We start from the raw sequence: 144,179 nt of genomic DNA, 5'->3' as shown, positions 1-144,179 counted from the left end.
CATAAATATTCTGAAAAAGAACCGCCACTTTTTTAGGCACCTTCTTTTTAGTTATTTTAAATGTTAGCAGTTGGATTAAACTGACCAAATAAAAACAGACATACTGCATCAAATACACTGCAGTCGCTGTACAACAAGACAGTGGAAAAGGACACCAGAGTGAAGTGACACGTGGATGCAGATGGTTAGCTAGAAGCTAGCTAAGGAGCTCACACCCATATGTTTGGAATTTGCGTCAAGCGAAATGAAATATCACTACATGTTATGAACCTTTGGGGTTTTGATAATAGTTGGAAACATGTATGTTAGAAGTAATGCCCTGAAAAAATGGAGACTTCCTCTATTTTTCTGCTGTATATGTTTCTAGTCCCAGTTCAAGGAGACAATAATGAAGATAGTATACACCATCAAGATTCTTGGAGTATTTAAAGATGAGGTGATTAAAGAGATATCAATTATTTACATTTAATAGGTGTGCAAATTAGAAAGCATGCTACCGAGTTTTTTTTTCTAAAAGCCTGGCTTTTCCAACCATAGCAGACATAGAATATGTATCTACTGTATGAAATGTTTTAGAGCTTTTAGCTCTTTCTCACACTTGGCCCTCTCATGCCGGTGTATTCAAAATGTAACAAAAGTGAAGAGCAATTCATCACATCATTGTTAGAAGGGCTGCTGTTTAGAAAATACAGCCTCATGTTCAGAAATCTAAGCCTTCTGAGTAGCTATTGAAAATATTTCCAACACATTACTTGATTTTTTTTTTAAATAAGCTTTTTTTTTCTCAAGATGTCTTGGGTCATTTACTTACTTTTACAATTTTTTATTCAAAACATTCAGCCTTATTGACTTGCTTTGTTTTATTGGATTATATTATTGATCTATCAAATGAGGAACACTAGATTCTCTATCTCTGAAGTCTTTATACTTTTCTTTGAGAGTCTATTTCTCCACTTTTAAATTACCATCCAAAAGAAGTCATTTCATAATCCTTATGAATAGACAAACCATTTTTATTGTATGGTGGCTGAACTGGTTTGTAATTTGGGAGCTCTATCAGAGCCCTGGTGGCGCAGTGATTAAGAGCTCAGCTGCTGACCAAATAAGGTTGGCAGTTCAAATCCATCAGCTGCTCTTTGGAAACCCTATGGGGCATTTCTACTTTGTCCTATCTGGTCCCTGAGTCAGAATCGACCTGCAGGCAACCGGTTTTGGATATAATTTTAAAAGCATCACTGTAAGGGGAACAAGACTTAAAACAAAACAAAACAAAAAAACTCATTCTTTCTGTCTTAAGCATGTAATGTTGATATGCTGCTATTTTCTGAAATTCCTTCATCAGTATTTCTCAGGCCTGGAAGTTGCATCTATTAACATATGTTATGTTGCATTGTGACCCTTATTTCTACTTTCTCTCTTTATGAAGAGAAAAAAAATGCCACATGAAAGAAAAAACTAATTCAGAAGTGGAACCAGTGGTGGAAAAGTAAACTAAACGTCAGATATGTGCTTGCGGTTCTCGGCCAAGTTATCAAAATTTAACCCGAAGCACATTGGACGACATCACTCATGATAGAAACCTCCTTCCTCTCACACGCCTGTCTTGTAAACTCCCTGAGAAATCACATCTGTTTTCCACCGATAGCTTTTAACACACTTCCCTTTCATGTCTTCTAACAGGAAGTGGAAATTGAGCGAAATTTGTGTTCACCAACATTTAAGAGTCACCCTGGGAATCAGTCCAACGATATTGTGAAAGATTCAGACAAGAAAGGCAAGGAAATATCTCTTGACAAGATGTCATCTGAAAGTGGTCACAGTCATATCTTTGAAGGTTAGCATAACATTTTGCTGTGATTTCTTGGGATCATTCTTTGTACAACATGAATGGTTAATAAACAAAATGATGGTTTTGTTTAAAATTATTAGGAAACATTGACAGCATACAACTCAGGAAACATAATTCAGAAAAAACAGAAGTATATGAAATGCTTCTATATCTATGACTTTAAAAACTAAAAAAAAAAAAAAAAAATTAATTGATTATAAGCCAGTTCAACCAAGCATTTTCATCATGGGCCTTTTGAAACTATATATTTGACAATCATCTGACTTTTATGAAAAAAGAAAGGAAAAGATATTTGTCTCTCTTTCTCTCTGGGTAGTAAAAGGATGAAATATATGAGTCTGTCAGTGGCAAAAAAAAAAAAAAAAAATTTAGTGCCTTCAGCATCTTTCAGACAATTAAACTAAATGTGCTTAATGAATTTGGAATAAAATGTGACATAACAGTGTCATATTTTGGGGGGAACCTCATAAATTCAATTAATGTTTTACAAATGTCATTAAAAAGTTAATAGCTCGTATATTAGAAATTTCACCATTAATGTAATTTTCAACAATGACAGAAATGCAAAATATAAATGATGTATTGAAAAATGCAGATATCAATCATTTATCATTTCTGATTAGGCACAATTTGGATTTTTCCATTTTATTCAAGTAGTGCATGTTATAATATGTATGATGTTTCCTAAAAATCATAATTGCTACAATTTTTAGGATGTCATTATGAATATATATACTTAACTGTCAAGTGGCAGTCAATATTAACAATCTGGTATAATCTAAGAAGCATGACGGTTCCCAATTGGGGAAAGCAGATGTTACTCTTCTTTAAAACTTTGGTACTCAAAGTCTGAATAATTGGATCAAAGCATCAAAACCACCGGGAAGCTTGTCGGAAATGCAGAATCTGGCCCTTTTATTGAAATCAGAATCTGCATTTTAACAAGATCTGCAGATAATGACTACGCACATTAAAGTTTCAGAAACAATACTCTGAAACGGTAAAGACTGGACCTCAGCATAAAGACTGGACCTCAGCATAATTTCTGTATAGTTTAGTCTGTTCTGATTATTTCATTTGGGATATTGGAGTAGGAGTTGGGTGTGAGAAGAGTAAAGGGGAGTTTGCTAAGGAAAGACTGGGCATGAGTTTCTAAATACATGTAAATTGTTTTTCATTTTCAATTCATTTTAGTTTGCCCCATTGATATACTAATATGATTAGCATAGGTCTTGAAGAATTTACTTCACATATCTCTGGCCTGTGATTAAAATTCATGTGCACTTGGCTGATGGCAAAAGAACTAGACTAGCCCAAAACCCATTGCCGACTAATAGAGACCAAAAAAGAGACGCTTTAGAGAATCCATTATGTGATGCTAGACTGTGGAAATCTTAGCATAGGGAGGCAAAAATGAGGTCAGTAAATTAATAGGAGTTATAGATCATTACATCTCCTCATCCTGTGTTTTCATACAATAGCTTCAAAAACCTCTTTATTTTACCAGCTTAGAAAAGATATTATGGAGAGTAATCATTATTTAGCATCAACATATGCTAATTTAAAAGTGACCTCAGATTTAAATTTCAAGGTAACTTGAAAATGTTTAACGCTAAACTTAAAAGCATAGGGTAGCAAAAATTACACTAAGGTTGAGCATAGAGACATTTTATTTTATTTTTTGTATAGCAAAAGAACACTAAATCCACCATTAAAATAAACTTCTTTCATTATAGAATTCTTTTAATTCTTCCCATGGCGCTCAAAATTTCTACTTGTAGTAAAACAGTTATAAGTCATCCTTAACTGACAGGCTATACACACACACACACACACACACGATAACATAAACCCCAAACCATAACATACATACATATATTCCACCCAGCTAAAGAAGAATGTCCTGATATTGCTGTCCTGCTGCAAAGATACAGAATTTATTTTAAGAAGATAAACAGGTGTGTCTGAATAAAGTGTGATAACTGAAAGATGTCAGTTTATTTGAATATCTGAGTGACTGCAATGACCTCATATACTACTTAAGCATCTTAAATAGCCACAAGTGATTCATACTTGAAGGCAGTAATTATTTATAGCTTTAAACTAAACAGATGACTTAAAAAAAAATTTTTTTAAAGAAAGAAAAGGAAACTCATAATAGAGCATTAAAATGTAGCTACATTATGTCCTGCATAATGTTAACCAGTGGAAACTGATGAATCCAGTCCAAGGCTCAGGGCCTACCCTGCCATTGGATTAGGTTTTTTTTTTTTTTCCTATCCTCAAGCACTGGTCCCGTGCAGTACAGAAAGACTCTCTGATTCCACCAGCCTTCCTTTCTATACCTGATTATCTATTGCCAGGCTGTGTTAAATTGTTCTTACCACCCTTAATTTTGTTTGTTCTACTTTCTCACCTACATATTGGTGTCAAATAAAGCACCTTGCATTCACATGCCTGTTGATGTAATCCATTCACTTTTTCATTGGAATGTAGTAGTTAGTTGTTCCAGTCATTCTAAGAAGACTTTGCTCACTTGAACTTAAATGTTGTCAAAGAACAAAAATCATACTCAGGAATAGAAAATAAATGTGTTTTATTGAGGAACACAGCAACTGAAATCTGAGAGCATGAAGCAAAAATGCTAAATGCTTTGAAGTACAGGAGTTGAGGGAAACCATTTATACATGAAAATTTAAGGAAATGGTAACCCCATGTCATATAACAGTTAATCTACAGACGTGCAGGAGCCAGTCTGTGAAGGTATGGTGTGAAAATGGTCCTGCCTATCATTTGCAGAACAAGGGCAGTTTGCACAAAAACATTCTTTCTAAGAACAGTCACAGTTTTGTCCCCTTTCTCTCTCACTCCCTCATAGGCAGAGCAGATTAATCCATTACTGGGAGCTCAGACTGAATGCTTCTCATTTTAGGATCTGCTAACATAGCCTCCTTTTTGATCAAGACTCCACCAGGGAGCACTGATCACATCACTCACAATAACAGTTACCTCTCTTCTGCAAGGACTTTTACCTGCTCTTCCTCAAGGGATTTTGCCCTATGGGGATTATCATCTTCATCTTGCCAAGGTAAAAATTCTCATCTACAGGGTGAGTTGACTTGTCAGGGTTGCCATAGCAAATAATGCCACATTTGAGGAATAGTTTCAGGCTGAATCCAAATGATAAGCATTAATATGCAGCATCCCAGAGAGATACAAGGAAAGAGGCAAAAGATTGAATGTTGCTGAGCGTAAGTTTCTTCAAAATACATGATTCTTTGCTTAATTAGAGGAGTTCTATCCTGATTACAAACATTAAAGAAGCATTTCATAAAGCATTTGACTAGTCCTATAATAACTAATATAATAATCAAAAGAATTATTCCAGTTTGAAATATTGAACATAACCAAGAACCAATATTATTGGGCAACCAGCTAAAAATGTTGAAAAAGAGAGAATCAGGCATAGGCGGTGTTGAATGCAACCGAGTAGCCTTTTGGTGGATCTTCTTAATATCTTAATCTGTTTCTCCTGAGGTATTTACCCAGGCACAGAAAACGGTATTAGCACTGGCACAAACTTCACCATGTTGAGCTAAAATGAAGTTAAAAGCTGTTCTATTATCTAATATAACTCTAGTGAAGGAGCTCAAAGATTTTTATTGTGTTGTCATTTCATCTGAGTATTATCAACAATTTGAGCCATAGTGGCAGACAAATTGCAAGTGGACTTTTCAAGCTGAAGGACACCATACCAGGGTAGAAAGGCTCATAGAAATGTCCATCATAATCCGGGTTTTTCAGCTAGAGAATTTTTGTGTTTCATTCAGTCCACTCATTTCAAAAGGTCTGGATCTCTTTCATAGTGAGCAAGAATTTTCAAATCATCAGCCCAGTATTTACTGTCATCATAGGACTGGACTTCTAGAGGAATCCCCAGAAAGCCTAACGTACATTGGCCTGCCATGTTCCAGCAATTCAAACAAGATAGTGTCCAAGCATGAGATTGGTTAACTGGGTATAGTTCTTTCACTGTGGAGCAATTTGATCTCCCATATAAAAATACATACCTATAAGAAGCATGAATCATTTTCCTTTTGGTGTAATTGCGGGCAATAGAATGGATTGACTAACTCGTTCAAGCCAAGTTTCTGTTAAAGAATTATTACAGATTGATAATCATCCCATCTTAGTGGGTTCCAGAGCTTAGTGCAAGGGGGAGGGACAATAATTTGCTCAAATCTGTTTTAGTTAAGCAGTTTCATATCTTTCGTGACAAAGGTAGTAAGATCATAAGGCTCCCAGGCCTTCTAAACTGGACTCAGGGATTATTCAAGATATTGTTCATAAACAAAATGTTTCTTTGTATGGAGCAATTCTGTATAGCCCTATCATCAATCTGGATTAAATTAAAACAGGGTACTTGAGGTTGGGCTAACAACCCAGGAGGATGCTATAGTCTAACACATATGACTAGTTTAAAAATGATGTTAAAAATAATGGCAGTAGGGGGTACAAAACTATAATTCAGTATAGGAGAAGCCAGTGGATCCAAATTTTCATGCAGTTTGTGTGGAAAAATGACAGATCCAGCATTCAGTCAAACTGCCAATACTAGCTACTGATTGGGCTAATCTAACAAGGCATTTTCTCTCCAAGTGTTAGAAAAATTTATCAAAGATAGAAAAATAAAAGCTAAACAAATCTTCATGATTAATAAAGCCACCAAGAAACAATATCACAAGTATATAATAAAACTAAAAGCATAAGAATAGCTATAATTAATAAAGTCCACAAATTTCAGCAACTTGCAGAGTCTTGTTCTGTGATCTTGGAATTAGCTGCCTGCCTCACATGGATGTCATCTGCTTCTAGCCACTGGATCACTTAAATGTGACTTTTAAGTCCCCAGAGGGCTGACTAGCCCAGAAAGCTACTTTAGCTCACTTAAACTGGTAGAGATAGATCCAGGGCTTGACTCCTTTTAACTTAGGAGCGTATGCATTAGTAATGAGGACTAAACATGACCCCTTCCTATGGTGCTCTAAGGAGTCTTTTAGTTGATGTCTCTTCCAATACACATAATTTCCTGGAGCCATGTTAGACAGATTTTGGGATTCTGGTTTCTGATTGTCAAAAGTTTCTTTAAGCTGTGAAAAATAATCCTTCTGGTACTGAATTAAATATTGACAATACTGTAATAAGCCTAGTTCAACTATATTGGAGTCGGTATAAGCAACATAAGGGAGGGCCATGGACCTTCCAATAACTGTTTTACAGAGGGTAAGTTTATGAGATCTAAATGGCTTGAACCTCAGGTTCAAAAGAACTAAGGGAAGAACTTTAGTTCAAGACAAATTTAAGACATTACAAAGTTTTGCCAGTTGGGTTTTTATGATTCCATTTGTTCTTTCCACCAGTCCAGAAGATTGAGGGTGATAGGATAACGTAATCTTTGATAAATGGGGAAATTTTGGCATAGTTCTTGGATAATCTGGCTAGAAAAATGAGTTCCCTGGTCACTGCAAAAAGGTCTTGGTCCTCCCCAGGTGGGAATAATGTTTCTGAGGATTTCTTTTTTGCTACAAAGGAGGCAGTAGCATGACAGCAGGGGAAAGCTTTGACACAATGTGAGAAACTACAAATCATTACTAGTACATATTTATAACCCTTTCAAGGTGGGACTTGAATAAAATCTAGCTACCACTCAAATGTGGACCCAGAGGGTAAAGGGTATTGTCTTGGTGGGAGCTTGTGGTGTATTCTGAGATTACAGAGAGAACAAACAGGATAATGGGTGGCAACATGTTCGGCAGCCTCAAAAAATTTTCCCCACCAATATATTTTTAGTACCTCAATCATTTTATCTCATCCTATATGGGAGCCTTGAATGTAAGGTCCATAACATGGGAACATGTAAACAGTCAGTAAAACAGTTTTCTTACTAGGCCCCATCCATAATTTAGAGGCAGGATCCTAATAACAGCCTGCATTTTTCCATATCTCAATTTCATCTGTTTAGGCCAGCTGTTGATGTTTCAATAGTTTTTCTAAGGTGAGGCTATGAAGATTGGAGTTATCAATAGGTAAATCTGGAGAATCCTTTACTTTGTTTATCATAAGTGCAGAAATAGCCTGGGAGGCAGCCTGTTTGGCTACAGCATCAGGATTATTCCCACTAATCTCCTCAGTCTGGGATATACTTTTTGACTGCTATACTTGTGTTTTTATTATAGCTATTTCAGAGAGGAGCAATAAAGCATCCAAGAGGTCTGCTACTAAAGCTCCATTTTGTATAGCACTTCCAGAAATGGTTAAGGGCTCTCTCTGTTTCCATAATATACCAAAATCATGAATAACTCCAAAACAATACTGAGAATCCATAAAATAAAATAAAAATTAATACAAAAAATATTCACGGGCTTTACAGAAACAATCCTACAGGCTCTAGTGAGAGCAATTAGTTCAGTTTTTTGGGCTGAAGTGGCTTCAGGGAAAGCCTGACTTTTAAGAAGTTGTAACAGCATGCACAGCTTGATAGCAAGGGCTAGCAGGATCAAGTTTCAGATAGGAACCATCAACAAACAAAACTAAATCAGGGTTAGTCAAAGGGGTCTCCTTTAAGTCTTTTCAGGAAGCCAGAAGTTGTTCAGTCAAATCTAAAAATTATGGTCAGGATAACTGCTTTCACCTGCTATGGGAAGAAGAATGGCTGGATTTAAACAAGCCACAGAATGCAGACTGTTGTTGGATGCAACCAGGAAGAGAGCATTATAGGAAATGAGCCTGCTGGCAAAACATGTTGGGTCAAAGCAGAATTAAGTAAAGCAGCCACAGCATGGGTTACATCAACATCTAAAAAGTTTCCTAATACTACATCTGCAGTGGCCTCCACTAATTTGGCAGTAGCTGCCACAGCACTAAGGCAGGGAGGATATCCTCTGGCTATAGAGTCGAGTTTCAGACTGTAATAACCCACAGATCACTGCTGTCCCCCTAGTTTTGTGTGAGGACACCCAGAACATTTCCAGATACCTCATACACAAATAAAGAAAAATCTAGGTTGTAATTAGGAAAGCCCAAAGCTGATTTATTCATCAAAGCCTCCTTCAATTTAACTGTGGCTTCTTGATCTTCTGGTACAAGCTGGAATGAATCTGGCTCAGAAAGTTCTAAATGTTCACATAAGGGTTGAGACAATAAAGAAAAACTAGGAGTCCAGGCTCAACAATAACTGCAGAATCCCAGAAAGCCTTGCAGTTTTTTCTTGATTCCAAGTATAGAGAAAATAAAAAAAAGCTTGTTTTTGTTTAGAATCAATAAAAATGCCTTCTGCAGAAATTAGGTGGCACAAATATTTAACAGAAAGTTGAGGTAGCTGTAATTTTCGTTTAGAAACCTTATGTCCTCTGGCAGCCAGATGTTTTAACAGAACTATATTATTTTTAAGGCAGGCTTGCTGGGGGGTTGAGCAGAATGATAAATCATCACAGTATTGAAGCCAAGTAGACTTATTTGCAAATTGTAAAGGCTACAAGTAAGCATGAAAAATTTGAGGAAAATAGGTAGGAGATTCAGTAAAATCTCAGGGCATTACAGTACAAATAAATTGCTGATTTTCCCAAGTAAAGGCAAACAAATATTGGCTTTCAGAGTGCATGGGAATACTAAAAAATGCACCACAAAGATCTACAACCATAAAATAAGTTGCATCTGAAGGGACATTGGAAAGTCATAAAAGAGGAATAAGAACTTTTTGAAACCTAGGTTTCACAAAGCAGTTGATGGCACATAAATATTGAACAAATATCCAACCCCTATTTTTTGTTTTTTGTTTGTTTCTTTCTTTACTGGAAGAACAGGAGTATCACAAGGGCTGGTACAAGGAAAAATTAGCCTTTTAGAAGGAAATCTTGAAAGATAGGAGCAAGTCCTTTTGCCTCTTATTTAAGCAGATGCTGGAGTATTTTTGGCAGAGGTTGAATTTTGATTGGTTCACCTGACAAAACTTGGCCAACTTCTGTAGATGTAGTGGTCCACAATGTTTCAGGAATTAGGAAGAAAATATCAGAAGGGAGAGGGTTAGGTTGAGTAGAATTTTGAAGGAGCATAACAAGTGCTTGCATGCAACAAATGGCCTCTTCCTTCTGAATATAATCCAATTCTAAACCTGCATCTGCTGATTTTGGAATATCAGGCAGGTTCAATAATATTTCCCCTTTCTCATTACATTGTAAATGACAATTCTATTTAGACAAAATATTTCTTCTTAGTAGATTAACAAGGATATCAGGGCTGAGCAAAAAAGGGATATAAATCTTCAATAGGGCCAATAGATATTGGGATGGATTGAGAGGGAATTAATGTTTCTTTTTGTTAGAAATCTCCACTGCTTTCAAAGTTTTTGTACTCTGGGCAAGGGGCTTTTGTAAGCAAGCGGGGTTGATGGCAGACAGGGTTGTTCTGGTATCAGTTAGGAATTTACAAGGTTCTCCACTGATGTACATAGTAATTTCTCCCCATGAATGGAGTGCTACCATAGGAAAAAACCCTAAATTATCCCCAGTGCCCCTTCATCCTAAATCAGGAGGTGGAAATATGTCTTGTGGGAGAGGCTTTCATTTATTTTTCAGTTTGTAACATTCTTTCTTCCAATGGCCAGGTTTTTACAATAGTGACAAATAACAGCCTTGGTGCCCCAGGAAGGTCGGAAGTTTTTCTTTTGACTGGGAGAATGCAATTTTTCCACCTGGAGGGCCATTAGTTTATTTGCTTTAGAGGTCTTCCCAGCCTCAAGAGTCTGGGAAAGCTTATAAGCCAAATTAGTTAGTTGAACAACAGGAACTATTTCCCAGTCTAATTTGTGTCTTTTTGCCAAGGCTGAAATTTCAGGCTCAAGACCAGATATGAAAACAGAGTATTCACAGAAATCCCAGAAAGTTCAGAAAACCTTTGGAACAGCCAGGTCTATACTTGTATACACTTTCATCTTTATTTTGTTTGCTGGAGTGAATTTTTGTCCAGTAAATTAATGGAGGGAAAGGCTCTTGGAAGGGCTGATAGCAGTTTTTTGCCCATCGTTAGGAAGTCTTCCATTAATTCAGTGGCTGTTTTTCCCATGTCTAAAATAAATTTTCATTGGGATTTTTCCATTCAGCTTCTTCTAACCACGATTTAAATTTCTCAGCAAATTTATAAAGGTCTTGGAGCAACTTGGAGAAGTCCCTATCTATGTTGCAGTCGAGGGGACAAAGGCAATGTGAGAAAATTCCTTGGCATCTGAAAGGGATATTTTAAAAGGCATTTTAGGCAAAGGTTTCTTGACAGGGATTTTTGGAAAGAAAAGTAGTTCAGGAGAACAGGAAGGCAGAGAAGGATACAAAGAAGTAGGAGCCAGCACTAGAGCAGAAGGAGCAGAGGCTGAGTTTTGGCATTGCAGATCCTTATTTTGTTTAGCCAGTTTAGAAACTGTGTCTTGCAGAGAAGCAATTTTGCTATCCTGGTGTCTTTTTGAGACCTCTAAATACCAATTATAATAAGCATCCCACTGTGATGGCTTAATACAGGAGCCTCAGTTTTCCAATTTACTGAGTAGAAAAACCAAATTAGAGAGATCAGAAGTGGCTACTGATTTTCCAAATTATTTTTGGTGAGATAACACCAGCCAGACAGAAAAGATCACGTTAAGGGGCCAAAATGTTGGTGTACTGAGCAGGAGTTCCCAAAGGTGGCTCCAAAGTTGTGCCCTTCGAAGTGGCATTTCCCTTGTGCCCAGTAGATAGTGAAACAAACTTGCAAGTACAAAGAAACAAATCCTAGGAATAAAGAAAATAAGTTCAACAAAAAAACTTCAACACAAAAAAGGAGAGCTCAGTTTGAGAGCTTATTTACCTTAGGCAGTGTCATGGATTGAATTGTCAACTTGGTTAGGCCATGATTCCCAGTATTGTGTCCTACATTTTGTGATTTTCCTACGTGTTATGAATCATAATCTCTGGCTGTGGTTAAAGAGGATTAGGGTGAAAGGTAACACCCTTGCTCAGGTCACATCCCTGGTCCAATGTAAAGGGAGCTTCCCTGGGGTGTGGCCTATACCACCTTTTATCTTACAAGAGATAAAAAGAAAGGGAAGCAAGCAAAGAGTTGGGGTCTCATATCACCAAGAAAGCAGTGCCAGGAGCAGAGTGCATCCTTTGTATCCGGAGTTTTTGCGTGGAGAAGCTCTTAAAGGGGAAGATTGATGACAAGGACTGTCTTAGTCATCTAGTACTGCTATAACAGAAATACCACAAGTAGATGGCTTTAACAAAGAGAAATTTATTCTCTCACAGTCTAATAGGTTACAAATCCAAATTCAGGGTGTTGGCTCCAGGGAAAGGTTTTCTTTCTCAGTGGGCTCTGGAGGAAGGCTCCCCCTGGTTGAGGAGCTTCTCAGGCACAAGGACTCTGTGTCCAAAGGACGCTCTCTGCTCCTGGTGCTGCTTTCTTGGTGGTATGAGGTCCCTCTGTCTCTCTGCCTGCTTCTATCTTTTATACCTCAAGAGATTGTCTCAAGACACAATCCAGTCTTATAAGTTGAGTTCACCTCACTAACACAACTACTTCCCATCCTTCCTCATTAACATCATACAGGCAGTATTTACAACATATAGGGAAATCACACAATACGAGGAATCATGACCCAGACCAAGTGATACATACATTTTTGGGGGGCATAATTCAGTTCATGACAAAGACCTTCCTCCAGAGCCAACAGAGACAGCTTTCACCTGGAGCTAACACCCTGAATTTGGACTTTTAGCTTACTACACAATGAGGAAATAAATTTATCTTCATTAAAGCCATCCACTTGTGGTATTTCTGTTATAACAGCATCAGATGACAAAGACAGAATTTGGTACTAGCAATGGGGTGCTGCTTTAACAGATGCCTAAAATGTGGAAGCAGTTTTGAAACTGTGAATGGATGGAAGACTCAGAAGGAGGTGAGGAGAACTGTTAACACTGGAGAAGCCACAGATGGTGAGAAACAGCAGAAGATGACCAGCAGCAGGAGCAGCGAACTGGTGGCAGCAGAACCAGGAGGCCAGTGCCAGACATTGCTGGAGCTGATCCATGGAGTGAGAGAACTGAGTGCCTGTGCGCAAGGGGCTTCCTGGTGGAGTGGGGTGCCTCCAGGCACTTACCAGTGAAGCTACTAGGCTTTGGAACACTTGACCCAGCAGGGCAGATGCAAGTGTGAGGCCTGAGGGCTGAGAGGCCAAGGAACACAGGAAGCTGAGCTGCCTCAGTCTCAAAAGGTTTGGCCAGGACCTCTGGGGTTTCAAAGTCTGGATCCATGGCCTTTGGTGTTTCTAAGGGTGGAGTCACCACTCAGATGAAGTAGGAGAATGGAGTGCATAAAACCAAGGGAGCAGAGTTGCCATCCCAGTGGGCCTGGGAGGCAGGGCTGAAGCCCAGGGCCGAAGCACAGGGCTGAGGGGCCTCCACTCAGAATCCAGGGAATGTGGTCAATATCTAGAGTCTGGAGGGCAAGACTATTGTGTAAATGGCCTCAGAGAAGAGAGAATTATTTTCAAAGCTTTGGGGGCTAATATAATATGTTCTGCTGACTTGCTTGGTGCCTGTTATGCCTACTTTCCCTACAATTTCTTCTGTTTGTAATGGAAATGTCTAGCTTGTGCCTGTTCTGCCATTGTACTTTGGAAGCAGATAACTTGCAGTCTAGATTTCACAGATGAAGAGGAATTTTTGAATTTTGGACTTGGAGTTGATTTAATACTTTTGCTATAATATGATGGGATGAATATGTTTTACCTGTGGCAAGGACATGAATTTTGTGGCGCCAAAGGGTGTAATGTCATGAATTAAATTGTGTCCCTGAAAAATATGTGTCAACTTGGTTAGGCCAATTCCCAGTATTGTGTGGTTGTTCTCCATTTTGTGATTTTCTTGTGTGTTATAAATCATAATCTCTGCCTGTGATTAAAGAGGATCAGGGTGGGATGTTACACCGTCGCTCAGGTCACATCTCTGATCCAATGTAAAGGGAGTTTCCCTGGGATGTGGCCTGTGTCACCTTTTATCTTACAAGAGATAAAACGAAAATGAAGCAAGCAGGGCATGGGAGACCTCAAACCGTCAAGAAAGCAGTTCCAGGATGAGAGTGGATCCCTTGGACCTGGGGTTCCTGCATGGAGAAGCCTCTAGGCCACGGGAAGATTGATGACAAGGACCTTTCTCCAGAGCTACACAAAGAGAAAGACTTCCCCTAGAGCTGATACCCTGAATTGGAATTTCTAGCCTACTAAACTGTGGGAAAATAAATTTCTGTTTGTTAAAGCCATCCGTTTGTGATATTTCTGTTATAGCAGCACTAGATAACTAAGACAGGCAGCCCCCAAGACCTGTGTGGTATTAGAAAGCACAAACCACTCTGCTGTTACTGAAGCCCAGTCCTTGATGCCTTGGGAACTGCAAAAGAGAATGCACCTTCAAAATTCCACTATTCTGCTGACAGGGGGCCAAGATGGCGGACTAGGTGGACGCTACCGCAGATCCCTCTTGCAACAAAGACTCGGAAAAACAAGGGAATCGATCACATACATAACAATCTACGAACTCTGAACAACAAGCACAGACTTAGAGACGGAAAACGAACAAATACGGGCAGGCAGCTACTGTTTTCAGAACCAGGAGCCAGCGCACCAGGCAGGTGACCTTCGGAGCCCGATCTGGTGCAGAGCCCGGGGGGGCAGACGGCACAGAAAGGGGGCCCACACCTTCCCCCCCGAACCCATCCCGGGAGGAAGTCTAGCAGGTTGGCACGGGCGGTGTAGAGGCGCAGCCGGAGGGAGAAGCACCCGGGAGGCAGTGACTGATCTGGGAGGGGGGAGAACAGCGTCCCAGCTGGGGTGCCGTCCCGCTGGGAGTTAGGCGAGAAGCCGACAGGGCGCGAGTGGGGGGGGGAGGTCAACTATATTTCCCTAAAGTGACCCCAGAGCGGGACCCACACTTTCGTGCGGGAGGACGCACACCCAGTCCGCGCGTGTGGCGCGGCACACCAGAGGGAGAAATCCCCGGAAGTGTCTGATCTCAAAGCAGGGAAAGCAGCATCCCAGATGGGGAGCCATTCTGCTGGGATCTGGACGCGCGCGCGCGGGCGGGGCGTGAGTGCGGGGTCCATTTTTATTACCCTGAATTGACCCAGGGGGCAGGCCCACCTGGTCGTGCGAGTGACGCCCTCCCAGTTTGCGCGAGAGGTGTGGCACACCGGAAGGAGAAGTCCCCGGGAAGAAGTGATTGGTCCTGAAGCGGGGAAAGTAGCGTCCCAGACGGGGTGCCGTCCTGCTGGGACTTGGGTGCGCACACGAGCGGGGTGTGAGTGCAGGGTCCATTTTTATTACCCTGAATTGACCCAGGGGGCAGGCCCACCTGGCCGTGCAGGTGACGCCAACCCAGTTCGCGTGAGAGGTGTGGCGCACCAGAAGGAGAAGTCCCCGGGAGGAAGTGACTGGTTCTGGAACGGGGAAAGCAGCGTCTCAACCCGGAAGTCATCCCGCTGGGATTTAGGTGCGCGCACGGGCTGGGCGTGACCGCGGTACCCAATTATAATCGCCTGAATAGACCCTGGGGGTGGGCCCACCCGTTCGTGCGGGAAACGCCCACCCAGTGCCCACGAGCGGTGCCACGCACCGGAGGAAGTCCCCAGGAGGAAGTGACTGGTTTCCGAGCAAGGAAAGCAGTGTCCTAGCCAGGGACCCATCCAGCCTGGATTTTGGCAAACGGGGGCGGAGCGTGAACGTGGTGTTCAGCTCTATATTCTGTGGTGCTACACTCCTAGCTCTCAGATCCCTCCCCCACCCTCCCCAGGCGACCCCGTTAACATCCGAATACCCGGAGCCAGAGGGAGAATTCAGATAGGGATCTGACTGCATTTTTTTTTAGCCGACTACTTGGAAAATCTAGTTTCCCAGTGATGGCTCGGAGACAGCAGTCCATATCAAACCACATAAAGAAACAGACCATGACAGCTTCTCCAACCCCCCAAACAAAAGAATCAAAATCTTTCCCAAATGAAGATACAATCCTGGAATTATCAGATACAGAATATAAAAAACTAATTTACAGAATGCTTAAAGATATCACAAATGAAATTAGGATAAATGCAGAAAAAGCCAAGGAACACACTGATAAAACTGTTGAAGAACTCAAAAAGATTATTCAAGAACATAGTGGAAAAATTAACAAGTTGCAAGAATCCATAGAGAGCATGTAGAAATCCAAAAGATTAACAATAAAATTACAGAATTTGACAATGCAATAGAAAGTCAGAGGAGCAGACTTGAGCAATTAGAATGTAGACTGGGACTTCTGGAGGACCAGGGAAACAACATCAACATAGCTGAAAAAAAATCAGATAAAAGAATTAAAAAAAATGAAGAAACCCTAAGAATCATGTGGGACTCTATCAAGAAGGATAACTTGCGAGTGATTGGAGTCCCAGAACAGGGAGGGAGGACAGAAAACACAGAGAAAATAGTTGAAGAATTCCTGACACAAAACTTCCCTGACATCATGAAAGACGAAAGGATATCTATCCAAGATGCTCATCGAACCCCATTTAAGATTGATCCAAAAAGAAAAACACCAAGACATATTATCATCAAACTCGCCAAAACCAAAGACAAACAGAAAATTTTAAAAGCAGCCAGGGAGAAAAGAAAGGTTTCCTTCAAGGGAGAATCAATAAGAATAAGTTCAGACTACTCAGCAGAAACCACCCAGGCAAGAAGGGAATGGGAAGACATATACAGAGCACTGAACGAGAAAAACTGCCAACCAAGGATCATATATCCAGCAAAACTCTCTCTGAAATAAGAAGGAGAAATTAAGATATTTACAGATAAACACAAGTTTAGAGAATTTGCAAAAACTAAACCAAGACTGCAAGAAATGCTAAAGGAGATTGTTTGGCCGGATGACCAATAATATCAGGTACCAGCACAATACAAGGTCACAAAACAGAACGTCCTGATATCAACGCAACTCAAACAGGAAAAGCACAAAAACAAACAAATTAAGACTAATTCTAAAAAATAAATAAATAAACAAAATAATACACACAACAGGAAATCATGGAAATCAATAGATAAACGATCAAAATAATCAAAAAGAGGGACTAAATATAGGAGGCATTGAACTGCGAGATGGAGAGTGATACAAGGCGAAATAGAAGGATACAAGTTAGGTTTTTACTTAGAAAAATAGGGGTAAATAAAAAGGTAACCACAAAAAGGAATATCAATCCCATAACTCAAGAAAAAAGCCAAGAAAAACTTAACGACTCAATAAACACAAAGTTAAACATTATGAAAATGAGGATCTCACAAGCTACTAAGAAAAACGTCTCAGCACAAAAAAGCATGTGGAAAAATGAAATGGCCAACAACACACATGAAAAGGCATCAAAATGACAGCACTAAAAACTTACTTATCTATAATTACGCTGAATGTAAATGGACTAAATGCACCAATAAAGAGACAGAGAGTCAGGGACTGGATAAAAAAACAGGATCCATCTATATGCTGCCTACAAGAGACACACCTTAGACTTAGAGACACAAACAAACTAAAACTCAAAGGATGGAAAAAAACATATCAAGCAAACAATAAGCAAAAAAGAAGAGGAGTAGCAATATTAATTTCTGACAAAATAGACTTTAGACTTAAATCCGCCACAAAGGATAAAGAAGGACACTATGTATGATAAAAGGGACAATTGATCAGGAAGACATAACCATATTAAATATTTACACACCTAATGACAGGGCTGCAAGATACATAAATCAAATTTTAACAGAATTGAAAAGTGAGATAGACACCTCCACATATATAGTAGGAGACTTCAACACACCACTTTCGGAGAAGGACAGGACATCCAGTAAGAAGCTCAATAGAGACATGGAAGACCTACTTACAACAATCAACCAACTTGACCTCATTGACTTATACAGAACTCTCCACCCAACTGCTGCAAAGTATACTTTTTTTTCTAGCGCACATGGAACATTCTCTAGAATAGACCACAGATTAGGTCATAAAACAAATCTTTCCAGAATCCAAAACATCGAAATATTACAAAGCATCTTCTCAGACCACAAGGCAATGAAGCTAGAAATCAATAACAGAAAAACTAGGGAAAAGAAATCAAATACTTGGAAAATGAACAATACCCTCCTGAAAAAAGACTGGGTTATAGAAGACATCAAGGAGGGAATAAGGAAATTCTTAGAAAGCAACGAGAATGAAAATACTTCCTATCAAAACCTCTGGGACACAGCAAAAGCAGTGCTCAGAGGCCAATTTATATCGATAAATGCACACATACAAAAAGAAGAAAGAGCCAAAATCAGAGAACTGTCCCTACAACTTGAACAAATAGAAAGTGAGCAACAAAAGAACCCATGAGGCACCCGAAGAAAACAAATAATAAAAATTAGAGCTGAACTTAATGAATTAGAGAACAGAAAAACAATCGAAAGAATTAACAAAGCCAAAAGCTGGTTCTTTGAAAAAATTAACAAAATTGATAAACCATTGGCTAGACTGACCAAAGAAAAACAGGAAAGGAAACAAATAACCCGAATAAGAAACGAGAAGGACCACATCACAACAGAACCAAATGAAATCAAAAGAATCATATCAGATTACTACATAAAATTGTACTCTAACAAATTTGAAAACCTAGAAGAAATGGATAAATTCTTGAAACAATACTACTTACCTAAACTAACACATTCAGAAGTAGAACAACTAAATAGACCCATAACAAAAAAAGAGATTGAAACGGTAATCAAAAAACTCCCAACAAAAAAAGTCCTGGCCCAGATGGCTTCACTGCAGAGTTCTACCAAACCTTCAGAGAAGACTTAACACCATTACTATTGAAGGTATTTCAAAGTATAGAAAAAGACGGAATACTACCCAACTCGTTCTATGAAGCTACCATCTCCCTGATACCAAAACCAGGTAAAGACATTACAAAAAAAGAAAATTTTAGACCTATATCCCTCATGAACATAGATGCAAAAATCCTCAACAAAATTGTAGCCAATAGAATCCAACAACATATCAAAAAAATAATTCACCCTGATCAAGTGGGATTTATACCAGGTATGCAAGGCTGGTTTAATATCAGAAAAACCATTAATGTAATCCATCACATAAATAAAACAAAAGATAAAAACCACATGATCTTATCAATAGATGCAGAAAAGACATTTGACAAAGTTCAACACCCATTTATGATAAAAACTCTAACCAAAATAGGAATTGAAGGAAAATTCCTCAACATAATAAAGGGCATCTATGCAAAGCCAACGGCCAATATCACTCTAAATGGAGAGAACCTGAAAGCATTTCCCTTGAGAACGGGAACCAGACAAGGATGCCCTTTATCACCGCTCTTATTCAACATCGTACTTGAAGTCCTAGCCAGGGCAATTAGGCTAGACAAAGAAATAATGGGTATCCAGATTGGTAAGGAGGAAGTAAAGCTATCACTATTTGCAGATGACATGATCGTATACATGGAAAACCCTAAGAAATCTTCCAGAAAACTACTGAAACTAATAGAAGAGTTTGGAAGAGTCTCAGGATATAAAATAAACATACAAAAATCACTTGGATTCCTCTACATCAACAAAAAGAACACCGAAGAGGAAATCACCAAATCAATACCATTCACAGTAGCCCCCAAGAAGATAAAATACTTAGGAATAAATCTTACCAAGGATGTAAAAGACCTATACAAAGAAAACTATAAAACTCTGCTACAAGAAATTCAAAAGGACACACTTAAGTGGAAAAACATACCCTGCTCATGGATAGGAAGACTTAACATAGTAAAAATGTCTGTTCTACCAAAAGCCATTTATACATATAACGCACTTCCAATCCAAATACCAATGTCATACTTTAAGGGAATAGAGAAACAAATCACTAATTTCATATGGAAAGGAAAGAACCCCCGGATAAGCAAAACATTACTGAAAAAGAAGAAGAAAGTGGGAGGCCTCACTCTACCTGATTTCAGAACCTATTATATAGCTACAGCAGTCAAAGCAGCCTGGTACTGGTACAAAAACAGGCACATAGACCAATGGAACAGAATTGAGAATCCAGATATAAATCCATCCATGTATGAGCAGCTGATATTTGACAAAGGACCAGTGTCAGTCAATTGGGGAAATAATAGTCTTTTTAACAAATGGTGCTGGCATAACTGGATATCCATTTGCAAAAGAATGAAACAGGACCCATACCTCACACCATGCACAAAAACTAACTCCAAGTGGATCAAAGACCTAAACGTAAAGACTAAAACGAAAAAAATCATGGAAGAAAAAATAGGATCTACCCTAGGAGCCCTAATACAGGGCATAAACAGAATACAAAACATTACCAAAAATGATGAAGAGAAACCAGATAACTGGGAGCTCCTAAAAATCAAACACCTATGCTCATCTAAAGACTTCACCAAAAGAGTAAAAAGACCACCTACAGACTCGGAAAGAATATTCAGCTATGACATCTCAGACCAGCGCCTGATCTCTAAAATCTACATGACTCTGTCAAAATTCAACCACAAAAAGACAAACAACCCAATCAAGAAGTGGGCAAAGGGTATGAACACACATTTCACTAAGGAAGATATTCAGGCAGCCAACAGATACATGAGAAAATGCTCTCGATCATTAGCCATTAGAGAAATGCAAATTAAAACTACGATGAGATTCCATCTGACACCAACTAGACTGGCATTAATTCGAAAAACACAAAATAATAAATGTTGGAGAGGCTGCGGAGAGATTGGAACTCTCATACACTGCTGGTGGGATTGTAAAATGGTACAACCACTTTGGAAATCCATCTGGTGTTATCTTAAACAGTCAGAAATAGAACTACCATACAACCCAGAAATCCCACTCCTTGGAATATACCCTAAAGATACAAGAGCCTTCACACAAACAGATAAATGCACACCCATGTTTATTGCAGCTCTGTTTACAATAGCAAAAAGCTGGAAGCAACCAAGATGTCCATCAACGGACGAATGGGTAAATAAATTGTGGTATATTCACAGAATGGAATACTACGCATCGATAAAGAACAGTGACGAATCTCTGAAACATTTCATAACATGGAGGAATCTGGAAGGCATTATGCTGAGCGAAATGAGTCAGTTGCAAAAGGACAAATATTGTATAAGACCACTATTATAAGATCTTGAGAAATAGAAAAAACGGAGAAGAACACATACTTATGTGGTTACAAAGAGGGAAGGGAGGAAGGGAGGGAGAGGGCTTTTTATTGATCAATCTGTAGATGGGAACTGCTTTGGGTGAAGGGAAAGACGACACTCAAAACAAGGAAGGTCAGCCTAATTGGACTGGATTAAAAGTAAAGAGGTTTCCGAGATAAAATGAAAGCTTCAAAGGTCAGAGGAGCAGGGGCTGGGGTCTGGGGAACTTGGTTTGAGGGGACTTCTAAGTCAATGGGCAAAACAATTCTATTATGAAAACACTCTGCATCCCACTTTGAATTGTGGCGCCTGGGGTCCTAAATGCCAACAAGCGGCCATCTAAAATACATTAATTGGTCTCAACCCACCGGGAGCAAAGGCAAAGGAAGAACACCAAGGTCACACGACAACTAAGAACCCAAGAGACAGAAAGGGCCACATGAACCAGAGACCTACATTATCCTGAGACCGTAAGAACTAGTTGGTGCCCGGCCACAATCGATGTCTGCCCTGTCAGGGAACACAACAGACAACTCCTGAGGGAGCAGGAGACCAATGAGATACAGACCCCAAATTCTCATTAAAAGACCACACCTAATGGTATGATTGCGACTAGAGGAATCCCAGAGACAATGCTCCCCAGAACTTCTGATGGCACAGGACAGGAACCATCCCCGAAGACAAATCATCAGGCATGAAAAGGACTGGTCAGTGGGGGGGAGAGAGATACTGATGAAGAGTGAGCTAATTAAATCAGGTGGACACGGGAGAGTGTGTTGGCAACTCTTGACTGGAGGGGGGATGGGAAGATAGAGAGAGAGGGAAGATGGTAAAATTGGCACGAAACGAGAGACTGTAAGGGCTGACTCAATAGGGGGAGAGCAAGTGGGAGAAGGGAGTAAGATGTATGTAAACCTACATGTGACAGACCGATTGGAATGGTAAATGTTCACTTGAAGCTTAATAAAAATTAAAAAAAAAAAAATTCCACTATTCTGACACCAGAAATGTCAAAGAAAAAAATTCTTTCTCAGTTAGGGAAAGAAAAGAAATGAGTTTTATTGAGGAATAGAGCAACTGCAATCAGGGAGCATGAAGAAAAATTGCTAAATGCTTCAAAGTACAAGAGTTGAGGAAAACTATTTATACATGAAAATTTAAGGAAACAGTAACCATAAGTCACATTACAGTTAATCTACAGATATTCTATAGTCTGCCCAAGTATTTTGTGGAAATTGTTCTACCTATCTTCCAAGGATAAGGGCAGCTTGCATGAAAACATTTTCTGAGAACAATCACAATTTTGCCCCTCTCCCCTCACCCTCTCGTAAACAGAGCAGATTAACCCATTACTGCAAGCTCAGCCTAACCACCTCTCATTTGAGGGGTCTGCTAACAAAGTCAAACGTGAGAAATCCATAATTTGACAAATTTGGTAATGCAATAGGTACAACAGAAAAAAGTCAGGGTAATAATATAAAAATCTGACTTTTTGGAATTTGCTTTAGATAAAACAAATACAGTGGATTCAATAGTGGGAGTTTCAGGTACTGATGTGTGATCTATGTATATGTGAAATAAAAGATCTACTTTTTCTGCTGAAAACCTCTGGATTAAGGGATGCTTCAAATAGCATAGGTGATTGGGTGCTGTTCAGCAAGTTTATATTGCTTGGGAATGACAATTACCTTGTTTTTCACTTTAATTCTCTAAAACAGAATTTTAATCTTCAAGTCATTATCATGTAAAATGCTAACAGATAAAATATACATTCAAAGTCACTCTTTCAAAGCTTTTGTAATAAACCTTGGAAATTACTTGCCGTATTTCTCTTTTTATTCTGCTCATTAAAGTTAAATTAATTCTTTGTTTTTATAGTGGCCTTTCTTCTCCTTTGATGGATTTTACAAAACAAGCTGAAGATTCTGTTCTTCAAATATTTTGTTCCTCTTTAAGTGGTGGGATCCTTCTAGTTATTCAGGTTTCTAAAACATTAACATATGTGCAGTATATGTACACCTACTCCTCGCTTATCAACATGGTTAGATTCCAAAGACCAGGTCATTACGTGAAAATTGGCATTATATGAAAACGGAGGATGAGCACATCAGATCACAACATGGAGGATGACTATATTATTATATAACTACCAAATTACATCATTACATAACTGCCAAACCACTGAGAATCATGGCCCAGAAAAGTTGACAGATAACCTAAACCACCATAGCCAGTGTTACTCTTGCTGGGCACTGTGTCATTTGTTACTGCCAGATTATGTTGTTAATGTGCAAAATTGTTGGATAGTAGATTTTTTACTATTGTCATAAATATGAAATGTTGGATAATGAGACAGACAATAAGTGAAGAGTAGGTGTATTTGTGTGTACATAAGTGACTATTATTTACACATCTTATTTTTCATTTAAAATCAGACTTTTTTAGAGTAACACTGCCCAATAGAACTTTCTGCAGTAATGGGGGCATTCTACATCTGTGCTGTCCTAAATTGTAGCTATTTGCCACATGTTACTATGAAGCACTTGAGAAGTGGCTAGTGTGACTGAGGAACTTTTTATTTTAATTAATTTAAATTTAAAGTTACTGTATTGGACAGCACAGCACTTCCCATAGGAAATGATCTATATGTTTCAGTTATTAATTTTAAGTTATCCTTTACCTGCAAATTCACCTTTATTACAATACGTGTGGATAAGTGGGGAGCAAATTCATGTTAGCAAAATAAATAAATGTCAATAATCCAATACTAAAAAGATTGCCTTCAAGAGCTAGCAAAACTATCTCTTCTCTATAGTATCTCCTCTATATTATCTTCTAGTGATAAAAAAAAAATTAATTTTCACCTACATTCACTTTCTGACATGCTAAAAAACAATGGTTTTATTAAAGAAAAAGAAATATCTACTGTGAGGCTATGTATTTTTTCTGTAACACCTTTTCCGCAGCTTAATTGTCTTAGGACTTTGAATCCTCTCAGGTCAGGAAGCAAAACATTCTCTAAATACCTAAGGTCAACAAAGTTAAATGAAATGGACTAACAGGATATTTTAAAATTAAAAGCACTATTCTTTTAATAAGAGCTTCATTTAAAAACTTATAAATAAATCAGACATTTAGTCCCAGAGCAGCACCAACAGACCATCAGCGCCATTTGTTCTGCTCCAACTGATTTGTTCTCTGTAATGAGAGAACAGGCATCTAGATCTGGCGTCTGGATACACAATTGTGGACCCAAGAGTCCAGGTATACTTCCTTACTTATTCATCCCTTATTCATGCCCCCAGACAATCTCTTTCTATAAAACAACAACGTTATTTTAACGTTTTATGGTAGGTGTATGTTTCAATATGATCTGGGAATTAAAAGAGAAGAAAACCGCCTCCTTGGGTAAGATTAAAACTCAGAGTCACTTTTAGGAACTGTGTTTATCAGGAGGATGGAGACTTTATCAGCACTCCAAGATGGATTAAAACTAAAGATCAGCTCACTCACACAGGACATATTTTGTTAGGAAAAATATTGTCTGTAAATCACCGTTTAAAACAATCCTAACAGTGAGGCCTTTTGTAAAGTGGAAAACTCTTTTGTTATATAGAAATCATCTCTGATTTATCTATTTACCCAGTTTAGACCTTTTTGGTGTTTTTTTTTGTTTCTTTTATTTTATTTTGTTTTGCTCTTTCTCAAACTGGGTTTCATCTGGAGTTTCTCAATGACTCCTGGATGTTCCTTCTAGTCGCTATTATAGTCAGTGAGTCAAAACAAATTCCGGAGTTAAATCATAAGCCCAGTGCGGGGTGGGGGGTTGGGGGCAGCTGGGAGTTGGCTATTCTGAGGAATATGTAATGAAAGGTCTATTCACGAGGTCGTTCACAGAGTAACTATGAATCAGCACCTTGGAATGCTGGAAAATTGCCATAGATTAATAATCAAGATCCCAGGAACTCATTTTCAGTTGTGCATGGTAATATTTAATTTTAAAACATGATGTCATCAAAGAAAGAGAATAAATACCCCCCTTTAAAATCATTCATTCTTTCTTGAAATTGTAAAGAAATGAATATTATTTTAAAATATTCTGATGGTGGAATGTCAGAAACATATATCTATTTCTGGAGAATATTTTTAATATGCAATTTTAATTTGTCCGTTCATTTATTCATTCATTCAGCAAATATTTACTGAGTGTCTAGAATAAGCCAGATGCTATTCTAGGTGGTTTGAAACATCAGTGAATAAAACAGTCAAAGAAAACCCTGCCCTGTGAAGTTATATTCTAGCAGGAGGAAACAGATCATATACAAAAATAATGAAGTAGGAATTTATATTGTATAACAGAATGTGCTAAGTGCTATAGAAATGTAGAGCCAGATAGAGAGGATGGGGAATAGTAGAGGCTTATGATTCTAAACGGAGTGGCCACATAGAAAGGTTGACATTTAAGCAAAGACTTGAAGAAATTTTTTTCTTCATTTTTAAAAGTAAGTACACGAAGTCAGATTTTTGATGTGTTAAAGACAAACATATCCAGTAAGATTTGAGGTAGAATCATCACTGGGAGATCCTAGGTCCCATCATTAGAGTGATAAGAGGACAGAAGAAACACAAAAGGCAGTAAAATCATTATACCTACCATTGTCACCTATGCAAGTGTACGGAACTGCTCTTCCCCTTGTTCCTTATTCTGTGTGTTCTGCATTTGGGTATTGCTCTGTTCTGGTCTCTGGAAGACAGGTTCAAACAGGAGAGCAGAGGGTAAGGATTTCCAGCTGAATCATGGGGCTGGCTGGAGACTTGGAGCCCAAACATGGAGCCAAACCAGGAATTGGTTATTCTAGGGTCAGGTACATGGGGACTGTGTTACCTAATAAGTTTGTTACCTAATAAATTAAAACGTCAGTACAAAATTGAAACACAAGAACCTCACAGCTCAGGGTTTATCATTCCATGTATCTATGCAGGTTGGCATGGCTCATATGGTTTTCACTGTTTCAAAATAAAAGCAATGGTAGAGGTTCAAGAATGTGGTAGGTCCACACCAGAGAAGTTTAATGACGGCCATTGGTGATGCAACCCTAGCAAGACTACATTTAAGAGTTAGAAAATCCAGTGACTAAGGATTAGAGCATGGCTCAGGAAACTCACTACTTTGAGACAATGATTTTGAATGAATGCAAAGAAGGAAACAAAAGTAAGGAAAGGAAAGAGAGAGGGAGGAAGAGAGAGAGACAGAGAAAAGCACAGGCAGAAATGGAGGACAGAAGGAGGGAAGAGGAGGAAAAAATTAGCCAGCTGTATGAATCTTCTGAGAAGTAGCTAGAATTCAGTTACTAAAGAATTGGTTTTTGGTGTCAAAGACACAGAGCAAGGACAGTAGCAATGTCTGTAAATTCAACAAACCTTCACTGAACATGCTTCTGTGCTTGCACTTGGCGAGAAGAGTGTGCAAAGGCACAGACCCTGCCACTGAGTAGGCTATAGTCTAGGAAAGTAGGCAGATTCATAAATATCCACAGAGCTAGATGTTCTACAGCAGGATACACAAGAAGCAACTATTTCTGTCCCTTGGTCCCAGAGATGCTTAACAGAAGTGCTGGTTTCTTTCAACTGATTTGGGGTATGAGTGGTGATTGACCAAGAAGAAAAAGAAGGATATATGAGAGGGAGGGAGAGAAGGAAGGGAAGGAATTTGTCAGTAGAACAAGCAAAGTCATGGAGAGGCATCAAAAGTAAGGAATTTGGGGAAAATCAGGCCAGCTCCATATGTTTGATACTTAGCAGCTAATTTCAATAAATGTCCTTATATTCCCATGAGCTGGTGCCAGACCCTAAGGTGGGGATAAAATGATTCAGGCTGAGGTTCATTAGACTCATCTGCTAGGTGAAGATGGATGGTTTGCATGAAAAGGGAAGATTTGGTTTTGTGCTTTCGAAGTTTATTAAAAATGTTCACTGACATTCTTTAACAATGTTTACAAATTGGGTAAGTAATATATTTGATTATTTCATCATAGTAAAAGTGACATTCTGAGGATAAAAGTAAGTTCTAGAAATCCCAGATATGGGGCATGAGAATAAAACCATTAAGTATATTAACTAATTATTAAAGGCTTTTTTTTTTAATTCAACTTTCAAGGTATTGAAAGTTTTTAACGTATTTTTATTTTCAAGGTTTAAGCCAAATACTTGTAGCAAAATCATGTATTTTTCTGTACACAATTTGTTATAAATATTTAACATTATAAATAATTCATTTTAAATAAAAATTAATTGTAAATATTTAACTCATAAAATTTCTTATTTCCAGTTTATGCAGTTTCACAGTCTTTTAAAATATACAGTATATATAATCTTAATAATAAACATGAAAACAATTAATAATAGCATATGAACCATTGTTTCTTTTGGTGAAATGAACACCTACAAAGAGCTACATGTTTCTATATTTGGCTCTTTTTCTACATCTATAAATAAGGGCATGGGGCTAAAATAACGTTCTATGAATAAATTCTGCATGTCAAGGTTATGATTTTTCATATGCAACTTCCAAACTGATGAAACAGTATATAAGGACTCAATTAGAAGGGTACACAAAGTCCTAGCCAGGGGGTCTCACATATTATTAAAGAATACTGCATAACTTTGTATTGCCTAAGGCCAAAGGCAGTTCCATTTTTTTGAAGATCATCTTTTAAAAAATATCAGCTCTTGGCAAGGACAGCAGGAAACTCATTCTGTTAATAGTTTATTTAGTCTAATATTTCATCACTTAACATTCTAGATCGTTTCCATTTTATTAAGGGATATGTAATCATTCTCTAGTGACTAGGGAAGACTGTTGCTTTTTGTAAACATCAGAACACCACATCCAAGTCTATTTTTTATCATCACTTCACAATACCTATGACTCATTGCTTCAATTTCTTACTCCCATCCCTGAATGACAACATACTGCCCTATGTGAAGATGGTCTCAGAACGTTGAGATCTAATTATATAATAGACAGTAAGCTATTACGGAATTTTAATTTCCCTAAATTTTGATTTCCATAATTGTCTTTGTCATCTAGCACTGCTATAACAGAAATACCACAAATGGATAGCTTTAACAAAGAGAAATGTATGTTCTCATAGTGTATGAGGCTAGAAGTTTGAATTCAGGGTGCCATTTCCAGGGGTAGGTTTTCTCTCTCTGTCACATCTTTAATATAGTGAGACTATATATGAAAATATGATCATTTAGACAGAAAAACTTGCTTTTTCATTGGTTGTTTGAGTCCATGTTTTCAGATACCACTGGCAGTACAATGCTTAAGTGCTCAGCTGCTAACTGAAAGGTCAACAGTTGGAATCCACCAGGAACTCTGCAGGAAAAAAGACCTGGTGATCTGCTCCCCTAAAGATCACAGCCTAGAAAACCCTCTGGGGCAGTTCTACTTTGTGTTGCAGGGTCACTATGAGTTGAAATCAACTTGATGGCAATGACTTTATCAGGGTTGTTTCAATTCGTTTTCAATTTGTTGGAAGTTTTTTAGATATCTACAATTTATAAAATATTAGTGAAACAGGTATTTTAGCAGAGGTTAATATAAAATCATATAACTTGAAGTAAATCTATTTTTTGTCACAACACAATTTTTCATATAATTTACGATATAATTTAAATTGAAAAAAAAGGAAACCCTTCAAAATTTGAAAAACAGTGGATTCTTCCACAGGATCGCAAAAAGATGATTTCAATATTTGTTCATTTATCGCTAAACAATCTGGATTGGGTCCTGCCTTAGTTATCTAGTGCTGCTGTAATAGAAATACCTCAAGTGGGTGGTTTTAGCAAACAGAAATTTATTCTCTTTCAGTTTAGGAGGCTAGAATTCTGAATTCAGGGTGCTGGCTCTAGTGGAGGCTTTCTTTCTCTGTCGATTCTAGGGGTAGGTCCTTGTCTCCTTTCAACAACTTGGGCCTGACTTGTTTTGAAAAATCTCCATGTGCCTGGCATCAGTCTTTCCCTGGGCCTAGGAGGTTTTCAGTACAGACACCCAGAGTCCAAAGGACGTGCTCTGCTCCCTGCTCTTCTGCCTTGGTGGTAGTAGGTCCTTCTTTTTAATCTCTCTCTTTCTCCTTTAATCTCCTTTATATATGAAAAAAGATTGACTCAAGATACACCCTACACTAATCCTACCCCATTAATATAACAAAGATAACCCATTCCCAAAAGGGATTATAACCACAGGCATAGAGGTTAGGATTTACAAAACATATTTTTGGAGGTCAGAATCCAATCCATAGCAGGTCTCAATAGCTATAAGGCTTTGCAAAAATTGTTTGAATTTCAACTGGCTCATAATAAATACTTCAGAGAGCTTAGGTAATATTGAAAGTTGTTAAGATCTTAGAGAAGCTTCTCATTAAATGTTTTTTTTTTTTTAAATATATATATATATATATTTTTTTTAATGGGCTGAATCTCTAGGGAGTCCAAGCCATGGAATAGTATAAGAAGTAATAGAAATGAATCAAGGAGCAGAAAAAGGTTAATAAAAGAGGACAGATATTGGGAAAAATGGATTCACTAAGGAGCATAGACATCTACATTTTAAAAAAGGTTGTTAACACTGATTATGTGTCAGACCTCTTTCTAGGCATTGGCCATGCACGGATGCATAAGACATCCTACCTGAACTCATAAGTCTTATGGTCTGGCCTAGAGTATTTTCAAAGTGTAATCTTAGCCTGATTACTAAAATTCAGATGTCTGCAGCTTAATCTCATTGAATGACTCTCTGAATTTCAGTACATGTTAGTAAACTTCCCAATGATTCTTTGGCACTCTGGCCTAACATGGCAAACTGTACGTATCTTAGATTTTCATTTACAAAGGGAAATTCTACTTAATTTTCACAGCTCATCTGTACCAATTCCATGGTGTGTTTGGAGAGAGGCTGGAGCCAGCAGGCTGGATTGGGATCAAAGTGTTGAGATTTGGGTAGTGACCATCAACATAGAAATAACTAACAATATAAGATTCGAGAACACAAACAAAAAGCACTTCAAGAATTCAGACTAGAGAAAAATCACTTTAAACAAAGAGAAATAGGAAAAAAGACAAAGGGAGCAGCCCTCAGGTGAATCCTGGGAGCCTTGCTCACCCCCACTAGAATCATTTAAGGAAATGATATGTTGGAGTTGATTGTGCACGTGTACCAATGTTGCAACTTCTGGTTTGAACTCACTCACTTAGCAGTAGTTTAGCATCTATTATATACCAGGCTCTGGTGAGCATGAGTATGAGTGTAGAAGAAACCAATCAATCAACTTGAAATGACAATCGAAGCAAATATGAATGGAATGGCTCCTTGGTCAGTCAATAAAAATGGATGAGAAAATAGACACTTCACAGCTAAAATGTCAAAGATAATGAAATTGACTATTTTTACTTTCCTGTATTCCAAGCCCCACTGCACCTATTTTAGACTATTTTCTTCTTGCTTAATTTTTTAAAAATTTATTGTCTAAAAATACCCATTTTAAACCATTCTTACACAGTTTCCCAGTTCCCAATAGAAGCAAATCAAATATCACTTAGAAATGTTTACTATGCTGTGCAATTTCCAACAAGAATAACAAAATGCATTAAGTGAACTAAAAGCATGGAAACAAGCATTCTGGGTAGACATGCGAAATAGTTTATGACATTCTTGAGAGAAGTGGTGGACTCATGAGAGAGCCCAACATTCTTGGCTTATGCACTGCTAATCTATTCCTCTCAGCTTTCAGAAAGCTTTATCTGTCTATCATCTATCTATCTATCTGTCTGTCTAATCTGTCTATCTATCTATCTATCTATCTATCATCTATCTATCTACCTACCTACCTACCATCTATCTATCTATCTATCTATCTATCTATCTATCTATCTATCTATCTATCTATCTATCTATCTATCTATCTACCTACCATCTATCTATCTATCTATCTATCTATCTATCTATCTATCTATCTATCTATCTATCTATCTATCTATCATCTATCTATCTATCTATCTATCTATCATCTATCTATCATCTATCTAATCTATCATCTATCTATCTCTATGATTGCCAAAATAAGGATACGCTTCAAATGTGCTTTTGACTTAAATTTATAGTTCTTTTGTTGTCGTACTTTAGATGAAGTTTTACAGAGAAAACTATATTCTCATTAAACAATTAATACACATATTGTTTAGTGACATTGGTTGCCAACCCCGTGACATGTCGACACTCTCCCCTCCTTGACATTAGGTTCCGCATAACCAGTTTTCCTGTCGCCTCCTGCCTTCTAGTCCTTGCTCCTGGGCTGGTGTGCCCATTTAGTCTCATTTTGTTTTATGGGCCTATCTAATCTTTGGCAGAGTACAGGGTCAGTGGAAAAGAGCAAGACCCTTAACGAGGTGGATTGACACAGTGGCTGCAACAATGAGCTCAAGCATAACAACGACTGTAAGGATGGCTCAGGACCGGGCAGTGTTTTGTTCTGTTGTGCATAAGGTTGCTATGAGTCAGAACCAACCTGATGACACCTAACAACAACAATCTTTGGCTGAAGGGCGAACCTCAGGAGTGACTTCAGTACTGAGCTAAAAGGGTGTCGGAGGGCCATACTCTCAGGGTTTCTCCAGTCTCTGTCAGGCCAATAAGTCTGTTCTTTTGTTTTGTTCTGCTCATTATTATTATTTTAATGAGTTAGAATTGTGTTTTATATTTTTCTCCAGCTCTGTCCAGGACTGTCTATTGTGATCCCTGTCAGAGCAGTCAGTGGTGGTAGTTGGGCACCATCTAGTTGTGCTGGATTCAGTGCGATGGAAGCTGTGGTAGTTGTGGTCCTTTGGACTAATCTTTCCCTTATGTCTTTTGTTTTCTTCATTCTCCCCTGCTGCAGACAGGGTGACACCAGTGGAGTATCTTAGATGGTCGCTCACAAGCTCTTAAGACCCCTGACACTACTCACCAAAGTACGATGTAGAACATTTTCTTTATAAATTCTGTTATGCCAATTGAGCTAGATGTTCTCTGGGACCCCCACAGCACTCATTCCAGTAATTTGCCCTCTCAGAGATTTTGGATGTATCTATGGAGCTTCCATGACCTTGTTTTGGTCAAGTAGTGCTGGCTTCCCCAGTATTGTGTACTGTCTTATCCTTCATCAAAGTTACCACTTATCTATTGTCTATTTAATATTTTTCCTTCCCCATCCTCCCCTTCCTCATAGCAATCAAAGATTGTTTCTTTTTGTGTCTAAATCTTTTCATGAGTTTTACGGTAATGGTCTCATACAATATTTGTCCTTTTGTGCTGATTATTTCATTCAGCATAAAGCCCTCCAGATTCATCCATGTTGTGAGATGCTCCCCAGATTCATCATTGTTCTTTATCATTGTGTAGTATTCCATCTTGTGTACGTACCATCTTTTGTTTATCCATTCATCTGTTGATGGGCATCTAGGATGTTTCCATCTTTTTGCTATTGTGAACATTGCTGCAGTGAACATGGGTGTGCATATGTCTGTATGTGTCACAGCTCTTATTTCTCTGGGATATATTCCTAGCAATGGGATTTCTAGGTCATATGGTATTTCTGTTTCTAGTTTTCTACCATTTTCCAAAATGGCTGTACAATTTTGCATTCCCACCAGGAGTGCATAAGAGTTCCAATCTCCCACAACCTCTCCAACATTTTCTGTATTTTTGATTCATGCCAGTAATGCCGAGGTGAGATGGTATCTTTTGTGGTTTTGATTTGTATTTCTTTAATGGCTAGTGGTCATGAGCATTTCAACATGTGTCTGTTAGCTGCTTGAATGTCTTCTTTGGTGAAGTGTCTGTCCATTTCTTTTGCCCATATTTTAATCGGATTCTTTGTTTTTTTGTTGCAGAGCTGTTGGATTTTCCTGCAGATTTTAGAGATTAGAACTTTGTTAAATTTGTAATAGCCAAAAATATTTTTCTAGTCTGTAGGTTGTCTTTTTACTCTTTTGGTGAAGTCTGTTAATGAGCATAAGTGTTTAATTTTTAGAAGATTTTCCATTATCTAGCTTATCTTCTGGAGTGTGTGTATTGTTAGTTACGTTTTGTATCCTGTTAATGCCATGTATTGGGGCCTCTAGTGTTGACCCTGATTTTTCCTTTATGATCTTTTGTAGTTTTTGTTTTATGTTTAGGTCTTTGATCCTTCTTAATTAGTTTTTTGTGTATGGTGTGAAGTATGGGTCCTATTTCATTTTTCTGCAGTTGGACATCCAGTTTTGCCAGCACCATTTGTTAAAGACTGTCTTTTTCCCATTTTATGGACTTTGGGCTCTTGCCCACCATCAGGTCATCATAGATGGATAGATTTACGTCTGGGTTCTCAATTCTGTTCCATTGCTCAATGTATCTGTATTTGTACCAGTACCAGGCTGTTTTGACTACCGTAGCTGTATAGTAGGTTCTGAGGTCAGATAGTGAGATTCCTCCTACTTTATTCTTCTTCTTCAATAGTGCTTTACTTATCCGGGGTCTTTTCCCCTTGCATATAAAGTTAATGATTAGTTTTTTCATCTCTTTGAAGAATGCTGTTGGTATTTGGATCAGGATTGCATTGTATTTGTAGATTGCTTTGGGTAGCACTGACATTTTAGCAATGTTGAGTCTACCTATCCATGAGCATGTTATGTTTTTCCATTTATGTAGATCTCTTTTGCTTTCTTGCAGTACTGTTTTGTAGTTTTCTTTGTATGGGTCTTTTATATCCCTGGTTAGATTTATTCCTAAGTATTTTATTTTTTTAGGGGCTATTACAAAGGTGTTGTTTTCTTGATTTCCTTTTCATTGTTCTCTTTATTGGAGTATAGGAATTCAACTTTTTTTGTGTGTGTGTGTGTTTATCTTATATCCTGCTACTCTGCTGAATCTACTAGTTTCAGCAACTTTCTTTTGGGTTTTCTACATACAGTATCACATCATCTGCAAATAGGGGCATTTTTACTCCTTCATTACCAATGCGGATGCCCTTTATTTCTTTTTCTTGCCTTATATCTCTAGCTAGGACTTCCAGCACAATGTTAAATAGGAGTGGTGATAAAGGGCATCCTTGTCTTGTTCCTGTTCTCAAAGGGAATGCTTTCAGCCTCTCTCCATTAAGAATGATGTTGACTATTGGTTTTGTATAGATGCCTTTTATTATGTTAAAGAATTTTCCTTCTATACTTATTTTATTGTGAGTTTTTATCAGGAATGGGTGTTGGACTTTGTTGAATGCCTAATCTGTGTCAGTTGAGAAGATCATGAGACTCTTTCTTTTTATTTATGTGGTGGATTACGTTGATTGATTTTCTAATGTTGACCCATCCTTGCATACCTGTTATGAATTCTACTTGGTTGTGGTATGTTATTTTTTAAAATGATACTGAAATCTACTGACTAGAATTTTGTTGAGAATTTTTGAATCCATGTTCATTAGAGATATTGGCCTATGATATTCTTTTTGTGGTGCCTTTGCATAGTTTTGGTATCAGGGTTATGATGGAGTCATAGATTGAATTGGAAAGTATCACTTCCTTTTCTAAGTTCTGAAATAGTTTGAGTAGTACTGGTGTAAGCTCTTCTCTGAATGTTTGGAAGAGTTCTTCAGTGAAGCCATCTGGGCCAGGGCTTTTTTTTTGTTGGGAGTTTTTTATTACCTTTTCAATATCTTGTTATGGGCCTATTCAGATTTTCAACATCAGTTCGTTAGTTTGGGTAGGTAGTGTGTTTCTAGAAATTTGTCCATTTCCTCTAGGTTTTCAAATTTGTTGGAGTATAATTTTTCGTAATACTCTGTTATGATCCTCTTTATTTTAGTTATGTCTGTTGTAACATACCCCATTTCATTTCTTATTTGAGTTATTTGCATCCTCTCCTGTTTTACTTTTGTCAGTTGGTCCAGTTATTTGTTGATCCTTTCAAAGAAACAACTTTTGGTTTTGTTGATTCTAATCTATTGTTTTCTATTGTCTGTTTCATTTATTTCTGCTCCGATCTTTATTATTTCCTTTCTTCTGGTGGCTGTGGACTTCTTTTGCTGTTCCCTTTCTACTTATTTGAGTTGCGTAGCTAATGTTTTCATTTTGTCCCTTTCTTCATTTTTGATGTGTGCATCTAGTGCTATAAATTGACCTTTGAGCACTGCCTTTGCTGTGTTCCAAAGGTTTTGGTATGATGTATTTTCATTCTTGTTTGATTCCAGGAATTGTTTGATTCCATTTCTGATTTCTTCTATTACCCAGTGGTTTCTAAGCAGGGTACTATTCAGTTACCGTGTATTTGATTTTTTTTTTTCCTTCCCCACCCTGTTAATTTCTACTTTGATGGCATTGTGGTCAGAGAAGATACTTTGCATTATCTCAGTGTTTTGGATTTTGTTGAGGGTTGCTTTATGGCCCAGGATATGGTCTCTTCTAGAGAACATTCCATGTGCATTGGAAAAGAACGTGTACTTTGCTGCTATTGCATGGAGTATTCTATATATGTCTATGAGGTTAAGTTGGCTGAGTGTGACCTTTAGAAATCTCCTGTATTTTTGCGGAGTTTCTTTCTAGAGATCCTGTCCTTTACCGAGAGTGGCTTGATGAAGTCTCCTACTATTATTGTGGAACCGTCAATTTCTCTTTTCAGTGCTATTAGAGTTTGTTTTATGTATTTTGGAGCCCGCGGTTGGGTACATAGGTATTTATTACAGTTATATCTTCATGACAGATTGTCCATTTGATCACTATATAATGCCTTCCTTTGTGTTTTATGGTGGATTTGTTTTAAAGCCTCTTTTACCTGAGATTTGTATTGCCACTCCTGCTTTCTTTTGGTAGCTGTCTGCTTGATATATTTTTTCCATCCTTTGATTTTTAATATGTTTATGTCTTTGTTTCTAAAGTGTATCTCTTATAGACAGCATATTGATGGATCTCCTTTCTTTTTTTTTTTTTTTCCATCCTGTCACTCCCTGTTTCTTTATGGGTGCATTCAGGCCATTTACAGTAAGTGTACTTAATGATAGGTGTGGGTTTATTGCAGTCATTTTGTAGTGATTTTTTGTGTGTGTGTGGTGCTTATGTTTTCTTCATTCCTCTTACTCTTCTGTGGTGAATTCCTGTTCCTTGTGTTTTGTTTTGTTTTGTTTCATTTATTTTGTAGATTTTGTGTTTACTGAGACTTTGTTTTTCTTCTCTATTTTGATGAAGCTTGTTAACTTTGTGGTTACCTTGAAATTTACCCTTATCTTCCTAAGTTTGAACCAGTCTTTTATTAGTTGATATCTTCTTGCTTTCCTCTCCATTTGAAAGTTCTATACCTACACTGTTTATTCCCTCTTTTATTGTTCTGATGTTGTTGTCATTTGCATATTCTCTCTGGTTCCCTGCTGTTAATCTTTTAGTTTTGATTTATCCTTGAGAGTTCATTACCTAGGTTAGTATATGGCTGATGTGACCTTGGGTCCTAGATTCAGGCTGTAGTCTGATGTTTGTTCTCTAACCAAAGGACTCCTTTTAATAATTCTTGTAAGTTTAATTTGGTTTTTACATATTCCCTTAATTTCTGTTGATCTGGAAATGTCCTAATTTCATCATCGTATCTGAGAGAGTTTTGCAAGATGTATTATTCTTGGTTGGCAACTTTTTTACTTCAAGGTTTTATATATGTCATCCCATTGCCTTCTTGCCTGCGTGGTTTCTGCCAAATAATCAGAGATTAGTCTTATTGTTTCCCCTTTGTATTTGACTTTTCATTTTTCTCAAGCTTCTCTCCAATCACTTGCAAATTTTTGCTTTTGATTGTATCCTGCGTTGTTCTCAGGGTTTCTTCATTTTTCTTCTTTTCTGTGATTTTTTCTCAAACAAACTGGTTTCCAGATATTTTTCTTCAATTTCGTTGATCCTGTCTTCCATTGTATTGAACTGGCTCCTCAAAACTTCAATGACCCTGTCCATTTCTGAAATCTTGTTGTTTATCTTTTGGATTTCTAATTACTGTCTTTGTATGATTTCTAGTTGTGAATTTATTTTGACATTTTGTTTCTGTATTATTGTCTTGAATTCTTCTATTGTTTTGTCTGTCTTTTCCATGATTTTGTCTATTCTTTCTCATTTTTGTCTGCTTTTTCCTTCAACTTTTGGATATACCTGAATATTAGAGATTTGAATCCCCTATCAGGTAATTTCAGTAACTTTTCTTCTACCAGAAGGTCATCTGGTGTTTTATTTTGGATGCCCACTGTAACCATCCTGTCCTGTTTTTTATGTTTTGATATTGTCTGCTATCTTTGGGACATTCAATAATTATTCATTTATCGATTGTTTCTTTTGTCCTGATTTTTTGTTTTATTTGGTTATGTCTGAGCAGGCAGACTGGGAGCTCTTTTTTATTTGCTCATCTGTGGGCATGATACCTCTCACCACCTTTTCCAATAGGCAGTGCCAGTCGCTCAGCTATGGTGTAGCAGGGCAGGTCCTGTGGAGGGAGAGGGGTTGGAGTGGTTCATTTGTGGCACATACTAGGGCCGACAGGGTGGGGCTGAGGGTCAGTGCAGGGCAGGTGCCAGTGGACCATGCCTATGTTGCTCAGGGGTGCAATACTCAGTGCACAGTGCAGATACATAGGAGGGAGTGGGGAGATTGTGATGTGTGGAGCTAAGTGGGTGTGGGAAAGGAGAATAGAGGAGAGAGAAACAGAAACCAAAAAAAGTACTGAGGAAGCCTTCCATTTGATTGGTGCAGACCCAGGGGAGCCATGTACTGGTGGCTTTCTAGCTGGGCAGTGAGGCACAGCCCATCAAGAAGGAGCAGATATGGCATACACAGCTAGGTGAACAGAAGAAAGGAAGGAAGGGATGGAGAGGTAAAAAAAAAAAAAACTAGATTAAAAAAGACAGAGAGAAATGTGCTTGCAGCCAGGTGGTTGGGAGAAAGAAACGGAAGGAATGTAAAGAGGGTTGAGAAACCAAGAAAAAGAAGCAAACAGGTAAAAATGATTCCAGGTTGTTGAGAGGAAGAGAAGCAAAAAAGATAGATGGAGACAAGAAACCAAGAAAAAAAAAATGCCACAAGGGACCCCATCGGAAGCAGGTCCCTGGCTGAAGGCACTGCACAGCCCATCAAGAAGAAGGAGAGATGGCACAGGGCACCAGGTGTTCAGGAGAAAGGTAAGGAAGGAAGGTAGAGACAGACAAGAAACCGAGAAAAAGAAAGAAGGAAAAAAAAAATGCCCCGGGGAGCTCACTGGAAGAAGATCCTCAACTGATCAGTGCTGCACATCCCAACAAGAAGGAGCATAGACAGCACACAGACCCAGGTGTTCAGGAGAAGGATAAGGAAGGAAGGTAGAGGGAGACAAGAAAAGAAAAGAAGAGAAAAAGAAAAAAAATGCCCCATGGGAACCCACTGGTATGGTGGCACAGACTGGGAAAGTGGCTCCCCAGCTGAATGGCACTGCACAGCCCTTCTAGAAGGAACAGAGATGTCACATGGAACCAGGTATTTAAGGAAAAAGAAGGAGAGGATGGTAGAGAGAGACAGGAAATCAAGACAAGAAAGAAAGAAAGAAAAAAAAAACCCAAGGGAGCCAACTGGCTTGAGGTGTGGAACAAGGAAGTGGCTCCCAAGCTGAGTGGCACTGCATAGCCCATCTAGATGGAGCATAGGTGCCACACAGCACCAGGTATTCAGGAGACAGAAAAAGAAAGAAATGAGAAATGAAGAAAAACAACAAGGAAAAAGTAGGAAAAAAAAAATGCCCACAGGGAGCCCACAAGCATGGTGGCACAGACTGAGCTAGGTTTCAAGAGAAAGGTAAGGAAGAAGGTGAGAGTGAGAGAAGAAACCAAAAGAAGCCAAAAAAAGCAATAACGGCAACAACAACAACAACAACAACAAATGGCACTAAAAGAGCCAGCTGGTGTGGGCGGGAAGAACCCAAGCAGCAGGAAGCAAGCGTCTGCCTGGTGGAGCAACTGTGGCCTGCTGGAAAGCAGCAGAGGTTGCACAGAGGGAAGAAGGGTGAGGGGTGGTAAAGCATTTATGGCTAGTTACTGGGTACTCTGTCTCCTGCTGGGAGCTCCGTGAAGCTGCCTTCCTGTCTCCCTGTCTGCTGTTCTTGGCAGCTGAGGAGTGCAAGATAGTGAATCTGTGCTGCATTACCTGATAGGGGACCTCCACTCCACATCTCTTCTGGCTCTCTGTTCTCTGTCATTTTCTTATTCCATTTGGTGCTTGATTACTTTATTCCTTCATTTGATACTTAGGGTTCCAGGATTGACCTTTGCCTCTGTTTTACTTAGTTTTTTTGGGTCTTTGCAGTGGAGGCATGGTGTGGTGTTTCTGTTTATAGTGCCATGTTGGCCACAAATTTATTATTCTTGTTTGGGATAGCATTTGATTCTAGTGTGTTCACTGGTTTTCCCTAGATCTTTGAGCCAGTCTTTCCTATAGTGGATAGATGTTGGTCTTCATTTATATGAAGCAGAGGGGTAAAACCTACACAAATATTATACTATATAAGTATATATGTATGATAATTTGGGGGTTATCCTTGATCTCCATTTTTTCTGGAAACATCACACATACACACACACCTCTGAAAAAAATAAGTAGGTTTTCATTACTTTTAGAAAAAGTGTTGGAAATCCAGCATCCTTACCTTACACTTCCCATCCTTATAATCAAAGCAACTTGTGTGGTTTTATTAATTTCAGGCACTTAGAAAACAAAACAATAAAGTTTCTTGACAAGAATGCTGGGGATTATTATAAAAATGTTGCAATAGATGAATGAAAAAAAAAAAAAGTATCTGAGAGCTATTGCAGGAAGAAAAGCACAGCTTCATCTTGACCATAGTAGCACACTTTAGTCTGATATGTATCTAGGCTTTTCGATTAAAATATTGTAGGAGAGACTATTAAGTGTGAAAAATCTATGAAAGCTCTTTCTCTTCTCTATTGAAAAGAAAGGGCATTAAATATGAAATTATTTATGCACTTACAAAATGCTTTTAAACAGTGATCTAGTTATGCTGTAACACAGAGTTTACCTTCATAAATCATAGGTCATACATAAAGCTAACAAAAGAATAACTACCATCAATTATATGCTTATTCACAGATCATGAAGAGTGTATATCCTTACAAAATGAACCTGTAAACAGCTAAAAATCACATCAAAGTTTTCATTTTTGAGGCTACATGGTTTTCTCCATACTTTCCATTATTCTCAACGGTTTGAGGCATGTTTCTAAAAAAAATTTGGGCATGCAGTTGAAGGATGCTAAGTATATTTTCACAGTATAATATTTACCTTTAGAAAAGTTGAATGAATTTATTTATGCAACAGTTTTGAAATTCAAAAAAACTTAATGAATGTAAAATGGATAATATAGATGTGTTTCACATGTTTATCAAATCAAAATTTTTTGAGCATTGTCATGGATTGAATTGTGTCTCCCAAAAATATCTGTCAGTTTGGCTAGGCCATAATCCCCTGTATTGTGTGATTGTCCACTTTTGGCATCTGATGTGATTTTCATATGTGTTGTAAATCCTATCTCTATGATGTTAATGAGATGTGATTAGTGGCAGTTATATTATCATAGTAAGATTCAATTAACAAGATTAGATTGTGTTTTAAGCCAATCTGTTTTGAGATATAAAAGAGAGGCAAGTAGAAAGACATGGAGACCTCCTACCACCAAGAAACAAGAGCCAGGAGAATAGTGCATCCTCTGGATCCAGGGTCTCTGCACTAAGAAGCTCCTTGATCTGGGAAGGCTGATAACAAAAACCTTTCTCCAGATCCAATAGAGAGAAAAAGCCTTCCCCTGGAGCTGACATCCTGAATTTGGACTTGTAGCTAACTAAACTGTGAGAGAATAAATTTCTCTTTGTTAAAGCCATCCACTTGTAGTATTTCTGTTATAGCAGCACGAGGTGACGAAGGCAAGCATCCACAGTATGCCAAGCCCTATTAAAGGCTCTGGGTACCTACCTATGAATGACAACAGAGATGACCTCATTCTCGTTGAGTTTACCAGCTAATAGTAATCACTCACATTCCTATAGAGCTTTCACTATGTAAAGCATTTTCATCAACATTGTGTTATCTACTATTTTTCCTTTTAGATGGGGGATACTATTCCCAGCATATATATGTGATTATTAAAATGAAAATATGAGACCGGATGTTATGTGTCAATTCCAAATACATATTCAGGAAATTCAACCCCCAAGAAAAGGCCATTTACATTTTATTACACAAAGCACTTTTGTCGGTAAGATTCCAATCAAGAAATAGAAACCACACAGTAATTTGCACAGGAAAAGTTTGAAATAAAGCAATATTAACATTTACATGGGATTGAAATAACAAAGGATTGATTACTAAGGGATAAAGAATGTAGGGAGCAGCTACTACCTCTAGGCCTAAGGCAGAGCATCCAAGAAAATTAAACAAACCTGGAAAAGGGTCCCGCCCTCCCACTTTGGGTCCAGATCTCATTGGAGAGGGCACCACCATGACCCAGTGCCCTACCAGATGGCAGAGAAGTTAGCTAAGGATTGTACTGGGAAATTTGCTGGAAAATTACCCTCTGATGTGTCAAGGAGTCTGACTATGGGGAGATGCCAGGTGCTTCAAACCACCATGAGTTGCAGACATTCGGAAACAAAGAACACACTCATAAATAGAGTGTTCCCCCCTCCAGTGTTCTTTGAGGGTCTTCTACTGGTGAAGTTTTACATCTTTCCAGGTGGAAAAGATAAATATTCCAGTTTCACAAACACTAGCACAGAGGGTAGATTTGGAGCTGAGAGAAATGGATTGATAATTGGCACATTAGTATATCACAAACATTTAGATAGATTATCAAATTTATCTAATCAAAATTTTTTGAGCATTGTCATGGATTGAGTTGTGTCCCTCCAAAATATCTGTCGATCTGGCTAGACCATGATTCCCTGCATTGTATGATCACCATTTTACCACCTGATGTGATTTTCCTGTACATCACTATGAGAACGCATATTTTTATTCTTATACTATAGATGCAGTTATTTAAAATACACTTTAGAAATATAATTATTTCTAAAGAAGGAAGAAATCAAGATTAAGTGGTCTACCCATGATTATAAAGTGTTGGATCTGACATTGTTTGTATTCAATTTCTGACTCTGGGACTTTGGCGAAAATATTAAACGTCCCTGTGCCTCTTTATTTTCATATAAAAGAGGATGTATATCATATGTTTCTCATATGTTATTTTTAATATGCTTAGAAAAAAATTTTTTTTAATTTTTTTTTTAGAATGTACCTGGCGCATAGGTATCAGAATGAAGCCGGTACATAGATAATTCTTATCTGTAAGCTATTATTGTTATTATTATACACTATTTAATTACTTCTTTAAATACATAATATTAAAGATCTAGGATAAAGAGTAAAAATCAACAAACATCCAGGGCAGAAGATCATTCATACACAAAGCAACAAAAGTAAAGCTGCACTGAGGGCTTCTCTAACATACGCAATGCTAGGAACAGCATAATGATATGTACAGGGTTATGTTGGGGTTTTTTGGAGGGGGAGGTAAAATTGTCAATAAATAACTCCATCTATAAAATCTTTTAATATCCTAGGGTTGCAAAGATATTCCAGTGTTTTCTTGTAAAGGATTAGGCCTTTTGGTTTTACATTTAAATCTATGATTCGCCTTGAATTAATTTTTGTTTATGGTATAAAGTTGGAGCCAAGGTTCTTTATATCCCATATATAACCAGTTTTTCTAGCACTATTTGTTGAAAAGAATTTCTTTTCCCTATGAAACTGCTTTGGTGCTCCTGTCTAAATAATTTGACCATAAACTTTTAGGTCTATTTCTGGATTCTCCCTGTTCTGTTACTTTGATCTATTTGTCTTCTCTTTCACCAATATCATTCTGTCTTGGTTACCACAATTTTATGTTGTTGTTGTTAAGTGCGACGCTATGTACAACAGAAACACTGCCTAGACCATCTTCACAATCGTTATGCTTGAGCTCATTTTGCAGCCACTGTGTCAACTCGTCTCCTTGAGGTTCTTCCTGTTTTTCGCTGATCCTGTACTTTACCAAGCATGATGTTCTTCTCCAGGAACTGATCCCTCCTCATAACGTCCAAAGTATGTGAGAAGTAGTCTCGCCATGCTTGCTTCTAAGAAGCATTCTGGTGGTACTTCTTCCAAGACAGATTTGTTAGTTTTTCTGGCAGTCCACGGTATATCCAATATTCTTTGCCAGCACCACAATTCGAAGGCATCAGTTCCTCTTTGGTCTTCCTTATTCATTTTCCAGCTTTCACATGCATATGAGGTGATTGAAAACACCATGGCTTTGGTCAGGTGCACCTTAGTCTTCAAGGTGACATCTTTGCTTTTTCAATACTTTAAAGAGGACTTTTGCAGCAGATTTGCCCAATGCAATGCATCTTTTGATTTCTTCATTGCTTCTTCCATGGCTGTTGATTGTGGATCCAAGTAAAATGAAATCCTGTGCAACTTCAATCTTTTCTCCATTTATCACAATGTTGCTCATTGGTCCAGTTGTGAGTATTTCTTTTCTTTATCTTGAAGTGCAGTCCCTACTGAAGTCTATAGTCTTTGATGTTCATCAGTAAGTATTTCAAGTCCTCTTCACTTTCAGCAAGCAAGGTTGTGTCATCTGCATATCATATCTCAGGTTAATGAGTCTTCCTCCAACCCAGATGCCTCGCTCTTCTTCATATAGTCCAGCTTCTCGGATTATTTACTTAGCATACAGATTAAGTATGGTGAAAGGAAACAACCCTGTTGCACATTTTCCTGATTTTAAACAATGCAGTATCCCCTTACTCTGTTAAAAAGACTGCCTCTTGATCTGTATAGGTTCCTTACGAGCACACAATTAAGTGTTCTGGAATCCCTATTCTTCACAAAGTTATCCATAATTTGTTATGATCCACAGAGTATAATGCCTTTGCAAAGTCAATAAAATACAGGTAAACATCTTCCTAGTATTCCCTGGTTTCAGCCAGGATCCATCTGACATCAGCAATGATATCCCTGGTTCCACATCCTCTTCTGAATCCAGCTTAAATTTGTGGCAGTTCCCTGTCAATGTACTGCTACAGCCACTTTTGAAAGATCTTCAGCAAAATTTTACTTGCGTGTGTTATTAACGACATTGTTTGATAATTTTCGAATTTGGTTGGATCATCTTTCTTGGAAATAGTCAATTGGCCTGGTAGCTGCCTTCCAAATTTCTTGGTATAGATGAGTGAGCACTTCCAGGGCTCCATCTGTTTGTTGAAATTTCTCCAGTTGGTATTCTGTCAATTCCTGGAACCTTATTTTTCACTAATGCCTTTAGTACAGCTTGTACCTCTTCCTTCAGTACCATCAGTTCCTGATCGTATGCTATCTCCTGAAAATGATTGAATGTCAACCAATTCTTTTTGGTATAGTGACTCTGTGTATTCCTTCCATCTTCTTTTGATGCTTCCTTCATAGTTTAATATTTTCCCCTTAGGATCCTTCAATACTGCAACTCAAGGCTTGAATTTTTTCTTCAGTTTTTTCAGCTTGGGAAATGCTGGGTGTGTTCTTTCCCTTTGGTTTTCTAACTCCAGGTCTTTGCTCATTTCATTAGAATACTTTGTCTTCTGGAGCCACCCTTTGAAATCTTCTGATCAGCTCTTTTACCTCATCATTTCTTACTTTTGCTTTAGCTACTGGACATTTAAGAGCAACTCTCAGAGTCTCTTCTGACACCCTTTGGGAAGAAATTTCATAATATCTACCATGTTTATTGGAGCTCTGGTGGCACAGTGGTTAAAAGGCACATGCCCCTAAAATATGTCAACAGCACTTGTGTACAAGGTTATTTATCGTGTCATTGTTCGTTATAACAAAATTCTGGAAACCACCTAAACAACCACAAATAGAAGACTAACTAGATGGAATATGAGATATTTAGACAATGAAATACCATATAGCCATTAAGAAGATTATCTATATCTTATATATACTGATAGAAATGGATTTGTAAGACCATTGTTCAGTAAAAGAAAAAGCAAGTGTGAAGCATTGTGTCTATAATTCTTAGACATACAGAGAACATTTTTGAAACAACACATGAAGAAAAACTTAAGAGCAGTTGTCCCTTAGAAGACCCAGGTGTCTAGGCTAAGAAAAAGTCTTTATTTTATGCATAGTCGCATGCTTTGTGAAACGTTTACAATATGTATATACACTACTTTAAAAAATACATGTCTCTATTTTGATAGGAATTTATTGCATTTAGATTTAAATACTTAACTTGGAATATATTTTGATGTGAAATATCAGGTTAATCTTTGAAATAATTTTTTTCTAATTACACTTTTGGTTTTCAAACACTCTTTCCTGGGAAATTTATTCCCTTTTGTTACCTTTAATAGCACTTCTTTGAAAAACAGGATGGTTATTTTTACTACAATACAAGCAATTTAGTTTTTCTGCTAGTTTCACAGTGTTTTAAGTAAAGTAGCTTTGAAATCTGTAATGATCGTTGGGGTTAGTGCACAATATTGGCTCAGCAAATTCCTTTCCTTACTTTTTTTTTTTTCATATTTATTCTTTAGATGATATTCAAAATTTTGTCACCACCTTAAGGTGCTTTCCCTGATGACTTAAATTAAATGGCTAATTTGTTTCTCACATCACTGATTTTTTTTTTTTTTTTTTTTGTAATAAATTTATCCCATTCTATACCATTTGTGAGTTTGCTGGGACCTGTCGATGTTTTGTTTATCATGTAAACACTGAGTCTAGCACAGCACTTGACACATAGAGGCTCAACAGATATTTGATGACTTAATAAGCGAATGCATGAGTGAGTGAGTGAATAATTTCATCAAACTCCAAAAAAAAAAAATTGGAATTTACTTCTCTACTTTTCCGACTCTCAACACTTGATGTCATTGAATTTATTTTAATCTGTGGTTAGAACCCCAAACTGTTACATAATTACTAAGATATAATATAAAGTAATATGCTATAAATACCAACACCTTTTTCTTTTCAAGATACGTTTTCTTTTCAAAGACTATTTTCTGCTTTAACATTCAATTTTATAACTACATTTAAAGTATTTCTTTGGTTCTAATACAAGCTATTAACCTTTTTATACAATAAATTTCCCATTTATCTGATCTTGATTTTTTTTTTTTGTGGTTTGGAATCACCTTTTGTTGACTCAAAGATATATTTCAGTTGCTTTTCCAGTGAGGATATCTTCATTGTTCCTTTTTCCGAGAATGTTTTTTATATATAGCAAATTATGGCTCTATTTTCTTCCTATATAAATAACAGACACTTGTATATAAATAGAACTTTTCATTCAAACCTATGTCCCTCATAAAAATAAAACTAGAAATCCTTGTACAAATATTGCACTGTATCATAGCAGATAATATCTTAGCAAAGAACTCTGAGACTAGCTTGTCTTTTCTTCATATTCAACTATTTTTTTTTTTCTTCAAATTCAGAAATTTATAAGGGCACATCCAGGTGTCTTGAAAGCCTTTGGTTTTGTCGTCTCAGATCTTGCTTCAGTCAAAAAACATTTTTTTTCTTTTCTTTTAAATTTAATTATTTATTTCCTTGCTGTCTTTCTGTTTCTTCTTCTGAAACACTTGTGTTTCTTTGATCATATCTCTGTCCTTCGTATCCATCATTATCTAGGTCATCACTTTCATCTCTTTGATTTTGTGCCTGCATCACAGAAGAATTTCTCTAATTTTTCTCCACTTCATTGATTGACGTTTAATTTTCCATATGTGCCCTTTACTATTTCAAATGCTATTTTAATTCTTTCATCGAGTTTTGCTTTTTTTGCAACCTATTTTTGTCTTCAGTTTCCCCATTTCTTCATTTCATCCTGTTTTCTCCTTAATAACACCTAATGCTCTGGTTTCATAGGAACTTCTCCTCTTGCATTTTTTGAATTCATTAAAATACAAATTGTTTTTTTCAGCTTTTCAGAAATAAAGAAATTTTAAGAGCTATGTTATTAATTTTGGAGCCCTGGTGGAGCAGCAGTTAAGCAATCGGCTGCTAACTAAAAGGTCTGCAGTTCAAATTCACCTGTTGCTTATAGAAAACCTTATGGGACAGTTCTACTCTGTCCTGTAGTGTCACTATGGCAATGGGCTTTCTTTGTTTGTTTTTGGTTATGAATTTGCATCATCAATCCAGTGCTCCTTTAACCATCACTCTGCCATGCCTCATGACAAGACCCCTGCTATATCTTTATTTATTTATTTTACTTTCATTGGGTTGAAAATTCAGGTCTGGCATTTCCTTCTGATAAAAACAAACAAACAAACAAAAAATCTGTTGCCACTGAGTCTATTCCAATTCATGGTGATCCCATGTGTTACAGAATAGAACTAAATGCCCCATAGGATTTTCTTGGCTGTAATGTTTACAGAAACAGATCACTTGGTCTTTCTCCCACAGTGCCACTGGGTAGGTTTTAACTACAAACCTTCAGGTTGGTAGTGGAGCACGAACCATTCTTGCTATCCGGGGACCTATTCTTTTTCTGCCATCACTAAAACCTTGTATCCTATTATTCCCCCATCTTTTTTTTTTTTTTTTCCTTTTTCATTCTTAACTACAGTTCAATCTTTTATTCTGAACCTGTAAAAATCTGCTGAATTGTGATTGAAACCTCTACCCCCATCTTTATGTTGTCAGATACGATGTTTAAACTTTCCTTTGTATAGTACAAAGCCTGAAAATTTATGCAAAGCTTCACCAAGCTCTCATTCTAAAGTGTTTCCAGAGATTTCTATCCTGAGAAATGTGGTGCATGCAATGATGTATAATGAGACGCGTAGGGGCTGTGATGAATCAGGAGTGTAGCTCTGGTTGGTGCAGAAGATTTTTCACCTGGAATCAGGGAAAGGCCATCTGGCTTTGGTCATAGCCACACGAGACTGGGGTGAGTCAAAGTCTTTCCTTATGATTTGGGGAAACTCTTTGTTCTCTTCTATTTCAGAGGATGCTCTACGTAGTGTGTCATCCAGAGCCGTGATTCACATTCATTGCTCTCAATGAAAACCACTACTGAAAATTCAGAACAAATATCGACTATCTTCTCCTCCTCCTCTTCCTCCTTTTCCTTTCTCTTCTTCCTGTTTTTCATCTTCTTCCTCATTTTCTTCTCTTTCTGTTTCTCACACACACTCTCATTATTTTAAATTCATGCTATTTTGTGCACTTTTTCACTGTTTTAATTGGGAGTCGGTTATAACTCTATGAGAATTGTCTACTCTTCCACCATTTTTAACCAGTAATGTCCTTAATTACAACTTACCTTTTTTTCTGGATCAAATTTCACAGATTCCCTAGAGTTTGTTCATTGATCTCACACTTTGTTATTAGGACATATCTAATTCAAAGTGAATTGAAAGGACAGGGATGATCCACACACTGAAATACCTAGCAAGGCGCTCTTAAATTTTCTTTCTTTTTTTTTTTTTTTTAATGTTAGGAGCCAGATCATTAGAAATAGACCTGAGTATGGGCACCAAATTGTGAGTCAAGAGGGTTCACTTTTGGCTTATTAGTCAGGTCCTTGATTGCTTTGGACAGTCCTAGGTTATGCTGTAGTGCTAGCCTAGTTATTAATAGAGCTCCTTTCATTCTCAAAAGTGCCCTGGATTGGATGATAAAATTACATGGTCTCCTTACATACTACTGAGATATGATTTAAATATGAGTCATATATGCCTGACTTATTCATATCTATTTTTCTTTTGTTAGACACCCTTCATAATTCCTTAGTATTGTGACATAATTTCTAAGGAATTAAATTTGAACAGCTGAAAATTACAGTTAACATCAATTCAGCATCAATTCAGTTACTAACATCCTAATTCTCTTGCATGACATATGAATGGATTATGCCACCTACTATGTTCAAGGTAGATTGTTAAATCCTGGTTAGTGGGTTAATATTTCACATGTGCTAGTTAATAATGTAAAACCTGACTATTTATATACTTTTTTTTTTTTTCAATTCTAAAAATCTTAGATGGGGCCTATTGGTCCAAGGATTGAACATCAGATAATGAAAATCTAGTTGTCCCTCATGTAAAGGTCCTACTTTTCCTGTGTTTGGAATGTTCTCTGATAGTTCACTTCACTACCATGCACAGAAAATACCTTTCCAGACCCTACCTGTTGCAGGCCTAAAATACACCTGAATATGTGGAAGAGTTGATCCCTTTTAAAGTAAATCACCCTGTACAAATAATATCTATTAGATAAAACTATCCCCCACGTGTCTGTCAGTTTGTCGTACTGTGGGGGCTTGCATGTTACTGTGATGCTGGAAGCTATGCCACCGGTATTCAGATACTAGCGGGGTCACCCATGGAGGACAGGTTTCAGCTGAGCTTCCAGACTAAGACAGACTAGGAAGAAGGACCCAGCAGTCTACTTCTGAAAAGTATTAGCCAGTGAAAACCTTATGAATAGCAGCGGAACATTGTCTGATATAGTGCTGGAGGATGAGCCCCCAGGTTGGAAGGCACTGAAAAGATGACTGGGGAATAGCTGCCTCCTCAAAGTAGAGTCGACCTTAATAACTGGATGGAGTAAAGCTTTCGGGACCTTCATTTGCTGATGTGGCATGACTCAAAATGAGAAGAAACAGCTGCAAACATCCTTTAATAATCGGAACATGGAATGTACAAAGCATGAATCTAGGAAAATTAGAAATTGCCAAAAATGAAATGGAACACATAAACATCGATATCCTAGGCGTTAGTGAGCTGAAATGGACTGGTATTGGCCATTTTGAATCGGACAATCATATAGGCTACTATGCTGGGAACGACAACTTGAAGAGGAATGGTGTTGCATTCATCTTCGAAAAGAATGTTTTGAGATCTATCCTGAAGTACAACATTGTCAGTGATAGGATAATATCCATATGCCTACAAGGAAGACCTGTTAATATGACTATTATTCAAATTTATGCACCAACCACTAGGGCCAAAGATGAAGAAATAGAAGATTTTTATCAGCTACTGCAGTCTGAAATTGATCAAACATACAATCAAGATGTATTGATAATTACTGGCGATTTTAATGCAAAAGTTGGAAACAAAGAAGAAGGATCAGAAGTTGGAAAAAATGACCTTAGTGGCAGAAACAATGCCAGAGAGCAAATGATAGAATTTTGCAAGACCAACGAATTCTTCATTGCAAATACCTTCTTTCACCAACATAAACCACGAACCTTGCCAGATGGAACACCGAGAAATCAAATTGACTACATCTGTGGAAAGAGACGATGGAAAAGCTCACTCTCATCAGTCAGGACAAGGCCAGGGGCCAACTGTGCAAAAGACCATCAATTGCTCATAAGCAAGTTCAAGCGGAGACTGAAGAAAATCAGAACAGGTCCATGAGAGCCAAAATATGACCTGGAGTATATCCCACTTGAATTTAGAGACCATGTGAAGAATAGATTTGACGCATTGAACACTAGTGACCGAAGGCTGGATGAGTTGTGGAGTGACATCAAGGACATCATACATGAAGAAAGCAAGAGGTCATTGAAAAACAGGAAAGAAAGAAAAACCAAGATGAATGTCAGAGGAGACTCTGAAACTTGCTCATGAATGTCAAGCAGCTAAAGCAAAAGGAAGAATTCATGAAGTAAAAGAACTGAACAGAAGATTTCAAAGGGCATCTCAAGAAGACAAAGTAAAGTATTATAACGATATGTGCAAAGAACTGGAGATAGAAAACCAAAAGGGAAGAGCATGCTTGGTGTTTCTCAAGCTGAAAGAACTGAAGAAAAAATTAAAGACTCAAGTTGCAATAATGAAGGATTCTAAGGGGGAAAATATTAAACGACGCAGGAAGCATCAAAGAAGATGGAAGGAATACACAGAGTCATTATATCAAAAAGAATTTAGTTGATATTCAACCATTTCAAGAGGTAGCATATGATCTGGAACCAATGGTAGTGAAGGAAGAAGTCCAAGATTCCCTGAAGGCATTGGCAAAAAACTAGGCTCCAGGAATTGATGGAATATCAATTGAGATGTTTCAACAAATGAATGCAGTGCTGGAGATGCTCATTCATCTATGCCAAGAAATATGGAAGAGAGCTTCTGGGTCAACTGACTGGAAGAGATCCGTATTTATGCCTATTCCCAAGAAAGGTGATCCAACCAAATGTGGAAATTATAGAACAATATCATTAATATCACATGCAAGCAAAATTTTGCTGAAGATCATTCAAAAACGGCTGCAGCAGTATATCAATGGGGAACTGCCAGAAATTCAGGCTGGTTTCAGAAGAGGACATGGAACCAGGGATATCATTGCTGATGTCAGATGGATCCTGGCTGAAAGCAGAGAATACCAGAAGGATGTTCACCTATGTTTTATTGACTATGCAAAGACGTTTGACTGTGTGGATCATAACAAATTATGGATAATATTGCAAAGGATGGGAATTCCAGAACACTTAATTGTGCTCACGAGGAACATTTACATAGATCAAGAGGCAGTTGTTTGGACAGAACAAGGGGACACTGATTGCTTTAAAGTCAGGAAAGGTGTGCACCAGGGTTGTATTCTTTCACCATACCTCTTCAATCTGTATGCTGAGCAAATAATCCGAGAAGCTGGACTATATGGTGAAGAATAGGGCATCAGGATTGCAGGAAGACTCATTAACAACCTGCATTATGCAGATGACACAACCTTGCTTGCTGAAAGTGAAGAGGACTTGAAGCACTTACTAATGAAGATCAAAGATCAAAGCCTTTGGTATGGATTGCACCTCAACATAAAGAAAACAAAAATTCTCACAACTGGACCAATGAGCAACATCGTGATAAATGGAGAAAAGATTGAAGTTGTCAAGGATTTCATTTTACTTGGATCCACAGTCAACAGCCATGGAAGCAGCAGTCAGGAAATCAAAAGACACATTGCATCGGGTAAATCTGCTGCAAAGGATCTCTTCAAAGTGTTGAAGAGCAAGGATGTCACCCTGAAGACTAAGGTGCACCTGACCCAAGCCATGGTATTTTCAATTGCATCGTATGCATGTGAAAGCTGGACAATGAATAAGGAAGACCAAAGAAGAATTGACGCCTTTGAATTGTGGTGTTGGCGAAGAATATTGAATATACCATGGACTGCCAAAAGAGCGAACAAATTTGTCTTGGAGGAAGTACAGCCACAATGCTCCTCAGAGGCAAGGATTGCAAGACTGTGTCTTACATACTTTGGACATGTTGTCAGGAGGGATCAGTCCCTGGAGAAGCACATCATGCTTGGCAGAGTATAGGGTCAGCGGAAAAGAGGAAGGCCCTCAACGAAGTGGATTGACACAGTGGCTGCAACAATGAACTCAAGCATAACAATGATTGTAAGGATGACTTAGGACCGGGCAGTGTTTCATTCTGTTGTGCATACGGTCACTATGAGTTGGAACCGACTCGACGGCACCTAACAACAACAACAGATGAAACTATTAGATTAAGAATTATTAAATTTGGATAACTAATATCCAAAAAAAAAAAAAAAAATCCAAGCACAGTGGACTCAGCAGAATTGAGTCCAAATCTCACTTTTCCTGATTATTAACTCTTTGCCTTTAGAGAAGTTATTTAACACTGTTCATCCTCACTTTCCTTTATAAAATGTAAATATTATTATTAAAGGAAAAAGAAAGTGTTACTGCTTTCCTTGGAAAGTTTAAATATTAGTGAAAAAGAAAGTGAATCAAATTAATTCCTAGATGATGCCAACATCTTCTGTCAAGATTAGTCTTCAGCCTACAAATGTCAGCACCAGCAAAAGTAGTAAAGGGAATAAATACAATAAGACTGATGATGTACTAAAGAAGGTCATGAAAGTTTGAAATCTGCTAATCCAGATAAACTGTATTTCAGGTTTTCCAGATCATCTACAAAGACTGTGAATTCAAAAGTGTCCCTAAATTCACACATCAATGTCAGAAGCAAGCTGGAATAATGGGGTGGCTCTAGCGTCATTCATTTAGGCCCAAACTGAGTGTAAATGTGGCTTATCAGTAATCTATTCAGAAACCACTAAAATTTCAATGAACTGTAAGCTGTAGTGTGATATTGCTGCTGAAAATTTAGTGAACGCTTTTTGGGATTCAATATAAAATGTGCAAACTGGAGATTTTTATATCTTATTGACTTGTCTTCCATACCACTAATCTTATCTTTTGCTGTTTCCAATCTGCTATTAAACCTTCCATTGAGTTAAAAAATTGTTACTGTACTTTTTAATCCTGAACATCCATTTCATTCTTATTACTTATTTTAATTTTCTTGTGAAACTCTCCATATTTTTGTTTATTTTATACATATTTTTCTATATTTTCTTAATTATGTCTACCAAGAATCTATTAATGCCTTTTTCTGCTAATGCCTGTATATACAACACCTGCTTCTTTTCCGGTTTTCCTTTTGGTTATCAGTCAAAATGTCTTGTCCTGTCTATTCACAGACCTATCACTTATTAATTTTATTTTATTTTGTTGTTGGTGTTGAGAATATATGCAGCAATACATACACCAATTCAACTGTTTCTGTATGTATGATTCATTGATATTGATTACATTTTTCAAGTTGGGCAATCATTCTCACTCTCCTTTTCTGAGACGTTCCTCCCCTACTCCGTTAATATAAACTCACTGCCCCTAAGGTTCCTTTCCAGACTTATGAGTTGCTTTCATTCCATATAAATAGTTCTTAAAAGAAAGTAATGCTCAAAGCAGACACTTTTTACTAGTTAAGCTAAACTATTATTTTGTTTTAAGAAGACTTCAGGAGGTATTTTTGGATTATGTTTTAAAAATTGTCTCATCTCAGGGCAATAGTTTCAGGACCTCAGCCATTCCCCATGCTTCAAAAAGTCCAGAGTCCATGAAAGTTTAAAATTATGTTTTGTATTTTCTCCCTTTTGATCAGAACTTTTCTATGGAATCTTTGCTCGAAATGTTCAGTATATGCTAGACAGGTATCATTCAGTTCTTCTGGTCTCATGGCCAAGGAGGCGGTTGTTCATGGAGGCAACTAGCCACATATTCCATCCATAGCCTCCTCCTATTCCTAACTCTTCTTCTTCCTCTGTTGCTCCTAGTGGATAGAAACCAATTGCTGTGCCTTGGATGGCCACTTGCAAGCTTTTAAGACCCCAGCAAGTAAGCCACAGACTAGGAGGTAGAACAGAAGCACTAAACACATTACTAGGCCAATTAACTGGGATGTCCCATAAAACTATGATCCTAAATCTTCAAACCAAGGAACCAAATCCCAAGATTTTTGTTTGTGCATAAGCAGCCTCAACAGTTATTCTTTCTTGTTTGTCTGTTTTTGTTTTAGTAAATGTATCTATCACACAAATTTTGTCAGTTCAACTTTTATAAGTATACAACATAATGAAAGCAATTATAATAATTGACTATGCAACTTTACCTTAATCAGTATGATATTTCTGTCACCGTTAACTAATCCCCTCTTCCCCGTCTCTCCTGCTGTGGTAACCACTAATAAACTTTGGTCTCTATACATTTGCCCTTTTTTTTGTCTTTTTATATAAGTGAGGTCATGCAATATTTGTCCTTTTGAGACTGACTTAGTTTACACAGCATAATATCTTATTCAAGCTCCATCCATACTGTAGCATGTATCAAGACTTCATTTCTCCTACTGGCTGAGTAGTATTCCAATGTATGTATGTACCACATTTGTTTATCCATTCATCTGTTGATGGGCATTTAGGTTATTTCCACCTTTTGGCTATTGTGAATAGTGCTGCAATGAATATTGGTATACAAGTCTCTGTTTGCGTCTCTGCTTTCAAGTCTTTTGGGTATATACCTAGAAGTGGAATTGTTGGCACATACAGTGGTTTTATTTTCAGTCTTTGAGGAACCACAACACTGGTTTTCACAACAGCTGTACCATTTTGCATTTCTACCAGCATTGGATTAGGGTTCTTCCCATTTCTCATATCCTCACCAACATTTGTTGTTTTCTTTCTTTCTTTCTTTTAATCTTAGCCACCCTACCAAAATTAAACCAAACTTGTTGCTGTCAAATCAATTCTGACTCACAGAGACCCTATAGGGCAGAGTAGAACTGCTCCATAAGGTTTCTAAGGAGCAGCTGGTAGATTCAAACTGTCAACCTTTAGTTAGCAGCCAAGATCCTATCCATTGTGTTACCAGGGCTCCTTAGCCATCATAGTGAAATCAAAATCGTATCTCATTGTGGTTTTGATTTGCATCTTTCTGATGACTAATGATGTTAAGCATCTTTTCATGTGTTTGGTAGCCATTTGAATGTCCTCTGTGGTGAAATGTGAATTAAAGTCTTTTATGATTCAGTTATTTGTCTTTATATTGTTAAGCTGTTGAAGTTTTTATATATTTTGGTTATTAGATTCTTATCAGATATATGATAAGAAATTCTGAAGATATTCTCCCAGTCAGTAGCTTACCTTTTCACTTTTTTGATAAAGTCTTTTGATGAACAAAAGCTTTTTAAAAATTTTATGGGGTCCTATTTATTTATTTTGTCTTTTGCTATTTGTGCTTTTGTTATTATATTGCATAATCCATTATTAAAAACTAGGCTTGACAGCATTGCCCCTAAATTTTCTTCTAAAATTTTATGGTTCCAGTTTGTACATAAGAAGCCCTGGTGGCACAGTGATTAAGTGCTCAGCTGCTAATGAAAAAGGCCATCTTTTCAAGCTCACCAGCTGCTCCCTGGGAGAAAGATGTAGTAGCCTGCTTCTGTAAAGATTACAGCCTTGGAAATCCCTTGGTGTCAAATATTCTCTAAATGTTTGGTAGAATTCCCCAATGAAGCCATCTGGTCCAGGGTATTTTTTGTTGGGAGGTTTTTGATCACCAATTCAATGTCTTCACTTGTTATAAGTCTTTTGAGACTTTCTATTTCCTCTTGAGTCAGTTTGGGTAGATTGTTTGCTTCTAAGAATATGTCCATTTCATCTGGGTTATCCAGCTCATTGCCATACAGTTGTTCATAATGTTGTTATGTTAGGTGCTGTTGAGTCAGTTCTGATGCATAACCACTCTATGTACAACAGAACAAAACACTGCCCAGTCCTGCACCATCCTCACAATTGTTGTTTTGATTGAGCTCATTTTTGCAGCCACTGTATCAATCCATCTCGTTGAGGGTGTTCCTCTTTTTCCCTGACCTTGTACTTTACCAACCATCATGTCCTTCTCTAGGGACTGATAACATGTCCAAAGTATGTGAGATGTACTATCGCCATCCTTGCTTTCAAGGAGCATTCTGGTTGTACTTCTTCCAAGACAGATTTCTTCATTCCTTTGACCGTCCATGGTATAGTCAATATTCTTTGCCAACACCACAATTCAAGGGTGTCAATCCTTCTTAGGTCTTCCTTTTCATTGTCCAGCTTTCCCATGCATATGAGGTGGTTGAAGACACCATGGCTTGGGTCAGGCACATCTTGGTCTTCAAGGTGACATCTTTGCTTTTCAACAATTTAAAGAGGTCTTTTGCAGCAGATTTGCCCAATGCAATGTGTCTTTTGATTTCTTGACTACTGCTTCCATGGGTATTGACTGTGGATCCAAGTAAAATGAAATCCTTGACAACTTCAACCTTTTCTTTGTTTATCGTTAGTTGCTTATTGGTCAGTTGTGAGAATTCTATGTAGAGATGTAATCCATACTAAAGGCTGTGGTCTTTGATCTTCATCAGTAAGTGCTTCAACTTCTCTTCACTTTCAGCAAGCAAGGTTGTGTCATCAACATAACACAGATTTAATGAGTCTTCCCCTAATCTTGATGCCCCATTCTTCTTCACAGAGTCCAGCTGCAATTATGTCATAATTCTCTTTATTTCTATAGGATCAGTTGTAACGTCATCTCTTTCATTTTTTATTTTCGTTATTTGTCTCTTTTCTCTTTGTCGGTCTAGCCAAAAGTTTATCAATTTCGTTGATCTTTTCAAAGAGCCAACTTCTGGTTTTATTGATTCTCTCTATTGTTTTTCTGTTTTCAATTAATTTTTTTAACTGAAAGCCAAGCATATGGTTACCAGAAGTGAAAAAGCTCCAGGTGATGTTACCTTCTATCAGAAGAATTCAACCTTTACTCTGCTAAGCAGATAGAGTGTGAGGGCAGATGGTCTGACCACCTTAAAATAGGGTCCCATTGAAGAACTGGCAGATCCATTTGTCCTTAGTACTGAGACACTGCAGAAATTTCTGCTTTATTTTTCAGAGGTTTTCGTTTGGATATTTAGTCTCACATCCTGTGAAGCTTCAGAATTTGGCAAATGCCCTAAGGGGAGCCTGGCTGTGTTTGAGTCCGCTCAACTTGCCAGTTTTGTCACCCCCAGATTGTATGACTGCCAAAATCTCTGCCCGTATCTCTGTCTCCCAGTTGCAGCCAAATGTCTCTGCCAAGACAATTCTCAGCCTCTAGCTAAGCTTGACTCTCAAGCAACCCTAGGGACAAAGCAGTTGTTGCAGACTATTTTAGTGTCTAGTCACCTTTCCTTTCAGGGCTTTCAACTGTTATAGGTCCTCCTAGTAGATCATTATGAAAATGTAGGCTATGCTGCTGTATTTTTCTGAGTATGGGCTTATCCTTTTAACCTCCTGTGCTGTGATTTCTTGAAACTTATCAACTATCTTGGGGGAGAATACAGAATTTGAGGTCCCTCAACTTTCCAATTTTGTCACTCTGGCCTCATGTAACTGTTGAAAGTTCTGCTGGTCTTTTGCCCCCCAGCAACAGTGCTCTTCCTGGGCCAAGCCTAAATTCTCAGTCTCTAGCTGTACCCAGAGTTGGCAAATAACCCCAGGGACTACCTCATCTCCCCAGATAACATCTGAACGGTTCTTGCATTTCCTCAATTGCACTCCCTCTGGTCCTCATTGTATGGGTTGATCTCTCATATTATCTTATATTATCGATCCACCCAAAACCCAGTGCCGTCCAGTTTGTCTAATAGTTCTCAGTGGGAGTATTCAGTCTGATGCTAATTACTCCATCCACTAGAAGCAGAAAAAAAACAACTAGAAGCAGAAGTCTTACACAGGTTTTACATAAATGCAATACAAGTTTGAGTACTGTATGTTTATGCAAATAAAGTGCTTTATGGCAATTTTTTTACATGTTACTGTAAAAAAAAAAATAGCATAGGTTGTTTATGAAAATACCTTCCAGAGGAGGGCATGGTTGGCAAACAAACATAGATGATGTGTGTTATTTGTATAAAAATACAGTAGCTAGAAATATATAAGCACTGTGAATATAATTTAAACTAGGTTTAAAAATTACATATGGAGTGATATTTTCAGTTCAAGTTTTCCAAGATTTTTTAATGTAAGGGATCACTTTATTGATCTTTCTATCTGTATAATCTGTCATTCCTCCATCCATCCATCCATCCATCCATCCATCCATCCATCCATCCATCCATCCATCCATCCATCCCTCCATCCATCCATTTTATTTTCATAACGATTGAAAATTGAGTAATGATTAGAGTGCTGTTAAATGAAGAGTACAATTCAGTGAAATAATGAGTAGTTAGAACCTGGTTGCTGATATTATGATTGCCTTCAGACTAAAATGAATAAATCAAGATGATTGTGTGATAACTAGTTCGTTCTATATCTGAAAATTATTACTTGACCTTAGGTTAGTTAATATATGCATGCTACTATAAATCTGATACATATTGCTCTTAATCAATTGCCAATTATTTTATAATGCTCCACCAAAATTTCTTTTCTACCCACCTTTTTCTTATTTTAGCAATTTATAATCGTAACCCAAAACCAAACCAAATCCACTGCCATCGAGTTGATTCTAACTCATAGCGACCCTAGAGAACCGAATAGAACTGCCCCATAGAGTTTCCAAGGAGCACCTGGTGGATTTGAACTGCCAACCTTTTGGTTAGCAGCCGTAGCACTTAACCACTACACCACCAGGGTTTCCTTATAATCATAAACACTGAAAAATTTATAATAAGAAAACGTGAAAAATGATTTTTGGACTTATGATTACCTGGGAAGTAATATATAATTTTTAATATTATCACCTGAGTAATACAGGAGATTCGAGATCATTTGCTAACCCAAAGATTGGTAGTTCAAACCTATGCAGCGGCTCTGCAGAAAAAAGTCCTGGGTATGCTTCCGTAAAGATTATAGCCAAGAAAACCCTGTGTAACAGTTCTATTCTGTAACACATGGGTCACCATTAGTTGGGGGCCAATTTTCTAGGAGCTAGCAACAACAAAACACTATTATCACCTACTGTGGCTTACTAAAGTATTTTCTTTGGTAACATAAACAGGTGCTCTTTTGCTTAGATAATTTTGAGGAAAAAAAATTTTTTTGAGGAAGGTATATCAAATACAATACCTTCCTGAAAAGCAAAAACAGAAAGTTTAAAGAAAAGCCAGCTTGAATGAAACTTACCTATCACTACAATGGAAAGCAAGGGATTGTTTAACTAGGGGAGAAGACGAGGAAGCTAAAGGAAGCTAGAACTCAGATATTCGAGTAAATAACAATATTTCAAAACAATGAAACCACCATAAATATCATCAGCAGCTATGAATATACAAACAACAATACACTTGATTGTGTTTATATTGCAGAATCAATCTCCTATCTCAGATTGAATTACTGTGATGTTAGTTCTAGAGCCCATTTTTTATGTACATGGCAAAGTGATAATAGTAATAACAATAATAATTTATTAGGTAAAGATCATGTTCTAGATTTAGCCAGTACTAAGTATCTTACATACGTTGTCTCATTTAATCTTCCACAACCATTTAAAGCAGGTAGACTTAGTCCTACTTAGTCATAGGTGAATAAAATAAGGTTTAGGAAACTTATGAAACTTGCCCAGAGTTAAGTTAGTGTTTGTGTCAAAGCTATGTTGAAATCCTGTGTTCTAAATCAGCACTGTCCAATAGAACCTTTTGCAATGATGGGAATGTTCTATATCTGTGCTCTCTAATACAGCAGCCCCTAGATGCTCCTTGGAAACTCTATGGGGCAGTTCTACTCTGTCCTATAAATGGACTCAACGGCTACGGCTTTTTTTGGTTTTGGAAACACATGTGGCTGTTGAGCACTTGAAAAGTGGCTTTTGTAACTGAAGAACAGTATTTTTAGTGTTACTCAATTGTAATCATTTGAAATTTAAATTCACATGGCCACATGTGGCTAATAGACAGCACACTGGACAGCACAGCTTTAAATATTTGGACTACACTGAGCTTTGACTCTCTGAAGTCCAGAGTAACATGCAGGAGTACCCTTTCAGAAACTTCGTCTTAAAGTTAATCTGAAGGAATATCATTTTTTGGCATATTTTTAATAGAAACTAGCATTATATATGGAAAAATTTACTGTAGATACTGATATTAAACAGTAAATAATATGATAAATAGCTTAATGGTAAGCATTTTTGTGTGAAATAAGTAGTCATATTAGGTATTTTCTTAAGACAGAGGTCAATTTCTTCTTTCTTTATTCAGCGTCATTGTGAGGCCAGTTTGTTACACACTTAACACCATGTTAGGTATTTAACAGATGAGAGGAAAGAAGAGGGAAAACTGAATATTTTATACTTAGAATGTTTAATTGTTGGCATTATAGAACTAAGTGTAATTCTAGTTTGTTGTTGTGTGCCATCGAGTCAATTCCAACTCATAGAGGCCCTATATGACAGAGTGGAACTGCCCCATAGGGTTTTCTAGGCTGTAATCTCCATGGGAAGGAGCCCTAGTTGCTTTGTGGTTAAGTGCTCCACTGCTAACCTAAACACAGGCGGTTTGAACCCACCAGCAATTCCAAGGGAAAAAAATGTGACAGTCTGCTTCCATAAAGATTTATGGTCTTGGAAACCCTATGCATCAGTTCTATTCTCTCTTACAGGGTCACTATGAATCCAAATCTACCTGAGGGCAGTGGGTTTGAAATCTTTACCAGCGCAGATCTCCAGGTCATTCTCCAGCGGAGCCTTGGGTGGGTTTGAAGCTACAAGCTATTGGTTAGCCTCTAAATGCTCAACCGTTGTGCCACCCCCCGAAACCAAAATCCACTGCCTTCAAGTCATTCTGACTCAGGGACCATGTAGGGTTTCCTAGGCTGTAAATCTCTACGACAGCCTCATCTTTCTCCCCAGGAGTTACTGATGGTTTCGAACTGCTTACCTTTTGGTAGCAGTCAATCACTTTAACCACTAAGCCACCAGGGCTCCTTAACTCTAGTTCAGTTCCCCTAATTTCTAACAGGCCAGGTTGGCAGGGTGTGCTGAGTAAGTAGGGTGGCAGCAAAAGACATTTAATATGATTCTCTCAGGATCATGTGAGGTGGCTCCCTTTTCCCGCTTGCTCTTCCTCATGCCAAATGATTAAAGCTAACATCAATGGCCAGGAATCACAGAGGAAATGTGCTCTGCTTTCTCACCCCTTTTTCCCTCCACAACACCTTTTTTGTTTTTAACCACGAGAACTTCCTTTACTTAAACAAACACTACAGTAGTGTTTTGTTTTATACATGAAGGCTCTCAAAGCAAACTAATGTTTTGCATACCGAAGAACATTTCTTGAAGTAAAAACAAGGTTTCCTCTTCCTGTAATTATTCCACCAGAATAAATTGAAGCTTTTCTATATGCTTAATTTTCATATTCTTGACTCTTCATGGAGTAAAATTATTAAAACAAATGCATGTAATATAAAGACTTTAACCCCAGCTTCTACTCCCTCCTGCTGGTTAAATTTTAAGGTTGAGAATTGTCTTGATGGTTGTGGCTGCAGAAGGGAGTTTGATTGACTGGACACATGTTGGAACCATGCATACGTTAGAGAGGGCACTACAAGGCAGGGTGCCCTCAGAGACACACTTCTGAAAAGAGTGGTTGACACAAGCCCCACCTATACAGAGCTCACTTCCTAAAAATAGGTGCCATGTGGCATCCTTTAGACATGGGGCTAAAATAAATTCAGCCGTCCCATCTACTTGCTTGATAGAACCGTCAGTGGAGCCGGCCTCCACTCCACCGATTGCTTTCAGGGGACTGGGAAATTTGCTGCACATAAAACAAGGGAGGAAACTAGCCTGTGAAGATCTGTAAAGATACAGGACACCTCTACGTACTTGGGGTGAAATAATATTACAAAAGGTATGTGTGGTATAGTCATTGATATGTGTTTGTCTCACAGATTATAAAATGCTGTTGCTGGCTGCTTAAGATTGAAGAAGACCACAGGTTAAATTGTGGTTGTTATAAATGACTATATTCATTGTATTTTGTTTTTAAGACAATATTTAGCATTGCATGATATTATTAACTTTTGTGAGCTTCATATATTAATCTATGCAAAATATTTAGCATTACTAGTATTTAGTATGAAAGAAGAATGATCCAAACTTGACAATCACGTGTTAAAATTGCATTTCCACTCACTGAAAATAAAATTACTTTGCCTTTTATGAGCATAAATGGATAATATATTTGGTGAGTATATTTGAAAATATAAACTATGTTTCTTAGAATTTGGTGAGGGAAAAGAAGAGTTTATATGATGTTCGACATTCCAGTTTTCTCAGGGTGATGTATGAAAACTATTCTCTCTCCAAACCTTAGTCTGATTTTGTATTTCTTGCTCCAGCCATAGTCTCATTTCCTCTGGGAGTATTACTGGAGTAAGAATTAAGGAATCAGGTCTTTACATGTTTTGCAGACTTAAGAAAAGCACCGCCATTTGGATCTGCCAACCCTTATTACAGTAACTACAAAGTTAAATAGAGAAGACCAATTTTACTTTAAAGGTATCATGCCCTTTACACAGCTTCAAATGGTTTTTTTCTGTCTTCAATTGCCTGTGAACACCTTAATTTGGTCCTGTTGTGCCTTAAGTGTTTAGATATTAGAGCCTGAAGTCATTTTGGAGAGACGTTATAACAGAATCTCTTAAGACACCGACCAAAAGCAAGGACACTTTAAGATTACATAATACAGGGTTTAAATTTAGCCTGCTGGTGCAGAACTGAAAGATATTTTATTTTTACCTGAGATCTATTTGGTCACTGATGAGCTGCAGGTTGTTTGAATTATTTAAAAAATTTATGTGCAGGGTGCCAAAGGACGGGTAAAATATTTACCCCAGCTATATCCAAAGCCATGAATTTTAATATGAAACAGCACCTGTTTTGAGTTTCAGAAGGTGTTACTTTTGAGTGGAAAACGGAAATTAGAAAGTCCTGAATTCTATGCTTAAATGTTTCTCTGCAACTCTGCCTAATCTTTGAAATTTTTTTCTTTCTTGTTTTCTCTGTATAAACTAACAACTAGATCCATTTTTAAAAGTCAGTCAGCATTTTAGATGTCTGCAATATGGGAAGGTGCCAGCTGTTTGGGAAAAATGTAGTCTGGATTTTGGACTTGAATGCTTCTGCTTTCATCCCAGTGTTGGGCTTCAGCCCTGAAAAATAAAAGGAGATATTTTTTAATGAATACAGGGGGCTTTAGTTCAGAAAATGTCCATGTAAAAACATTAGTCAAGGTCCCCTGTCTTATTTTGGGTAAAAAGTCTACAACAACTGGATAACTTACAGTTACACCCGTAGTGGTTAAGCCGACTCTGACTCCTAGTGACCCCATAGGACAGAGTAGAACTGCCCAGTAAGGTTTCCAAAGAGCTGCTGGTAGATTCCACCTGCCGACCTTTTGGTTAGCAGCCGAGCTCTTAACCACTGTGCCACCAGGGCTCCTTCCAGTTGATGGTTACCCCTTATTCTTTCAGTTCCAGCATTCTGCCTCTCACTTTATGTTTACCACAATTGAATATTCTTTTTAATTTGTTTTGTAAACTATTACTTATGACAGGTAACCAGGTAATGGGAGGTTGCATGCACCTGGTAACCCCAATACTAGACAGTGGTATTTTCTCTCCTCTCTCTTGTTCTCTCTCTCTCTCACTCACACACAAACACACACCCTTTAGGTAGTAAAAGACCATTTTGTAAGGGGCCGTTTGAGAGCTAGGAGTCATGTCTAAAAAAAAAAAAAAAAAGTCATGTCTAGATTCAGTTATTTATAGAGCAAGATAGACAATAAGTGCTTGGCAGTATAATTCTGGATTTTTGATTGAACAATCTGTGGGGAACAGAATTAATTGACATTATAATGTCCTTTTATTTACTTCCCTCCCCCTCCTTTGAAAGTGTTCAAGTTACACTTTGAAATTTAATTGAACTGTAATTTGTTTTTCCTGCTTCGGAAACAAACACTTGCTCATTCAGATTACAGGCTCATTCCTTGCAGAGTGGTGGGCAACTTCTGAATTTTCTGATTCAATAATGGCTTTTTAAAAACATTAATTCATTTCTTATAAGTACAGTCTTTATACGACTGTGTGGTATGACCACAGTGTATGTTATTTTTCTTTGAAAAGCCGCCTATGAACCCTGTAGTAAAAATTTCATGCTATTTATTTTCCAAATCATTGGAATCCAACATTTCCAAAGTCTACTAACCTAAGAATTTTTTCATTTGTACAATGTAAGTAGTAAGAGTTCAAAGAACAATGACAGGCAGTTCAACAACAACAAAAATTTAGGCAGTAGAAAAAGCAAAGGTTTTGTTTTCCTGGAACAATTGAAAATCGCCAAATTTAATGAATTATTTATGCCACACAACCATGTAGCTGTACTTAATGACTCTTGGCATTTTGTGGGATGGCATAAAAATAACGTGTCAGGGAGAAGCACAGTTCCTGTTGCTCTCCAATTGGTTCACACTCATGGCAACCCCATGTGTGTCAGAGTACAACTGTGCTCCACAGGGTTTTCATTTGCTGTATTCTTAACAGAAGTAGATCACCAGGCCTTCCATGGAATGCCACTGCGTGGATTCAAACTGCCAACCTTTTGGTTACTAGCCAAGGACAAAGCGTTTTTGCCACCTCACAGTAGGTAATCCAAGTTCCTGGTAGAGTAGCTATAATTCTTAAAATGTTGCTAAGGAAAAAAGGGATTTATTATATAGATAACACAAAGAACCTCACAGACTATTTGGCTTAATGCCTTTAAATTCTAGATATGAAAACTGAAGCCCAGGAACAGTTTGCTTTATGCCAACTTTGCTTTCACGAAAGACCTGCATTAGTATTTGTTTTCATTAACTGAAAGAAATCCAAAGAGGATTTTCCCTTTTGCAAAAATCGGAAATAGTGTTCAGCATTTGTTTTGCAGTGAGCCATTAAGGAGGCAGCAGGCACCCCTAGCAGCGAGAGTGGCGTAGTCAAGCTCCTTCCCCAGGAACTACACTCAGCATCAAGCCACCATAACTCTGAACTGTGTCTACCAGCTTTATATGGATGTATTTTGTGCATCCATTAGCAAGATGTGTCCTAAAGTATCAGAAAAGCCTAAGAGAGCTCATATGGGCTTTATGCGTTATTTGGTATGTTATTTTTTAGGTCTAGGAACGCTAAAAAAAATTTCCCTTGTATATTATAGGTAATTGCTTCTTCGCTTTTTGCCATTTTGCTTTCATAGGAACACTCTTTGCTTTCAGACGGAGGTGGCGGGGCCGGGGGGGCTGTAACTCATACGAGGGTTAAGCAAAGGCAATTAGATCCTCAGTCCCTCGACTTATGTGTCAAAGTGCTATATGTCAGTCTGTAAATCTTTACCACATCAACTCTGCCCCACGTGCCATGATCTGGGGTACATCTGAACACATACATTAATAAAGCCTTTTTCTCTTGGTAGATTTTGCTGCTTTTTATTTATTTTGCATTTCATGTTTCTTTTAAAATAAGAACAAATCGTGGAAAAGGAGACCTGAGTCAGATATTCAGTTAAAGCTCAAAACATGACAGTGGGCTTATTTTTAAATTCTACTAAGCATTTAAGTTTGTTCATCTTCCTTAGATGATCTGTTCCTCGCCTCCTCCCCTTCCCCCAGTTTTTGTCACAGGATGTTTATGGTTTTTCACTGCTCTTTTTGAAAGGTCTTCCAGTCGGTGTTTGTCCTCTGCATTTTTTTCTGATTGTGTGCAGGATGTATCCTTGTTGCCTGGTGAACCAAAAAGTTTAGATATGTCTGATTGTCAAAAGTAAATAATTGCCAAGTTGCTCCGGGCCCGCATATGACTTAAAATAAATCTAATACAAAACAGTTTATTTTGGGAAGTTTCTCTGTTAAAGATCCAAATGTCTGAATATATTGGCATGTGTATTGCTATGTTGGTAGTTACCAACATTGAAAAGCTATTTAAAAAATCTACATGCCACCATTAATTTTAAAAGCAGAGTCCAGCATTATAGTGGTTTCAAAACATGTCCTTATTGCTTTCCATTCAAAGTTCAACAAATGTGAACTGAATGTACAATGTGAACTGAATGTACAAGAATGTTTGAAAATCAGTGATTTTAATTTTAATTCCTAGGCAATTGCATGGAAATAAAATATATGTAAACCTCATAAAGTAGCTGGGTTTTTGAAAACTGTGTAGATTATTTTGATAAATAGAATTAGATTTCTATTCTGATTACTATGTAATTTCATGGGTGGCTTTACCAATATCTTTGTTGGTGTTGATTTTCTGTTTATTTTTAGTCAGCACTGTCATAATAAGAGTTCAGCTTTACATTATCTAACCAGTAAGACTTTTTGTCAAATAAGTTTAAACAACTATAGTAACTAAGGAGCCTTGGTGGCACAGTGGTTAAGAGCTAGGCTGCTAACCAAAAGATCAGCAGTTTGAATCCATCAGCCACTCCTTGGAAACCCTGTGGGACAGTTCTACTCCATCTTATAGGGTCACTGTGAGTCAGAATTGACTGGACGGCAACAGGTTTGGTTTTTTGGCTAAGGGAAGCCATGAAAAATCCTTTTGTAAAGTTCAATATCTCCCTTTGATTTTGCCTCTCTAAGTTGGAATTTTTGAACTTGGACTCAAGGGTCAGTCAAACTGAGATATTCTGGGAAAGGAAAAAGAATAAATTTTGTTCACATTATCAAATGTTTGCCACTTCCAGCTACAGGCTTAATTTAAAATTTACTACCACCACTTCTGTTGGATCCAGAGCCATTTTCCTGAGCACTACATAATGAATCCAGCTGTTCTCCTACTAAGTTGGAAGACTAGTAGCAGTTTCTAATAAGAACACAGGGGATATGGCAAGCAGTGCACAGAGGAAGACCAAGTGGCAGCAATGGGCAACGCAATAGTCTTGATTACCTCCTTCTTTCCTCTGTACCATTCCAGGGTGCTCACAGTTGGAACTGAATTTCTGAGCCCTGGCCTCTTAATAGAAAACATGCTAGCCCTTTGAGACCTGGAGGACTCAAAAGCATTTATTTTGGGCAATATGACTCTATTAGTGTCTGCCTGCTTTCAGCCACTGACTCATTCCGGAATGGGAATAATTTCAGGATTCATCATCCATCTATTATCCAGAGCTGGACAACAGCTGCTACCTTATAAAATTTCAGAGAAATGAAATCTGAAAGGAAGGAATGTGTTTGTATTTAAGTTACAATCCTTTATTTCTCAAAAGGATCTAGTTCAGCTACTGCAGTTGTCAACTCAAAACTACTGTTTATAGTCTGTAATACCCCACCCTCTAGTAGAAGCTATAAATTATCACAAGCTTCAATTTTTACCCTTTTAATTTACTTTGCTATTTCAACCCAACCAACCCCAGCTTCTTGCTTATTCTGAATTCTCTTGATAGGTTATTACCATTTCTTTCAATTATACTGATAACTCTTTGTTCATGAGTGTTTCATCTGACTTTAATATATGTATATATTCTTTTTTATAAAGTATGTTGCTACTGTGTTTCCATATTGTTCTCCATTGGTTTCATATTATCACGGTCCATTTGGGTGTTGTTCAAGGATGGGTATTCCTCAAATTCTAACCAATAACCATAATGTCATCCATAACAACACCTCTTTTTACTCTTTGTGTAATATTTGTTGAGAGTCTAAGACAGAATTTTGTAAGCATTTGTATTGAGGAAGTGTTGAGCTAAATAATAATAATAACATTTTCTACAAGATTATTGTTCCAGAGTTCAGTTGAGATATAAAATCTCATTATTGATACCATCTTTACATTTTAATCAATCTTAAAATTAAAAAAAAGTCACAGTTGATATGCTATGTCTTTTCTTCCCCCTACTTTCCTTCCTTCCTTCCTTCCTGCTGTTCTTCTTTCCTTCCCCTGTTGCTTCTTCTTTTTTTCCCATTTCTATTAAAGACCTCTGGGAATGTCTTCTTTAACCCAAAAACTATAAAAAAAATATATGAAGTGTTCTCAGTTTGCCAGAATCACAAAAACATTGTTTTCTAGAACCAGAAGTTCCAAATAAACCCGAAACACTTTACTGGGAAATCAGGAAATGCTGTCTGGCAAATAAGTAAGATCACAGGATTTAGAGCCAGACTGCCTGAGTTTGAATTCTGACTTTGACACTTACCTACTAAAACTGACCTTGGGCAAATATCTGTGCCTCATTTCCTCATCTGAAAATGGAGACACTAATTGTACCTATTCCATACGGTAGTTTTGAAGGTTAAATAAGTTTATATATGTAAAGTAATTTAGACAATAGTGCCAAGCACATAGTAAGTGCTATGTAAACTTTTGTTATTATTCTCACTTGATATATGATGCCAGTGTACCATAATAACCATTATTAATATGTTCCCAGAAAGCAAGATTACAATATAAATCACCAAATCATCCTAGATGCTAAAAGTTCAAAATAGCACCACACTCAAACTTGCTTAGAAAATTTTCTACCTGATTTAATAGAATACTTCACTGTTAAAGACACTCTTACCTTTGAGACATGCACTCTTCAGCTCAAATTAATGTCCTCTCTGGAGTTTTTCTGGAGTAGTAGAAAGCTATTAAGTGTCCTCTTTCTAGTATAATCATTGCAACCCTTCAAACTTACACTCTTTGTGCTATCCTTGGTGCTGTCAACATCCACATTACTTCAAGAAACCGAATTCTTCAACCACCTCAATCCAAATGACTCCAGTCTCTTTTCTAATGGAGCGACTCATAGCCACATTTTGGACCTTTTCATTACTTTGACCTAGTTCTTGGACTCTCAGAATAATCCCTCTGATCACTGTTACTCTTTCTTCTTAACTAAAAATGATCTTGATCCTCAGCACAACCTCCACATCCTTAGGTCTTCCTGTTCACCAACCCCTTCCATGTTTATTTGCCTCTCTGTGTCTTGGATCCACCCAGTGTTTGAGTAAGGTTGGAAGGAGAGCCTCACTCAGCAGGGAGACACTGAAAGATGAGATCATGGGGCCAGGCCTGTTTATCAAAGGAAACTAAAGCAGCAAAGTGAATAAGAATCCAAATAATATTTGTAGAGAAAGTAAAAGATTATGAACCAGTGATATGATGCAATGTTTCAGGTTCTAGAGATGAAACCAAAAACCCATTGCTGTCAAGTCAATTCTGACTCACAGTGACCCTATAAGACAGAGTAGAACTGCCCCACAGGGTTTCCAAGGAGCGCCTGGTGGATTTGAACTGCCGACCTTTTTGTTAGCAGCAGTAGCACTTAACCACTACGCCACCAGGGTTTCCCTAGAGATGAAAGTAAGCTATAAATAGGAAAATAAATCACAAAGTCACTAGGAACAAGATAGGAGGGGAGCCTGCAATAGCCTAGGTAGGACCTACATTTCAAAACTAAGGCCAAGAGAGTTTCAAGAGGGCCGGAGGTTTGGTATTAAGAGCTCCTGGCTCAGGCTTCAGGGGTAGGTCTGAGAACTTAGAGGAGCCATGCCAGACCCAATGCCCGTGCAGCCTGGGCCCCACTGTCAGCTTGAACAACAAGCTTCCACTGACCCCCTACTTCATTTGTCCCAAGTTTCTGAGCTAGTCCCACATCACCAAAAGCCTATTTAAAGTTTTCCAATAATCCACTGTTTTGCTCCCTTCCCAGGCTGCCAAGTCGTAAGATATACATAATTGGTTTTATTTAAAGGTTCACAATTTTGAACAGATGCTAAAACTCAATAATCACTTTAAAAACCAAAAAAACCAAACCCAGTGCTGTCGAGTTGATTCTGACTCATAGCGACCCTATAGGACAGAGTAGAACTGCCCAATAGAGTTTCCAAGGAACGCCTGGAGGATTCGAACTGCCAACCCTTTGGTTAGCAGCTGTAGCCCTTAACCACTATACCACCAGGGTTTCCAATAATCACTTTATTCACTTTTAATTGACTTCTTATCACATTCACCATTATTCCTGACAATCCCAGGTGTTCTTTATCCTAATACACAACTAGAAAATTTGGAAGTGGAAACTAGTTTGTGGGTAATATATATATTTTTTAAAACCATGTTGAATTTGAAAAGAGTTGGCAATATAGGATTAGGGCTTACATAGTTACTAGAGATGTATATTGAGTGTAATATTCATGAAACTGAGAGCTGAAATGCCTTATGCGTAGATGAGTCCTATCATGGAGTGTGTGGAAAGACAAAAACAAAAGCCTGGGAATGGAGCTATGGAGACTATATAGGCTGTGGGTCAGCATTTGAGTGTGTGTATGTGTGTGTGCACATGTGTGTATGTGTGCATTTGAGAAGACAGGTTATGATAGACACATGTTATTTGCATCTAGTCTAAGCCAGTCACCAGCTCCACTCTTAGGCTTGAGATTTTGTGAAACATGAAGCAGCAAGTGTCGCAGAGCATCATCGTTCTGAATTCCTTTCTGTGATACTCTCTGTAATGGCAACCAAGTGTCAGGCTTGATGGGTTGATGACATTTTCTTCAGGCCCTGTACTGCTGGTAAATGGAAGTGAAGGCTTGCTGCTAGCTGCTACATCTGCTTTACTTGGGTGGCTTCCAGCTCAATAGTGCGCTGGGATACCCTGAAAACCTACTGGAGTCTTCTTCCTGGATGCTGCAAAACAAATAGTATACTGAATGTGATTAAATGGTCCTCCAAGGAAAAGTGGTGTATGTGTTGTGTGTGTGAGAGTGTGTGTGTGTGTGTGTGTGTGTGTGTGTGTGTGTGTGTGTGTTCTGTCTGCCCCTGGCCTGCTAGGCTGGGAGGCTAGTTATTTTCTTCTGGACAGAAATGTGATGGGCACCTGAATGGTATTTGGAACTTTTTAGCTATAATACTTTCCTAATTGCTTTCTGCAGCTATGTAATAACAGGAGAAATCCTGGCAGAAATTAAATTTGGCAGAAAGCCCAAAGTTGACTGGTTTCACTTTCCAAGCAAACATTTTTGCACAGTTCTAATTTTCACCTGCTCATGTCATGCCCTGCTGAGCATTTTTTGGTGATGAGACTCACAGGTTCACAGGCAAGAGGTTTATTTTTGTTCCCTCCTGGAAACTCCAATCCCAACTTTCACATAACCTCTCTGTGCTGCTTAAATAACTTCTGTTGCTGTATTTGAAACTTGTTTTCTATTCTTTAAAAAGAAGTGGAGGAGAGAAGGTAACAAAATCCACCAAGAGGAACCATAAAAGATAGCTCTGAATTTTGGAATATTATTTCAGGACAAATTCTTTCAATGAAATGCTTAATGGGCCCCCACTGTGTGTAAATCACTATGTTAAATGTTAATTATTTGTGAAGCTTGCCATTTTAACTTCAATGCCTTTAATTATCTTGGTGATCTAGGAGTTTTAGTTCCAAGTAATAATCCAAACTTAATAACCAGGTCTGCAAACATCTTAGGGAAGGGTCTGCCACTCATAACTAGGGAAAGCACAAACATGCTCTTTAAAAATGCTCTGTATTTTTCCCATACCCACACAGGGTCTGTGAGGAGCATTTCTACCCACCATGTCCTGGCCAGAAACCCTGGGGGTGCAGTGGTTAAGTGCTGTGGCTGCTAACCAAGAGACTGGCAGTTCAAATCTGCCAGATGCTCCTTGGAAACTCTATAGGGCAGTTCTACTCCATCCTATAAGGTCGTTATGAGTTGGAATCTACTCAACGGCAGTGGGTTTGCTTTTTTGGTTTTTGGTGTGATGGCCAATCTTCCATCTTCACAATGCGTGTGGTACCATTTTGTAAACTGATGAGTCTAAAAGATTCTTTGACTGAAATTATGGTGGTTTATGGTCCTGCAGGCTATTAGAAGACTTAGAGATGGATACTGACACTCAGTTGCTGACTATTAGTCGATAACCTGTAGTCGTAATCAAGTGTCTGAATTTTTAAAAATAACCTTTAAAGACAAACAAAGAGATGCCCAGCTTTACCATCTGAGCAGGGGGAGATCATACTGAGTTGATTTGGCCACCTGCCCAAGGCTTTTGGTGCCTGGAAGGAATAAAGCTTAGGAAAGTGGTTTTAAAACTGAATTCAAGCCGTGAAAACCTAGCTTCACATGGAATTTTACAAAAAATCTCAATCCAAAATAATTATTTTTTAAAAATTGCTTTTTACACTTGTCCTCCCATCACTCCTCTTCCCTCACCTTCTGCTACACCTGAGTTTAAATACCATTGATTTAGGGAAACTTTTGCTTGCAAGTTTTAATTAAATTCTTTGTTGTTCACAGATGTTACTGTTTTAGTGTGCATGGAAAAGAGCAGGTTTCAATCTAAATAACATTTACAGGCTGATTTTTACAAGTCACTCTTTAAAACCAAGAGTGAAATAAGCATAATCTTAATTTGTCTACTTATGGTACACTTATAGGATTAGATTTTGAATCTGGGGGAAGCGAAATAAATGCCAATGCCAGATTCTTAAAGGTAGATAAATTGAGGGATGATGAGACCGACTATCTATGTACACATATGTATCTTCTGCAGCAAGGACTATTATTTCCACTTTTTGCACAGTGCTTACCACCAGCATATCATTAGGAATCTGACATCATCTATTTCTTTTGAAATTACACACTGCATTTGTATGCAAAGGACAGTTAGGTCATGTGAATGGTGACAAAGAAAGTAACCCAGCAGCTGACTGATTCGAGATTTTGATACATTAAAATTATCACCATACCTAACATAACAAAAAACGTATAGCTTTAATTTACAAACACCCCATTCTACATTTAATAAGACTGTTGAAAATATACTTAGCATTATCCAGCATCCCCTACAATTATGGGGACAGTAATCAGAAAGTAGAGCCCCTGGGTAGTGCAAACGGTTAACACTCTCAGCTGTTAACTGAAAGGTTGGAAGTTGGAGTCCATCCAGAGGCACCTAGAAAGAAAGGCCTAGTGATCTACTTCTGAAAAATCAGCCACTGAAAACCCTATGGAGCAAAGTACTATTCTGACACACATGCGGTTTCCATGAGTTGGACTCGACGAAGGTTGATTACTGGCTACTGATTCATCAAAAAGCAGTTGTGACCAGAGGCATAACTAAGGTATGGCAGGAAGGGCCCGTGCCCTGGGCCTACAGCTGTGAGAGATCATTCAACAGTTCAAAACTAATTGCCATAGGCACTATTTTCCATAGATAGGCTCTCGTTCCTGACAGGACAAACACTTGAGCATGATGCCAGTTAAGTTTTATTTTAGAAGACATGAGAAGAACCTATAGCTTTGACAAGAAAAAAAGTCATCCTAAATGGATTTTAACATTTCTGTTTGACATTAGCAATTCTATCTTCCTTCCCAAGAAGAAATGATTGATGACCACATTGTTTGGAAAGCGTTAAATTCTTTAGATTGAATTTCCCAAGTACCTCATTGTTCCGAAATTATATTTACTTCCAGAAGAGATTATTCACCAAGAAATATGTTGCATTATTTAAGCATTTTCACTTTTCTCCTTGGTTGCTTAGCTTTTCCAAATAATGTTCCGTAGAGAAAGTGTGTGGAATTAATGTGGTTTCCCCTCTTTGATCAAGTCTATCAGCCATTAAGTTCAAAAGAAAAAAATATCAAACTATGTCGCTGTGTGTGGACTTAGGCAGAGAAAGCATCTTAAACAAGGACTTATTTTAGGCCACTGAAAAGTGTGTGCAAATACAGAAGCTACTTTTCTCTAAGACAAAAGGCAGACTGAATTAAATACATTTTATTATTCAAAGGAAAAGGGTGATTAGTGGAAGAAAAGCTGCCACTGTACCTATTGTCTAAGTCAGTGAGAATTAGAATTTGATGATCTGAGCTTTTTAAAAATATCCTTTGCCAGAATAAATTTCAGATGCTAACCTTAACTGGTGAAAGTTGGGAAGAGGGTAAAGAACCAGGAAGTTTTTAAAATCAGATCAAGAAACCTCTGGCTACTCCAGAATGCAAATAACATGGAAATGATTAAAGGTGACAGTCCATAAATAATTAACTTTCCTCCTCTGCCTGTGCTCAAACAACTTAAAGGTGGGCATGCCAGGGAGATGTTTTTCAAAGCTGCAAATTGTTAAAGGTGTATCTCCATTACTGTGGCTTATGTTTGATCTGTTGAGTGCCAACAACATGCTCGGAACTAAACAAATCAGCCTAGTATACATAAAAGACAAAGCAGATCATTTGAGGAAAAGACAGATTCTAAGCTAATGTTTATGGCTCATTTCCATCTGCCAATGAATTATTCAACTCTGGAATGAAATCTCCTGTGCATTGTAGAGGTCCTGGTGGTTTTAGGGATGGTGATGGACATTTAAGAAGCCCTTGGTGGCACAGTGGGACCGTTGCGGCTGCTAAACAAAAGGTTGGCAGTTCGAATCCACCAGCGGCTCCTTGGAAACCCTATGGGACAGTTCTACTCTGTCCTATAGGATTTTTATGAGTTGGAATCAACTCAACAACAATGGGTTTTTTGGGTGGCAATTCTAACCCAGCAGCCCCTTCATAGGAGAAAGGTGTGCCAGTCAGCTTCCCTAAAAATTACAGCCTTGGAAACCCTATGGGGCAGTTTTACTCTGTCCTGTAGTGTCACAATGAGTTGGAATTGAGTCGGTGGCAATGGGTTTGGTTTTGGTTTTTTGGATGGACATTTAACCAGTTTGTGCAGTGCCTTTCAGAGGTGTGCATATCTGCTCCTAGTCATAGACTGAGCTGGACAACTATCTCTCTATGGCTAAGAGAGGTGAGCATACTTGCTTGCCATGTCTAGAAAAACAGAAAGGATATAAAACTCTCCTCAGTGGTACATTGCACCTAGTAACTGAGGCACACAGAAAGGAGGATTTGGAGAGCTGGAAATCATGGGAAAGTTTGGGAAAGGGAAAACTAAAAGTGAAGCAGTGGGAAGAAAAAAGGAATGCATTAGGAAATACACAGTAAGAAAAAGAAGTAATATCAAAAAAGGTAGTAACTCAGGGAGAAGTGAAATAAGATAAAATAATAGGAAATTTTGGGATTTTCTAGAATAGATATTTTAGACAGGGATGGAAGTCCATTTAAACAGAAAGAATACTCAAATTAGAAAGTATATCCATATTCAAACTAACCAAATAATTAAAAAAAAAAAAAACCTGTTGCCGTTTAGTTGATTCCGACTCATAGTGACCCTATAGGACAGAGTAGAACTGCCCCATAGAATTTCCAAGGAATGCCCGGTGGATTCGAACTGCCAACCTTTTGGTTAACAGCCATAGCTCTAACCACTACACCACCAGGGTTTCTAAGACTCATAATGACCCTATAGGACAGAGTAGAATTGCCCCATAGGGTTTCCAAGCAGCGACAGATGGATTTGAACTGCTGACCTTTTAGCAGCCAATCTCTTAACCACTGCACTACCAGGAATATAATACCTCTTTATTTAGGGCTTTCCCTCAATATAAAGTTTCACAGCTCTTGGGTGCTTAATAGGGCAACAGTGAGTGAAACATAAATGAGGAATACAGCTTCCTTCTCTTTACATATGGTAGGTAGCCACAGGGCAGCAGGAACTTAGAGAGCTGCCCAGTCATCATCACTTGGGCTGGTCGAAGACAGTGTCCACTGTGGCAAGCCTATTGCTCAGAAGCCCCCATAGGGAAGTGAATAAAACAAATAACTTTTAGTGATGGCTTCATGATTTTACCTAAAATACATAGAGTAGGGTAAAAGCGCGAGGAACCATTTTTTGAGAGCGAAAAGGCAAACATCTGCCTCTAACGTTTGATATACTAGGGTGATTTCCCTGAACTTTACATTTTCAGAGGACTCCTATGTTCCTTGCTGGTGAAAAATTGCTGGTTCATTGGCTAGTGCCTAAAACACAGACAAACCAACACTTTGAATATTATATCCATTGAGTTAGTAATTGCTTTTCTTTTTTTTACTTTGCTCCATTATCGTGGCCATGCGGGTAAGACTGCCACCTCTTTCACCCCAATTCCATCTTATGTTTTTTCATTCTTTTCATGGTTCATTGAATCCTACTTTTTGAGACAACATTGTGGAGGCTTGGTTTATAAAGAGGAATGAAATAGCCTTAGAAAGGCTTTAGATTCAAAAGCACCATAGTAAAGTCCTATCCTTACTACTTACCAGCTGTGAGGTTTGGGGACATTTCTTATCTTTTCTTATTCTCAGGTTTCTCATCTATGAATTCTTATCTGGATAATACTACCTGCCTTTCAGGGTGGTTGGAATCTGGTGAGCATTTACTGAGTGCATACTATGTGCAAGAACTGCGTAAAACTATTTTTGTAAATATCATTCATTCTTCACAGACAACTATTTCAGCAGGTTCTGTTATTTATTTCATTACATAAAGAAGAAAAAGGAGACTGAGAGAGGTTAAGCAACTTGTTCAAAGTCAAACCATGTCAGAGAAAGAATCAAATCAGGCTTTCTGGACCCAGAGCCCCTGGTTAATCCTCTTACTGCTCTGCCTCCGCAAATATAAAGTACTCAAGACACCAACTGCCTGGCATAAAACTGGTTTACAAGGGTAGCTTAGCCCTGCCTTGTGCTAAAGAAGCTCACATGTAGGTGAAAGGTGAGAGCAGTAGAGAGGCAAAAGGGGTTCACTGATAGACTAAAAAGTGCTAAGTAATATACAGTCCCTGGGTGGTACAAACAGTTAATGTGCTCAGCTGCTAACCCAAAGGTTGGTGGTTCAAGTCCAGAGGCATCTCAGCTCAGAAGAAAGGCCTGGGGATCTACTTCCCAAAGAAAAATCAGTCATTGAAAACCCTATGAAGCACAACTCTACTCTGACACACATTGGGTCTCTATGAGCCAGAACCATCCAGACAGCAACTGGTTCAATATAAACGTTATTAGTTGTCATCAAGTTGATTTTCTACTCATAGTGACCCCATATGACAGAGTAGAACTGCCCTTTTCGGTTTCCTTGGCTGTAATCTTTATGGAAGCAGATCATCAGATCTTTCTCCAACAGAATCACTGAGTGGGATCAAACCACCAACCTTTCAGTTAGGAGCTGAGTTAATCATTGCTTCACCAGGGCTCCTTAATATAAACAGAAGAGTAATGAAATACATTAGGAGCACAGCTAAGGGAGCTGTTACGCAGAAAAATTCTGAAGAGAAAGTAAGTCAGTATGAGGCTTCAGGTAAGTGACTTTCTTTCTACCCCAGTAAGTCTGTCTTGGGGTTTATTCATTTTAATCGAATTTCATCTGTAGTCAAATAAATATTTTTTGGGGGGGTGGGGATGTAGAGTGTGAGTCACCAAGTCCCTCACAATACCCTGCATAAGGAGGCCCCATTGGTGTGCCTTCAGATGATCAGGCTTCCTCAGCAGGGCCAGTCATCTGGGAACTTGCTTTATTCAGAAGTCAGCATGTTGAAATGATGCAACCTGCTGTATTTCTGTTTTTAGAGACAAGGCAAGATCAACACTTTTTAGGATACTGTATTTCTAGAAGATCTCTCTAGTGTTTTTCTTTTCATCTCTTTTCAAGTAGAGCATGACTGAATTCATTGCTGGGATGATTAATTCATCCCCAGACCTGAGCACTGTGTCTGGCTGACGGTAGATGGGAAATGGATCTCGGTTGAATGTATGACTAAATCTAAGAGGAGAGGTCACCAAACCCCCTCATTGTATGCCTAGGATGCAGATGTAAACAAGGGGACATGCTGACAGAAACACGACACCACTTCTTATGCTTTAGGGCAGAATAGATCACTAGAAAGTGAGAGTGATGATTTCTGCTTTGCATTTTCCTCCCTTTACAGTCAAGTTGGAAGCCCTGGTGGTGCAGTGGTTAACAGCTATAGCCAGCTATGGCTACTAACCAAAAGGTCAGCAGCTGGAATCCACCAGCGACTCCTTGGAAACGCTATGGGGCAGTTCCACTCTGTCCTATAGGGTTGCTAGGAGTCAGATTCAACTTGATGGCTATGGGTTTTGGTTTTATAGTCAAGTTAAGGAACGCTGGTGGCACAATGGCTAAAAGCTCAGCTGCTAATCAAAAGGTCAACAGGTTGAACTCACAAGCCACTCCAGGGGAGAAAAAACCTGGTGACCTGTTCCCTTAAAGATTACAACCTAGGAAACCCTGTGGGGCAGTTCTACCCTGTCCCTTATGGTCGCTGTGAGTCAGAGCCAACTAGATGGCACACAACAATAACATAGTCAAGTTCATTCCTTTCCCTGTTCACTTGGAGCAGCATCTAACACCTTCTCAGGTTTGATCTCTATAGTGACCTAAGCAACAATGCTGAAGAAATTGCTTTGATTTCTAATTCTAAACTCAGACTTATAAGAATGAAGGAGCCACTTACAGACATAGGAATTGAGCTGACTGATTTTTCCTTAGATTTTTCCCTGGATTACACTGAAATCAATGTTTAGAGAGGACTTGTGTGCAGATATTCAGGAGACAGAATGGAAGATTCATACCCTTATTTAAAATTTTACTTTATAATAAAAATATTATATTTTAATGAAAATATATTTACATAAGAGACTATGTAGAGCTGAGTAGCCCTGTATCAGAAATACCTGAACTGGATTCCAGGCTCAGCCATTTACTCTATGATTTTTTCTTTTGAGTAGTACTTTTTTATCAGTAAAATGGGACTAATACCACCTATCTGATATGGTTGTTATGAGGATTAATGAAACAATACATGTAAAATGGTGTACATATAACACTCATTAATTGCTAGTTATAATTATTATAATGTAATATAATTCAGCAATATATTATAATAGAATGCCAGGGAAATGTCTGAACAAGAGATTTATGTTGTAAAACTATGCATCATCTACATGCATTAAATGGGTTTTTTTGACCATTTCAATGAAATTTAAGTCCTTTTATTCATATATCGATTATTTTAACTGGCCAATTCTTTAACTAAGCTAAGCAAATATTAAAAAATATTTTAATAGCAACAAGATTAATTTTCCAAATATGACAAAATTAACCATATTAATATAATAATGATTTTCTAATTTCTAACTAAATTCTGTTCATCCATAACTGCTCTCATATCAGAAGCATTTCCTCGGTGGTGACAGGGGCTGCAGAAAACAGAGTAAAAGTCTGTACACCAAAAACGTATTACCATTAGAAATGGCAGTTAAGTAACTCAGAGAAATTAGATTCTAAAGGGACATTTAAGCTGAGTTTTATTTATAAGTAGGTAGACATTTCTTCTTTGGAGCATGAGGAGTAACTTCAAGGGTGTCTCTATCACAGAGTGGTTTGTGTGTATAAATCTGAGAGACTTCTGGAGCTGGGACTGAAATCTGCCTTATCAAGAATCTATTGCGTATAGTGATTTCTGAACTGGATAGATATATCTATGTGTACAGTTGCTACTTGTGTTACTTTCCAATTGCTGATGTGACAAGTCACTACAAACTCAGTAGTTTAAAACAACACAAATTTATTATCTTACAGAGGTCAGAAGTTGTAAAATAAATGTGTTAACCAGGTTGTATTCCTTCTGGAGGTTCTAGGGTAGAACTCATTTCTTTGCATTTTCCAGCTTCTAGAGGCTGCCTGCACCCTTTGGCTCATGGCCCTTTCATTCATCTTTGGCCAGTGGTATAGTACTTTCAAATCTCCTTCTTTCTCTATCTCTGCTTCTGTTGTCACATCTCCTCTGACTTTGAATCTTCTATCTCCTTCTTTCGCTTTTAAGGACCCTTGTGATTATATTGACAATCTTGCCATCTAAATTTCCTTTATTTAATCACATTTGAAAAGTCCCTTTCAGGGATGGGTTAACCAGTAAGCAAGGTATGCATAGGCTTACTTGTGAACAATTTCACATGAGTTTTACCACATCTTTGACGTGGTGGAGAAGAATGCAGCATCAGGATTGGAGGAAGACTCATTAACAACCTGCAATATGCAGATGACACAACCTCCCTTGCTGAGAGTGAAGAGGGCTTGAAGCACTTACTGATGAAGATCAAAGACTATAGCCTTTACTATGGATTACACCTCAACATAAAGAAAACAAAAATCTTCAAAACTGGACCAATAAGCAACATCATGATAAACAGAGAAAGATTGAAGTTGTCAAGGATTTCATTTTACTTGGATCCACAATCAATGCCCATGGAAGCAGCAGTCAAGAAATCAAAGGACGCATTGCATTGGGCAAATACGCTGCAAAAGACCTCTTTAAAGTGTTAAAAAGTAAAGATGTCATCTTGAGGACTAAGGTGAGCCTGACCCAAGCTGTGGTGTTTTCAATTGCCTCATGTGCATGCGAAAGCTGGACAACGAAAAAAGAAGACTGAAGAAGAATTTGTGCATTTCAGTTATGGTGTTGGTGAAGAATAGTGAGCATACCATGGACTACCAGAAGAACAAACAAATCGTCCTTGGAAAAAATAAAACCAGAAGGCTCATTAGAAGAGAGGATGGTGAGACTTCATTTTAAGTACTTTGGACATGTTATTAAGAGGGACCAGTCCCTAGAGAAGGATATCATGTTGGCAAAAAAGAGGAAGACCCTCCATGAGATGGATTGACACAGTGGCTGCAATGATGGGCTCAAATATAGCATGATTGTGAGGATGGCTCAGGACCTGGCAGTATTTCATTCTGTTGTACTTATGTCACTATGAGTCAAAACCAACTCAGGGGCACCTAACAACATAATAACAAAGCACATATTTGTGGTTGGTTAGTTCAATCAACTGTGTCCTGCCTGTTCAATTTTGTTCTTTCTTTCCATTTCTGTCCAAGTTGGCAGCGTTTTTGCTGATACGACGTTCTCAAAAACCTCATGGGACTTCTGTATATGTTTTGGGATTCACTTTGTTAAACAAAAGCTCCTTCACAGAGCTTTACTAGATAATCCATATATATTCTTGGTTTCTTCTGAGATGGTTGAAGGAATCCATGAGTCACATGCCTAATCTCTTTAAGGATTTCTCTGTGTGACTGAGCACGGTGACCTTTAATTTGTCCAAGTTACTAGCAGAAGGTTGTCCAGCCATATCCTTGGCTTTTTTTCCAAAGTATGCCTACTTGATAGTGATTTTCTAATTTTTGTATCTTCTGCAATCAAGACAGGCTGAGAATTTCCTAAATAATCAAGTCCTTATGCCTCTTTGCTTAAGAGTTCTTTCTTCAATGCATACCTTTCTTCTCACAATTTACCATGAGCAGCAAGAAGAATCAGGCAGCATCTTCAACATTTGCTTGGAAGCTTCCTCAAGCAAATATTTAAGTTCATTGCTTATAAATTCTGCTTTCCATAAAACTGCAGGATCATTAAGTAATTTGAGTAATTCTTTACCATTATATAGCAAGGGTCTCCTTTCTCCATTTTCCAATAACATGTTCCTTATTTCATTCTGAGCCCACACCAGCAGCACCTTTAAATCCATATTTCTACCAAAAGCCTCTTAATGATAATTTAGATGACATATGTTTTCTGTACAATCTCCTAACTTTCTTCTGAGTCCTCATTAGTAGAATCATTACCATCCATATTTCTACTAACAGAATGTTCAGGATTTTTCTATTATGCCCCTCAAAATTCTTCCAGTCTCTCATAAAAAAGACCAGGCTTGATGGTCTGAGACTGGAGGGACCCTGACGGTCATAGTTCCCAGGCCATTTGTTAACCCAAGATCGGAACCATTCCTGAAGCCAACTCTACAGACAGGGATTAGACTGGGCTGTAAAATAGACAATGATATTGGTGATAAGTGAGCTACTTGGCTCCAGTGGACACTTGAATCTGTGTGGGCAACTCCTGTCTGGTGGCAAGATGAGAAGGAAGAGGGGGACAGGAGCTGGTTGAAAGGACATGGGGAATACAGGGTGGAGAGGAGGTATGTAATGTCTCATAAGGAGGAGAGCAGCTGGGAGTGCATAGCAAGGTGTGTATAACTTATGTGTGAGAGACTGACTTGATTTGTAAACTTTCACCTAAAGCACAATAAATAAATAAAATTCTTCCAGTCTCTGCCTATTGCCCAATTCTGAAGTCACTTCCACATATTTAGGTTTGTAACAGCAGCACCCTACTTCTGATGCCAAAATCTGTATTATTTTTTTTATTGCTGCTATAACGAATTACCACAAACTTAGTAGCTTAACAAAGCACAAATTTGCTGTCTTGCAGTTTTAGAAGTTGGAAATCCAAAATGGCTTTCACGGTGCCAAAATCAAGGTGTCAGCTGTGCTGTGCTCCCCCCTCCAGAGCTTCTAGGGGAGAATCTGTTTCCTTGCCTTTTCCGGGTTCTAGAGGCTGCCTGTGTACCTTGGCTCCTGGTCCTTTCCTCCACCTTCAAAGCCAGCAGTATAGTGTCTTCAAGTCTTTCTTGCTCTCTCTCTGGCTCCACATCCGTCATCGCATCTCCTTCTCTGACTCACTCTCTTGCCTCGCTCTTTCCTTATAAGGACCCTTATGATTACAGTGAACTCACTTGGATACTCCAAGGTAATCTCCCCATCTCAGATCCTTAATTTAACATATCTGCAAAGTCCTTTTTGCCATGTTACATAACACAGCCCCAGGTTCTGAGGATTAGGACACGGACATCTTTGGATGGGGCAACTATTCTGTCTGTCACCACGCTGAAACGTGCCTTCTTCCTATGACAGGCAATTTGATATACAGGACCTCCTCCAGTGTTCAATGAGCTAGAAGAATACTGGTTAGGAAAGGGTTGGTAAGAAAGCAAGAACTATCCTCTTGATAACCATGAAAGATCTGATTTTGTTAATGTATAAAGCATGATAATCAGATGAACGGATAGATTTTTGGAAGGTAGATAAGTGTAAATGTAATAACACAATGAATTTTGGTGGAAGAGGACTGTAGGGAGGTTAGTTTCAAAAATGCGAGAGGATTCACCATGCTCATATGCTGAAAGGAGTTACAATATAGTTTTTGTGCCGTTATAGAATAACTTCTGCTTGTTCTACTCCTTTACCTTTCCTCTCTGTTTTTTAGGAACTGTGAATTAATATAAGATGGTGCTAAACACTTGCTGTTTCATTTTATTCATCTATTTCTCGGTCTTATAATTTTCAAATGAGGGTAAGAATACAAATTTGACCAGGCAGCAGCATTTTGAATGTTAAAAAAGAAGATGAATTTTATTATTAGCTGAGGGATATGCATATATCAAGAATGATAGAGAAATTTATTCATGCTAATGGCTCTGAGCCTATGATATGTACATTGGTATGATACTATAAACAAATCTAAGCTGGGTTACAGATCATATATTTAAGTTTCATAAAATTGAGCTCCTCGCTTCCCCAATTTAGTTTTAAATCAGTTTTCTAAGTAGTAATAGTCAGCTGCATTTTAATGCATCCAGAATAAAATAGCAAGTCTACTGATATCTTGTCAAGAGTTTACTTGCATCTTGAAGATGGTGTCTGTGTTCGCTTCAGCTTCCCAGGCTTCCGTGTGCCTACCGAAGACACTCTGCCTCAGTCTCAGCTGGTACTAAATAAAGGCTTCTTGAATTTATTTTAGTAAATTTCAAAGAAAAAAATTAAATTCTCATTTCTCTGCTGTACAGTTTAACTTACTATTAAGACTTAGAATTTTTATCTCCTAAGAATCTTACTCTGTGTAGCAACCTAGGAATGTTTTTTTAACTGTATGTATAGCAAAAGTCAGTTCATAACAGAAAAAGGCATCTCTTGTTTGAATTTTACTTTGCCTGTTTACTAGGGGAGTTTTTTTTTTTTTTTTCTTTTTGGACGGTTGGGCTCCTTGAGTGTTAGCGTAGAACTGTAGTGAAGCCACAGAAGCTGGAGCCAGACTGCCTAGCTTCTCTTCCCAGCTCTGAAACACACCAGCCACCTGACTCTGAGCAAGTTTTCTAACCTGTGTCTCTGTTTCCTTATTTGTAAAGAGGAGATTAAAAGTAAAAATAGTCTGTACCTCATAGTGTCATTGAGATCATTTCAATGAATTAAACTCTGACACATAGAAAGCAGTCTATACATACTGCTATTATCTTTTTAATCATTATTTCAAGCCCTTCATGTATTTTTTTAAACAAAATTAGTTTTTTTCTGACCTATATGCATTCTTCATTGAATATTAACACTCAAACCTATTTGTTATAATTTCTCTCCTCCAGTGTTCCTTTTGCCTTAAGATTTTTTTTTTTTAATTTTTACTTTGAATTTGTAAGCTCAGAAAGTCCAACCGAAGCCATTCTTTTGAACTATTCCTGTTTGTTTCTTTAAAGACTTGTCTTCATTTCCTAAAGAATGTGACTTTTTAGTCCATCTGATACTCCTTTTGGAATACGCTGGTGGTGACAATCTATTAATGTCTTCCTCAAAATCATTCCCCAATTTTCTCAACACAATTTGCTGTTAATGCTGCCATGGCATCCCCTTTCTTCACATACTCACATGGCTGACTCCTACATGATTCAGTGCGGATGTTTCACTTTCAGGATGCCTTCCTGAAACCTGACACACCCACACGCTCAGCTGGCTCATGCCCTTTACCGACAGCCTCTCAAATCACCTGGTACAACCCATTAACACAGTGGGTAGTAATTGCCCATCTCTTTCCAACTAGCATGAAAGCTCTGTAGGATAGCGAATGTGCTTTATGCTTTTTGTAGATAATCAATTTTTGCTTAATGATAATGAATAACCTAAAGTAAACCTTATGAACTATATAATTCAAATAATTTACTTTTGAAATTTCATCTGGCAAAGATGGAAGGAGATATGTTAAAATCATGAACAGTAATAATATTCCCCTAAATTATTGATGGTCTATATATGTTTCTATACTGTGCTAGTCAGCATGTGGAGGTCCACAATAGTTACAGCTTCAGAGTGGGATTTTTTTTTTTTTTAATCTATATAGTGGTTCTCTATTTCATTGAATGTAGTTGGCCTTTAATGATACCATTCATGAGAGGAATATAGTGATAAATGTTTTTCTTTATTTGTATTTGCCTGGTGATTTTTTGCCTAATATTTTGTTTTAAATTTTCTCTGTGTTTTGTTTTATTTCTTGTTGGTAGCATATGGTTGGATTTATTTTTCTTTGTTTTTCCATGTTAAGTTTGATATATGTTTATTTTCATAACTAATACACTTGATTTTATTTCTGAATTTTTGTTTAGATATTATATTTTTAGGCCCCTTTGTTTTATTTTTAGCTATCTTTGGTTACATGGACTGTGTTTGACTTTTTGTTGCCTTCTCACAGATGTAACAACTTGTACTCATACAGACTCTTTGGTTCTCAAAACTAAAATTTCAGTAATTTCATCCAATTAGCTTTGGTGTTCAGCATTGAGGGTTGTAAGAGAGCTATCTAAAGATGTCTAAATTTTGTTCATCCCAGAAACTCATTATGTGTCTAGATAATTACATAATTTTTCTTTTTCCTTGAATTTAAAATGATTTCCCAAAATTTTCCCATGTATTAGGATTTTTAAATAAAATTATTCTTATGGTAAATATTTGAAATCTATGCTCGGTTTTTATTTTCAGCTAATGTTTTTCTTCTGTCATACCTTCTGTTATATCTCACTTGTTTTGCCCACCCACTCCTATTGTCCGCACTGAAATGCTATTATCTTGTAGTTTGGGTTTTGCTCTCTCTTCTCCCCACTTACGGCCTTCTTTTATATTGTTCTTCATATGCTATCAATTTTTTCTGCAGCATATATTTTTCTATTTGTTGCCTTAAATGTATATTTGAATTCTTCTAAAATACTTTAATATCCCTAGTTCTTTTCTTATTTCTGAAAACTTTCTTTTCTCATGACTTCACCTAACCAGGTCTCTGTTGTAAATCAGATAGAGCTAATATCAACTTCACAACCCAGGTACTAGGAAGTGTTCTCTTAATGTGATGGAAAGCTCACATCATTTTCCATTTTATTCTGTAGACTTTCACATAATCTGTATTTGGCAGAAGGGAAAAGAAATGAAGTGACATACATAAATTTAAAAATACTTGAAAAAGCCAGTTTTAAAACACCTAGTGCTTAATATCTCTCTTTCATCCAGTAATATCCATTGTATTGTTACACAGTCATCTCTATAAAATTTAACCATGACTACAGCTTTGAAATGTGCCTAGAGTAATAAGAAATATTCACATTTAGGAAATATGCTGAGATAGAATCTGGCTTTAGAAATAAGATCATAACTGCATTTTTCTTTGTGAACCCTGACACATTAAGATATTTTCTGAATAAAAATTTTTCAACATGCACTATCAAACCATTGATCTTTATTTCCAAACTGTTACTCTACCAAGATCTTAAGATCATAATTAACCCATTATTTCAGGTTTTAGACAATTATTTGCTTAAAGGGAAATGCAGATAAATTTGCCACATCTTAATGTCATGAGAACACATTTTTATAAATCACAGAATTCCAAATTTGAAATTTTCTGCACAGCTAATTAGAAGAATGGTTCATAACAAATGTAGCAATGAACCTTTTTAAATGTCTTTTAATGTTAATTTGTGCCTATTTCTAGAAATTCTTTTACTGAAATCAGAAGAGAATCTTAAAAACCAAAAACACCCACTGCCGTCAAGTCGATTCCAACTCATAGAGGCTCTGAGGAGAGAATCTTAGGTTATGTTAATTACCTTGGCCATTCCTCATTGTTTTCTGTATCTGACATCTTAAAGCGTTCATTTTATCACAAGGAAACACCAAGAAGTGACTGTATCTCTTTTGTGACTGCAGGAATGCAAATAAGTTGTCAGGGCAAAAAGTGTATTCTGCCTTATAAATGTTGCGTTACTGTGCTGTGCTCTGTGTGTGTGTGTTTTAAATTTTATTTTCTTTAAACCTAAATTCTCCATAAATGAAAGTTCAGGAAGGCATAATGAATTTTTGTGACCAAAATGAAGTTAGTTAGCTTGTTTTTTAAAAAACTATAAAATAATTATGTTTGGGCCTTAAGAAAAATAGATCTCCAATCACACATTTCTTGTGATTTAAGAAAGCGGAAAGCTGACATAAATTGGATACATTTGTAGTATAGAACCTTTTATATTACAAAAAATTGCTATGAATCTTTTCACTGAGGACCTCAAAATCCTTATAAAAAACATGCTTTTCTTTGGTATCTAATAGTTGTCATGGTATTAGCTTATATTTTTTAGTGCCTTATTTTCTTTCAAAGTGCTTCCCTATATTTTATTTCCACTTTACAGGATTTATTTGATTATACAAAGGATTAATATTGTGTATGGACTGGTGATTATTTTCATATTGGTAAACAAAAGGAAACATTCTATGTTTCGGGTGTAGTGGACCGATCACCATGCTGGGAACTAGAAGTGATGGAGTCTAGGCCCAGCTATGTCGTTAACTCTGGAGATTTAGGAGAATTCACTGAACTTTGGGCTTTAGTTTACTCATCTGCACAATGAATGACCTCTAAACCCCAGAGACAAGTAACTTCTAACACAATGATTTTATGTTGTTAACATCCATAATGCTTCCTAACAGACACGGTTATCTGAAATCTTCATTTTTTTCCTTCCTCTTTCTCATAGAACTCTTTAGCCTTCGAGCATATTCCTCTACTGTTCTATTTGCATACTTGACAATTTCAACATTCCCTGTTTCTCCACAAATGTTGATGATCATTAGCATTGTTACTTGTTCTTCTATGTCTCTTTTCTCTTTTAAAAAAAGAACCTAGACATATTTCACATTGTTTGCCAATCTCAAACAATATCCTCCAAGTCTTTTGAAGTATGGCATTATGAGCCAGTCTCGTCATGTTCCTTTCTGCTTCCCCCTACATCTGGAAGGAAGGAGCTGTCTTGTCAACCCCAAAAATTGACACCAAGTGTCAACCACACCAAGATAGGAGCAGATGGTAACACTACATTTTAGCTCTGTGAGTTTGGCTGGGCAGGAAGCACAGTTTTGTTTTTCAGATGAAGAAATTGATATACATTGATTTAGGAGGTCAAAGCTCTGGTAGTGCAGTGGGTAAGATCAGCCACTAACTGAAAAGTCGGGGGTCGGTTCATACGCACCAGCTGCTCTGAGGGAGAAAGATGTGGCATTCTGCTTCCATAAAGATTACAGCCTTGGGGCCCCTATGAGCAGTTCTACTCCAACCTATAGGGCTGCTAGGAGTCGGAATCGACTCGACGGCACCGGGTTTGGAGTTTTAATAGGAGGTTAGGACATAGTAGGTACACAACCTGTTAGATCATGATAATATTTCTACTCTACTACCCTACCTAAGGGAGTCCCTGGGTGGTACAAACCGTTAACTTGCTCAGCTGCTAATGGAAAGGTTGGACCTTCAAGCCTAACCAGAGGTGCCTGGGAAGAAAGACCTGGAGATCGAATTCTGAAAAATCAGCCACTGAAAATGCTATGGACCACGGGTCTACTCTGACACACACGGAGGCTCCATGAGTTGAAATCAACTCAATGGCAATGGTTTTTGGTTGTACCCTACCTTAGCCGAGAGGCAAAATTACTGATTAAAAAAAAAAAAAGAGAGAGAGAGATTAAAAAAGAAGATAGTGTTTTTTCTGTGCTCAGCCTAAAAGGCCACGATGCAGTGACCAGCTCTCTTAATACTCAGGCCACTAATTTCCTGACTACCTCACTGGCATTTTCCAGTGCGATGAAACCTGATAAAAATCAGATATTTTAAAAGTATAAATACCATCTCTGTAAATTTTAACAAAAATAAACTGCAGGATTTCTATAAGGGTCAGTAAAAGAATGAACATGTTTCTTCTGGGGATGCTTATGAATAATACACAAAATAAAATTTGTAATTTAATGTAAAACTTTAGGGAGTCATGTTTAATAAAATTTATGTAGTGTTCATTCAACAAAGTAAGAAGAATACATTTAAACAAAAACTGAATTCATCTATGCAGATAGATGATCCACGGGAAAAATAAAGGTATATACTTCCCTTAGCATATGAACGACCTTCCGTGGTTTGGGAGAACCTCTTATCCTCAGGATTAACTGGAGGCGTATGCTTTCGTATGGAGATGAGGCTTTGGATTACAGGTGAATTTCAGAAATAACTGACATTTGTTGGGAACACAAATCAGTGTTGTGTATAATCACAGCATTCATATAACATATCTTCTTATTCTTTTATGGAGCCCTGGTAGCACAGTGGTTAAGTGTTCAGTTGCCAACCAAAAGGTCAGCAGTTTGAATCCACCGGCCACTCCTTAGAAACTGTATGGGGCAGTTTTGTTCTGTCTTATAGGGTTGCTATGAGTTGGAATTGACTTGAAGGGAATTTTTTTTTTAATTGTTTATATTTTGTATCTTCTTTATAGCATATTAAATAGAATATACTTACAGTTTTAATCAGAATATATGCAAATGATTATTTGAATAAGAAGTCCCTATTTTTTTTTTATGGAACCTTAGTGGTGTAGTGGTTAAGTGCTACGGCGGCTAACCAAAAGGCCAGCAGTTCGAATCCATCAAGCACTCCTTGGAAACTCTTTGGGGCAGTTCTACTCCGTCCTATAGGGTCACTATGAGTCGGAATCAACTCCAAGGCAAGGAGTTTGGTTTTTTTGTGGAAAACAAAATACTAGTGAAAGAGTCAAAAACCACAAGTGCTTTTTATTTATTTATTTTAGTCCAGAGAAATTGTTCTCTCCTGCTGTTATGAACATAAATGTTGAAGAATCTAATAGAAAAAGCAAACAATTCAGTAAGATGGTTCAGTACAGGGGCTGATGGAGGACTTACAAGGAATGGGGAAGGGAGGGAACAGCTTGGCTGTTTGTTATCTGGGTTGATTGGGGCATGGCTCTACAGTGATGAAATCAAACCAATGCAAATAATAAAGTATTCCAAACAGTGCTAAGAATGAAAGGCAGCGGACCCCTGAAGGAGTGATGAATATACACAAATACATAGAGATATATAGATATACAGACGCACATACACTCATGCATATATGTATATACTTACACCATGCCCTGTTGGGTCCCAGAATGAGCCCTTGAAATGATGTTGGAATTATAAAAATGAGTAATAAACTATCAAGCAGAGTGGTAACATAGCCAACAGCAATACATTAAAAAAAACAAACAAACAAAACAAAAACTTAGTTTTAAGACCCACTGGTGGCACTTAAACCAAACTAAAGCCAAGCCCACTGCCATTGAGTCGATTCCGATTCATAGCGGTTTTTTTTTTTTACATAGTAGCTGAACAACTATGAACAATCCTTAAACTCCTGCAGCCTCGGTTTCCTTATGCCTAAAAGAAGCTGGTTAGACTCCATGATGTCTAAGACCTTTCTGTTTCTCACAGTTGTTATTCTGTGATCATATGACCAGCTTTTTGCTCTGTTTCCAGGTATGTAGTTTCTAATACCCTGTATTTTTGTCAGGTAGATGGTTTCATAGGAAAATATTAGACTGAAAGGTGTGACTGACAAAGCTGTTTCTAATGATACTATTATTTTTTTCTTATGTAAAGCATGCCTCTATGAAGGAAAGAAAAAATTCACAGCTTGTAATTCTCATAGCATTCATGTATCCTACCTAGATGTAGCTCTATGGGGGAGAGAGGAGCCAAGAGCAATTTCTAGACTTACTAAAAGTTTAGTCTAACCATATTCAATTCTGCCACTTATTTGTGATCATGGAGATCATGTGATCTTAACCTCCATGAGTCTCTGCTTCCCTATCTGTAAATTATAGAAATTATAGCACCTACAGAACCCAGGTAGTGTAGTGGTTAAGAGCTCCTGCTAACCAAAAGGGCAACAGTACGAATTCCACCAGCCACACCTTGAAAGCTCTGTGGGGCAGTTCTACTCTGTCCTACAGGGTCTCTGAGTTGAAATTAACTCAACGGCAAAAGGTTTGGTTGCTTTTTATCTAATGGGGCCATTAGAAAAGTAAATGAGAAGTGCTCTGATAGCATTTAGTATAATCCCGGCACGTAGTCAGTACTCAAGGGATGTTCATTATTAACATTAAATAGGTTTTCATAACTCTTTCACATCAGAATAGTTCCAGAAACGAGTGGAGAAAATATTTTCTTTAGATGTATATATAAACTTATGCTCATATTCCGGCATTCTCAAATCTTACTTGAAAGCTTGAAGAAAATAGTATGACCGTGAAGCATCGAAAATGCTGTTAACTGTGGCAGTCTGTTTTAGAAGACCACATATTTTAAGTGTCTTCCCTGTTCATGAGGTGATGCTATTTTCTTTTCAAAGCCTGACATATATCTGAGCATGCTACGTTTGTTTTCAGCTACCGTTGGCCCTAATAAGCCTGTGAGTGGATTTTCAGAAGACGGTGCTCCGCCGAGCGAGGACGTGTCAGACCGCCAGGAGGTGGTCTCCTTGAAGGAGCGGATGGCGAGGTACCAGGCAGCTGTTTCCAGGGGAGACCGCCACCGCTTCTCTGCTAATGTAAGCTGCTCCTGGTGGTTTTACGTTAGGCACTGTGCTTGTTGTCTGCCCTTCACACTTCCTCCTTGCATTTGCAATGTAAGAATGATACGAGTGGGAAGAAGATGGAAAGCCTGTGAATCAAATTCAGAAGATCTGAATTTATGTTTCAGCTCTGCTATTTATTACCTGTGTGAACTTGGGCTGCTAGCTTAAGCCATCTTTGAGCTTCAGTTTTCTTAACCGAAAAATGGAAATCATAGCCCTACTGCATAGGCCTTAAAGAGCCTGGGCGACGCAAGCAGTTTGCAATCAGCTGCTAACCTAGAGGTGGGTGGTTCAAACCCACCCAGTGTCTCTGCAAATGAAAGGTCTGGTGATGGTGCTTTCGTAAAGATAACAACCAAGAAATGTAACACGTGGAGTGTCCATGAGTTGGGGCCGACGCCACGGCTGCTAACAACAGAGCGTCGTGGTAAGGAGTTGAGGAGATAATTTATGTGTAAGCCATAAGGCACTGCACAAACGTATTATTATTGTCATTGCTATCACTTACCCTATAGCCGTTCTCCTCAGGAAAGTTGGTAATTAATTTTAAATTTTAATAATGTGGGCCTGCACGCTGCCCTCCTTGGTCTCATACATGGTTCATTTAAACGCACTGGCAGCGTCATTTCTTTTGCTTTTCTCGTTTCTCTGTATGCACTAAAACCATTAGCAATAGCTTAATCAACATAGAAATGAGAGAGATTAGCAATGTAGGCCCTCTGCTAAACCAATTACGATTACAGGAAACTGCAGGACTCAGTGAGGCCACCAATTTTTAGAGCCAACCCATAATAAAGTCATATTCAAAACATTTGTTGGGTTCCTCGTACTGTGCTTTCAATCCGCAGGATATGATGAGTCGTTTTATGAGTAGAAGCTTTCCAGCTTAATGGAATATAAGGATATTCCTTTATAATTATAATCTTCAAATTAGCAAAGTTGTTCTTTTAATTCGAAAAAAAAAAAATATTGAGAGAGACAGGGAAGGCAAGAAGGAGAGAGAAAGAAAGAATAACCCAAAAGGGTGGTATTTTAAAATAGCTACTGTTAGCATTCTTTACAAATTATTTAGGGAGACAAGGCTAACTGTGCCAAACTCATTAACACGATTACATTTCTAGATAACATTTAGGTTTTTCCATAGTCATTAAAATACATTTTAGACACAGCATAGATTTTGAATGAACGGATCCAAATGACATAAGTAGCTAGATCACTTCCAAAACAAATAGCATCATGCCCACACCTCCCGCCAGTCTGTTTAGATAGCACCCCCTGCTGGATCATTGTGGAACTTTACTACAAATTTGTGTTCTAAATTGGTAATGGGATCTTTGGCTAACAGTTAATTTGAAAATATCTAGTTAAAGGCAGTTTATTTAGTAAACACTCCTTCATTTTCGAAGACTTCGATCATATCACACACTAGAAGAATATACCATAAAACAGATTGGTATCAGTGCATGATTTCTATTTATACTGTGCTAAAAAGAGAATGTTTAAAAGGTTCTGTAAAGGATCCCACTAGTCAATATAAAAATCAAAAAGTTTAATGCTGTTCTGTAAATAGTTTACCTATAAGGCATTTTACAATGTTTCTGGAGCTGGACACGAGGGACTTTAGTCTCCTCTTCCCTGTTCATTTTACAGACAAGAAAACTGAGGAGAAGTGATTTAAGGGGGATTATACAATTTTTTTTATACAATTAGGTCGCTGTATGAGTCAGAATCTACTTGACCGCAAGGAGTGTCGGACACAATTACGTAGTGGTAAAGCCAAGGTAGATTCCTAGTCTCTTGACTCCAGTACTCTTTTAACTATATTCAGTTGTCTCCTCTCATACAAGAAAGCATTTCTGGCCCAACAAATATCCTATTTGATTTAATCCTAAATAAATTTTGTGAGAAGGAAGGGCACATATGTTTTCTCAGGGGAATCCTGGTAAATAACTAAAAAGAAAAATAACTGCCTCCTTTGGTCAGTTGCATCACATGCTTGTTCAATTCTGGAGAAAAAAAAATTACGAAAATTGCTTGTGACTAAGTCTATGTCTATACAATTACCTCAAATATTTTAAGTGCAAAATCTGTATATCACTGATTCCACTTCAAAATGAGTCTAGCATATTTCTGTCACATTTAGATGGCTGACAATGATCAGTGTCTTCTTGTCCTAGACACAGTCAGATAGCATTTGAACCTAAATGAAAGTCATGACTATGAAATGGCAGCTGTTTACAGAAGTCCATGGAAAAGAGAGGAGAAATAACCTTTGCTGAGCAGCAAATTAAAATGCCAGATTCTATGCTGTGCAATTTTATTTCCTTTACTGTTTTTAACCTTGGTGATGTAGTGGTTAAGTGCAATGGCTGCTAACCAAAGGGTTGGCAGTTCAAATCCACCAGGCACTCCTTGGAAACTCTATGGGGCAGTTCTACTCTATCCTATGGAGTCGCTATGAGTCGGAATTGACTCGACAGCACTGGGTTGGGTTTTTCTGGGTTTACTGTTTTTAACACTCATAAGAAATCTGTGAGGAAGATATTGTTATTCCCACTTTATAAAAGAGAAAACTGGGGTTCTCTGCATCTTGCCCAAGGGTTTAAGTGGCAGAACTGGGATTAGAATCACTGTATCTCCCTAAATTATGCTATTTCTATTATACCTTATAGCTCAAGGACAGTACTTTGTAAAGGAAGTTGATGATTATATATTTACCTAGGTTTCCAAACTTTGTTGCAGAGACACAAAATAAGAAACACAGAGTTAGAATAAGTGTAAAAGATTCAATATCAAGCAATCTAAGATATGTGGCCATTTATACATTTCCGGGTAGTGCAAATTGTTAATGCGCTCAGCTGCTAACTGACAGGTTGGAGGTTCAAATCTACCCAGAGGCAACCTGGAAGAAAGGCCTGGTGATTTGCTTCTGAAAAATCAATCGTTGAAAATCCTACGGAGCACAGCTCTACTCTGACACAAATGGGGTTGGCATGAGCTGGAATCCACTCAACAGTAACTGGATCAATTGGGATATTTAGAGCATGGTGCTAAACAAGGCAAAATCATGGGAGCACCCCCATCTGAGCAAGGTAGCATCAGCCAGAGCATAGCCACAGGCTGCTTCTTGAGCAAGGTCTGCCATATCACATATGCAAGCCTTCGTTCACAAGTTGGGCTGTAAATGCCACCAGTAAACTACAGCTCATAGGACCTGCCTCACGTAAGTGAGGCAGCAGCAGCAACAACGGCAGCAGTATTACAATATCACCAGCCCTGGTTGTACTGTGGAAACCTTGGTGGTGTAGTGACTGCTAACCAAAAGGTGGGCAGTTTGAATCCACCAGGTGCTCCTTGGAAACTCTATGGGGCAGTTTACCCTGTCCTGTAGGGTCTTTATGAGTTAGAATCAACTCGATGGTAACAAGTTTGGTTTTTTTTTGGTTTGGTGGCACAGTGGTTAAGAGCTTGGCTGCTAACCAAAAGGTCGGCAGTTCGAGTCCACTAGCGACTCCTTGGAAACCCTACGGGGCAGCTCTACTCTGTCCTATAGGGTCTCTATGAGTTGAAATCAACTCAATGGCAACAGGTTTGTTTTGTTCTGTTTTTTTCACTAGAGGTAATAGCAGTACTACTATTAGAAATAATGAACTGTATGCATTTCACATGTGAAAAGTGGCTGGTAAACATCTGGTAACTAAGAGGCAACCAGTCCATTATAAGAACCTATATTTTTATGAAAATGCACATACTAGGAAAATATCCAGTCCCTCGCATAATATTGAGGCTTACCAGACTAATTTGCGTTAATTTGGACATTGTTTCTAGTTGTTGAATTTTTTTTTTACCAATATCTAATTTTATTTGTATAATCTAATGCTTATATATCGTCTATATAGGATGAATCCAGAAAGGTCATTTACATAAATTAAATGACAGAGGGAGGAAAAGAAATATCATGGCCTTAATTCACCCCTTCCCTTCTTGGTGCTATCTTAAATTTCAGAAGGGATGCCGTACTTTCTCCTGACCTTACGAGGTATCAAATGACAGCAATTGGCCAAGATTTACATTTGAAGTTTGTTGCAGAATTTGATAGCCTAGTACATATAAATGTACTATCTTCTCCCCTCTTCTTTAGAGACAATGTGCACATTCCGAAATATCTGATAGTCCATTGTAAGGGGAAACATTATGAACTTGGAAAAGCAACCACGGGAAACCCTGACGGCGTAGTGCTAACCAAAGGGTCGGCAGTTCGAATCCGCCAGTGCTCCTTGGAAACTCTATGGGGGGCAGTTCTACTCTGTCCTATAGGGTCGCTATGAGTTGGAATCGACTCGAGGGCACTGGGTTTCGTTTTTTGTTTTTGGTAAAGCAAACACTTGAGTATTGGCTAGTAATCCTGATAATAATGGAGTATAAACTCAGTATATGATATTTTTGTATGGGAAACCCCAGGATAGTATATATATATTTTAGTATCTGTTTGAGAAACTACGTATTTGGTTAAAAATTCCAGGACCCCTGATAGACCACAACCCATGGTTTGAGAACCTCAGCTCTTGGGCCACCAGTTACTCTCAGGCGTCAAGGCTTCCAAGGTTACGTCAGGACTGGGCCAGGCCTCAGGAGATCTGCTCTGGCAGGTTGGTGTGGGGACAGTTTTCTTGACAGTTGTCACCCCATCTGGGCTTGAATACGTTCTGGACTCTGGAGTGTGCTAAATTATCAAAATCAAAGGCCCTGAGCTACTTCCGTTCTTCCCAAGGGTGTACTCTGACAGGACTCTTCAAATGTTTTTCAAGTTGCTCCCACTGATACCTGTCAAAATCAGTTTTCTCATCTGTAAAATGATGCAATAGATTAGAACCGTTGTAACTTTAAACCTCCCTGTTTCTCATATGCCAGTGCTCAGAACTGAGTCCTGGGGTATGCCAATCCTGGAGTTGTGTAACTCCTGTTTTACTGCCTGTCCTTTGAAGCTAGTGACTAGATGTGGGTTCAAATTCCAGCTCCAACACGCACATCCTAGCTGTGAGCACTTAACAAGCTGCCTTACTTCTCAAAACCTCAATTTACTCATTTTAAAATGAGAATGTAAGTGTCCATATCTCACAGCATATGAAGTAGTATTAAATGAAAGAATATATGCAAATACATACAATATGACCTAGCACAATGCCTTAAAAAAAAAAAAAACCCATTGCTGTCAAGTCGATTCTGACTGTTAGTGACCCTAGAGGACAAAGCAGAACTGCCCCATAGAGTTTCCAAGGAGCGCCTGGTAGATTTGAACTGCTGACCTTTTAGTTAGCGGCCGTAGCTCTTAACCACTACACCACCAGGGTTTCCATCACAATGCCTTAAAAAAAAAAAAAAAAAAACTAGGCTAGCCATTATTATCATTGATGTCAATGTTTTTGCAAAAGACATGCTCTGAGGCTCTTTATTTTGTTCATCCTTAATGATTTAAATGAATTTTGGAGTAAGTCAAAGTGATTTTGGTAACTTGTTAACATTGTATTGCTTATATAGGTTGGGATTTTAATGACAACCTTATTTTCAGCCAACCTTATTTGAATCCATTATTCTAATACCCTATATTATAGAAATACATTCTAATAGGTCTAGCCTCCTGATACCAAACTTTATCTGAGATAAAGAGAATTAACTCTATATTTTGAAGATTCTTCTGACTTCATATCAAAAGGCTGATAAATGATGAAACAGTGTGGAGAGACAATTTTTTTTTTAATCGTTTTGGGTAAGAGCTGGCTGAATTGATTGTGTATGTTAATACCTTTTTCTAATACCAACCAGCAATAAATGTCAACTATGTAAAAAAAAAAGTTTGAGAATTCCATCCTGAGCCAAATATAAAGCTGAATTTCCCTTTCTCTTAAATCCCCTTAGATGATGGAAGAATCAGAAATGTGCAGTGTACCTGGTGGTTTGGCCAGGGTGAAGAGACAATTTGAGAAGGATGAAATTGCTTCTACCCGTAATACCTTGTCTCAATACCAATACCAGCACCAGAACAGATCTGAGCAGGTAATACTACTATGGCTGATGGGTAAGTCACGTGTGGTTGAAATGATCTCATTTCAATGCCAAATGCAGAAGTTCCACCTTTTTGGTGGTACATTTATTTTCATTTCTCATTAACAAAAATTATGATTTTTAGATGTTTTAGAAACCATCTTAAAGCATATCTGTGTACTGACTTACTTATAGCATTTTTCCACATTTCTAGGGAACCCTGCTACAATACTTTTCCTCTCAGTTTCCAATGTTTCATACCTAAATGAAAATTAAATAGCTTAGGTTAGTCAGTAGGTAAATAGAAATGTAGAGAACAATGTTTATATTGAGTCTTAGCTTCTAGGATATAATTCATGATAAACTATCTGCTAATTGTTTGCATAGATGTTATAATTCATGATAAACTATCGGCTGGTTGTTTGCATAGATTAAATTTGAAGTAGTATTCAGCTGTTTATATGGGGAGTTTTCTGTTTTCTTGATAATCATCAAAAATTTGATAGTAGAACCCAGATGCTACATAAAACTGCATAATGCAACTTCTAAATGTTATTTTATATAAAAGACTTTTTTTTTTCACATTTCATTACTTCATAATCATATATCACCACTTATTTCATGGGATACAATGATTTTTGAATGTGAGAAGCTAAGTAATAAGACTCTGATCAGACTGAGCTCAGCGCTTTGAAAAATAGTAATTGCACTGTAAACTGCTTCACTTAGGCCCGTGGTTTCTGGGAAGAAGAAAGACACTGGGATATTACTGAAATTTTGTAATGTTAGATAAAATGGGTTTTTATACAATGGGTATGTTTTCTATAAAAATCCGAAAAAAAAAAAACCCACCCAGCCCCATAGAGTTTCCAATGAGTGCCTGGCGGATTTGAACTGCCGACCCGTTGGTTAGCAGCCATAGCACTTAACTGCTACACCACGAGGGCTTCCTCTAAAAATCCAAAAGACATATAGAATTGCCTAACTTAATAAATAGATAAATAAATAAGGCAACTGAGAGAGTAAGTCAGGCAGAATAATTAGAATTATAATACATGAAATAACTATTTGTCTTTTTCTAGCTTTGTCCGAAAAGTGAAAAATGTGGAATATAGTTAGCTAAGTAAATTTCTGGCAAGATTTCTTTCTAATGCTGCCTAAAGGAAATGTAATATATGTAAGAAATTAAGATAGAATATACTTGTGATCTAAGATATAAGTGTTGCAATATAGGAGTCTTTAAGTGAATCAAGTATGGATGTGTATGTGTGTGTTTACTTGAAATTGGTCAATAATACAAAATACAGTTGTTACTAATAATTTAAATAACAAATTCCACATGTAAATATCAGTAATTTATTTATAGATTCTTTACTTAGCCAGAAACCAGGGCAATAGAACGTAATGGTATTTGGATTCGAGGTCTGAGCTCACATCCCACCTCTTCCACTTACCAGCTGAAAAACACAGACCCAGGACTGGCTTCACAGATGTGTGACATGTGCAATTGCCCACGGCCTCATGTCTGGAAGTGCCCTGTGTTTAGTTTAATGTTCTAATGTCACCGTCTCGAAATTCTTAATTTTTTAGCAATGAGTCTTACATTTTCATTTTGTACCAGGCCTGGAAAATTATGTAGACCAAACTCATAGGCTAAATTTTAACCCCCTTGAGCCTCAGTTTCTGATCAGTAAAATGGGGAATCTGATGAACCATTTGCCTACCTCATGGTATTGTTGTGGAGGTTTTATATAGTAAGAAGATCCTGGATGATACAAACAATTAAGCTCTTGACTACTAGCTGAAAAGTTGGCCATCCAAATCTACCCAGAGCCCCCTTGGAAGACAGGCCTGGTGATCCACTTCCATAAAGATTACTGCCAAGAAAACCCAATGGAGCAGTTCTACTCTGCACGTGTGGTGTTACCATGAATTGGAGTCGACTCGACAACAACTAACAACAACGATATGGCAACATGCAGTTTACATGAGAGTATTTCATTACCCAAAAAACTTGGTATCAGTTAAGTCTTTTTCAGTTACAAAACCCACCCCAAGTGGCTTAAACTAAAAGAAATATTACAGGCTCACAAAAACACAGCCTTGTGGAAGAGCAGGCTTCAGGAGGTTTGATGTGAGCTGCAGTGGTATGCTGGAGCTGGTTTGCACCAACTCCTCGATTATTAAATTTCCAGGAATTTGTGAGCCAGTTGACTCATGATAATAGCTTGAAATCAGCCATGGTGAGAATATTTACATCAGGGGAATTAGCAAATGCAACAGATCAGAGTGAAAGTTTCCCCAGAAGAAAATCAGCATATGAATTAATGATTGCTAGGCTAAAAAACAAAAACAAAACCATATGTCCTCTTTAAGCTCTTTACAAATGTAGGTTATTATTATAAGAAATAACCATGTCTTTATGAATGTGGAATATTAACTAACATGTGTGAGGAATAATAGAAAACCATGCACCAGAAGTCGGAGTATCTCCATGACTCTGGGCATGTAGAAACCTCTCTGAACCTCAGTTTAATTGTCTATCTTTAGACATATTAATAATATCTGATAATTCCACGAAGAATGACTAAACCTAAGCCATAATGAAATGCAACATAAATCCAATATAAAGGAGATGTTTGTAACAATAAACCAATAAACATCATGTACTAAATGTCCACTGTTTGCAGAAGAAGGAGCCCTGGTGGCATGGTGGTTAAGTGCTCAGCTGCTAACCAAAAGGTGGCGGTTTGAACCCACCAGCAGTTCTGCGGGAAAAAGATGTGCCTGTCTGCTTCCATAAAGATTACAGCCTTGGAAACCCTATGGGGAAGTTCTATTCTGTCCTTTAGTGTCTCTACGGCTCGGAATTGACTCGATGGCAATGGGTTTTTGTTCGTTATATGCAAAAGTCTGTGGGAAAAAAAAATCATGTTGTCTTAGAAAATTAAATGGCTTTTTACTCTGTAATCTTTACCAGGAATTTGAGATAAATGTCATATTTGGTTGTAGAGGGGCCATGTAAAATAATCAAAGTTTTAGACATTCACTTGAACTTTTAAAGCTGTCTAAATGCAGTCTAAAAATCACGACTTTTATCACCAGGGATTGAGGATAAATTGTTTGCTAGTAGAGTCAGGTAGTTAATTCTGTCCCTACCTCGGCTATTGTCGACTTTGATAGTATTCTCAGTCTCTTGTCTTATTGAACGTACTTGAGATTTATCTTTCTGCTCAGTCTGTCCTTGGCCGAAAATATTTATTTTGTTCATATATAGAAATTAATATTAATTTTGAAATCAATTTTAGTTAGAGTTAAAAGAACATTTGTTTTGGATTTGTGACAATACTTAATGTCACAATTAGTAATAATTTCATAGGTATAATAATTAAGTCCAATATGCCCCTTTCCTTCCTAATGTGTTGAAATCAGATGTTTCAGGGTAATTAGCTATTTGGTAAATGTTTGTCTGGGAGATCAACAATTGGGCTAAAAATTTTTTGAAAATTAAGCTATCTTGAGGTTAAATATGCCTTGTTTGCTGGTTGCTCAGACTGTCTTACACCTACTGAAAAAGAGGTTCAGAAATACGAAAAAAAAATGGGGGACAAAATATAAGAGCATGTCTTTGTGCCAGACATTTAAAACTGTGGATGATGTTCTATTTATACATTCTAGACCATGTCAGGCTTTATGTTTCTAACAGCAATATCACTGCTGGTCTATGAAATATCCTTATGGAAATTAGAAAAAGGAGCCATTCTGGACAATTGCAGCCTGGGGGCAGTGGTGGGAGGGTGGGGGGACAGGGTCAGCTTCTTCAAAGAATGGTCTGGAGAACTTTATTAGGTGGCTCTGGTAGGTAGCATTGTTTTTAAACATCGTCCATTTAGGTTTTACTTTTCAAAACAGCCTTTAGTGTTTTCAATGGCTATGAATGAAATTCAACCCTCATTAAGGGATTATAAACCAGTCAGCATGTCTCCCGTTGATTTTTAGTTTAGAAATATCACATCGGCATTGTTTATGATTTTGCCATAAGATTGAGCTGTCAGCATCCTACGCCGATGAAAAACAGTAGTAGGTTCTTAACGTTAGAATGGAAAGGACTACTTAAAGAGGGATGTTTTTAATCTGTCCACTACATCCAGGCTCCAGAGGGGGAGAAAGTTACATTATGATTAACCCATTTCTTCACTCTGAAGAGAGTGTCTGGGAATATCTTGGAGCAGGCATTAGAATAAATGTGTTATTGGTGTGAAATTGCCATCAGCTCTTTTCTGAGTTCATTTTCACTTGCCCATACAATGGCTTCTGTCTTGCTCTTTAGGAATGTTCTCCTTCTCCTTCTTCATCTTCCTTTTTAACAGCTTTATTGAGATATAATTTGCATGCCATAAACATCTTCTGTTCTAAGTATACAACTCAATGGTTGTTTAGTATGTTTACAGAGTTGTTCAGCCATTGCCACCATCTAACTTTATTTATATTTTTATTGTACTTTAGATGGAGGCTTACAGAACAAACTAATTTCTCATTAAACAGTTAGTACACGTATTGTTTTATGACATTGGTTAAGAACCCCATGACACGTCAAAACTCTTCCTTCTGACCTTGGGTTCCCTATTACCAGGTTTCCTGTCCCTTCCTGCCTTCTAGTCCTTGCCCCTGGGCTGTTGTGCCCCTTTAGTCTTGTTTTGTTTTATGGGCCTGTCTAATCTTTGTCTGAAGGGTGAACCTGGGGAGTGACTTCATCACTGAGCTAAAGGGTATCCAGGGATCATACCCTTAGGGTTTCTCCAGCCTGTCAGACCAGCAAGTCTGGTCTTTCTTTTTGAGTTGGAATTTTGTTCTACATTTTTCTCCAGCTCTGTTTGGGACCATCTATTGTGACCCTTGTCAGAGCAGTCAGTGGTGGTAGCTAGGCACCATCTTAGCCTGGTAGAGGCTGTGGTAGATATGGCCCATTAGTCCTTTCGACTAATCTTTCCCTTGTATGTTTAGTTTTCTTCATTTTTCCTTGCTCCTGAAGGGGTGAGGCCAGTGGAGTATCCTAGATGGCGGCTCACAGGCTTTTAAGACCCCAGATGCTGCTCACCAAAGTAGGATGTAGACCATTTTCTTTTTAAACTATGTTATGCCAGTTGAGCTAGATGTTCCCCAAGACTATGGTCTTCACAGCCCTCAGCCCAGCAATTAAGTCCCTCAAGGAGTTTGGATGTGTCTATGGAGCTTCCATGACCTTGCCTTGTACAAGTTGTGCTGGCTTCCCCAGTATTGTGCACTGTCTTACCCTTCATCAAAGTTACCACTTTTCTATTGTCTATTTAGTGTTTTTCTATCCCCAGTCCTCACCTCCCTCGTAACCATTTAAAAATTGTTTCTTTTTGGGTGTAAACCTTTTCATGAGTGTTTATAGTAGTGGTCTTATACAATATTTGCCTTTCTGTGATTGACTTACTTCACTCAGCATAATGCCCTCTAGATTCATCCATGTTATGAGATGCTTCACAGATTCATCATTGTTCTTTATCGTTGTATAATACTCCATTGTGTGTATGTACCATAGTTTGTTTTTTTTTTAATTCATTCATCTGTTGATGGGCATCTAGGTTGTTTCCATCTTTTTGCTATTGTGAACAATGCTGCAATGAACATGTGTATGTGTATATCTATTTGTGTGATGGCTCTTATTTCTCTAGGACATATTCTTAGGAGTGGGATTGCTGGATCATATTGTATTTCTATTTCTAGCTATCTAAGGAAGTGCCACATCATTTTCCAAAATTGTTGTATCATTTTTGCATTCCCACCAGCAATGCATAAGAGTTCTCGATCTCCCTGCAGCCTCTCCAACATTTGTTATTTCCTGTTTTTTTTTTATTTGTGCCAGTAATACTGGGGTGAGAACCACCATCTAACTTTATAACATTTCCATAAGCCCCAAAAGAAAGGCTGTGCCTATTAGCAATCTAGGACTTCCCTTCTTTGTGTTGTATTCTTACACTCAGAGTTTGACTTTCATCTTCCCACATGAATTTAGTCTTCCTTTTCTTTGCCCCATATTTATATAGTACTGAGGACTCTTTAGGTATGAATTATGAAGTCCTGGAAACCTCTTTCCTTCTGGAGTTGCTTTTTTTTTTTTTCCTTTTTCAGTGGCTTTAGCAGAGAAGAGCAGATGGCGCTCCAAATATTTTAGAAGTAGTCAATGCATTACGGTGCTTAGGTAATTGCCTTCATGTGAAAATTGGTGCGCTGAATCCATGTCAAGAATCTAAAGTGTTCCTGACCTTCACTCCCTGCGGACGGCTCTGGTGCGGACCAGTTGGGAGCTGCATGAGGGTCTTTATCTCCCTGCGTACATCTGCTGTTGCGAAGTCCTCGTGCAAATAGCAGTCAGGAAGATGGTGCGGATTTGGAGCAGTCCCTGGGCAATGTCACGTTGATAGAAAGCATTTTTGACAGCTTGTAACAGCTAGAAAATAATTATGGGTCACCTTTAAAGATTCAAAGACACACAGATGCCAGATTATATCAGTTACCAGCTACCCTGGTGGTGTAGTGGTTAAGTGCTACGGCTGCTAACCAAGAGGTCGGCAGTTGGAATCCGCCAGGCGCTCCTTGGAAACTCCATGGGGCAGCTCTACTCTGTCCTATAGGGTCCCTATGAGTCAGAATCGACTTGACCGCAGTGGGTTTGGTTTTTTGGTTTAGCTAACTAAATATATTTTTATCGACAAACTTTCCATATTGCAAGCATTTCCCATATAAGTGCATTATACCCACCTTGAGCATCCTGTCAGTGGTTTAAACCTACCGGCTGCCCCACAGGAGAAAGATGCGGCAGTCTGCTTCCATAAAGTTCTACTCCCTTCTATGCAGTTGCTATGTGTTGAAATCGACTCGACGGCAATGTGTGATTTGGTAGGCTCCAGATTCAGACGGTCTGGATTGTAATCCCTTGAGTCAGCCACCTCATTTCTTCTGTAAAATGAGCATAAAGTAACAGGGTTTTTTTTTTAAGAGTAAAATAAAATAGTCCACATAAAGTTCTTAGTATAATGCCTGCGGTGTATTAATTGTTCCGTAAACACCAGCTATTACCATAGGAGTTTGCCACTAAAGCCAGGAAGGAGTGTAATCAAGTGGTAATTATTCTCAAGATAGTCTATGATTCATAAACATTTTATGGATTATGTAAAAAGACAAAGAAAGACTGCATTGTTTTGTGCCTCAAACCTTAATTTACTTTTCAGTTCTTTGGCCCTGGGAGACAGTTTGCCAGGAGCTCCGTAGGTAATTAAAGATTGGTTTAAAATTAACACACCTGTATATGCCTTTTACCCATGTTGGTATGGACTAATCAGTTACTTTAGTGTAGATTTTTAAAATTGTTATAAAAGGTCTTATTTTGAGGGAAAAGTGCTCAACACTGACCCCAGGAAATAACAAGATGAGCTGTACCTCTCCAAAGGCTGAGGAGAGGAATATGCACAGAACATAGATTATACAACTATGTTACAGCCCCAGCATACCATTATGAATAAAATTTTGTTTTTTTAAGCCGGAACAAATGAATAGTATAGCATTTGCTTTTGAAGACTTTTTTTATTCACAGTATTGTGACGAGATGTACTGAGAGGAAAATAATATAATTAATATATGAATTGATTCAGGAAGGAGAGAAAAGGTTACACAGCACGAATGAATGAGAGAAAGGAAGAGTTGAGAGTGTATTGGTTTTTCTGTTTCTACAAGTGTGATTTTTCAGAATGACTTAGTTGTAAAGAAGAGAAAGGAAAATATTCGTGAGGCGAAAAAATTACCTCATGACATTTTCTGGTTTGTGCAGTTGAAACAAAAATAAATACAGCGAATGCCTGTTCAACATACAATTATGTATAAAAACTAAGAAATAAGGGCCCCTCTTTGCCAGAGATGAGAGATTGTTGGTTCGGTGGTAGAATTCTCACCTTCCATGTGGAAGACCCAGATGAGTATCCCAGCCAAAACAACTCCTGCATAGCTACCACCCATTTGTCAGTGGAGGTTTCTGTGATTCTATGATGCTGAACTGGTTTCAGCAGAGCTTCCAGACTAAGACAGACTAAAAAGACTAAGGCACCTGGTGATCTACTTCCAAATATCAGCCAATGAAAACTCTGTAGATCACAATGATCCGCTCCACACCATTAGTGCAGATGGCCCAGGACCCGGCAGCATTTTGTTCCATCGTGCATGGGGTTGCCATGAGTCAAAGGCTAACTTCAACAGTGGAGAGTAACAACAACATTTGCCAGAGAACTATTTCTATTGGTTTGACACATGCAATCATTTTCCAGATAGGTAAAGTTGACATTTACACCTCCCACTGGCTCAGTGATCATTTAAACTGTGACCTGGGTCTCTGGGAAAACTCAAGCACTGAAGGCAGCACAAAGCTTGTCCCTAAGAGGTTCATAAGTAAGGTCTAAGTGACTGGACTTAACTATCCTCATTCTGTTTAAGATTAAAACTCTGATATACAAATCTTTCACTTCTTTTCCCTTCCAAACCCGGGCCCTGTAAGCTGTTTATCCTCTACAGCTCTTTTCACAGTGCTTATCACTGAGTGGGCTTTGGTGATGAAAAAAACACAATAATCCTTACTCCAGAAGCAGAAGACCAAGGTTTTGCTTTAAAAAAAAACAAACCCACAATGTCCTCAACCAGTTATGCCCTGTAATACCTATGCAGCCAGATCTTCATGAGCTGGCTTATTCAGAATTCAGTTGATTGGACCAAGGTTTTGCTTAAAAAAAAAAACAAACCCACAATGTCCTCAACCAGTTATGCCCTGTAATACCTATGCAGCCAGATCTTCATGAGCTGGCTTATTCAGAATTCAGTTGGTTGGATTTCTGTATTAACCAAAACGTCCTGGTTCCTGGCTATACCGTGTAGCAAACCAGCTTTGCTGTACACGAGTAAATCAGTTTTCTATTCATTTCAGCAAGAAGTGGAAATGCAAACTCTGATCCAATTCTGAGTTGTAGATCCATATTTCACGAACTGAGTTTTTTCCTCCACTGTTACGTTGAAAACTAGCTCTGTCATGCCCATGATGACCCATTTCCTTATTGCTTTTCAAACCTGTGTCCCCGGCACAGCTGCCTTGGCACTTTGCAGCTTTGCTCCTATTTCTCGGGCTCTCTCTCTCTTCCTACCCACCTCCACCTTCCTATGGCTCTGTAGGTCCTGGCAGAATTCCAAGTTCTCTCCTACAGAAATCAAATCGTTGGAATTATATTTTGTGAAAAATTCCTCACTCAAGTTGTGAACTAAGTTAACTGCATTTAGAACTGCCTACGCCTATTATACGTAACTACAGAGAAAACAAAAGCAAAAACACAAACAAAACCATGTGAGAACTTGTACTTCTCAGAATGAAAGGTAGAAAGCCCTCTCTCTATACAACCCTGACAAGGCCCTAAATCTTCCCCTGTCTCCATAAAGGCCTGCATGAGCCTAATCTGTCTAGAAATGCACACTCTTCACCAAGCCCTCACTCCCTGCCTCTACTCCAGACTTCTCTGTGTTGTGTTGCAAGAATTGTGGGCTGAGGGAATGGGGGCCCGATAAGTCCTCTACTTTCTGGTTTCCACTCAGTTTAGACCTGAAGCTGGACATCTTTTCATAGCCTCTAGCATATCACCTCCTACTTCTACCCTGACTAGATAGGATTTAGAATCACATCACCTTCCCTGTTAGGCTGGGACCTGGACTCTCAGTGGGCATGCCAGTCATCTAAACTTTCAGTGAGGTACCCAGACAGCTCAGGTAATTCTGATTTAATTGCTCTGGAATGTGGTCGAGGGATCAGGGAAGGCTATAGGTCTCCAGGTTATTCTAATATACATCAAAGAACAGGACAGTGCAAACCTAAGCCAGGATTTGTTAGCCTCGAGATGATCACTCTCCAGGAGTAGTAAGTATGGTATGCACCGGCTTGCATTGAGCAAGGTACGCATGGGCTAAATTGTGTTTACTTGCTAATCTGTGCTGAGCAATTTCACATGGGTTTGACCACATCTTTGATGTGGTGAGGGACAGTGAAATTGTGCCCTGAAGATTGATGGGCAGGCACAACTGGCCCGTGTGCACCTTGCTTACTAGGTAATCCAGCCCTGTCACTCCCTCTTAGTTTCTGATCTGAAGCAAGTTATCTGCCCGCCCCATTCTGTCCTCCCCCTGATAACAGGGCCCTTCTGCTTATGTGACATTTTCCTTGAGATTCCTACTGCTTTCAAAGAATAGAACAGGTACTATGGAGAATGCAGAGAAAACAAGGGCTTGAACAATTCATGGTGAAAATAAACAATCAGCTCAACAACCAGTTTACTAGTACCTCAGACTCAGCTCCTTTCCTAATGGCAGATAGTATTGAAATTGTGGAAATATATACATATATACTTGAATATATATGTGTGTATATGTATGTGTGTGTGTGTGTGTATATATATATATATACATACAGGCACAAAGATATATTCTAATATAACATTATATTAGAATTTAAAATAGGCTAAATAATAGAATGATATAAATAAACTAGTTAAAGCTATATTTGAATATTAAAAATAAAAGAACAATAGGATCAATAAAATAAGTAAATTAGTTTAGGCCAATTTTATGTGCCATTAATTCATTAAAACTGAAATTTAACTCATTAATTATTGCAATCTTCTACTTTAAAAATAATGAATTTCGTGAGATTATGTAATGTCTCTTGGGTCTATACCTTTGGTATTTCTACAGAAATTATATTGTTTTTGAAAAACACACGAATTCACTTAGTTAAAAAATGGTAAATTTCATTAATTTACCATTTCATTAATTTCATTAAAGAACATAACAAACATGCTCACAGTCATTTGGCTGTTTATGTAACTAAACCAGTGCGTGGTCTTCCCCTGAGTTACAAGGCGTGTCCATAAAATATAATAAGACTGTCTTCCAGGATCCACGAAAATCAATCACATTACCTTATAGCCATACACTGTAACTCTCAACCTTTTCTGTCCCCAAATGAACCTGATGGTAATTGCTGTCTGCTGAGGCATGACCATAAAATCTCAGTCATGGGGCCTTTGCAACTTCCAATTTCTGTATCTTTCTGTAGAACCCATTGGTATATGAGTTATCCTGCTAGTGCGTAGAGGGATTCTGTCCTTCCTCTTTCGTGGAAACCCTGCAGCCATGTCATGCATAATTAGAAGACAACACTCATTCTAACCCCCATACTCTGAAGGCTTGGGCAAAATGTTTGTCTGAGTCTTTTGTGGAAACAGTATTTTCTTGGTGAAATTGTGCAGTATGTACAGGGCATGCATTCAGCCTGGATTTCTTTACTCTGCTAAGAAAAGCTAAATGAACTAGTATGTCTGGTTACTTGGAGAGGTTTCGAAAAGTAACATAGATAGGGAAGGCACTCTGGCACCGTCTCTCAGGGAAGCAGGTCCTCAGTGGACTGTATCAACATCTATAAGTAAAAACGTGTTACAAGCACAGAATCGGTGCTTTTTAAAAATCCTGAATGGGTTGCTTTTCTATGATTCATCTTACTTTTTTTTCCCAAAATAGAATTTGTAGGAGTGATGTTTACCCCAATGATGGGAGTACCACTACCACAGTTCCTCTTCTTCCTGACAGTGTTGTGAGTCTCCTGTTTCTATAAACCTCTTTGTTCTTATAGAATCTATTTTCAATTTCATTGACAAAAGGCAAGTGCACTTACAGATATAACCTTCACTCTTTTAAAATAAACTGAGTTGGGACTGCTTTAGGAAAAAGGAACGTTGTCTTTATCACAGAGACCCAAGTTTTTGAGAAAATAATATCTGGACGCTTTCCCCAAAGACACAAGATCATAAGAAAGAGGTTTCAGTTTATGTCATCTCTGCTTGGACAGGTGCTCTTGAGAAGTATTTGATGGTGATACTGATGTAAAATAGAGATATTTTGACATAATGGACTTTTATATTCTCTTTTATGGGAAGGATATAAATTCAATGGAAAGCTGGAGTGAAAAAACACATTTGTGGAGCCCTTTCTTCAATCTGAAGTCTCTGACTAGTTTAGAAATACAAGTGTGTTTTTTGTATAATTCCATTTAGCAGGATTCTCAAATATACAGGTAATGTTTGCTAATTTACTAATTAAATTTACCTTTTAAAAATGTCAAAATGGAACAGCAAGCTAGAGAATTTTATGTTCTTGGATTTTGCTAATTTGTAAGGAGCAAGGAAAATTATAATAACAAAAGAACCATTAGCATTATAAAATCATTATGCTTTCCGAAGTTAGTGAAATCTGCAAAATGTTTTTTTCCACGCAGTTATTTTTATGAGAATGGGTATTTTCTGGAAGCATTTGACATCGGAGGATACTATTAGCTCTTTCTGCTTCTTTTGGGTCTGTATTTCTCAGAATAAACCCATCCTCATGGGTCTTTGAAAATGATTGGATTGAATCAAGCTCGTCTACTCTTCTGCATGTTTATTTACTTATTAATTTGTATAATTACAAACACATTAACATGCTAAAAGGAAGAACACAAGGCCTGAGAAAAGTGGGGAGCATTAAGAGGTTCTGTCTTTGCCACCATTTGATAGCAGAGATACGTTTTGAAAATTATTTTTTCCAACATCTTTCCTAATCTCAACATCGCAGAACAAAGAGGAAGATTACAACTTTTTCTAACAGCCTTTTCTTAGGTTTGTTCTTTATCGCTCTCTGTCCTGAGCAGCTGACATAAGTATGGTGAGGAGCTAGTTGTTTTCCATCTCCTGTCAATCTGGAGGCTACTTCATTTCTGACCCCAGCAGGAAGATAGTGCACCTTATACACCAGTCACTAGCTGGAGACCAACAGGGGGAGCCAAGAACTCAATCTTTCTTATCCCCCTGTAAATACCACTGCCCTCCAGAGGCATCATTGCATTCTGCTGTGAAATTTAAATTTTATTCCTTGTTCTCAGAGTACAAATTAAAATAATCTAATGCTATAATTCATATTGTATAATGTTTAGAAACACTTTGGGGGCTTAGATGAAGTCAGAATTTTAGGCCGAGGTGTAATTTGTGAGCCTTTTATCATAAAATTTTCGTGTCATCATTCTAAAAATAAAAACAAAGTCCTCCAAAATAATATTTTATTTTATGTTATTATTTTTTGGTGTAGGAGTGAAACATTTCATTTCCCCTACTTTCTTCACTTTTTCTAGATCTTCTATTATTACATGGAGCCCTGGTGGTGCAGTGGTTAAGAGCATTATTGCATAGGGAATTATGAGACCCAAAACCAAAACCCACTGCTGTCAAGTCAATTCTGATTCATAGCAACCCTGTAGAACAGAGTAGAACTGCCCCATAAAGTTTCCAAGACTGTGAATCTTTATAGAAGCAGACTGCCACATCTTTTTCCCATGGAGCAGCTTGTGAGTTCTAACCACGGACCCTTCGGTTAGAAGTCGAGTATTTTAACCACTGCATCACCAGTTTTCTTAGTTATGAGAAAGTATATCATTAAGTCTGAGCACAGAAAATAGAAAAGGAAAAGCAACAATCTGAGGGTAGGGAGCTTGAAAAAATATGGACTAGAGAATTATACAAACAAAACTTTTTTTTTCTATATCGGAATCAAACGGCAAGTATGTTGATTTCCTCCTATGAAAATAGTGGTGAGACAGATGATATCATTTCATACAAAATGCGGGTTAAATTAGTACTTAACTATAGTGATCGTGAGTTCTGTGTTTGGCATCTAAGCACACTAAATCTCTTCTTATAATTTTGAGATACATGATCAAATATTTGTCTTTTACTATTTTTTTGGTTTATACCTGAAGTAAGTTTTAGAGCTCCTTCTACTCAAGTCCTGTTTGAACCTCATCTGTGCTGACCCATCATTAAAAAACAAACTCAATCTTCAGTCAAGAGTCTGTGTGTTTTTCAGCAATTGGGTGGGTGTTCTGTTCTTTAAAAGATGCTGGGATTGGTGTAACTTAATTGGAAAGAAATCCAGTACTGATCAAACAATAAAAAAATAAAAACGATACACCCTTAAATTCCATTTTTTCAGGTTTATTTCTATAAATATATAGAAGTTCAATGGTTCAATTTTTTTTAAGTTACTGATAGCTAATTTTACATAAAAGGAAAGTTTTGAAGCATTTACTTAGAGCAAATAATTTTGTCCTTTTTTTTTTAAGAACCTCTTTCTAGCTTTGGGAAACCTCAAATGTCTGACACTGATTTTTGTATTTGTTGAATCTTTGCACATGATGACCTACATTATATTAACAGAAAAGGCATTTCATGGAACCGCCAACTCTAACGGAGAGAGAGAAAAATGCTTAGCTATGTGATATATTAGTGAAAAGGATATCATGGTGAAAGACTCAATAATTTTTTAAGAATTAATACACAATAAAAATTACTGGGCATGATTTATTTATACACAATATAAATAAATAGCCCTGAAATGTCTTGTTTGAACAGATAACTTTGCAATGCTTAGATCAGAGCCAAATCTGTTTTATTGTTTTTCCTTCTTATTTGGATTTTATGTAAGTATTTAAAATGTCACTTCTCTCAGTGAAAAAGACTGATGACCATCAATGCTCATATAGGCAATGAAAGAAGCAGGCATTTTGTATAGTAGGAACTCTTTATAACACTGCCTCAAAGTCTTCATACATGTACTTGCAATGTCACATGAAACGTACCTTGTCACACAGGGGATGCTATGAGTTAAAATCGACTTGACAACAAATAACAATAGAGATTATTCAAGTGTGAAGGGCTGTCTTAGTCATCTAGTGCTGCTATAACAGAAATACCACAAGTGAATGGATGGCTTTAACAAGGAGAAATTTATTCTCTCACTGTCTAGTAGGCTACAAGTCCAAATTCAGGGCCTCAGCTCCAGGGGAAGGCCTTCTCTCTCAGTCAGTTCTGGAGGAAGGTCCTTGTCATCAGTCTTCTCTTGGTCCAGGAGCATCTCTGCTCAGTAACCTCAAGTCCAAAGGACGCACTCTGCTCCCAACACTGCTTTCTTGGTGGTATGAGGTCCCCCTGTCTCTCTGCTTGCGTCTCTCTTTTATATCTCAAAAGAGATTGGCTTAAGACACTACCTAATTTTGTAGACCTCATCAACATAACTGCTGCTAATCCATGTTATTACATCATAATGATAGAATTTACAACACATAGGAAAATCACATCAGAAGATAAAATGGTAGACAATCATACAAGGGAATCATGATCTAGCCAGGTTGATAGACATTTTGGGGGGACACAATTCAATCCATGACAAGGGCTCCCGAAAAATGGTGGACGTTCTGTCCTTTAAAGAGCACTGGTATTGACATAACTTAATTGGAAAGAAATCCAGTACTGATTAAACAGTACATCCTTTATCAATTTCATTATAAGACTTGACTTGTGTTTCCTACTACGTTGTCCATTATCAAAACAAATTTTGTATTTTAACTGGTCTCCATTTGGTTAAGAAGACTCCAGTGTGTGTGTATATATATATATATATATATATATATATATATATATTTAGCAGAGGCAATTGACTCTTTTCATTCTTTCTGACATTTGAACCTCCTTCTCTACTGGAGAAATTCACCAACCAATAAGGCAGAATCACCCTCCACCATGAGAAGCTCAGAATACTGTATACTCCCTTTATTAACCTCCCTTGTTATCTAAAGTCCAGGATTATGAATTAGACTACACCAAACAGACACCTCCAGTTCAGGCTTTGAATAGCAACATAAGAAGCATGGACCATGCAGAGTCAATTTTGGTGGCGACTAGTGGCAAGGTATTAGTGCCATCCGTCCAATTTCAAGAAATAGCTATTCTGGAAGCAATATCTGGTAGACAGTATTGATGGCACTGACAGCGAATGTGTCCGGTGCCTAATGGCAGCAGCAAGGGTGCATTCACCAGACAGTGCTGCAAATGTATTCTGGAATTCTTGTTGGTACCAAGCTTCCAAATCTTGTTTCCTGGTCTCCTGGAGATTCTGTGAAATACTCTCCCACCCCACCCCCATCCAATGGCTCTTTAATAAATTCTCTTTTCTGTTTGAATTTGTCAGATTCCAATGCTTAAAATTGGGAGGGGTGACATAAAAAGATAAATAATCTACAAATTCTAACTTTATTATCTAGATGATAGTACTACAACAGTACCTTTTAGGAAAAGAGTAAACGTGGAAAGAATTGTATAATAGTAGATTTAATTCCTGTGAATTTACTGTTCACTAGATATCAGTTCATGAAAGACAAATCATGGAAAAGCTGAACAAGCTACCACAAAACCATTCTCTGGCCATGTCCCTACAGAATATTTCCATTTTCGAGGGACAGGATTGGTTTGGAAGAGTCATAATATGTACAGGCTCCTTTGCTTATCTCTCTGTGTGTAAACTGCCCAAATCCATTACTTCCCTGGTGGAGAAAAAAAAAAAAATTAGTAGTTGGGACTTGCTTCTTCTTTAATTTCTGGGTTTAATTCCACAACGAAATTCCCTGATAAAATTGTAAAATCCATTGATACAATTATTGACATAGCCACGATCTACTTTCATTCAATCTTTTTTTTCCCCCTGTGCCTACTACTGTATCCTGACTTACTAAGAAAATGTCTGACACAAAGTAAACCTGCAATACATTTTGTTATGTAAAGAGAGCAAATATTAATACAGCACTTACTGTAAACCAGGTAACATGTATTAACTTGGCTTTTCCTCAGAACAACCTTCTGAGATAGCACTGTTATTCCCATTTCTTAGACAAAGAAACTGAAGTGTAGATAGTCTAAGTAACTGGAAAAAAGAAAGTTAGGTAAATGTGATTCTATCCCAGGTAGCCTGACTCCAGGGTCTATGCCCATATTTATTTATTTATTTTTAATTCAGCTGATGATCCTTAAGCATCTACCATATGTTAGGCACCAGAAGTACCATGATGAATACGACACTATTTTTGCCTTCAAGGAGCTCTACGTATCAGGGAGAAAGACATAACAAATGATAACAAGTGCAATATGGTAGATTCTATGGTAGAAAATTAAATGAGGTTCATGGGGACACAAGGAGGTTGTAACACACTTTGGTTACGGATGGTCAAGGAGAACACCTGAAAGTGAAGAATGCTTCAGCTGAAATTTGTGGTAATTTTCCATACATTTAAAATTGTATTTCAGGCAAAGGGAACAACATATGCAAAACGCAATATAAACAAACAAAAACTGTTGCCATCAGATCAATTTTCACTACTAGCAACCCTATAAGACAGAGTAGAACTGCCCCATAGGGTTTCCAAGGAAGGGCTGGTAGATTTGAACCGCCAACCTTTTGGTTAGCAGCCATATAGCATGATATATTTGTGAATATAAGGAGGAATAATTGAGACACGAAGCTGGTAATGTAGGCAGAGGCCAGGTAATGGAGAAAATTTTATGCCATTTTAAAGAATTTTTACTTTATTCTAAGGCACTAAGGCAATCATGAGCCAGTGAAACATTTTAAACAGAGGAGTAAGATGAATACAGATGCATTTAAAAAGATTATCCTGGCAATATGGGACTGATATAAAGAAGGTCAAGATTAGATGGAGGAAAACTAGTTAGAAGACTATTAAAATGGTCCATATTAAATATATGAGTACTTAAATGGGTCAGAAGTTCTAGGGTGAAGAGGGTGTTGATTGAAGGGATATTGAAGGTAACGTTGTCAGAGTTTAGGAATCAACCGAATATTAGTGGAGGGGATAATAATGAAGAGGTAGACTTCTCTGTTTATCTATTTTGGTTTGTATTAATTAACATGAAGTACATGTTACATCTAATTTGTTTTTCTTCATTTAGAATATTTTAGTTCTTTTGCAAGTTTTTATCTTCAGTTTCACTGTCTTTAAGACTCTGTCACACCTTCTTTTGTTTTGATAAAACATAAACCTTTATGTTTTATTTATAGCCCAGTGCCTCTTTTGTCCTAAGATTTGTTTTTGTATCTATGTTGGATTTAAATATATATGAATGAAAGATATATCTTTCACATATATCTACAAAAAAAAAACTTCAAGAAGGCATCCTTTTTGGCAAATCAAATGTTTTTATGTAATTTGTTTTTTTAGTTTGCCAAGTATATGTTATTTATATAACTAATATGTTGGATGGCCCAGTTGAGAATTCATCTTTTATATGTTATTTTTATGAAACTTCACTATTTTCAAACTCTGGGATATGGCTGTATAAATAATACTTTTAGGAAAGAAGATGACAGTCAGAATTCTGATAGTTAAAGCTGGCATTGCTTATTCAGAATCCTCTCTTTGTGAAGGTAAACGCTTCAACTTTTAAATTATGTATTTTTATTTTAAAAGTCTAAGTTTTGCCCTTTATAGCTAAATACTCTTAATTTGAGTCAAGAAGGAATTGAAATTAGTAGAATCATGACACCTCTCTCGGAGATTTCTGTAATAAATCTGGATAACTCATGCATCTGTATATATCTAGAATTCTTGTCTCAAGGGAATTCCAAGTTAATGCTCCTTTTTTTTAACTCCATTAAACACTGTGGAATACAGTTTTACTCCGATACACATGGGGTAGCCATGAGTTGAAATTGACTCAAGGGTAACTGGTTACTATTGAACCACGTAAAATTGGAGTTTTGCTTATGAATGTATTGAGACATACAAAGAATCAGGACTTGCAACTGAGTTTGGACTTTCTTCTCCTTAATGTTCCCATTTATGTAAATTAAAAATGATGATGATGCATATTATCTTTCACTGTCACCAAAAATAGCTCAACTTTAAATTTTGTTGTCATAGTAATTCTGCTCAATGCATCTACTGCTGTTTCTTCATGGCTCTTGATAAGATGTCAGATTTATCAACTCAAGGAATCATAATAAATTCACTAAAAAAAAAAAAAAAAACAGAATACAAACTAGTTTGTTTAGCATGCAAAGACCTTTTTATGAAAAGGCTAATTTGAAAATATATTTTCTTATTTTAAAAGGTTCTTTATCTTTGTATATATGTTCGTTGCCTTTGTGTATTTATTTTCTTGGTACAGCTATCTCCTCACTCTGATGATGCCACCTACTCTTTACAGCTCACAGTACTTCTCATATCCATCTATAGATGTTGTGATCACTTGCAAAATTTTCAAACATCCTCATTTTGAGTATATTTGTATAGTGATTGACATATTAATGTTATACACATCAGCTTCAGTAACTTCACCTCTCAAATATGAAAAATGTTCAGTATTAAAGACCATCAGCAGAAAAAACAAAAATAAATTCATAGGGACTATGCGGAAGAATCTAGAATCTCAATTTTTAAAACAGGTTTAAAATCATAAAATTTTCAGGCTTCTAGAAAAATTAAAAGCAGTTATTTGTCCATTCATTCACTCCTGTTTGATACATAGGCACCTACTATGTCCCAGGAAAGCTAAACATTGGGATTTAATGAAATAGACTCACAGTTTAGTTAAAGAATCCCTAAAACAAACCCATTGCCTTCCAGTGGATGCTGACTCCTAACGACCCTATAGGACAGAAGAGAACTGCCCTGTAGGGTTTTCAATGAGTGGCTAGTGAATTCACACTGCCGAGCTCTTGGTTAGCAGCTGAGCTCCTAACCACTGTACCACCAGAGGGTCATATTAGCAAATGATTAGCGTGAAATGTAATAAAAGTCATAGCAGAGGTGTGTACTGGCAGTTTGGGGAAAACAACAACAGCATAAAGCAGGAATAGCTAACTCTGTATCGAAAAGTTAAGAAACATTTCAAAGAGAAAATGATTACGGAGCCAGACTTTCAAAGCTTAATACTGAATATGGAAAAGCCTTAATCTGAAGCTCAAATTTTTCCAGTGTCAGATTGTATACTTCAATTTTTTAGAATAAATTAAAAAATATATAAAGAAAGAGAATTCAGGGCAACAGAAAATATGTTTGAATTTGAATATATCCAAATCCAGACAAACACAATGTATCAACAACAAATTTCTTCTTTTTTTTTTATAGTGCTTTAGATGAAGGTTTACAGAATAAATTAGTTTCTCATTAAACAATTAATAGACGTATTGTTTTGTGAAATTGATTGCCAAACCCGCAACACGTAAACACGCCCCGGTTCTCAGCCTTAGCATCCCTGTTTCCATTCGTCTAGCTTTCCTGTTCCCTCCTGCCTTCTTGTCTTTGCGCTTGGGCTTCTGTGCCCATTTAGTATCATATATGTGGTTGAGCTACTTGTGTTATTGTTTGCTTTATGGGCCTGTCTAAGCTTTGGCTAATGGGTGAACCTCAGGAGTGACTTCAGTACTGAGTTAAAAGGGTGTCTGGGGGGCATACTCTTGGGGTTTCTCCAGTCTCTGTCCGACCAGTAAGTCTGGTCTTTTTTTGTGAGTTAGAATTTTGTGTTCTATATTTTTCTCCAGCTCTGTCCAGGATCCTCTATGGTGATTCCTGTCAGAGCAGTTGACGGTGGTAGCCGAGCACCATCTAGTTGTGCTGGACTCAGTCTGGTGGAGGCTGTGGTAGTTGTGGTCCATTAGTCTTCTCAAGTAATCTTTCCCTTGGATCTTTGGTTTTCTTCATTCTCCCTTGCTCTAGATGGGGTGGGACTAGTGCAGTATCTTAGATAGCGACTCACAAGCTTTTAAGACCCCAGACACTACTCACCAAAGTAGGATGTTAGAACATTTTCTTTATACACTATGTTACGCTGATTGAGCTAAAGGACCCTTAAGACCACGGTCCCTAGCCCTCAGCACAGTAATTCAGTCCCTAAGGGAGTTTGGATGTATCTATGAAGCTTCCATGACCTTGCCTTGGTCAAGTTGTGCTGACTTTCCCGTATTATGTACTGTCTTACCCTTCACCAAAGTAACCATTTATTTATTATCTATTTAGTGTTTTTTCCTCCCCACCCCTCTCCTCCATCATAACCTTCAAAGACTGTTTCTTTCTGTGTATAAAACTTTTCATGAGTTTTTATAATAGAGGTCTCATACAGTATTTGTCCTTTTGTAATTGGCTTATTTCACTCAGCATATTACCCTCCAGGCTCATCCATGTTGTAAGATTTTTTGCAGATTCATCATTATTCTTTATTGTTGCATAGTATTCCATCGTGTATATGTACCATAGTTTGTTTATCCATTCTTCAGCTGATGGGCATTTAAGTTGTTTCCATCTTTTCGCTATTGTGAATAACATTGCCATGAACATGGGTATGCGTATGTCTATTCGTGTGATGGCTATTATTTCTCTAGGGCATATTCCTAGGAGTGGGACTGCTGGATTGTGTGGTATTTCTATTTCTAACTTTTTAAGGAAGTGCCATGTTGTTTTCCGAAATGATTGTACCATTTTACATTTCCACCAGCAGTGCATAAGAGTTCCAATCTCCCCACAGGCTTTCCAACATTGTTATTTTCTGTTCTTTTGATTCATGCCGGTAATGCCAGGGTGAGATGGTATCTTATTGTGGTTTCGACTTGCATTTATCTAATGGCTAGTGATCTCGAGTATTTTCTCATATCTGTTAGGCACCTGAATGTCTTCTTTGGTGAAGTGTCTGTTCATATCCTTTGCCCATTTTTTAATTGGATTGTTTGTCTTTTTGTTGTAGAGGTGTTGGATTTTCCTACTGATTTTAGAGATTAGACCTTTGTCAGATTTGTCATAGCCAAAAATTTTTCCCAATCTACAGGTTCTCTTTTTGCTCTTTTAGTGAAGTCTTTTGAGGAGCATAAGTGTTTAATTTTTAGCACATCCCAGTTATCTTACTTATCTTCTCATGTTTGTGTTTTTTCAGTTATGGTTTGTATCCTATTTATGCCATGTATTAGGGCCTCTAGCACTGACCCTATTTTTTCTTCTATGATCTTTATAGCTTTTGGTTTTATATTTAGGTCTTCAATCCATTTTTAATTAGTTTTGTGTATGGCGTGAGGTATGGGTACTGTTTCATTTTTTTACAGATGAGCATCATGTTGCCAGCACCATTTGTTAAAAAGACTGTCTTTTCCCCCCATTTAATGGACTCTGGGCCTTTTTTGAAGATCAGGTGACCATAGGTAGATGAATTTATATCTGGGTTCTCAATTCTGTTCCATTGGTTCATCTGTCTGTCATTGTACCAGTACCAGGCTGTTTTGACTACTGTAGCTGTATAAAAAAAAAAAAAAAAAAAAATTTTCCACAAATTTCTATGCTCATCTTTAAAAGGAAAGAAATGATTATTTTTCTGATCCTTGAATCTATTGACATTTTTGCTGAGACAAACAATACATTTTTGTTGTTTATGTCTGTTTGACAAAGATAGAGATAACATTAATACATTATAACCCTTTCTATTCCTTTTTTTAATTTTATTAAAAATAAGATTAGTGATGGGTAAAATTGCTGAATTACTGGAATTGAGCATGGACCTCTGTTTTCTTCACCCTGGTGAGGGAGCTATCATCTACTATTTAGCCAGTCTTTCCTATATGGTACAGCTCTAATAGTCCCAGGGCTTCTTCAGAATGATCATGGTGCCCCATAATAAAGACCTTGTTACCTCTCAGGTTTCCACTCTCCAGTGTCTGTCTAAAAGACACTTCTGATTTCTTCAATGTGTGCATAAGAAAGCCACAGAATATCCTCATTGCATCTCTGTGGATGAAAAGACTTGCCACAGATGATAAGAGTTTCTATGCAAGGAGTTGTCATTTGTGCCCATTTATTTTCTTTTTTCTTTACAGTCTTCAATGGTTGTTATTCATCCCTCTTGCTTAACACTACTGATAGCCTTAAATAAAATTTGTTTATGGAAAGCATCTTTTTACTTCTGATTCTTTGAATTTAAAGCAAAGAGCATGGGTTATTTATTTTCTATACTACCTCTTGAGAAAGCAAACTACTTTTTTTTGTTGTTCTTTACTCTATTCCCAGTTCCTACGACATTACCTGGACAAAAAAAAGACTGATATTAATTTATTAATGAAAGTTTGCTATTTCATTCATTCATTGATTCATCATTCATTCAACCAGTGAACTTTTTCTTAACATAAACAGTGTTTTGAGCATGTTATCAAATATTACTTGCAATTTATGGATCATTAATTGACACTGGGAAACTAGTCTGCTAAAAAAAAAATTCATGGGTCGTAAATTTAATGAGACATAACCTATATTTTAAAATGTAAACCTACATTTGGCCTCAGTTCTTTGTAAGACATTTTGGGAGAGTATCAACTTTTTTCTTAGTTCTCCTTCTTGAAAATGTGTAATGAGATCAGACCATATTATATACTCCTAGGTAAACATCTGACTGCCCTCTAGGTTAATCAGAACGTTAACCCTGTATACCAAATACCTTCGGGGGAAGCCACATACTATAAGTGTGCAAGCAAAAACTCACAGTTTAATTCCCATGAATTAATTTGTTTTAAAGGATTGAGATTTGATTGCTTAAAATGAAAGCTACTCACTGGAAAAAAACAAAAAAAACAAAACTTTAGTGCTCCTATTTCAATAATAAAGCATCTTTGTTCACTTGATTATGCTCTACTAAGACAAATTAAAAGTAATCAGATCTCAACTATAAATTAGTCACATAAATATCAAGATTAAAGTGAATTAGCTACTTCAAAGTTCAAATGCATGCCTTCTAGTAAAAAGTCAGTAGTCTATATCCTTATTTTTCAAAGTTAAAATTTTAGCAGTGTGCCAACTGCTTCATCATATCAATCAATTAATCATATAATTGTATCAGAATCATAATCTGTCCTAAAAGCAGGATTGGATTACTTGAACAGGAGCTCTACGTTTCCAATTCAGCCAGGGTCACCTGTGCTTACGTAACCAAAATTGTAAGTAGCCACGTGGGTGAAGACAGGGAGATAGAAACTAGCATAATACGGCCTGTTTATCTTAATAATTATGTTTAGTATTTATAGTCTTCTATTGAACTAGTCAGAATTGACTCGACAGCAGTTTTTTTTTTTTTTTTATTGAACTCTGGATGTGTCGTCAAACTTGGTGAGCAATTTGAAGACTAGATCCATGTGTGACATAAAATTTTTTATTTACAAGCAGTAAAGAATATGTGTCTTCAAGGACCTGCATTTCTCTTTTTGAGTGTCATCTTTCTCACACTGGGTATAGATGCATCATTAACAGGTGTTACTTACCAAGGGTGAGGGGGTAGGCAGAATAATGGCTCCCCAAAGGTATCTATGCCCTAATCCTCAAAATATATGAATATGTAAGGTTTTATGGAAAAGGGAAATTAAAATGCAGATTAAGGCTGCAAATCAGTTGACCTTAAAATAGAGACATTATCCTGAGTTATCCGAGTCTGTCCAATGCAATCACAAGGGTCCATAAAAGTGAAAGAGGACACTGGAAGAGAGAATCAGAGAGATGGCAGCATGAGAATTAGACTTGATCTTACTGGCTTTGAAGATGGAGGAAGGGGGCCATGAGCCAAAGAATAAGGGAAACTTCTAGAAGTTTTAAAAGGAAAAAGATTCTGCCCTAGAGCCTGGATTCTTCCCTAAGCCTCCAGAAAGGAATGCAGCTCTGCCGACATCTTTAGCTGAGCAAGACCCCTTACAGATTTCTGACCTACAAAACTATAAGGTAATAAATTTGTTTGTTCTAAATCACAAAGTTGGTGGTGATTTGTTACAACAGCAACAGAGAAAATATACTGAGGACCCTTATTTATTTATTTAACTATTTATTTATTCCAGAAGCCTTTGTTATGGAAATTGCATTAATAAATAAAGTAATAAAATTCAGGCTTTCCCAAGGCATTATCTTACTTATTTGTTTGTTTATTTACTTATTTCTTTTTCTATTCAGGAGGTAATTGGTAGCAGCCAGGCCAATATTTCAAAAAGCAGCCAGGAAATGGAAGAAAATGAACAAAAAGCTTCCAAAACACGTGACACTGAAGTTCTTGGAACAGAAATGGTAACTACTTAGACAATACTTTTAGTTTCTTGAATCCTGTGAAAATTCTGACTGTGTCACAAGCATTTGTTTTTATTGTCCATTATGTATTTAGTGCCAATAAGTATCTTTCTTTTGGAGCTGACATTCCTTGAAATTGAAACACAAAACTGGCTCCCTCAAAATACAATCAAACTTCAGGTACCAATTCAAATATGTGGTGTTTTATCAACCCATCCATTAAAATAAATGCTGCAGGCTTAGTTAGCATTTCTCAGTGTGCACTGAAGTCTTATATGAAAATCACTGTGAGATGAAGAATATTGTTTTCAGTATGGAAATAAATCCCTTCTTACAATTATTTATTTAAAATTATCTTTAAACACAGGTCTCTCATCTTGAAAAGCACACCCAGGAAATAAACCAAGCTGCTTCTCATTTCCATCAATATGTTCAAGAAACAAGTAAGAGTCTTTTTTGTTGTTGTTTAATTTGGTAGATTATTTGGCCCCAGTGTAACCTTCTTCTACTGAAGTGTCTAAGTTTGAATGAAGGATGTCCAAAGCACATCCCTCCCACAGGGAGAGAAACCCTACTGATTATGACTCATCTCCCCAAAGGGCCGGGGTGGTATTTCTAAAAGTGATTAGGTTCTGTCTGTGGTAATAAATGCAATAACCTTCTAAAACAATTTATTGCCCGTCACCTTTATGATGTATTCATCCTGAAAGCCTAGAAAATGATAAGAATCTAACTACCCTGTATTGTTTTTTGCCTCAGGGACTTAGAATAAAATTTATCAAGCTCCCTGAGAATAGAATTGATATCTAGATTGTATTACTTTTAATAATAGATGTAAGCATGTTAAGTCCAGTGCCCCAACCTACAGATAAATGAGATTAGACTAGGGACAAATTTGTGCAGGTTTGCATAAGACAGGCATAATTTGTCTTGCCTATAAAAGGAGAATGAAAAGTTATGCTGTTCCCTGAAGAGCTGGAAGGGAAAATTTAAGCCATCTGTGACCAAAATATCCACCAGCCGCTCCTTGGAAACCCTGTGGGGCAGCTCTACTCCGTCCTTTAGGGTCACTATGAGTCGGAATCGACTCAACGGCAATGAGTTTGGTTTGTGGTTTTGGTTTTATGACAAAATATTACTTGACTATATCTATATTTGGTTTTACTACTTAAGAAAGTAAGTCTTCCTTTTTCTGTCCTTCTGTATTCTTATAACTTTTTAGTTGTCTTCTTCCTGAGCATTAACGTAAAGCATGCTTGCAGAAAATTTGGAAAATATATACAATTAAATCAAGAACAGTTTTTATCACTTACCCATTTCCATCTAGAGATAACTGCCAGTAACATTTCCCTTCCAAAATTTTCATACTATATTTTTCCTATATCTTCTTCATATGCCTAACTTATATAATTAAATAGTGCCATAGATATACATTTTCATATTGATTTTTCACTTAATGTATATTTTGAGAAGTAATCCATATCATCACAATTTCTTCTCAAACATCTTTTTTTTATTAGTAGCATAATATCCCTGGTGTTCTTTCCTACTTGTAGTCATTGATGCACCTGAGGATGAAGAGATTCCAAAGGTTTCAACTAAGTTTTTAAAAGAGCAATTTGAAAAGTCTGCCCAGGAAAAGGTCCTTTATTCTGACAAAGAGGCCACAATCCCAGCCAAGCAGATTAAGGTAAGGCGATTTCTCTAAAAAGAATCCTATTAATTGCAAAACCATAATGAGATGCATAGCATTTTCAAATTATTGAATATTTTAAGGTGGTTTTTCAATAAAAACATACCTGAACCAATACTCTATTCCGCAAGGGGAATACTGATGTACTTAAAAAAAAAAAAACAAAAAACAGAGACTTAAAGTTTTTCTCACTAGAGAAAATGAAGGAAGAAAAATTATGTATGCTCTAAAGGCTAATAAAAAAATGTATCCTGTAAAGTCTAATAACTAATATTAAAATAATAAAGTAAAATTTAAATTTCAAATGCTTATTCTGTTTTGTTTAAAATTCCAAGGAAAACAAAACAAACCTCAAAAGTACTTTAAGACTTCCTTGTTTCCCTCTAGATTACTCTGCATAGCACATTAAGCAAAGGGGGGAAAAAATCAAGATTATGTGTAAATGTTAAAAATACTTAGTAGTTGATGGGTTGAATGTGCAGTATAACTTTACAGTGCAAATGGACAGAAGCAAAGATAGCAACAAACATTGAATATGGCTCCTAAGTATGTCTTTAAATGAAGTATATCATAGGCTATTCCCAATAGAGATGTCATAGCAGGGTCCCGGTATGTGGACAATAAAGGGCAGTGACTAGGAAGCTTCTACCACTGCAGCTATCTTTATAAGATTTGATTTCCTCTCCCCTAAAGATTGAAAGTGAATATGAAGAGACTTTAAAGCCACCTTCAGTTGTGGATACCTCTTCTACTTCTTGCACTTCGACCAACAAGAGAAAGGAAATATCAACCACAAGATATAGTGACCACAATGTCACTTCTTCAGTGCTGGCACAAGTTAATGCCACTCCTTCTGGAAAGACAGAAGAATTTCCTCCTCCCCCACCTGATGTGCTTCAGACTCCAATAGATGTGACAGCATTTTCCCAGTCCCCTGAATCACCTAGTCCTGCTAGAAGACCACCAGTCCCCAAAGAATTATATTCCAAGCAAAGAAATTTGTATGAATTAAATCGCTTATATAAACACATTCATCCTGAATTAAGAAAAAACTTAGAAAAAGACTACATCAGTGAGGTTTCTGAGATTGTTTCTAGTCAAGTGAACTCAGGGAGTTCAGGTTCAGCAGATGTACAACAAGTCCGGTATGTTTTTGAAAATAAAAATGACAGGTCTCAGAAAGATCTGAATGCTGAAAGAGAACACATGGAGTGGGATGAAATTCTGAAGGGGGAGGTACAGTCCATGAGATGGATCTTTGAGAATCAGCCATTAGATTCCATCAACATTGGCTCTCAAGATGAAGGCAGCATCCCGAAGGGCATCGCTGATCAAGAAATCATTGCTGGTGGTGATGTGAAGTATACCACATGGATGTTTGAAACCCAACCCATAGATACACTGGGGGTTCATTCTTCTGTCACTACAGAAAATGCTGAGAAGCTTCCTGAGCTAGCCAGAGGAGATGTGCGTGCAGCACAGAGGATGTTTGAAACAAAGCCATTAGATGCACTGAATAAAATGCATCAGAGTCAAGAAGAATCAGAAGTAACTACTATTAAGGACATAACTGGGGGGGATGTCAAGACTGTGAGATACATGTTTGAGACTCAACATCTAGATCAACTTGGACAGCTTCATTCAGTGGATGAGGTTCACTTACTGCAACTCAGGTCTGAGCTCAAAGAAATTAAAGGAAATGTGAAGAGAAGTATAAAATGCTTTGAAACCCAACCTTTATACGTTATTAGAGATGGTTCAGGCCAAATGCTAGAAATTAAAACTGTTCACAGAGAAGATGTTGAAAAGGGTGATGTGAGAACAGCACGTTGGATGTTTGAAACACAGCCCTTGGACACAATTAATAAAGATATCACAGAAATTAAAGTTGTCCGAGGAATATCCATAAAAGAGAATGTCAAAGGTGGGGTGAGTAAGGCAAAATGGTTATTTGAAACCCAACCTTTGGAGAAAATTAAAGAACAGACAGAAGAAGTAGTCATTGAAAAGGAAATGATAATAGGTACGGATGTCTCCAGAAAGTGTTGGATGTTTGAAACCCAGCCATTAGACATTCTAAAAGAACTTCCTGATGCAGATCCTCTACCACCTGAGGAGATAATAGGTGGTGATGTGCAAGCTACTAAACATCTATTTGAAACACTTCCAATAGAGGCTTTAAAAGATAGCCCTGATGTAGGAAAGCTTCAAAAAATTACTGCCTCTGAAGAGGAAAAGGGGGATGTTAGGCACCAGAAATGGATTTTTGAAACCCAACCTCTGGAAGAGATTAGAGAAGATAAAAAAGAGTACACAAGGACAGTGAAACTTGAAGAGGTTGACAGAGGAGATGTAAGGAATTACACACATATTTTTGAATCAAACAATTTAATTAAATTTGATGCATCACATAAAATAGAGGTGGAAGGAGTCAGAAGAGGTGCTGTGGAGTTAAATAAATCTCTCTTTGAAACAACACCACTGTATGCCATTCAAGATCACCTAGGAAAATATCATCAAGTAAAGACAGTCCAGCAAGAAGAAATCCTAAGAGGCGATGTGAGAAGCTGTAGGTGGCTTTTTGAAACAAGGCCTATTGACCAGTTTGATGAAAGCATTCATAAATTTCAGATTATCAGAGGAATATCTGCTCAAGAAATACAGACTGGAAATGTAAAATCTGCTAAATGGTTGTTTGAAACCCAACCTCTTGATTCAATTAAATATTTTAGCAATATGGGTGAAACAGAAAATAAAACTGAACAAGCGACAGATATTATTAAGGGGGATGTCAAAACCTGTAGATGGCTTTTTGAAACACAGCCAATGGAGACTCTTTATGAAAAAGTTTCATTAGTGACTGGCAATGAAGAAATTCATAAGGGAGACGTCAAAACCTGTAGTTGGCTTTTTGAAACTCGGCCACTTGATTCCATAAAAGATGATTCTGAAACAACAGTCAAATTGCAAACTGTAAAACAGGAGGAGATCCAAGGTGGGGATGTTCGTGCAGCATGTTTTCTTTTTGAGACAGAAAATTTGGACAGCATACAAGGAGAAGAAGGAAAGGAAATCAAGCCTATGGAAATAGATATCCAAGCTGGAGATGTTTCCAGCATGCGGTATAAATTTGAAAATCAGTCCTTAGATTCCACAAGTTCCAGTTCAGAGGAAGTTTTGAAAAAGATCAAAACCTTAAAAACTGAAGATATTCAAAAAGGCAGTGTTTTAAATTGTAGGTGGCTTTTTGAAAACCAACCAATTGATATGATAAAAGAAAGCCAAGAAGGTGATGAATTAGTTAAGACAGTGACAGACATACAAGGTGGGGATGTAAGAAAACGGTGCTTTATTTTTGAGACTTTTTCTTTAGATAAGATTAAAGAAGAATCTGACTGTATCAGCACCAAGGAAACAAGTACTGAAGAAGTAATAAAGGGGGACGTGAAAAGCTACAGAATGCTGTTTGAAACTCAGCCGCTCTATGCAATACAAGACCGAGAAGGTTATTATCATGAAGTGACAACAGTTAAAAAGGAAGAGGTAATTCACGGAGATGTACGAGGGACAAGGTGGCTTTTTGAAACAAAACCATTAGACTCAATTAATCAACCTGATACTGTGTATATTATTAAATCTGTCACACAAGAAGACATTCAGAAGGGAGATGTTAATTCTGTCAGATACAGATTTGAAACACAGCCACTGGATAAGATTTCTGAAGAGTCACATGATATTGTGCCCACCGTTGACTATATTCAAGGTGGGAATGTAAAGACCAGTAAACAATTATTTGAGTCTGCAAATGTGGATAAAAATACTTCTGTAAGAACAGTAAGCATCAATGAAATACAAAAGGGCAATGTTAGAACATCTACTTGGCTATTTGAAACCCACACTCTAGATGAATTGAGAGGAGAAGGGTCAGAATATGAAAATATCAAGACAGTCACCCAGGAAGATGTGCAGAAAGGTGACGTTAAACAGGCAGTATGGCTTTTTGAAAATCAGACTTTAGATTCTATTAAGGAAACAGATGAGGGTATCACAAAAATAATCAAGGAAGAAATCCCTCCTTCTGATGTCAAGACAACTACATGGCTCTTTGAAACAACACCCCTTCATGAATTTAACGAAAATAGGGTAGAAAAGGTGGACATCATTGGCAAGAGCATTAAAGAAACCTTAAAAGAGCTCTACTCTCAAAAAGTCATCGAGGCTCCTGGAATCATCATCGAAGCCAATGAAGTTGGGGATGTTCGAATGGCAAAATACAAGCTCATGAATCAAGCACCTCCTGAGATACAGAAAGAAGAAATTATCGCAGGGGATCTCAGAAATATAACGATGAATCTACTTTCCAAAAGCGACTACACAAAAAGAGGGATTTTGGTTAGTGAAGAAGAGAAGGGCAATGTTAATTTAACGAAAGCTCAATTATTAAACAGATCAACAGAATTTCATGCTGAGAAAGAAGAGATAGTGAGAGGAGATGTACAGCAAGCAATAAAAAAGCTGTTCTCTGAGGAAAGATCTGTCAAGAAAGGCATTGTAATTCAGGAAGATGAAAGAGGAGATATTAACATGACGATCTATTGTCTTCTTCATGAAAATGATGGTGACACAATTGAGCGTGAAGAAGTAGTAGGAGGTGATGTAAAACGCACCATTCATAATCTATTATCTTCCACAGCAAACAATAAAATATCTGAAAGGGCTAAAATTGACGCCTCTGAAAGAGGAAATGTTCAGTTTTTCACAGCATGCATAGAATCTGGAGCTTTGGATTATCTCAAACAACTCCAGACAGGGTCAAAGGAAACACTAACAGGTAGAAAACAAGAGGAAGAAGAAGAAATAATTGGTGGTGACGTTGAGGGCACAAAGCTGTTACTAAAGAAAAGGCAGTCTCAGATTGAACGTACTGTTAATGAAATTGACATCATCCCAGGGGATGTGTATAATACGGCTAAGATTTTTATGATTGAGCCTCAGAGCACAAGCTCTAAGACATCCAAAGAAGAAATTATAAAAGGTGATTTGAAATCAACCCTAAATTCCCTCAGTCAGGCCATAAATCAGAAAACAGTGGCTAAGACAGAAGAAATTATAAAAGGTGACATGCTGGCCACACTCAAGTCACTTAAAGAATCAATCCATCAAGGGATAGAAGCTAGACAGCCTGATGATATTGAGCAGGTTATTGAAAGCTTGGAAAAAGCTGCAAACACAAAGACAGAAATCCTGAAAAAAGAGCTTATCCGAGATGACCTTGAGACATCATTAAGGTCTCTGAAAGAAGCACAAAGGCCTTTCAAAGAGGTAGATAAAGAAGGTGTCATCAAAGAAGATGTGAAAGCTATAAAGGTAGGAGCCTCAGAAGAGCAGAAGGCAGAAATGCACCAGGTGGATCTCCACAGGAACAAAAAGAGTGTTCTTCAGCCAAGACTAGGACCACTTGAGTCAGCGGCCAGGTGGCAGGGTGGCATAGATACGGTCAAGCAAACTACTGCCAAATCTTGTTATGATAATTTAATAGAAGAAAGAACGGAGATTAATCTTCCAAAAGCCCCCAAAGGCACTGTAAAGATTGTCATAGATCGTGAACAAAACAATGATGCTCTTGAGAAAAGCCTTAGAAGGCTATCTAATTCACACCATAAAGCTATTGAAAATGTGTTGGAATCAGGGGATAGAAAGGGTTTCTGGATTGATGCTGCAAAAGAACAGCATCAAAGAGATTTGCATATGAGCCAACAATTGACTTCAACTGTTTCTGTTAAGGAAAACCTAAAAACTAAGGAATCAGCGACAGTGACAGAGCAGAAGGATGATGTCTTTAACTCCACCCGATCTATCGCTAAAGCAGTTGGAAAGCAACAGACGCAAATCTGTGAGCTGAGGAATGGTCACCAGAAGACCGAGGCTTCCTATCCAAAGAGTGCTAAAATGAACAAAAACATGAAAATAGCAACAGATACATCCAGCTCCAAGCCCAATCCTACCCAGCGCCCAGTCAACATGCCAGCTGGGGAAACTTGCAAAGTTACAGAGGACTTTCAGAAGCAAACTTTATTAAAGCAAGAAATGCAATATTCTAATAAGGATATAAAGAAAAATAACAGGAATCTTCAACCAGTGTGGCAGCCTTTGCCTGTAGATCAAGACATATCAAATGTTACAGAAGTGAAATTTTCTGAAAAAAATCACAATAAATTTAAAACAACTGACAGAAAGCAGAAGGCTGATGATGTTCATGTGAAAAGCCAGGACTTTCTAATGAAGACAAATACTTCAACAGACTTGAAAATAGCAATGGAAAAGTCATTTAATCCAATCAACTTTAACCCTGAGAATAATGTGAAAGAAAGTGAGTACCCCCTTCCACCTCCATCCCCGCCTCCTCCTCCACCTTCCAATGGATCATCTGAAATCGAATTTCCACTTCCTCCTCCACCTCCTTTAATGACATTCCCTGAAAAAAATATGTTTCCTCCTTCACTCTCCACAGAGAAGATAAAGGCTGAATTTGAAAGCTTCCCAAACCTCCCTCTTCCACCACCACCAATAGATGAGAAGCCTGAGAGAGAGTGCCTATCAATGTTTCTACCCCCTCCCCCTCCTCCAACTCTATGGCAAAAACCAGCACATCTTTCCTCTTCTGTTCAAGAAAAGCACAGTGGAGCATTCATTCAGCAATATTCTCAACAAGAAGCCTCAAGCTCTGAGCAAAGTCAGTCTCAGACCAAAGTCATGACAGGAAAATCTGGCAGACTTTTACCACCTCCAACATTACCCAAACCAAAATTTCTCAAGCAGAAGCAGATGGAAGATAAAAAGAATCATCATTCCTCAAAAGTTGAAACAGCAAATTCCCTGCTGGATATCGAATGTAAAACCACTCCCCCAAAGGATCAGAAAAGAGTAATGGTGGCGCCTAGCAGTGAGCACACAAAGACAACACTGAACATGTTTAGAGAAAGTCTTGATGAAAGAAAACAAACATCTATTGAGTCTACAAAGCCTGTCTCACAAACAGTTCCAGAAACTTCACCAACCAAGGAAAAACAGATATCACCTCTTCTAAAATCTCATTCACTTCCAGCGGGCTCAGGACAACAAAGTCCAAAACCTTACATGAGAAAATTTAAGACACCTTTAATGATTGCTGAAGAAAAATACAGACAGCAAAGAGAAGAGCTTGAAAAACAGAAACAAGAGAGTTCTTGTTACAAAATAGCCAAAACCGAAAGCCAAAATCAAAACATAGTAGAGGTGGAAAAGGAAGTGCTGTTACAAAAAACAAACGAGGAGTTTCCCTTACCTGCAAAGGGTTTAGAGATCACTGTGGTCCAGTTCACTCCAGACTCTCAAAATGATGCTCGAATAATGGAAATCAGCACAGATAACCACCTCTCCGCAACATCAGCAGTGTCAGTAGCTGCCAAGAAGCTCCAAGATGTTTCAGCAGCCTCAGAAGACAAAGATAGCATTAAAAAGGAAATTTTAGAGAGCTCAAGAGACATTATAGGATCTAAATCAGTTAGTGAAATGAAAGAGAGTCACCAAGAATGTAGGACACAACAGAATAAGTATCTGGAGCAGCTGCACATGCCCCCAAACAAGCCAGTCCCTCCAAGTTTTAAAGTTAAAACTATCAAGCTCCCAACTTTAGATTCTAAACTAAAGGAAACAGACCGCAGCTATGAAAGCCATAAAAAGCAGCATGAAGTTAAAGTTCAAACCGTTACTAAACAACAGCATCACGAAAGGGAGAAAACTGAAGCAAGCGCTGAGTGTAGTAAGAAGCAAACCGTGGCTGAAAAATATTATCGATTACCTGAGAAGGAGAAAAGAGTGACAAGAAAAGTGCCTGCAGAACCCCCAGAGAAGAAGAACCAAGAAGGAAAGTTCACTATAGTTCATGAGAAGCAAAGAGAGTTTCGAGAATCTGAGAGTGAGAAACTTCCAGGAAATGAAGAAGAAAATCAGGCACCAGCACTGATTGGTCCAAAAGAAGCAAGACTAATAGAGGAAAGAAAACAAGAACATTTTGAGAATAAATCAGCCCAGAAGGCAGTCAAGCAAGAGGTTATTGATATACATCTGGATTCACAGACTCGGAATTTTCCGCAAACACAACTACCGGCTTCTGAAAGTGAAGTCGAACATAAAAAACTGCCCCAGCCGTATAATCGTCTGCAAGAAGAAAAATGTCTCAGAGTCAAGGGCATACAACAGAAACAAGTCTTCTCTAATACTAAAGATTCAAAGCAAGAGATAACACAGAACAAATCTTTATTTTCGTCTGTGAAAGAATCCCAGCAGGATGATGGAAAATGTGCTGTAAATATATTGGAATACTTGAGAAAACGTGAAGAACTACAGGAGATTTTGTCTAGAGTGAAACAGTTTGAAGCAGAGCCAAATAAAAATGGCCTTAAAATATTTCGGACACTGTTAAATATTATTCCAGTATGGCTGATAAGTGAAGAGAGGAGATGCTATGGAGTTCGCATTGCCATGGAGAATGATTTAGAAAAAATAAAAGAAGAAATAATGCATATTAAAACTCAAGCAGAGGATATACTTGCGTCCTCTGAGAATATAATTCAAACAGCCATGATGTCCTCTAAAGCAGGAAATCTGAGAAACAAACCTACTAGTCTTAATGAAACGTTACCTGAAGTGCCTAATGTGAATATCAGTTATAAGAAAAACATTGAGCAGAAAGAAAATAAAACTGTAGAAGAGAAAACAGCTCACCATCAAGTAACAACTCATCAAGAAGCAAAAACTGCTCACAATCATGTGGAAACTCATCAGGAAACTAAACTAGATGACAGCAAAATTTCTCCTTCCTGTTTAAAAACAAGACCACAGTCACCTACTTTTATAACAATTGAGTCTACTGCCCGACGATCAGAAACCCCAAGTAAGGATGAGCTTTCTCAATCTCCTAAAAGGGATAGTTCTGTTGAACCATCATCAAGAAGGTCCGTAGTACAAACATCCAGAATTCACAGAGCAAACATCTGCCCTTCTCCGCCCAGGAGTCGCTCTGAACAACTTGTCAAACTCAAAGACACCACTGCAAAGTTATCCAGAGGGACCATCCCAAGTCCGTCAGTAACCCCAGTTCCAATTGTAGAGAAGAGATCTGAGATCATCACGTCTCCAGCAACACTTCGTCGACAAATTAAGATAGAAACTCGTGGTAGGGACTCCCCACCTACAATCACAATACCTGTAAGCGTCGACCAAGTTAATAGTGGTTCATTTAGAGAATCCATGGAAGCACAAGAGGAAGTGAGGCAAGTAGAGAAAAGGACAACTTACACTCACAAAGATGGAGCTAATTCCACTAATCACATAGTGCCAGATATGGAAAGTTTTGATGCGGTTGAAATCATCCGCAAGGTCGAAGTGCCTCGCGTGTCAGGGCACACGCAGAGATACGAAGCAGCCAACCGAACTGTTCAAATGGCTGAAAATTTCGTACATGACCATGAAAATGATATAAACAGATGGTTCAGGGAATTTGAGGATGGCCCAGTTTTTGAAGCAAAGTCAAATAGAAGAGTTTATGCAAATGGAGACGCAAACCATAATATAAAACAAGAAAGTCGTACATTTTGTAAAGAGGAATTTGGAATAACATCTTCAGAAAACACGGGTTTCAGGAACCTTTCCGGCCGACATCCCAGAGAACTGCAAGAAAAAATTTCTTTTAAACAACCCGGGGTATACTCTGAAACAAGGTCTCTAAGTGAACATTTCTCAGGCGTGAATGCATTTGAAAGTCAAGTTGCTGGGTCGAAGACGGCAACCTCTTCGTCGCATAGCTCAGAAGCCAGCAAATCGGGCTTTGACTTCAAGCATGCCCCACCAACCTATGAAGATGTCATTGCTGGCCATATTTTAGATATTTCTGATTCACCTAAAGAACTCAAGAGGAATTTTCAAAAAACATGGCAGGGGAGTGAAAGAGTTTTTGAAAGCCAGGGATATGCAACCTCAGAAGCTTCTGCAGCTGAGATGAGAACCACCTTCCAAGAGGACTCTGCATTCTTAAGTGGTAAATAAGCTTGCAAAGTGTGAAAGAAGATTAACTCCTTTAAAGACCCGCGGTCCATAGCTAAAATGATTTGCAGTTAACAGAGCACGTGGGAAAAAATCAAACCTGATTATAACCTAAAACTAACAGTTTTCCCTTTATGCTTGCATCCTTCTTTTACTATGCTTTTATTTATTTTTGCTTTTACTGCTTTCTCTTTACAAAAGCATCTAGTATATGTGATTCACCTGCACTGTATGAGAATAGCAAATATTACTATAGAGATTATTGACATTGTGTTTGTCAAGGTAAATAAGGCTTTGGATAAAGCATCAGACATAATAATTGTTATTGTGACCCAAACCAAAAACCAAACCCACTGCCGTCGAGCCGACTCCAACCCATAGCGACCCTATAGGACAGAGTAGAACTGCCCCATAGAGTTTCCAAGAAGGGCCTGGTGGATTTGAATTGCCGACCCTTTGGTTAGCAGCCGTAGCCCTTAACCACTACGCCACCAGGGTTTCCATTATTGTGATAGCATTAATAATTATATACAGCTATATATTTATTAAAAAATATATAATCATGACACATTATTAGTATTTCATATTAAAAACTTATTATTTCATCCAGTTGGTTTAGATGATATTCAGTAACATCACCTGACCTACAATTGATGTATTTTCCAGGGCTTTGAACTGGTTTGTTCTAGTTCAAACCCCTGTGGAGAATTTGCATTTCCACCCCCAGATACACTGAATCAGAATCAACATTTTAACAAGATCCCCCAGCGATTCTTATGTCTAATACATTTTGAGAACTGCTGCAATACTAACAGAAACCCTGGTGGTGTAGTGGCTAAGAGCTATGGCTGTTAACCAAAAGGCCAGCAGTTCAAAACCACAGGTGCTCCTTGGGATCCCTATGGGGCAGTTCTACTCTGTCATATAGGGTTCTTTTGAGTTGGAATCCACTTGATGGCAAACGGGTTTGGGTTTTTTTTTTTTTTTTTTTTGGGTTTTGGCAATACTAATGGTTCTCGGAATTGGTCCCTAATCAGCAGCATTAGCACTGCCTAGGAACTTGTTAGAAATGCAAATTCTCAGCATGAGTTTGAACCAGAAAGAACTGGTTCTAAGCCCTGGTATTTTTAACTGCCAGACTTAAATGGTGTTTTCCTTTGAATCCCGTACAACCTGGTAATGGTAATAATCCAAGAAAAAATTCACACTCTTCATATGTGCTGTAAGGGTTTTTTTCTTGAGCTGCGACTCTAACAAATGTGTGGGCGTGAAATTAGACTTTTTATGTATTTAATTGTTATTGCTTTAGATATTGTTGGCTTTCTCTAATACCACTGCTTGTTTGTTTTTATAACTTATTTTTTATCTTTCTAAAAACAAACCCCAAATGATAGTTCAGTTTTCCTCAATCATAGATGAACATGGACATTATGTTTTCAAAATTTGATTATATTTAGAAGGAGGGAGATTGAAAACGTATGAACTTAGCACAGTTTCTTAAGCATCAGGGAACAGCTTGTTTCTTTATATTATTCTTTTTTTTTTTTTTACTATTAATGAGATTTCACAAAAAAAGGATTTGACATAATTAATGAGCATCATTAGTGTAGCCCATTCTTTTAGATGGATTGAAAGAAATAGCAAGCTTAAAAATAAAAACTGCCAAAACCGATGATTATGTGTCTATCATACTTGTGACATACGTGTCTAGTAGATTAATATGGATCCTTAATATGCTTGCTGCTGACATAATTAAGCAAAGCTGTCTAATTAACTTCAAATGCTCAGTTTGTTAAGATAGCTCAAAATCACATAGAAAATACAAAGAAACTGTGTTAAATGTAGAACTACATCTCCTGCTAGAACCAAATAAGCAGAAGGGATCTCTCTGCTCTTACATATGACTAATGTGAAAACTTAGTTATTCGCAGAGGATCATTGTGAGGATCAAAAGCAATACTGACTGACGTGAAAGTTCTATGCCAGCTTTGAACCACTATGCAAATAGTGGCTAGGAGTATAACTACTATTATTCATAAAAAAATAGAGGCTAGTAATCACAGGAGAGCAGCAGGAAGTGACTACAGGTAGTTTACACCAATGGAAGAGGCAGGAAAATTATAAGAAGCAGACAAGAGAATTCAAAAAGCCCTAAAATCTAAAAGCTATTTAGATGGAAGGAAAGTGGCCTTAAAACACTTCATTCTATCCAGGAATGTTGTTGTATTACAACTAAGAGTTGGTGTCATGGAGGCAACCCTAATCATCAAGAAAATATTTAATCAAATACAATGTCCTCATCTTAAAAAGATATATACATATATTTGATTCTTGTTATTTGAGGCAGTTATGTTCTATAAAGTCCCTGTGAACACTCTATTAGTGACTACTGGACCAGCCTTATGCATTAGAGACTCAAAGTTTTTGCCACTCTGCACAATTCCTATGTCTATGAATGACCACACAGGCACCCTGAGTATTAATTTTGGGGCTTACAAATAAATTTTAGAAAGTAGGCAGATTTGCAAATATGGAATCTGTGAATAATGAGGATCAACTGTATTTTAGGAATTTCTAACCAGAATGCTTTAAAAAATAAAGTCTTTGGACCAAGTTGCTAGATGAAAACCTTTATATATGTAGAAAGTTCATTTATCCAGAATGATAAATTCTCTCAATGTTTCCCATAGCTGAGTTTATATATTTTGATGTATTAAAGTTAATTAATATATTTATTCCTGCATCTTTCCTCAAATGCACAAACAGTGGGGATGGTAGAATAAGGTTGATTGTCTAAGAGCCTACCTGATGGGCAGAGTTGTCTATGCCTGGAGGAGCAGCGTTGGGACAATTTTCTTAGAGGTTTCGACTGTAAATGCATGGCCAATTAATATGGTGGGGGTGGTGTTTTGTTGCATTTTTACTATGTGGTTTAATATCATACTATATAAGTCTTTTTAATTTTTTTTAATTTTCTTTTATTTTTAGAAACTGGTGATCCAAGACAAGGAAATTTGTATACTTTGTCAAGAGGCAGTTTATCCAATGGAGTGCTTAGTAGCAGACAAGCAGAGTTTTCATAAGTCCTGCTTCCGATGTCACCATTGCAACAGTAAACTGAGGTAAATGCTTTGGTAGTTTGTGGCAGAAACATTCTTTGGCATTCCTTGACTTGCAGCCGTGTCTGCCCCCCTGGTCAGATGGCCATCCTTCCTCTATTTCTGTCTCTGAGTCTGTCCTCTTTTATAAGACACCACTCAGATGAGATTAGGACCCACCCTGCTCCAGTGTGACCTCCTGTTAACTGATAAGGTCTTCAAAGGCCCTATTTCCAAACAAAAGCCACCTTCACAGATACCAGGGCTCAGGACTTGAATACATCTTTTTGTTTGTCATACAACTGAGTCCATAACACTCTTTCCCAGCTTTCTGCCAGGCTAATGTCTCTTTGTTTACCAGATCTCAACTGAGATTTTATATCTTCAGAGAAGCCTGCTTTGACTCCCAAGTACAGGTCAGGTCCTTCCTTTCGTATCTTAAATGTATTATTCCATTTCCTTCTGGCATAAAAAATTGCTGTAGAAATGTCTGATAATATTTTCTTCACCTTAAAATTCATTTGCTCTTTTTTATAGGTATGTAAAGAATTTTTTCTTTAAATCTAGTAATTTTACTAGACTATTTCTTCATATTTGCCATTCCAGGTTGATAGTGTCAGTTACCCAGTTTGTTCTTTATATACATAGTTTGAAACATTTTATATCAAGAAGGGTTTCTTGAATTACAGGATTTTTTTGGTATTTGACCTGTTTCCTTGCTTTAGTTTTCTTCTTCAGAAATTCTTGTTGCACATACATTGGATACTTTTTGCCTATCTCTAGTATTAGTCTCTTTCTCTTAAATCCTTTTAATCTGTCTCCATTCCTTTTTGATTTTTAAAAATTTTCATCTTATTTTTCTGCGTCTCTTCTTTAAATACTTTTATTGTGTTTATTTGCTCTTGTGTTTCTTTCAGTTTAGTTTTTATTGCCAGCATCTCACCCCCCCCCCCCATTTCTGTCACTTCATTTATGAGTTTTTTCTATTTGTGCTTCATGTTGTTCTTTCAGGCCTTTTATTACATTGTTAATAATTTTTCCCTCATTTTGAAATGGTAGATTAAAGTTTTGACCTGTTTGAGGCATAATTTTCAGACATATTTCATTGTGTGCAGGGCCTTTATAATGCTCCTTACTTTTTTTTTTCCTCTAAAAAATTCTTGTATAAATTTTACCTCAATACTATTCTGTTGCTCATTTTTATGTGAAATTAGTTTTACCAAACTTCCGAAGGAAGTGAAATTCAGAATTGCTTTTCTAACATCGTAGTGCTCCCTGTTTTGTTGTTTCCATATACTGCTCAAAAACATATGGAGGCTTGATTTCTGGGATTTCCTGGCCTATTTCCTCATCCCAACATTGGTCAGGACCTTCTCTTGCAATTCTTTGTCATTCTCTTGTTCAGTAGTGATTCCACTCTCACATTATTTTCTCAGTGTGAAGCCCTATTCTAAAAGGGGGCTTCAGCAGGTCAGTTGTGAGAGTTTGGTTGATTTAGCCTCTTCAGTTTTTCATATCATAGGCCTCTTGCACTCACTGGCTATCGGAGAGGGCAAAACCCATCCCATTTTCAGTTGTTATTCTGTAATTGGCATGTGATATTTTCTAGTAAACATTGGCTAGCTCTTTTGGGGTCTCCTATTTTCTTGCCCATCAGACACCTTTTTTGCTTCCTCTGATATCTACAAAACAGATACAACTATTATGGACCTCATGTGGCTAGTGGTGGTTTGTATTCCTCCCTTTGTATTTTGGGGTTGGTGGGGATGCCTGGTCTCTTAATTATAAGCTGTTATAAATGTTATCCATGGGTTTTAAATCTTGCTGTCTAATTGCTCTGGGTGGAGATGCAGAGATATTAAAAATCTATGCTGCCGCCTCCCACTGAATTTGATTTTAATTGTTGTTGTTGTTGTTAGGTGCTGTTGAGTTGGCTCCAACTCAAAGCAGCCCCATGCACAACAGAATGAAACACTGCCTGGTCCTGCAATATATTTGTTGATCTCCCTAAAGAGGCCAGATAAATAATTGCATACTCAATATTTCCAATTCGTTCAAAATCCAGTTAACTAGGAAGTTCAAAGAGTTGATTTTGTGTATGTGTGTGTGTGTGGTATTCAGGATAATGAATCTAAATGCCATCCCTCACATAAATCCTTTACTTAGCACAGGTTTAGTCCCAGTCTTTTGCATCATCTTTATCTACATGTGCATGTTTATTGCCTGTTATACCAATACCTGACTTACCTCATCAAATTCTAAAAACTGCAAGATATACACCATGTAGGATACTAGTGGTAACTGTTATCTACTAATTAGTGAGGATATTCCTTTTGCCAGTGTGTTAATTGTACTGACTGACTCATTATTAAAATAATTAATACCCTATGAATTTTCCATTAAAATACAGAATGCTAAAAGTTTTTTCTGTTTTCTTTTTGGCAGTTTGGGAAATTATGCATCACTTCATGGAAAAATATATTGTAAACCTCACTTCAAGCAACTTTTCAAATCTAAAGGAAATTATGATGAAGGTTTTGGACACAAACAGCATAAAGATAAATGGACTAGCAAAAATCAAAGCAGCTCAGTGGACTTTATTCCAAATAAAGAAACAAATATGTGTAAAAATAATGCAGGAAACACTCCTGTACTTGAAAATCTTAAACATTTAGATTCTGTGAATAATGAAGAGCAAAGGGGTGAGTTCAGAAAACTAGGGGAAAGGGGAAAATTAAGAATCATTTGGCCTCCTTCCAGGGAGATGCCTAAGAAAGCCTTCACCCTGGAGGAAGAGCTCAAAATGAATAAACCTAAATGGCCACCTGAAATGACAATTCCTATACCTCCTGAAATTAAAAGTGAATCACTGATAGAACATGCTAAGCCTCTGGATAATAACGGACAAGAGCAAGATAATATATCTTTCTTGCAGCCGTATCTGCAGCCCATTCTTATGAGTCAGAAAGAGGATCTTATAGGAATCAAAGAAATGAAAGTGTGTGAAGCAAGAAAAGAGGAGAAGGAAGGAAATAAAAATGTGCAAGATAAGCTGAATGAAGCTGAAGATATAAAGAACAAGAAGAAAAGTGAAATGGATCTTAATGACGATGATAATGTGGTTGTGCAGAGTTCTGAAGAGGAGGAAAATGAAAAAATTAATGAACCTGATGGTGCGGAAGTTTTACAGGTTACTAACACTGATGATGAGGTGGTTTCGGGATATCGTAAAGAGAATCTGAATAAGAATAATAATAACAATTATGTAGCGGTCTCACATCTGAATAATTGTAGGCAAAAGATATCTATTTTAGAGTTTCCTAATCTATTATCACTGTCAAAGGAAGCAAAATACACTGCAAGTGAATATGAAATTGAGAAGTTGGAAAATGCATCTAGAATTTCAGAGTTACTTGGTATGTTTGAATCTGAAAAGACTAATTCGAGGAATGTACTGGCTCTGGCTCTCAATAAACAGACTCACAGAGCTACTGCTGGCAGTCCTGTGCAGTCTGCTCCAAAATCAGGCCTCCACGGTGGGCTAAGAGCCAAGGGGAAAGGTTCAATAGCCCCTTCTGATACAAACATATTAAACAGCAGGGGAAATCACTCAAGTAACAAAAATCTACACTTCTTCTTTTCCAACACTGTGAAAATCGCTGCTTTTTCCAAGAAAGATGAGAACATTTTTGAGTGTAATTTAATAGATTCTGTAGATGAAGTTAAAAACATGCCATGCCTGTATTTAAAAGAATTTGGGAATGACATCAGTCATTGGCATGGGGAAACAATAGTTGCAGCCCACGGTAATGAAAACCCAAGCTTTGATGTTCTGAGCAGTGAATGTGCAGCTAAGCCTTCATTTCCCAACGTGGAGGTGCAGTCTGAGCAACTCACTGTGGAAGAGCAAATTAAAAGGAATAGGTGTTACAGTGACACGGAGTGAAACATCATTGACCACTCGCCGCCACCCATAGGTGCTGAGAAATATCGATGTCCTTATGTAAGACTTTGGGATTTTGATAAACTTTTCTTGAACTTGTTGATAAACTTAATGTTCAGAAATCTCATGTCTATCACAATGAAATATTTCTGGTATTATGATTTTTTTTCATAATTCGTTTAAATCTACTTTTCTTGTTCTGAATGAAATGAGCAATGTGGCTATGTTTTCTTGACAAATAGCACTTAAGTATATTGCTCTGTTTTTCTACAGGCCAGATAACATTATTGATGAGATTCTATACTGCTGATATTTATCTCAATTCTTACACCTTCTTTATAATTTCTGCTGAAATAAAATTAAATCACCTGGGGTGCATACAAAAAACACTTCTGTGACTTTATTCCATATGTGTTACCATTCTAAGTAAATATGTTTTCCATAATTTAGGAAGTTTTTTTCTTGGCGCAAGTATTTACCACACACACACACACACACACACAAGTCCTGGAAAAAATACTAGTCCAAAGTCATCGTATTTTTAGAAAATATAAATTTTGCCTTCTCTTTTGTTCTCTGTTTTAAAGATATGAGGATTCTTTAAATGATAACCTATATAAAACTGTCGTGGAATACGTTTGTAAACATTTAAGGAAAAATACCTATTATCCTCCAGACTCATGTAGGGTCTTGTAAAAATGGGTTGGGGGCAGTGTCTGACCTCTCCAACCCCATGAGGGGGAAGAAGAATCAAGATCAACAGTGCAAGGCTGACTGTCATGAGGGAGAGGCCAGACAAGCTTCCTCCCTCCACCATCTTTACTAATCCTGACACCAGCCATTCCTCACACAGCACTCTCTACTGGCTTCAATAATTCATCGCAATGGCCACACAGAACTCACAAACCAGTCACAATTACGGGGTTCATTAGGGAAGTAACAGTTACAACTCAGGCTCAGGAACACTCAGGATATAATTCTTCCATCAGGATAGCCTCTTCCCAGCTGTGCTCACAGGCACGCCTCTTCCTGACGCTCAGTCTCTGCCCAAAGTCACTCAGCTTTCTCTCTCTGTGGACTGAGAATTCCACAGTGTCATTTCCTGCTACCAGGTCTCTGCTGGTCTCTCTTCCTTGGTGAAGGTGTTCTTCCTTCTGCTCTGGAAATGGATCTTTTAGGGCAAAACTGACCAATCTCCTTGGTAGGCCACAATTAGCCTATCACATAATCACCTGGGTAGGAGGTACAAGCCCATGGCTGGAAAGGCCATACACCAAAGTAATTAATTGCACCGTAGGGCCATAACCAAAAAAACAAAACCCACTGCTGTCAAGTCGATTCCGACTAATAGCGCTACTGTAGGACACAGTAGAACAGCCCCACAGGGTTTTCAAGGCCATAAATCTTTACAGAAGTGGAGCAGCTGGTGGGTTCAAATCACCAACTCTTCAGTTAGCAGCCGAGTGTTTTAACCACAGTGCCAGCAGGGCTGCTCGTGCGGCCCATACCCAGGAATAAACTGAATTAGAAAGCTTTAGAAGTTGTTTAAATAAATTATGCACATTGCATTTTTATTACTTACTTTATCAACAAATACGTAAATCATATCAGTACATTTTTTTCAGGTTTTTTTCTGATCATGTTTTGATAACTATCAAACCTGTTCACATATTTGGCAGCATAAACACAAAACATTCCCTTTATATACGTACAAAACCAAAATACAGTGTTGAAGACTATTTATTTTTAGAAAGTATGACAAATTTCCTTTTGCTAGTATCTTCTCAACAGGTATCTAAGACCTACATTTTTACTCAGTTTAATAGAATTCTGTATAAGTCTGCTGGGAAAAAGGCAAGCTGTTAGGGCTATAATATAAAATTCTTTATTTAAACTGAATTATTGTATTACTCTTCATGCATTCTTAATAACACAATAGTCATTTATGCTAAGATAACACAAAAGTTTCCATGGAGAAGGAAATAATTCATGAAATCATAACATAATATCTCAATGTGTAGTTTGTTAATGTCAGTGAGCCTTTTATCAAAGTGGTTCTTCCTTTGCAAATATCCTCTCTTGAGAGACTGCCCACTAAATCTTGGTAGCTCAG

General features: G+C 37.6%; 1 protein-coding gene across 2 annotated transcripts; it reads left to right on the top strand.

Annotated features, from left to right (window-relative positions):
• Nucleotides 1-61,986: 61,986 nt before the first annotated feature.
• Nucleotides 61,987-143,648, top strand: XIRP2 (xin actin binding repeat containing 2). 2 transcript variants are annotated; one of them, XM_023542869.2, is made up of 9 exons: nt 61,987-62,505; nt 91,966-92,126; nt 98,070-98,207; nt 123,139-123,249; nt 123,617-123,692; nt 124,806-124,939; nt 125,636-135,020; nt 138,014-138,147; nt 140,569-140,678. In XM_023542869.2, exons 2-8 carry the CDS (start codon nt 92,070-92,072, stop codon nt 138,106-138,108), a joined length of 9,996 nt encoding a protein of 3,331 aa, XP_023398637.2. In that variant the 5' UTR covers nt 61,987-62,505; nt 91,966-92,069; the 3' UTR covers nt 138,109-138,147; nt 140,569-140,678. The 2 variants fall into 2 exon arrangements, with proteins under 2 accessions (XP_023398637.2, XP_064143111.1); XM_064287041.1 differs by lacking the exon at nt 125,636-135,020 and having other exon boundaries at nt 62,021-62,505; nt 140,569-143,648.
• Nucleotides 143,649-144,179: the final 531 nt, after the last annotated feature.

This window comes from Loxodonta africana, chromosome 6, assembly GCF_030014295.1.
Source record: "Loxodonta africana isolate mLoxAfr1 chromosome 6, mLoxAfr1.hap2, whole genome shotgun sequence".
Taxonomy (NCBI): domain Eukaryota; kingdom Metazoa; phylum Chordata; class Mammalia; order Proboscidea; family Elephantidae; genus Loxodonta; species Loxodonta africana.
The sequence above is the reverse complement of the archived record's forward strand: the minus strand, read 5'-3'. Positions and strand labels throughout refer to the sequence as shown.

What these genes read in the sequence shown, in the direction of transcription:
- XIRP2 (XM_023542869.2), top strand. Translation starts at nt 92,070, where the DNA reads ATGGCGAGGTACCAGGCAGCTGTTTCCAGGGGAGACCGCCACCGCTTC. An exon ending in GCCACCGCTTCTCTGCTAAT is followed by an intron (nt 92,127 to 98,069) that starts GTAAGCTGCTCC and finishes AAATCCCCTTAG; the next exon opens with ATGATGGAAGAATCAGAAAT. An exon ending in TCAATATGTTCAAGAAACAA is followed by an intron (nt 123,693 to 124,805) that starts GTAAGAGTCTTT and finishes TCCTACTTGTAG; the next exon opens with TCATTGATGCACCTGAGGAT.